Consider the following 144,179-nt stretch of genomic DNA (forward strand, 5'->3'; position numbering starts at 1 on the left):
CCGGAGCAGAAAAAGTACTGGCCCGATTTGTGTTAACCACCTGGTAGTCTTCTCCAAATTTTCTACGAAGTGCCGCCATTTCAGCTTTGCCGGAGTGACCGAAGCAATGCTCGCAGTTTAATCCATGTTGTGTTTGTTTTAGCCTCAAAAAGACTGGTTATCTGCAGTGCGTAAAACGCGCCATGGTCACTTCAGCGCGCGCTGCCAATCCTCTTAGTAATACAGAAAGAAAAATCGCGTTTCTGTGCTTTTAATGCGCAGCTGATCACCTTTTGTTTAAAAACAATCTTCACTGATCCTACCAGTTATTTCACCAGGCATCAGAGGACCTCTGGCTGCGGCCGTGCGCTCCGCTCAGCCTCCGCTCAGTGGCGCGAAGGAGCCGTCTACCATTCACAGCTTCTGGTGGGATGTTGAAGATAAAGAGGGGAGTGTGAGTGTGTGAGAGAGATGTGGAGAGAGGGAGGGAAAGGGGCAGGGAGAGAGGAGGAGAGTTACACAAGAGGAGGCAGAGAGGTGGGCAGTTGCCTCTCCATTTGTGTGTAGTCCAGCTGGTCAATTAGATCAGCGTGGGGTTTAATTCCGTATTAATTAGTGAGTTGACTCATTTATCATCAATTATCCCTGAGAGCCAACTCTGTATTTACACCGTTGTTCTGTGTGATAAACAGCTCTGAGAATCTCACGCATGAAAAGTAATGTTGTTGAAGGTTCTTTGTTCTTGTAAGTTAGACTGTGCCATCTACTGGATGGACAACCCATGTGCACATCTGATGGAGTCATTGGTGTGATACAGAGTGGAGCTTATTTACTACAGGTAATCTCTCTGCTTTTATTAAAGAAAAAATATATATCTGTTCCACTTTTCTAAGCCGTTGTGTAATAAATGACTGAAATAAGCTCATTTTAAAGTCGAACATTTACATAAAATTCAATTTTCTAGACTATTACTTTGATTAGATCTATTTTTACCGCTTCCCATCCAAAGCATCTCCCCCTGTTTCTTTGACATTAAATCAGTGTTTCTGCTCTTTCCTCTGAAGTGTTTCTATTGATTAAGTGTGTAGTGAAGGATTTCCTGGGCTACTTTTCTCATAAAAGGGATGACTCACCCTTGGACCTGATTCACCCTCATTTTAATCAGACTACACATACAAACCTGCACTGCATGTAGGTGCTGTTATTGTTAATTGATGTTTAATAACCCTTCACACTGGAAGCATAAAGACTGATCTCCTTTCACCTCTCAAGTGTTCGTCTTTGTTCAGTCTTTTAATCTGTGTTGAGACCCAGAAGGAGTGTTTCTGATATGATGCGCTCTGAAAAGCAATGTCAGAGTCGTAGCATGACATCAGTTAAGTGCTCTTAGGATGCTATTCACTATTTTAATCTCTTCATTAAAATAAGATCCTCTCTCCTCATAGATACGATCATAATAATGCTTCTTGTTTGGTTAAGAAGACTCTCATAAAGAAAGGTGTTTTAACTGATCAAATCAAATCAAATTTATTTATATAGCACATTTCATGTACAAAACAATTCAAAGTGCTTCACATAAAATAAAAGCATTGCAGCAGGGAGTGTAAGAAGCATTAAAAATACATAAAAGAATATAAAGAGAAACAAATGAAATAATTTAAATGAATTTAAAAACAAGCAACAGTCCAGATAAATTAAAAGATTGGGAGTTTTACTCACTTTAACACTTGTTTAACTTGTCAGGAGCCCCTTTGCATCAGCACCCAATGCTTTTATCATCACTTTTTGATGCAACTACTCTACAGCTGCATATGGAAGTTATTCTGCGACAGTGAAGCGGCAGCTGCCGCGGCAGTAAGCTGCGACAGGAAAACGTCACTCAATAGGACTCACTTATCGTCTATCAACACAAACTGTGTAAGGAGGTTGGTTTAGAGGATTAACACCTGACTCTCAAACATAAAAGTTATGTTTGAGTCCAGCCTTGAGAGTATTGTTTCACCAGTGTTGGGTTTTTTTTTATTCCGGTACTACCGTGAGAAACCTTGAAGTTATTTTTGACCAGGACGTGTCCTTTGAATCTCACATGAAAACAAGTTTGACCTAAAATAGGAATGTCCTGTCTGAGAGGGATGCAGAAAAACAGGTCCATGCATTTGTTACTTTAAGATTGGGCTGCTGGATTTCTTTTATATTTGGGTTTTCCCACAAATTTACTGAAAAGCTTCCAGCTGATCCAACGTTATGGAGAGAGAGTTGTGATGAGAAGCAGCAGGAGGGATTGTTTTTCTCCAGTTTTAGCTTCTCTTCATTGGCTTCCTGTTACTAAGCTGCTGCTGCTACCTGTCACCTGTCATGTGACGATTTGCAAGTGAGAACAGGTTCACTGGAAAAAATGCCCCTCCAAAAATAAGTTAAAAAAACAGCAAATAAAAGACGTTTTTGCTTGAAATAAGCAAAAAAATCTGCCAATGGAACTAGTGAAAATCGGCTTGTCAAAATTTCTTGAAATAAAATGTGATATTTAGGACTTTTGAGATAAAAGTGATCTTTAAATTAGCTTAAAAACCTCTTCAAATGAAAAAAAAAGCTTGTTTCATGTGAAATATGACTCAAAACAAGATGTTTGGTGACTTTTTCACTTAACAAGATATTCAAGATGTGTTGTATTAAAATAAGTCCCTATATCTTGCTGAAATGGTACTTGTCTTATATCAAGCGTAATGAGATACTCAATGAGACAAATATACTTGGTAAGATTTAGATTTTTTCCAGTGTTGTAGATAGATCGATCTACAACAGTTTGAAGGGCTCCAAGTTCGGTTTCACTTACAGTTTCAGCTCAGTTTGTTTTCACTCTGCTGTTCTAATGAAACGTGCTGCTTTTCTTAGATCGCGCACTGCACCTTTAAGACCGCATTTACATTATTGTCTTCACATGACCAGCTTTTTTCAAGATGTTTTGTGGTGGTTTGTCAGGATATATTTCTGTTCATCAGCCTAATTTCTCAACCTCAGGACATAAAAGTTGCATCAGATGATCATTTCATCCCGTATCAGAGTCAGTGAAAAATGATGCTGCCTTATGAAGCACCGACAAAAAGCCCAGTCCGCACATTCTTCTTTAATACTGTCGCCTTTTATGGTTTCTTTCATCTGGTGTGACGGATGTTTGCCCTTCTCCGGGTCCTTTTGTCATTTCACTTTCTTCTTAGCAGCCTTTCTTTTGACTCTGTGCAAATGTGTGACTCAAATATTCAGGCTTCATGTTCATCACATCGCACATTTCTGGTAAGTTGAGTTCGTCATGTCTGCATGTTAAAGTAAGGAGCAGTGGTAGAACCTACAAGAAGTTGCATAAAAAAGGGGAAAAACGGGTGAAATAATCAGATGTACATATTCCATATGATAAAGACAGATTCATCTAGACATGTTTCACCTTTCAGGTACTAAAACTCAAACCTGAGCAGCTAATAAACTCACATCATGCAGCAGATTGCTGTTCAAAATGTAATTATCTCGTGTAACATTGAAATCAAAGGGCAAAATGACGGATCTGTATTACAGATAACTGAATGCTGAGGAAGTAAATGTTTCCACGAGTCACAGAAGCTGCATTTTGACTGTTAATTATCAGAATGTGTTCAAACAGATTTCAGAGAAAGAAGAATAAACATCCCGTTCACTCCCACTGCTGCTGGTGGTAGTTAGTCACAGGTTTTCAGCTTTAAAGCAATGCAGTCCACCCAATCTCTGAGCCTTTTAAGACAAGTCAAAGTTGGGTTCCTGTAAATGACCAGGCTGAATCAGAAGGGTTCTAATAATTGTTTTCTAATAACTGATGAGGAATATCTCCACAGAGGGAGCTCGTATACAACTGTGATACCCCTGACTATCGAGGATTAGGGTGTAGGCGGCCAGGATTGCCATCTGTTGTGTGTATAGTCATTAGGCTTTCCCAAGCAGAGCAATCCAAATCGGCACAACACAGGATATTGCCAAACCTTCTGGCTCTCAGCTGTGCCGTTTTCTTGGATTTCTGAATCAGACGAGGAAGGAATATCAACATTCACAGCTAAATGATATGTGCTGTTTGTGTGAGGCGGGGATAGTTGCAGGGCAGGAGGGAGAGGCGACAAACAATGAATCATTAATGAGAAGTTAGTGTTGATAACAATCTGTGTAACATGAAACAGTTGGACTGTTTTTCCAAACTGGTGTTAGTACCCCTCAGTCGAGTGTTACAGAGGACTATGCGAGGCCTCAATGTCTCAGAAGTCCCAAAGATTCAGCTCATTCAGAAAGCTGAGCCAGACACTGATGTTTCCTAACAACAGCTAAGACCGGCGTTAAAGATGCACGGCGTGACTCTGAAAAACACCACACAGGATGTCCTCTCTCTGTTAGCGGGGCTCGCTGTAGAAACACCTGGTTAGCTTAGCATGGTTAGCTTAGCATGGGACAAGGCGCTGCAACAGGAAGAAACAGCTAGCTTGTGGATCCTCTAGGTTTGAAACCTTAAAACTTAAGTTTTTTATTATACTCAACAGAACCACCTGGGCTTTTTTGACTGTTGTTGTTCAAACTGTCCAGTATTTTTGATCAATGAATGTTCTGACTGAAAATCCTCCTTTTCTTAAAGGAGATATTAGTTGTGCTATTCACAACTATGCTTTATCTAAGTCGTGTTTTATGGTTATATAACTTTTTATTCATGCAACTCTTGATTAAACTGGGTTGTCTTTCCTCTGACACCACTTACAAGTGTATAAAAAAAAACATGTGAAATATCTATTAAAAAATAAAAACATCCGGTTTATTAAACCATGGCATGCTGGATGCTCCCTCCCTGAGCTTTACAATACCATTCAAGCTTAGAGGCTGCTCAGTTTGCTGATTATTCTGAGTGTTGTCTGAATAAAGAAGCCCAACAGAAGCAAGAATAAGGACAGATTCATGTTTTCCTCTGTGTATTTGAAATCAGAGCTGACACATACATGCTTCAAACGCTATGAAATGATGGGAGTTTCACAAAAAAAGAGTAAATCTGTTTAAAAAAAATGGAATTTAATGAGGAAATATGTAGCAAAAGAGTACATGTGAAGATATAACAGGAAATAAATAAAATAAATGTTTTTTAAACATTATATAATATTATACTGTTGTCTTTGCTTTTTCTATTTTTTTATTGTGTTTTCTATAGCTTTAGTTAGTCTTATAGCTTTTGTTTTACACTTTCTTTTATTTCTGAGGGTTCTTTTTCCTCCTAATTTTACTTTTACATTAATTATATTTCTACATATCCCTTTGTAGATATCCCCAATAATCCCTCTTTATATTTCCTCATTCATTCTCCTTTTCCTTTTCAGTTTTTTTCTTGTTGTGGGACTCTCATCAATCCATAAAACACAGAATCTGACCGGCCAACAGGTCAACAACATGGCCTCCTCTTGGCAGTCAAGGTATGATGGCATCGCTAAAAGCAATATTCTCTGTTTTCAACACAGAAAGGTGGAGAAATATTCACAGATGACTGTCAGTGTATTGTTTAAAGTCTGGAACAAGACACCGCAGTTCTAGGCTGCTTTAAAAAGAGTTTGAATGGCTGCTATCGCTAATCGTGAGAACACAGCAGGAACCTTCTGGGCACAAAAGAAAAGATAATCTAATTAATCGGTGGATTATGTATTTGAAACTTGATCCATATTTTCAGATTCAGATTACTGATTTCCAACCAACCCTTATTTCATCACCACTATACATATGTAAACACTTCAGGATGAGAGTTTTCAAAGGTTCCCTGTGAGAGCCATCATCAAAAATACACTCTCTGAGCTTTTTGCATTACTTTACTGTCTGCATCTAAATTATTCTCTGTTATCTGAATTAATTGGTTCATTAGCAAATGCAATTAGGAGTGGGGGGTGCAAGGTCTGACTCTGATGTGCTCTTAGATGTGTACTCAGTCATCAGTTCATCCAGGAGATCTAAGAGCTTTTCCTCTAAAAACATCTGTTCTGATTCTCTGAACGGCTGATCTGAGACTCACTCTGTTATACAAACAGCCGGCCCAGACATTCAAACCTTTGCGGAGCTTTATTCTCAAGGCTTTTCATCGTTAATTATTACAAAGCACATTGGACACGTCTGTAGTAAATATTGTAACTACTTTAACTTTTACTGCCATCATTTTATGATTTACAGAACTGTGTAAAAGTCTTGAGCCGTCTCTCATTTCCTTGTACAGGTGAATTGTTGTGAAAACAGGAAAAAGGTGCAGAAATTTAAACATAAATGTAAATATAAATGTATAAATAAGACCAAAAACAGAGTTTGTTCAGTTCTAAGCAGCTTTAAAGTGAACATCTGCTCTGAGCTCCTTTATTCTCCAGCACAGCCTGAACCCTCTCAGACGAGCTTTCTGTCCTTTCTTTAAGGAGTCTTCAGGAATAGTTCTCCAGGCTTCTTGAAGGACATCCCAAAGCTCTTCTTTGGATGTGGGCTGCCTTTTGTTCCGTTCTCTGCCAACATGATCCCACACTGCTTCAGTTATGTTGATAAAATTCCTTCTGTTGTCGGCAGAGTTCCGGTGTAAAACTTCTCCGAGTTATTACGGAATGAAGCTGCAGTTTCCTTCAGTCTCTTTCTCGCTTTTTGAATCCAACTTCAGCTGCAGAACTCCTTTAAAGGTGCCTCCAGCTGTTCTTAAACAGTCTAAAGCGCTGAAAATAATAACACAGCCTGAAACCTTTACAGAAATGTGGGGAGGATTCATCCCTCCATCAGACCTGCTGCCACTGATTTTCAGCCCACTTCTTGTGTCCTTTGGCCCAGCTCAGCCTTTTCTCCCTGTTTCCCTTCCTTAAGAACGGCTTCCTGACAGCCACCCTTCCATGGAGCCCATTTCTGATGAGGCTTGGGCCAACAGCAGATGGATCAGCTGAAGGTCCAGATGCATCTCTCAGCTCCTGTGTCAGGTCTTTGCTGGATGTTTTCCTCTTTCTTAAGGACATCACTTTCAGATCCTGTTCATCTGCTGTAGATAGTTCTTTAGGCCTGACACTTCTTCTTCTGTCCTCCACTTGTCCAGTTTCCTCAAATGTTTTAAGGACGCACTGCACCCCATGCTGAGATGTCCTGAAGTTTTCAGCTAACAGCTCTTTGCTTTATAAAAGGAAAGAAGAAGATCCTATAATTTATTTCAGCTGCAGCTTTCAAATAGAGGCTCGATTATTTTCATCCACACTGGAAAAAATCAATGTCTTACCAAGTATATTTGTCTCATTTCTATTCAAAATATCTCATTACACTTAATATAAGACACAACTGCCTAACAAGTACTATTTCAGCCAGATATAGGGACTTGTTTGAAGACGATACATCTGGAATATCTTGTTAAATGAAAAAGTCTTGAAAACAAATTGTTTTGAGTCGGATTTCATATGAAACAAGCTTTTTTTTTTTTACATTTGAAGAGGTTTTTAAGCTAATTTCAAGATCACTTTTATCTCAAAAGTCCTAAATATCACATCTTTTTTCAAGAAATCTTGACAATCCGATTTTCACTAATTCCATTGGCAGATTTATTTTGCTTATTTCAAGCAAAAACGTCTTGTATTTGTTGTTTTTCTTACTTATTTTTGGAGGGGCAGTCGTATAAACCTACATCCATCAAAATAAAAATGACAACTGTGAGCAGTGTGTGACAACATTTCTTTATTTTCCTTTATAATTACCAACCTTAACAATGATTAAGTAGTTTATGCTGTGTTCTATCATAACGTGTAATACATCTTCAGTGAAACGATGTGATAAGAACACATCAGACAAAGAGCTTTTTGTGGAAGATTATTTGAACAGCTGCAGACTCACATCACAGCTTAGCATGAGTGTAGTCGGATTGTCATTGCAGCAGGGTCATCGGTTCCTAAGTCCTTCTGAATTCCTCCGACCATCTTTCCTTAAACCCGTGATGTTTTCCAATAAGGAAAAGCTCTAAAGAAAAAAGACAACAGGATGTCCTTTTGGTCCTCCGTCACAACTGAAGCACAAACATTCACACAAGCAGATAAATGTTATGTTCATGCTCAGTGAGCACATACAGTTCACATAATTCTGGCAAATTAACACCGAATCAGGCTTAACTTATCCTTTGCTTCATGGCCAAACTCCTTTGTTTGATCAGAGAACCACTTTTCAAGCATCCATTTGTGTTAAAATGTTCATCAATCCAACAACCCTGGTGTCAGTGAGAATCTGAGTGTGTGTATGTGGGGGGGGGGGTGTATATAGCTTTTATGATGATGAATTACTCCTCTTTAGTGTTCCAGTGTTGAATATCTAAAGATAGATGGGCAGCAGATGCATAAAAACTTTAGCCCAACACTGATTAGTCTCAGTTCCACCAGTTTAATGAGTTGGTGAAACTAGGATAAATCAACTCTGGCCTAAAGTTTATGTGTGCTACCTTTCCACTTTTGGATGCTCAGTAATTGAATTCTCTGATTTTGGCTTCAGACCACAAAGACACTATTGTTGTGAGGACTTTAAATGATTTACTGCCATCATTTGGACTGTGTGAACTGTTTATTTACATGCAAGGAATGCATATTTAACAGCGGTTTGTGATTATGATGCACAGAAAGACTGTTGTAGATTTACAGCGTGCACTTTCATGTATTGCCAGATAACAGTTTTTGAAGTAATAGCTTTTACTTTGATAAAGTAAAAGCTCATAATGGGGGCATCTCTTTTCCCCTCTAAGTTTATATTTTGCATTCTGTTTGACAATCTGTGAAAACACAATTTTTTTATTCCCTGGCTTTTAACCCAGCATGAGACTCTGTTTCTGTTATTATTTTAATTGTTTTAATATTGTTATTGTTTATTATCGGTTTTACATTGTTCTTATGTTTTACGCCTTATACTTCATGTTGTTATTCATGTACAGCACTTTGTTTCAGCCACGGCTGTTTTTAAAGGGCTCTATAAATAAAGTTTATATAGGGTTTTCCCTCATTTTAAGCTGTCTGGGATCTTATTGAATAACTCAAATGAAGTAAAATATCTCGGTCATGTGCTGACAGACCGTCTATCGGATGATGTGGACATTTACCGTCAGGTTCGAATGTTATATGCTCAAGCTAATGTTCTAGTTCAGAAATTTGGATATTGCTCTGATGAAGTTAAACTGAACTTGTTTAGATCATTTTGTACCTCACTGTATACGGCACACTTATGGTGCAATTATAAAAAAAGCCAGCCTTCAGAGATTGAAGGTGGCTTATAATGATGCATTAAGACTTTTGTTAAAGAAGCCCAGATGGAGCAGTTGCCAGTGAGCTGTTTGTGTCTGCGAATGTCAGCTCTTTGATGGCTGCTTTAAGGAAGCTTATGTATAAATTTATTTTCTGGCTAAATGAGTCTAATAATAGAATTATCCTACTGTTGACTAACATTAAATATAGCGCAGTAAGATATACTTCTGTATATTGGAAACATTGTTATGATTGCCTCCTAAAAGATTAGGAGTGTTTTTATTATTATCTTTATTTTTTTATGAATGTTCTTTTTATGTACTTTTATAATTGATTGTTTTTCTATAAGTTAAGTGACTTTATTCATACCCGAAGGTAGATTTGGTCCTCCGCTTTTAACCCATCCAGGTTGGCCCTGTTCACACACACGCACAGGGTCACACACTCAGAGACAGATGCCAACCTGGAGCGGTGGGCAGCCATGAAAGTGCTCGGGGAGCATGGGGGTACGGTGCCTTGCTCAAGGGCACCTCAGCCATGACAAGGAGGTGGACTGACACCCCTCCAGCTATCAGTTCCACCAAGCGAGAGTGGGAATCGAACCGCCAATTATTTATTATTTAATTATTATTTAATTTTATTATTTATTTTATTATTTATTATTTAGTTGTTTAAATAGTTATTGGACAACCGACTCTAACCACTGAGCCACAGCCGCCACTATGTGATCTGGACTACGAGTCTTTAATAAATCTATCTAATATAAACCTAGCAGAGCTCTTAGATCCAAGGACTCAGGTCAGCTGGTCCAGTCCACAGTCCAGACTAAACATGGAGAAGCAGCATTTAGCTGTTATGCTGCAAACAAGTGGAACAAACTGCCAGTGGAGATTAAACTTTCACCAAATGGAGACATTTTTAAATCCAGGTTAAAAACATTTCTGTTCTCATGTGTCTATGCATGAAATCTGCACGGTATCTTTGAATGTATCTGGACTGTTGCTTGTTTTTAAATTCATTTAAATGATTTTATTTGTTTCTCTTTATATTCTTTTATGTATTTTAATGCTTCTTCCACTCACTGCTCCAATGCTTTTATTTTATGTAAAGCACTTTGAACTGTTTTGTACATGAAATGTGCTATACAAATAAATTTGATTTTATTTTATTTGATATATTGTAAACATTGGTATGATTGCCTCCTAAAAGATTAGGAGTGTTTTATTATTATTTTTATGAATGTTCTTTTTATGTACTTTTAGAATTGACTGTTTTTCTATGTGATCTGGACTACGAGTCTTTAATAAATTTAATCTATCTATCTATCTATCTATCTATCTATCTATCTATCTATCTATCTATCTATCTATCTATCTATCTATCTATCTATCTATCTATCTATCTATCTATCTATCTAAAGTTGAGTTGAGTTGAGTTTAAAATCATGTCTTTGTTGAAAAAAACCCAACATTTTCAAGTTGTGGACACAGATCTTTTGTGATTATGTGTCTTTGCAACAAAAGCCTTAACCCTCCTGTTGTCTTGCGGGTCAAAAGTGACCCACTACCATGTTTAGCTGTAGAAAAAATACCTTAAACTATCTTTTTCCAACTTGAAATCTTATGACTTTTCCTAAAGGGACTTTAGAAAAAGTCATACTTTATTTATGTTTATGTTTCCATGTGGGCTGTACACCACTAGGGTACAAAGATTGTCTCATGGGTCATTTTTGACCCGTGAATTATAAAAACATTTAAACACCAGAAAAAAGTTCACTGTTTTTTTTCCCTTTCAATATAATTAATTCAGAAGTAGTTAATTCACATTTATATAAAAGCAATAATAAACCTTTATTATGTAAAAGAAAACTTGAGAAAACAAGAAAACTGTTGGTGCAACTGACAGTTGGTTTGTGGTTAAAAAAAAGTGTAATCCTGAAAACTGTTGATTGTCTTTTTGTTTTGTGTAACAAAAATACATGATAAAAAATGTATTGAGTAAAATTAAGTTGCTTTATTTTGGGGCTTTGGTAGGGTGGGTAATTTTGGACCCATAGGGGAGTAAACACAATGTTAAGACCGCACAAGGGTTAAGATCAGTTACACACCAAAATAACTATTTTTTTTTATTATTATTAATTCATATCGGGTTTTGAAAGGCCGTTCCAAAAGGGTAAATCTGTATTAAACGCATTAATACTTATTAGAGGATGTTAATCGCGCTATAGGCTGCTCATATGAATCACTCGTCTCTTCTCGGGACGCCTGCGGGACCCAGAATGCTCTGCGCCGAGCCAAGATGGAAGAACCCAGCTGCTGCGGGAGAACAATGTTTTGGCTCTAGATATTAAAACGGACTGCTGAGGGTGAATAACGCGAGCCACCGCAGCGGGTCATGGTCCCGCACCGGTAAGAGAAAGTCGAGTTATTTGGCATGTGGGGCAGAACCGGCGGCCGCCGAGGTTAAACTCTCCGCACGGGACAGACAACAAAGCGCAGCGCACTAACGTTGTGTTACCGCTAGTTAGCCGCTAAGTTAGCCGCTAAGTTAGCCGTCTCGGCTAGTCGGGACGAGCATCATTGTTCGCTGGAGTTGTATGGGCCGTTTGTTGTGGGGTCATGCCTGCCCGTTTGCTCCATCAGTTACACACGGTTAACCGTCCAGGAAACAAAGCTAACAACCTGGAGGAAAAACCCCGTTAAGAACAATCAAAGTTTCTTTCATTTTCGAAATTTTCGAGCTCAAACCGCTTTTCGTCCTTGATATTTGCCCGGCTTGCAGATTTAGTTTGTGTTTGATATCCAGCCCCCCTGAAATCAAAATATTCCAATTCCTCTTGGAAGAAGTAGAAAACTAACCGAGTTCACGCTGTTTTTAAAAAAATAATAATAAAAAAAATCGACTTTTCTGGTGTTGTGTTGGCTGGTTTTCTCGCATTTTGGCGTGCATCGGCGCGGATCCGCTGCTGTTATTGCATGGCCATATTAATTATTGCCTGATCCTGCATCACAAAGAAGAAGGGCCCCGCAAGACTGCTTAGCCAAATGGTTAGCTGGGTTGCTAATTTTTTACAGCCAACAAGCGTGGTAGTTGATGTAAATGCGCGCAGGGCAGAGCACAGCTCGTCTGCTGAGACACGCTAAAGAAAGATGAGCTTGTTGGACTATTTAAAGTAATACTTAATTTTTTTGGATAAAGTAGTTTTGTGGTAGCTGAGCTGCTGCTAACGCTCCATCAGAGCTGAAGGCATTTAGCAGCAGACACACACTCGTGTTGCCAAAGATAATTGTAAAAACTTGTGATTTTATGTCAATTTGATTTAAATCTAATTGGGGAATTGCTGCAAAAACAAAGCTGCAAAGAGATCTCACACTCTTAATTTTCTTTTAGTCTTAAAGATGTATTTGCATACAGTTTTATTCAGATTTTTTTTTAAAAGCCTGTTCTGTTTGTCTTCACTTTAAACCTTTTACCTGTTCACAAACAGCAGAATCTGACATGTTTCCATCATTACGTTGACATAGTTTCCCACATCTTTGTGCATCCTTTTCGTCTGCTTTGATGAGTGGAAAATGAGCAGCTGTTAATCTCCAGGAGCTTAACTTTTACAGTTCAATTTACCACATTTCAAGGAGAATTTACCACATTTCAACACTGCAGCGTCACCAGTTTCAAACCTCAGAGAAAAGGGAGTCAAGGGATTATTTTTTAGGGGGGGTATTTGTTACTTTTGCACCCAAAGTCGTGAAAACGGTAACAAAAGAACATGTTCAGATCCAGCAAAATTAACCGTAAATTATGTAATGTTTACCTTTTTGCAGCCTTAAGACAAAGAATTCTAAGGTTTATTTGTGTTCCAGTGCTCAACACCAATTAAAGGCATTTTCTTCTCAATGTTAGGCTTAAAGATTAGTAAAAAGGCAGTTAAATTGTTGCAGTTATTTCAGTGACGGTTACAATATCGTGTTGGCCGCAGCCGCTTTCCGAATCTTATCAAAACGCAGATAAAACTCAAATCCTTGTTGCTAACATGAACATAACAGTACTAATTCGTAGCTATTACAGCTTAAACACTTGATTTGTTTATGCAGGAGCGACATAAGCACGCAGTCATTCTAATGCAGTCTGTGTGCACTCTCATTGGCAGATAAGCTCATACAAATAGGATGACTGGGTCAGACGGCCCCATCAAAAAGATTAACGCACAACTACAATCCTTGTCTGTTGTGTCTGGAATTGCAGTCATCGTGACCCTTTTGGCCCCAAAACATCGACAACGCACACTGTAATCAACCAGAGGGAGTTTTAACGCTCTGTTTCTCCACCTTGTTTCCACATATTCAAGACTGTAGCCCTTTGTTGACCCACAAACCGTCAGTTTAATCCCACTAAGCGCCTGGTGGTGAGATCAGAGGCCGTGACACTGATTCCTGAAGACCGAGATTAACTGGCTTATATCTATTGTCCGTTGACTATTATGTGTTTGTGTCCCCTCGGATCGATTATGAGTCATAATATTGCTTTAAAATGTGTCGTTCCTAAGCTTTATTACTGTTCTAAACGTGAGCTGCTGCCATTTGTTTCCCCTCACAGGATACCACTGATTTCCACCCCGTAGTTTTCCTGCCCACCAGCGTTCACCATGAGCATCATTCAAGACAAGCTAGGGAACGAATTCCTGCGCTCCAACGGGAGCATGGACTCCAATTTCGGAGCCGGCATGATTATGTTCAGCCACCTCCCTCCGGTGACCAGTTTCACCCGGCTCCACACCGTCATGCACAACCACCCTCCGCAGGAGATGATCCTGAAGAAGGAGCGCGACTCTCCCGACTGCAGCATGGGTGCGCACGGTGGTGGCATGGGATGCGCCGGCGTGGGAGACTACGTTCACGCCATGGGCATCAAGCAGGAGAAGCTGTCGGAGCACGACTATCGCCTGCCGCTCTACCCCGGAGGCCTGGGGAAGAGCACCGAGATGCTGGAGGTGACTGTCAGTAACAACCAGAACCTGCTGATGCATGACGCCAGCATGTCCAACGTAAGTACGGCCGAGGTTCAGAGACGAAATTATGCAATATATTTCAACTATTGTGCAGCAAGACCCAAAATATGTCTGAGGAGCTTTTCTTGGGCCACCTGCATTATTTTAAATAAAACTATTGGCCAGTTTAATTAGTTAATTCTATATTTCAGACTATAAAGCCTCCAGAAATGTTGATAAATGCTCCAAAACATGATATTTAAAAGACATCCCTGAACAACAGTGACTGGATCAATAGTCTATTGTGGAAAACCAGACTTGGGTTGTTTTTTAAACTCCTTTTCTGACAAAGCAAAGAGTCGGAGCCTAACCAGGAACCAGTTCTTTCAGTTTTAACTGCCAAAGCATCGACTCCCAGCCAGGAAACATGTTGTAGGTCCAGAGCAGAGAGCTGCTCACAGGTAAAACCCCACAAGAAAACAATTTAAAAACCGAGCTTCGGCACAGACGCGAAGTCGAAGCAGCAGTGCAGATACACCAGCTCATTTTTGTGTTTTCAACAGCTGCGGTTTATTGATCTCCATCGAAGCGGCGCTCATTAATCCTGTTTGCACCTGCACTTATAAGCAAGCGTTTGGAAACGCTGGGAGCTGCTGAAAAGAGCTTTCACACACACCGACTGCATCAGTGCTGTCTCCCAGTGCTACGATTCTCTGCTCGAGCGCAGAATAGAATTAAGGGTCAATTAAAAGAAGTAGCCACAAAAAACCGAGCTTCTTTGGAGGTTGAACTCTAAACTGGCTCAAAGACCAGCCCAGTTCTGGGTTGAAGTTAGTTGAAAAGGGGAAATGCTCACTAGGTTTAGTTTAGTCTGATTGAAAGTGCCCTGAAAGGAGTTCTTTAAAATGGGACTAAAACGTCCAGATACTGGTGTACATGTTCGATGGGATTCAAACTGTCCGAGGCCGAGGCCCTCTGGGCGGGCTCCACAGTTCGGCCCCGACTGTCAGCCCGGAGCAACCCAAGAAGTTGGTAACGTCAGAGGAAAAAACACTCGGGAGGCCGTGCAGAGTTCTGGGGGAAAAGGGAAATAAAGCACTCAAAATGTCCAGAAGGGTAAAGATGTCCAACTGAAGCCAAATAGTTTTTTTCTCGTCTGTGACGAATAGCTCGACCAGAAGAAGCCGGATAAATGGAAAAATAAAGTGGAAAGCGGCGTTTTGCCACCTAACTCGAAGTTGAGTCGGAAATACTTCAACAGAAGGTCAATAAATCATCCGTCCTGAGTCAGAAGGGCGGTCCGGTTAAATTGTGGCTCACTTTAACTGTGCATGTAAATGCACTGATTAAAGGCCTCCTCATCCTCCTCATCATCTAAGCCTTTTTTATTTCGTGTTTTCAGCTGCTTGTCCCGGCCTCGTGTTCTTTCCTCGGTGCAATTCGACCGCGTTCTTTGGCCCTTTTTGAGCAGATTTGGTGTAACAGCCGCGGTTATTTACTCGCTTTTAATATTGTGATCGGTGCGGGATCAGTTTTAAACGGCGTGCGTTCGGATGGGAGAAAACATTCCCTATTGGAATAATAGCGGCTTGCATTGTCATTTAAAATCCTGAGGGCGAGGAGCCTGATGGCGCCGCACAGAAGCGCGTGTGAAACTCGTTATGGAGATATAAATCTCCCGACGGCTTGAGATGCAAAGTAGTTTCTCTTTTTGGGCGCAGGGGTGATGTCATCCGGCCTCGGCGTGAATGAGAATGTTTTGGCAAGGACACAGCTGTCTTGTTTGAGCTTGCACTTCATTTCAGACGTCTTTTGTGCCCATTCAAACAGAAATATACACATCCACACTCTCCTAACAATAGTAAGTCTTCAGAGGTCACTAAGCCTGAATATTGAACAGATTCAATTATTGTCTTCATTTAAATCCTTTTTTTCCTCCAACTGTCTGATCAAGGATGTTTTTTTTTTAATGTTTCTGTCTTATATTCTTGGCCAGGAGTTCAACTAAAGATGGCCGTGTCTTATTATTTGCTCTGTGTGTTTTTAAAGCAGAACCACGGACCCTTTCTGTATTTCTGCTTTAAACGATTCATCAAAACAGTTGCAGAATCATTTTCTGGTTCTCCACCTATGCAGGAACGATCTTAAGAGGTTTTGAATGCCAGAAATATGCCGATAACCCACCAAAAGTCTTTTTATTTTGGCTGGACTCTGCTGTGTTTTCACTCTAAACATCGGGCTGGTTTTAAGGACAGCAGGTGCGCCCACATTTGTGTTGTCAGTCACCATCTGGCAGTGTGGAGCGGCCTGAAAACCGGAGAGCAGGCAGGACGGGACGCTCAACTGCAAGAAGATGGAGGGACTCGGCAGCCCTTTCTCTTCCTTTTGTGGATTAACACTTGTGTGAATCATTTTGAATGCTTAGCTCAGTTTGTGAGGTGTGTAACTCGTTAACTCTTTGGTTAGTATCATGGCTGCGAGTCCAGAAAAGTCTCTTTAATTCTGCGCGATGTTGCGCCGCCCGCTACGACCACACCCTTCACAACGAGTCTGTGCATGTTGTCCGATGTTGGTTTGCAGGAGCAACAAACATTGGACTTGTTTTCGTGATAGTTTTAGAGCCGGAGACCCTTAATCTCCAGTCGAGTGACTCCCCCGCCATGGCTGGCTCTCACGGCCTTCTCCCTCTCCCTTTGTCATCCTCGCAGCTGCCGAGTCAGTTAGAAAAGGAGGCCGCTGGGAGGAAAGGTCGGAGGTCAAACGGTGATGGACAGGAGGGTAAACCAAGAAGGAAGAGAAGTGAGGCAAAGGTTTGTATTTATCTGTTTCTGTCAGTCCTCTCTGCACTCATTGATGTCAACAGTTACATCTCAAGCTAAAGAAAGTAAGCGTGTTTAATGTGTTCATTAAATCATTTGTAAAGCTGTGTTGGTCCACTAAAGAAACTTACAAATAAAATGGCAGCTGAAGGTCAGGTCACTAATAAAGATTGATCTTTTTTTACAGGTAAATTTGCTTTGTGGCAGCTTTTACTTTGTAAAATAACTCCCAGACTTTGAGTTTGTGCTAAAAGAACCAGGATGCTTCACTTTCTGCTCTTCTGAAATCAGCCTGGGAGCCGTGTGACGTTCATTTGACACAGAACACCGAGCGACTCTGACCTCTCTCCCTCTCCCGTGTTGTTCTGCAGCAATCGATGATGCTTGCAGATGGAGGCAGCCTGTCTCCAGGAACCAAGCCTCACATCTGTGAACACTGCGCCGCCTCCTTCAGAAGCTCCTATCACCTTCGCAGACACGTCCTCATTCACACAGGTATGAAAGGGTGCACCATGTTTCCACTTAGATCAGCAGACTGTGTTGTGAACAGAGGAGCAGAGCATTCTGCGATGGGTATGATCCATCCAGAAGTGAAAACGTATCCCACTCTGTCTGTGACTCCTCTTGTAGAGATTATTTGTCAGAAGTTGCTGCAGCAGGTTGACTCTTTGTGAGCTCAGCTGGTTTGCAGCCAGTCTCCAGGTTGCCCCGCTCTTTAATGCACTGATTAAAAGTAGTGATGCTCCGATCAGCATTTTTTTGGACCGATCACCAAAATCATGATCTGCCCGATTGCCGATCACGGAAGGAATCGGACATTTCCATGCCTTTCATCTAGCAGAGAGTGCACCATTTATAGAAATTAAACCGCCAGAGGTAGCTGGGGACATGTAGAACAAGAATCTGGTGGAGTCGGCAGAACATTTTGATTTGGTTCTAAATGAAGTTTTCAAATCTGACTATGCAGAAATGAGTTTGGTTCTGAATATGCTTCAATAATTTTGTTCTATCATTTTGTTTTAATCATTAAAAAGAATGTAGTAAAAAAACAACCAAGTAATGACAGGTGTATGTATTCCAACAAATGAAAAATCAACTTCGATATAGATTTCTGAGTTTACGGGGTGCACTTCAATGCACCATAAATCCGCTCACAACGACGCGATGTAAACGGCGCAACCGTGCCTCTCCGAAGCGCAGATGGCGTGACCGCAGTACGTTTCACATCTTTCTGACACACTTTGAAGAAATTCCAGACAGGAGAGATCATGTTGTGGAGATGCACTGTAGAGGTTTTGCCTGTTCGGTTCTGTACACACGTCACCTACCACATTAGAAAGTGCTCGCTAGTAATTTACGTCACGTGATCGGTTTTTTGATCGGCATATTTTTCCGATCGCCGATCAGGCTATTTTTGGGCATTATCGTCCGATCGATCAAAGCATCACTAATTAAAAGTGAGTTTGTGCCACGAAACTGACATAAAAACAACCTGGTGTGCCGACCAGCTAATGGCAAGTCGTGCAGCTCTAAAACCCGTCACGAGCTGCACTTTAGCGGAACAGGATGAGAGAGCGTGTCTTTAGGGATCTATACATTCTGTCAAAAGATATATACATGTGAATAAGGAACCTCTGTAGGACTCCTTCTTGTCTGCTGACACAGACGGCAGAAAATCCTCAAGCAGTGATCTTCAGTAGAACGATTCATTCTGCGTGTTGAGTGGCACGAAAACAAATCTGTTTGAGTCTAACCTGCTCAGCCTGCGTCGCACCACGGCTGAAGCTGCTCAACAAGCCTGAACTCCAAACTCCCGTCTTGCCCCGAGAATATTCTGATCCTGGTCCAAGTCTGCAGCTGGAAGAACTCGCTGCTCCGTAGATATCTGACGCTGGCGCTGAACTGAGCGTGCGCACGCTACTCCCCACTTTGTGCCCCGCCGCCGTGGGCTGAGAGGATTATTGCATATTATTAGTTATCGATCAATATGAAAGCGTGTCTAGATGATAATATCTCTCCTGTTTTGTGTGACAGAAGCAGCACCCACTTTCCCATTCAAACAAGGAATTTAACCTTATTTAATGCTGTTAACTGGAGGGACTCCCTTACAAGTCCCAATGCTTTGCTGCTGAATGAGGATCGGTGTGTTTCCAAACGAGATGCAGTTAATTTGTATGGCTGTAATAATGTTGGAGGCTGAAGTGTTCAGAGTAAGCTCACATTAAAGTCTCAACTCAACTTTATTTATAAAGCCCTTTTAAAAAAGCCGTGGCTGAAACAAAGTGCTGTACATGAGTAACAACACGAAATATAAGCCATAAAACATAAGAACAATGTAAAAACAATAATAAACAGAGACTCATGCTGGGTTAAAAGCCAGGGAATAAAAATGGGTTTTAAGACGGGTTTTAAAAATGGGCAGTGAAGGGGCCTGTCTGATGGGAAATGGGAGGTCGTTCCACAGTTTAGGACCGGCGGCGGAAAAGGCTCCGTCTCCTCTGAGCCTCCGTTTGGCCCTCGGTGCCTCCAGGAGCAGCTGATCAGCTGACCTGAGGCACCGGGCAGGAGCATAAGGATGGAGCAGCTCAGAGAGTCGTATTGTAATGTTTTTTTGTTATTCCCGAGCATCATTTGTGGCGATCGTTTCCTTTTCTTTGAGGTGGTAACACCAACACCTTCGCTCTCAGGATGAACGACGGCTCGTGTGGTTTTTATTTCAGGTGAAAGACCGTTTAGATGCAGTCAGTGCAACATGAGCTTCATTCAGAAGTACCTCCTTCAGCGACACGAGAAAATCCACAGTGGTGAGTAATTAGTAAATAAGCCAGTCGTATAACCTCAGGCCCCGGCGCCATCTGTGAGTCATTGTGCGTTTTTACAATGCAGCAGAGAAAGGTTAACCTTGACTCGTGCTGATGTTGTATGACAGGAGAGAAGCCATTCAGCTGTGACCAGTGCAACATGCGATTCATCCAGAAGTATCACATGGAGAGGCACAAGAGGACGCACAGCGGAGAAAAGCCGTACAGATGTGAGACCTGCCAACAGGTTCGTTATCCAGTTAAATCAGTTATTTAAAGGCATCTTTGTGTTGGGAAATGACTAAAAAGGCAACATGTGCTGTTTGTCCTCTTCAGTATTTTTCAAGGACAGATCGACTTCTTAAGCACAAGCGAACCTGTGGGGAAGCCATAAAGAAGGGGCTGGATCCCGGGATGATGGAGCTGGGGTGTGTAGACATGGGACAGGGCAGCTATGGAATCACTCAGGGAAACGCTGGGAGCTCCGGCAGAAGGAGGGCCAGGTCCAAAAATTGCGGCGAGGGAGGGGAGCGTAAGAAGAAAAAGGGAGATGCGGGAGATATGGGCGGAGCTGTGTCCGGGGGCTACAGCCTCCATGAATACTCTGTGGAGAATCAAACCGTGTCTTCCTCTACTGAGCCAGGGCCCAGCATGCAGCAGGGCCAGCACGCCCGAGCTCCCAAGATGGCCTTTAAGAAGGCCAACCGTAAGAACCTGGATAAACTCAGCCAGGGTCAGGCCAAAGCCGGATCACTGGAACAAGCCGGGGTTATGGATGGCCTCGTCCTCATGCAGAGTAACGAGGCTAAAGTGGGATCCACCAGCAGTAACTATGACGACGCCATGCAGTTTCTGAAGAAGAGGCGCTACCTCCAGGCGGCGCACAGCGCGGCCCCCTCCGAGCCCGCGGGGGTCGGAGGAGCCGGCAGTGAGTACGATGTCAGCGTGCATCTGTCCACGCAGCCCTCCGTCATCCAGGGAGGCGTCTCCAGCGAGATGGACAGCGACGCGTCTCTGGGCCTCGACAAGTCGGGGATCCCCGACGAGGTGCTGCAGAGCCTCCTCGACCACTACGTCCAGAAGCCCGACGGCTCGCACCACGACGTTCACTTCGACATCAGCGACCACCATGTGGAGCTGAACCCCGCCTCCGCCGACGGCTCCGACATGGGCCACGGCAACGACAGCCCCAGCCCGTCGGGGGACAAGACCGTGATGATGCACGAGTACTCCCGCTTCCTGCTGCAGGCGCTGGAGCGCACCAGCCACAGTGCCAGCTTCCCCCTGTGCCCCGGGCCGCCTCCCTCAGGACTCTTCACCACCTCCCACCCAGGAAATCCCCTCTTTGCTGACAAGAACATCTACACTACGTCCCCACTGGAGTGCGGGTTTGGCCAGCCGGTGGCCTCGCCTTCGCTGCCCTCCTCTGTGCCAAAGTCTCACTTTGCGATGCTGACGGGCTCCTCGCCGCAGCACGGCTTCCACCTGAGCAGCCTGGAGGCCTCCGCTCACCAGCAGCTTACCCCGTCTCAGGAGCTCACCGAGCAGCTGGAGAAGCAGCACTCCTCCACCCCCCCGTCGTCCTTCCAGATCAGCCCCTCCGACCTGAGCGGCCCGAAGGACCAGCCGCAGGTGAAGAACGGGCCGGCCGCCGTCTTTCCCCTCGTCCCCTCGCAGGATCTGGCCTCCCTGGACTCGTCGAAGCCTTCCTACCAGATAGAAAACTTTGCCCAGGCCTTCGGCACCCAGTTTAAGTCGGACGGCCACGGGTTGTCTTACGGCGCTGACTCCGGCGGGGAGGTGGATCACAGGATACGGACGCCTGTTTCTGAATTCTCAGGGTATAGTAGTTTGTTATCTGATGTCAATGAGCCAGTTAGTACAGGTTCCAAAACACCAACAAGCCAAAGCTACAGATGAGAGCCTGAGAGGGAGTAAACACTCCGTCTTTCTTCTTTTCTTTTTTCTTTTATAATTATTATTATTGTTATTTTTTTTGTTACATCTATATTTTAATTATACTGTTGCTCCGTCTTTGTGCCCACTCCTCTCCTCTGCAATAAGCCTACAAGGCATCCTGCAAATGCAATTTTTCTGTTTATTTTTAAGTTAAATATGTATTTTACACGTTAGTGACATTCGGTCTGGTCATTTATGAGTGAGTGTAGACGAGCGCAGGATACTTTATTTTTTTTTAAATTTTCTCCCAGTGGTCTGAGGTGTTTGATCAATCCAACTTTACACGTGTAAAATAATGTTTGAAAGAAAAGAAAAAAAGAAAGAAAAAAAAAAATCATGATGGCAGGGAATTGCCCACAATTAATATGGCATAAAAGAAAGAAACGTTGTCTGTTACAGGTATTACTCAGGAAAAAGTGGGACAGGAGGAGCTTACAGGGGGCATTGAGCACTCTTTTCAGAAGTGTAAGTTTGCAACTTCAAAGAGGATTTTTATGTTTTCTTACTTGTTGAATGAGTGTGACAGAAAAAAACCGACTGCTTCCAGCTCACTTGAACACTGAAAACACTTTCTACTTGGCTATATAGAGATTATGGTACTTTCATGTCAATGTGAAACTCGTGTTTTCTTCAATAAGGGCCATATATATTAATTTCTATATATATATTTATAAGAATATATATTATGTAAAGTAACAGTTTTAACCATTCTGGGGGTCTGCCAGTTGAAGTTGAGGAACGGAAGGACAGCTGCTTCGGGGGGCTAAATGTGGTCCTCATCGTATTTTGGGACGACAGAAGTGACGTTCGGGGCTTCTCTTCGGCCAACAGGGGGCGCTGTTGGACAGCCGTAGAATGGCCTCCCCCTTCTCTCCTGTTCTCGTCTCTTTCCTCTTATTTATCTAAAAGAGTCCGCTTAGCACTTTGAGCCGCTTTCTTACGTTGTGTAAACTCTCTGTCGGATCAAAGCTGGAGCGTCAGACGGGAACTGACTTTTTTTGAAAGTCGCTGATGGGCCATATGCAGGTGGAGTCTCTGTGGGTGGAGCTGATTGTGGGGTGGGAATGCCTTTGGTTTGGGTAGCATTGGACGAAGGAAGTGGGAGGGTTGATATGTGAAAAGTTTTCTCTTTGTTCTTACTTTTTTTGGGAAGGGTTTAGCGTGGGATTGTGGGTGGGCTTTTTAAGATCCGGTAATATTTAATCGGGAAAATGTAAATGTTATTCAAACCCCTAGTTTTAGTTGCCTTGATAAATGAATTAGCAGCTTTGCTTTCTTATTGACTTTAAGGACAAAATGCATAAATGATCAAACACTTCTGCAGCCATGTGCAGAAACGTGGAGACTGACCAGAAATGTGTGCACATTTAAACCTTTCTGTCCCCTTAGAAACTGGGTGCCTATTCCTCTTAAGAACAGGTGCAAGATATTGTCTAGTTGATGTTAGATTTTCACTCTTGCTGATTTTTGAAATGTCCGTTCTTTGTAAGGACAATTGCGTTGTCTTCCATAGCAACAACTGGCCTTGAGTGCTGGGAATAATATCACTCTGCTGCTCTGACTGAGTCTTTGAACCCTTTTGTGCCCCGATGACCTGTTAAAGCAATCATGAAACATGGCAGAGTGAATGCAGTGCCGTCATATCAAGAATAATGCGTCTCCACGTCGAGGCGTTAAACGATTATTGGCCTCACATATACCTCATATCGCTGTAAACCAGGGACAAAGATGTGAAGGTTTGTATGAAGCTGGAATGCTGTTGTATGTGTTAAGATTTCATGTTTCTGTACGACTACACTTAAACTTTTTGTACATGTCTCATGCCAACCAGTGTTCAGTCTCTTCAGTTCCATCTCTTTCCTCCGCCTCCCTTTTTTTGTCTTATTGCATACATAAAAAAAATGTACAAAACACTACATCTGACCCCTGTACAATTTAGATTTCACCATGTTTTATCCCCTCTCTCCCCTCCCCAAACCCCTTTTCCCTTCTTTTTTTCTTTTAAATCACAGGCAAATTTTTGTAGCTGATGTTGTTAATTACTTTGTGTTCGTTCAACTTCTTGTGACACGGTTCACAGTCTGTCCGGTGAATTGAAAAGTGACTGAATGGGGACAAAACAATAAAAACTGCTGTTACCATGAAGTGTTTTTCCCTTTATTAGTTCATATCAGAGGTGTAGATGAGGCGGCGGGGGGGTGAAACCCGCAGGTTTGAGGTGTTTCCCTGCTTCAGCAGATAAAATGGATCGGTTTCAGGAAACACTACCCAGATCACCTGTTTCGTCCCAGCTCCTTACGCACTTATCCGTTTCCTAAATTGTCTTCCCATTTGTCTCGGTACCTAACTTACCTCACTTACTCTAGCACTAGTTATGCTCTTAGCTGTTTGGTTTTGGAAGGAAATGCACTTATGATTTATTGTGACCTGAAGTTCTTTTGCCTACCGATGTGGAACACACTTATTGTAAGTCGCTTTGGTTAAAAGCGTCTGCAAAATGACCGTAATGTAATGTTCAAAAGATTAAGTTCTGCTAATGCCTTGATCTGAAGCAGGGAAACGTCTAAAACCTGCAGGACAGCGGCCCTCGAGGACCGGATGTGGACATCCCTGCAGCACATAAGAGGCTTCTGGAAGCTTAATGTAGCTGTATTTAGTTCCTCCACTAGATGGCCTCTCAGACTCAATCCCTCTGCATAGTCATGGATCATATATGCTGCAGCATTAATTTAATCTTTCCTTAAGTTTCTGGACTTCCATCCATAAATCTGTTCTAAGCACCTTAAACGCAGTTTAATTATTCGTGCTGTCTTGCTTGATGAACACTAATCTCTGAGATATCTCATGATCCGGCCTTGTTAACTCGGGCCTTCCTGTTCAACCTCAGAGCTTTTAATACGTCGTTTGATGCTTTTTTTTTTCTTACAAAATGTACAGATCAACCTCTGACGCTTCAATCAGAAGAGGAGCAGGCTGGAAAAAAGTTAAACATGGTTGACTACTGTTGCAGAAAATGATGAGTTAATACATGGACACGGACCCATTATAAGTGGAAGTTACAGAAGTCATTGACCGAATCAAAGCTGAGTTTTATGGACTGAATATTCTCTAATATTCAGATTTATACAGCTGACTTGTTGGCAAATGAGGACCAGACGTACACAGCCTACATTTAGTTTTATTGTACCTGCAAAAGCTGCTTTAATGCATCTATGTTGGTGAACAGGTTCAGATATTCCTTCAGCTGAGGAATTCATCGGTTTTCAGTCACGATATGAATCCACGGTCGTTCCAATAGTTAATAGATTAAATGCTAAAAACAAAAAGATGTCACAGTATTAACTGTGTTTGTGGTTAAATCTGATCAACGACATGAGGGAAATAGGGCTGCAACGATTCGTCGATGAAAATCGATAATAGAAATAGTCGACAATGAATTCCATTGTCGACTATTGTCGCCAGACGTGTTTTTCCAACAGAGTTACAATCTCTGCACAATAGCGTCTCTGTCGAGCGGTAACGTACAGAACACCAACACATTAGCTACGCGTACCAAAACTTCTAAAGTTTGGGAGCATTTTAGCCTGGATACGGCGAATAAAAAGATTACTTTCATGATGCATGAACATTTAAAGAGAAAGCACGTCAGGCAGTTGTCTGACTCGCCTCGGTAAGATTCAAGTAAGATTCAAGCCAATATAATTAATTACTTATTTTTTATAAAACACATTTGCCTGTCCTTAAAAAATGGACAGAGTTTTATTTATTTATGGATTTATGTCTACACTGACCGAGCACTGCGCCTAACTGGTTTTAGATTTAGGACATTTTTATTTACTTTTTGTACGAATCAGCAGCAAAGTTGAATAAAAGATGCATTTTTCATTGAAGTACCCATTTTTCTTGTGTTTATTATCATTTGCCACAGAGTTAAAGCAACTTCATGCTAAATTTAAGAAAAAAATGAATAATTATCCGATTAGTTGACTAATCGTTTCAATAGTCGGTGACTAGTCGACCATTAAAATAGTCGTTAGTTGCAGCCCAAGTTGGGAAACTGACCGGCTTTTAGGTGAATTATTGACTATTTAACGACCCGATCTTCAATTAAATGTCAATTAAGTTTTGTTCCGATGTCATTTATTAACTTCCAGTAGAATACTTCAACATGACGTTCAGATGTTTCTTTAACAGCACCGGGATAAGAATCAGTGGCATTATTATTATTAATAATATATATATATATTTTGATTCGACCATAAACTTCTCTGGAGCAGGTTATGTATTCAGCCTGTTACCATGGTGATCTGGCCAGGATAAGCCTGCTTCTTATTAGACCCTTAACTCATTTACAGGTGTGTGTGCCGTCTATTCAACAAGAGTTTTGGGATGTAAGGCATTAAAACAATCTATCTAAATCTAAAACTACATTTTTAGATGAATACTATGAGGTGAGAATACTTTGAGTGCGTACTCATCGAACTATCAGGCTCACAGTCACCTCTTTGATATCCCAGCACACCTCATGCACACCTGTGTTCCAGGACGCAACACAAACAATGACAAGAGCGTTATCGCCGAATGGATTTTTCCCTGTTTGTTGAATAAGTTCTCATCTGTTTGACCGCAGGTCGGTTAAAACGAGCACGTTTTTACGATCACCTTTAGACGCACTTGACTCCCCCTTTTTCTTTCATTTAATTAAAAAGTGACTCTCGAACTGAATGAGGTGAATATTGCAGAGTTTCTGTTGTACACGAGACAAACCTTCAAAGACTTTTGCACAAAGCTCCTATTACTTTTTCAGCATCTTCTCTTCTGCCGCATTTTTTTCTACCAAAGCTAAATATAGTTTTAATCACAAGCGGTCAGACAATTATACAGCTTCTAATTACAGGGAAATGTTATTTTTTTATATTTATAAGAGCCTACCATGATCATATACAATGGATTCGACCCAGTTTACTTTGCGCTTTGACATTTGTTTGAGGAATTAAGCTGGTTCCTCAAACAGAAAGGAGAACTCCACCACCTTCCCATCCCTACAGAATCAAACCTGACTGGTGGAAAAGTTTTCTCTTCTAATTTCTATTTGTTCTGTCATCCACACCCAAAACCTCACCGTCCATCCCTGTTATTAAATGACGGGGATGTGAACAAAGTTCCTTTTCTGTGGATTGAGTCGTCACGACTCAATTTTTATCAGTTAATTGTTAAGTAGCCCAGTTTGCTGAGTGACAGAAGAAGTTGTCCCTTATGAAACAGTGTCATGCGAGCTGCTTTTGGCTGAGCGCGCAGCAGATGCTGAGTAGCACTCTGCCGGTGAACTTTGTGCCTTCAGTGTTTGTACTCTTGTTGACTCTTGCTGCTCCCAAAGGGTGCGTGTCTGTTGGCAGGGTGAATGTGAGAGTGACACGAATGATGTCCTTATCTTTAGAGCTGGTAAATGTCCACATATTTGGTTGTGTACACAGTTAGTTATTGAATGGGGAAAAACACCAATAAAGAGAATGAGTGAGCTTTCATTGGTAAAGATTGATTAAATAAAGCTCACATTTGTGACTTTCAGGCACTTGATGCAGTCAGTTGTAGTTGCAGATGTGGAAAAGAAAGCCCACTCTCCTTTATGTCTAAGGTTTTATGTATTTAAGGTATTTCTGACACTCTTCGGCTTCGCTGTCATTCGTGCTGGTTAGCTTTGAGAGTAGCAAAGTTTAGAAACTGGAAAAATGTTTTCGGTTTGCCATCATATATTTGAACTGTGCCCTATGCAAAACAGCTGGTGAAATGGAACATTGCCATCTCACAAACTTTGTTTTTATTGTGACACGACTGGTTTTGTGGTGTGGACCAACTGACACATGTTCTGAAGTGAGGAGAATCGGACACATTGACTCTTTGTGCCTGCTGGAATCCACCCTCTGAGAGCCCGGAACACGTAATGCATTGATCAGATTAATGATAGACTCCTTTCTTAGATAATGATACTACAATACTGTAAGTTCCCTTTGGGGAATAAATCATTCTGTCCAGACAGACAGAATACTGAACGTTTGTCTGTCTGCTTATCCTACATTTTACATGAAAATATTGTTCCCTTTACATTACATGCAGTTAAAGTCCAGCAGTTATTTATTCTTTTGAAAACTAACCCAGGTTCCTGTAAACTGCACGTTTCAAAGGTATTGCCAGAGGGGGGAAACCCCATCAAAGCCTAAAGTTGGCTCGGTTTTGATTATTTGACTTTTTCCTCCTTTAGATTGATTGATAGATTTTTATTTTCGAACATATATAAAAAACAAAATGTATGTAACTATTTGTACATACAAAAGAAAGAAAAAGAGAAATTAAAAAATTTAAAAAATTAAATCACATAAAGTGCTAATACTTAACAAAACACCACACATTGTTCGAAAAAGGAATGGGAAGAAGTACAATACTTTTTTAGTTTCCCTTTTTAACTACTCTTCAGTTTGTAAACATCCTAACTACAATACACCCATATAAATATATGCCATATGTACACATCCTAAATATCTAAATAAATATATAATCACAAAATAAATATATACTACACAGATATCCTTGTAAATATGAATATATATATATATATATATATATATATATATATATATATAACTATCCCCATAAATAAATATATACCATATATATATTATATACTAATTAAATTACAATATAGCAATTAACCCTATTCTATTCATATATTTCTCCCTCATCGTCCTCCGTTAACATACTTCCTCTTCCATGTACTTGTTTAAAATAATTTTTTTGTACCTTTTTTTAAACAGAATTATATTTTCACTTTGTTTTACTTCTGTCTCCAGACTGTTCCACAAAGTCCCCCCACAGCTCGACACGCACATGCTTTTCATATTTATTCGGACTGATGTAGAGAATCCATCCATCCATTTTCTATACCTACATAATCCAACTCAGGTGATCTTTCCCCACTAAAATGTTCCCATTGTCTGCAAATGGTTGTCTGCAACGGAGGTCTGAAAACGTCAGAAAAACCTAAATAAAACTAACCATCCACGCTCACACTCACTCAAAGGATCAATTTAGAATCACCAATCAGCCTGAGATGCATGTTTTTTGTCGGTGGGAGGAAGCCGGAGTAGAAGCCAAGCATGCACGTGACGGGCCAACGTGCAAACTCCACACAGAAAGGTTTGGGATTGGAACCAGGAACCCTCTTCCTGTGAGGCTCCTTTAGAGAATGGGGATTAATGTGCCAACTGGCCCCGCCCACATCTCTTATTCTGTTTCTTATTAAGAGATACTGCCGGGGTCCATTAGCGCTTGTACTAAGCTATTCGGGATAACTCAGTAACTCAGCTGATGTTCAGCCAAGATCGGAAAAACTTCGGGTGGGCTACTTGGCTGGATGTCACGGTTCAAATGACCCTAGGGTGAATCTACTCCGAACCATCACTTTAATCTGCATCAGGCGAATGGAATAAAACATGGTTAATGTATACAAAAAGTTAAAATTTCACGTTGTGAATATTTGATTTTGCCTGCTCTTTGGTATCAAAACTCCACCAACACTTTTTCTCAATTCAGTGTGAAGCTAAGAAATCATTCAACAGTTCAAAATGAAAGTTTATTTAAAAGAAAGGGGGGTAAAAAAAAAAAGCCTTTGTACCATTTTGAGAAGGGCGAACCTCTTTCCCAGAATCCAGCCCTGAAATAAGACACAATTGTGTCGACACAGAAAGGACGCCAGGCTGAAAATGAACACTTGGTACGGAAATATGTTGCAATGTCAGCAACTATTTGAATGAGATAAGAGTGAGGTCAGCAAGGTGTATGGGATTATATGGCGCTGGATCTTTGTTATGTCTCTGATGGAGGAGTGTTTCAGGGCAAAGATGTAAAAGCGGTGCCATGGCAACACGAGGAGAATGGAGTGAGACAGAAGAGGAATTTGCCTGTAAAATACTTCTGCGTAATATATTAAGTATTTACAAAAGCTGCGGTGAGAAATGAGGCATTGATGTTACTGATGAAAAGGTCCACGCCTTAGTTAAACAATAACACGCTCTTTTATGTGTCCAGGCTGCGGCACAAAAACACTTCCTTGATCATTTGTCAAAATATATCACGTATGAATGTCAAAGGCTTTAAGGCTAGCTGTGTTCTTATGAAATGTAAACAGTAAAGCATAAATGTTGTGTTAGTAACCGGGTTATTCATTCAAGCAGCTCAGGATACTGTTGTTATTTTTTTTTTTAGCTTTTATCTAATTAAATTCTGACTATTCCACTAAATAACACTATTTATACAGACAGAAAAAGAGCTAAACTCTTTCAGTATAACAAGATGAAACTCAGGATTATGACAAGTTATGATCAGGATGACAAATCTGCAAACCGAGTCAGATGTGCAATAAAACAGCGATCCCGTGCTGCACTTTAAGGATTGGCCTCTTTCCTTTGAAATCTTGCATATAGCGTGATTCATTCATACATAAACAGAACAATGTTATGTAGACAATGAACTGTTCCCACATTTTAAGTATCAGTGACGGTTGCGTTATGAGGATGTTATATGTGAGAAACACTGTGGTGATAAAGGTCAAACTTTGAGTGTTAAACTCGGCTCCTCAGTCACAGATCATTTTAGTCTTTAAAGTTGACAGATTTTAGTGCTTGTGACAAAGTCTCAGATCATGAGATAATTCTGATGCTGTTAATCATCTCCGCTGTTCTTTTTTTTTTTTTCGCTTCTGCTTTGAGGGTAAATTAGTTTCTGTGAAGGATGACATATTAAAGACTCTGAAGAGGCTGTTTGACCAGATTTTTTTCAGAAGAATCTTAATTCATCTCAGTCTGACAAGTCCACCAACTGGAATGGTCTCTAAGTCTATTCATACCCCCCATTTATTTATTTACTGTTATTTTTTGGGGCTTTTTTATGCCTTAATTAGATATGACAGTGTAGAAAGACAGGAAGCAGGGGGCAGAGAGAGGGGGAACAACAAGCAGCAAAGGACTTGAACCAGGGCCAGCTGCAGCAAGGACTACAGCCTCTTGTACATGGGGCGCCTGCTCAACCCACTACCCCACAGACCGCCCCGTCATACCCCTCATTAGAGCTCCTAACGTCATCCATAACGTTACAGTTGTAAATTTTTTTTTACTCTAAGCCGTGATTCATCTTTAATCCTAACAGAGTTATGTCATTTTGCCAAAGCCAACCATAATGTTAATGAAAAAGGGAACCAACAAAATGGCGTCGATGTCGGTGACAGTCATTGTTAAAAAGAATGTATTTTATCCGTAACCAGGATCGTTTTTCTAACCCTACTGAGTTGTGTTATTGTATGAGCCTAACCTGGAAGTGAGGGAAGCGTTTCAGTTCAGTGTTGTTGCGTCGTTAACTGCATGTAACCCAGAAGTGAAACGACAATAGTCGTGTCGAACTGAAATCAGCCCCAACTGTAAGCACTTTTAAATCCAGGTTAAAAATAGTTCTCTTTGGGTGTGCTTATAGTTGAGTTCCTTTAAATAATTTTAAAGCATAATGCTATAAATCCTCTTAATTGTTTCATATTTTTCTTTTTTCCCCTCTTCTTTGATTGCTTTTAACTGTGTGTTTTTAATTTTTATTCTATTTTTTTTAATTCTCTTTAAATTGCTTGTTTTTATGCTGTTCTTTTAAATGCCTCGTCTTTATGTAAAGCACATTGAGTTGCCTGTGGTATGAAATGCATATATAAATATATAGATATATAAATAAAGATGCCTTGCCTTGCCTATCGTGCGATCAAACTCGTGTCCAAGGTTGAACGTGCTCGTATGTAATTAAGCCAATGTCACCCACCTGCAACCCCTCCTTCCTCACTAAGAGGACTTTTTGGCTTGTTAAAGGGAACATTTGAAAATTACTTTTGCTCATATGAGTCGTATATGAGTGAGGATGAAGTGTCCAACAAGTCTGATATGTGCAATACCACCTATCACCTGTAGAGGGACAGTTCAGAGAACACTTCTATAGGTTGTTCTTTGTTCTTTTTGATTGGAGGACTTGTAGCCTCCCCTCCATCCATCCATCCATCCATCCATCCATTTTCTTCCAAAGGCCCCAGCTGGGAGTTTCTGCTCCACGAAGATGCTTCACATCATCTAAACTGAAATACAGATATCCTCTTCTAAATGATCTTTCCCCACTAAAATGTTCCCAATTGCTGCAAATGGTTGTCTGCAACAGAGGTCTGAAAACGTCAGAAAAACTTCAACAAAACTAATAAGTGGGAGTAAAAGTTTGCAGCGCTGTGAAGTAATCTTTTTAGTTCTTTTTCAGTTGGATAAGGAGCAAAGATCTGGCAGCAATCATCTGCTTTTTAGTCATCTCCATACGATGGTCTCAGTGGTTACATAACAGCAGAGCACAGAGCAGAATGATGCGTAAGGGTCTCTTCTCCTCATGTCCTGACAGAACTCATTTAGCTTGAGTGGTCAAACCCATTCAGCTGAGCACAATGACAACAACAGCAAAGAAAGGCGAGTTTATTGTTTTCCCTGACTGCGTTTGTGATCTCGTGCTCTCATTTTTGGACAATGAAGCCCTTTGAATGAAAAACACAAAGATACTTTTCCTCTAACTGTACATCTGCTAAACCATGCCAAGAGGACCACACTAATAAAACCCTGAATAAGAGTTTCATTTACATTCTTCTGCGTTAGTTTCACACAACTTGCTTGAATGCCAAGGACTGTGATTCATTTTTTAGCCAAGGTGACCTGGTTCACTGGCTGGTGGCGCTGCAGGGGCCAGACCGAACACAAACCAGCTGCACTAAACCTGAGACACTGAAGACACAAAAGCTCGTTGATCCCGCACCTCGATGAAAGCGTGAGAAGATTAAAGGGGTATCAAATTCAGGTGCAAAATCAGGATAAAAAGAAAAACGTGTGATATTTGTACCACTGAGACTCCATCATTTTGTGTTAAAACGATAAAATCAGTTAAATATCAGGCGAGGAGGACGTTTTTTTAAATCAGAGGCTCCTTTTTTCCACAAAAAGAAATAAAAACCTCAACATTCTTATACAGAAACATATTTTTTTATGTATTTTGTCAAGATGCGTAACAATAAAATCATGTCCAACCCTGGCCGTTTCTCCTTGGCTGAGGCACTTCTCCGCACCCCGTCTACACTGGAAAAAGTGACTTTTTGGTGAAGTAAACTCTATTAGAGTAACTGTCATCATTTCTACCTTGTATTTTTAAGATTCAGTAAGAACTAGAGCTTCTGAAGTCAAATTAAACATTTTATTAACGTAATACATGAATTATGGGGAAAGAGTAAGTTTTACTTAGGTTTCCTCATACAATTTAAATGTTTAATAGTTGTATGTACATAAACCTAGAAATACTACATAAACTTTACTCTGAAAGTGTATCGTTAAAATCTACTAAGTTACTTCATAACAGCAAATACTACAGATATATAAAATTTACTTAAGATTTTGAGTAAAATTATGTTGTTGCCTACGAAAAACAAGTAGACTTTACTTAATTTGTTTAAATAAATATAACTTAAAACTTAGATGTAATTAAGTAAATGTTACTTAATATCTTCAAAACTGTTATGTTTTATGGTAAGTAAAATTTACTTGATATTGCAGCATTAAATATTACTTAAATCATTTGAGTGCAAATACTTACAAAGGGTTTTCTAAGTAAATCTTATGAGTTGTTTTTTTCAGTGTACTTTCATGTAAACGCTGAGCTAAAAATAGACTTTATTGTACAATAGTCTCCTCTTGCATTGTTGGTGACCGGTTTACTGTCACAGCTCCGGTAAATGGGTGGAGGCGGAGCACCGCAGCTTCAGTACAGTAAGGATGAGTGACAGCAGAAGCGGCCAATCAGAGGAGGCCCTGAAGCTTTTCACGGAGTCGGAGGCTGCGGCTATAAGGTTGAGCCACCTGTAGCAGCGCGGAGGAGACGCAGCGTCTGGACCGTTATTATCACACGGAGCTTCAACACTGGCTGGCGCTCCGCACAAAAGCCGCTCTTACAACCTCCTCTCAGACCTGAAACATGTTCCTCTCTCATCTGCCGCTCGTGTTTCTCTTCGCTGCTGTCGCCAAAGGTGAGTTTGGTTTATTTCCACATAGAAAACTGACCGCATTGCATGTCCAATGGCATTTCTGCGTTAGTAAACCGCAGTTGGCACAGCTTTAATCACCACGTGCAGCTTTAAATCTGACAATATCAGACATATAAATACTCCTCTGATGTAAAAGTCCTACATTCGGAATGTTATGCAACTTTTAATTGTTAAATCTGTTACAAAAACACTAAATGCGTCATTGTAATCGGTAATATTAGTGTTAAATGTACAAAAGAATCCGTCAAAACAGAGCTTTAACACGATTTACATTCAACTTTAGGTCCTGATAATAACAAATGTAAACATTTATGAAAAATAGAAAATCTGACATATTTTGACAACCTTTTGTCTCTAATTACTGAACAATAGATATTTATTATCTACTGTATGACTGGGTTGTCAGTATATTTTAGGATGATTCTTTTTTTTAACAGAAAATGACTCATGTTTAATTTTTTTATAATCCAGTAAAATGTAGAATTAACAGGCTTTGTATTTACTACATAATAAATATGAGACATTAGACACAATGATAGAATCACAGACTTGATATAATATGATATAGTCCCAGAAAATAAGAACAAAAGACCTTAAAAAGTTGCATTAAATGAACAAATAAATGTTTTATTAAGAAAGCAGACGCGTTAGCAATGATATTCGGTATATTTTTAAAGGATTCAGCCCATTTCTGGGTGTATTTTATTCCATTCACAGCAGTTTCTGAAGAAAAAAAAAGGTTTTTGTTGCTCTTTTCACTCATAGGGGTTTTCCTGAAACAGTCTTGAACCTGACTCACTGCTCCCTCAGTGTGACTGAGGGTGGACAGACGCCAGCAAAGGAGCTTCGCTCAAACAAAAGCCGGCTGCCCGAAACGCTCCTCTCAGAGTTTACTCTGTGCCCTCTTGACAATGTGCAGAAGCTGCTTGGGGAATTTGGAGTGAATCTCCAGTGTGTGTGTTCTGTCACTAAGCCTGACTGCTGTTAAATCCGTTAGTCACCCTTTTTTATTAGCCTGAGCCGTTCTGAAGCGGGTCTCTGTGCTTCAAGCCTCCTCAAACGAAGACGGAGTCAGTCATGTGCTGGAAGCCTGTGGGCTGCGTGTCTGCCTTCCTGTCATGGGGTCGCTTGTTTAGAAAGCGTTAAACAGCAAAGGCAGGGAGTTGATAGGAGCTCCAAGTTTGAGGCGTGTGTCCGAAGAAACAGTAAAAGTGCTTGCTTTTTGATAAGAAATGTTCCACATGCCTGCCTCTCACACCTCACACTCAGTCATGACTCCTCCACATGTGGCATGTTCAGCTGGACAGTCATACTGAGGTCATAACCAGAGCATGTAAGGCGTGCCGGGGGGGGGTTAACGGCTGATCACAGGACTCTGAAGGTGACGTTATTTACCGTGACACACATGTAAAACATGTAAATTTTTTATTGATTTTTCAGAAGATACAGAGTCGTGTTTCAGAGCGTCACCCACTTCCTGCTCTCGTTGTTTCTGTGTATCACTGATTTGTTTCGCTGCCCCTCGAGCTTCCTACAATCTGCCCGACTTCCTCATTTCGCTCCCACCTGCCGGCACCTATTTACATCCACTTTTCATGCATTCTTGCTGTCGTTTCTTCTCTTTTCCGCTCCCTCTCTGTCGCTGTGCGCCTGCTGTATTCTGTTGGATTAGAACTGCTCCAGGCCAGTAAATCTCATTCTGTAATTGGAAAGCATGTGCTGGCGGAGCTTTAATTGGATATGATATGTGCAGAGGCCCTGCAAGCGAGCTCTTGCTCCAGGGAGCCATCTGTTACCTCGGAGTTACAGTAAAAGAGCTCTGTTTGCTCACATACAAAGAGCTCGTTTCTGTCTGGACTCTGCTTCCAGTGGAGACTGTCAGAGAAGCAAGGGAGGAAAAAGAATCTGCAGTGTAACATAATCAGCTGGAATATATATATATATATATATATATATAAACTTTGGTCTGCCTGAGCTGGCCTGCACATGTGTGTGTCACACGTCACTCAGAGGAAGAAGCACAATTCAGGCCAGGATGAAGTTTATGACAGTCCAGATGGATCAGAGTGAAGAGCAGCTTTATTTAGGCTCAGCCACCTTTAGCACTCGCAGCCTCCTGATACAGGCTTTTATTCTAGTATCAGTAGACTTCACATCCTCATTGACTTCCGGACCACAAAAAGTCCTTTGATAAATGAAGGTTACGAGTTTCGGTTGAATTAATTTGGAAGAAAATTTAGATTTTTCGTTAGATTTTCCAGAAACAGGTAGTAGTTATCAGGATCTACGGTTGGGCTGAAGGTCGAAAAAGGACCCAAACGCAGGACGTGAGGACAGGTGATGAAAAAGAACAAAGGCTTTATTGAAAGCCAAGCTAAAAGCGCTGCCAAGACGTGAATAACAGATGACAAACTCAAAACTCAAACAGAGCGAAGGAATAACAAACCGACTGCCTTGAAAACCAAGGAGGAGGAAATCACGAGAAAGAAAGCGACCGATACAAACAACATCCAAAGATCTGGCAAGAACAAATAAGTATCAGGTGTGGCAATCATTAACTGAAGATCAGGTGTGAACAGGAAGGAAAAAGAGTAGAGTACACATGGGGGCAAACTCTGCAAAATAAAACAGGAAGCAGGGAAAACCAAGAAAGTCAAACACTATAAGTGTGTCAGAAAAAGGGCCGTTTGTCCCAGTTTGCTCCTGTGTGCCACAATGTTTCGTCTCCTGTCAAATCTAAGGCGTTATATGGTTAATATGCAATAAAATCATTGATAAATATGTTACAGGATTTGTTTCTTCTTTAAGATAGAAAATGAGCCAAAAAGACAAATAATCCACATGTTAACACGTATCGCACCACTTTTACAGACATTTCATAATATCTGAATACATCTTTAGCTTTACAAATTATTTTCCTCTCTGCAAAGAGCTTAAACAGTGTTTAATTCTCACCCCTCAAATAGAAGATTACTTGTTTTAATCCAAAGCCTCAGATTCTCCATATGGCTGATTATTTATGCTCATTTTAACTGTCACTCTTTGCTCGCCTGCTCCTGCACCTCCGAAATAAACGTGGTTCTGTAATGTAATACACACAAAAGGTAAAAGAGAAAGTGTAAAAGCACTAAATCCGTAAAGTTCTGCCTGATCTTCACAGCAAAACTTTGGTTTCAAGGCTAAAAAAAACAACTTGTTGCATCCCGATATACAGACTAAGAACTGTATATAAAGGTTATTCTCTTATTAGTCCACTTTATTGCTGGATTTATGCATGAAATGATGACAAATAGGAATAAAATCCCAGAGATTACATTGTGAATATTCAGAAACACCTCCCATAAAATGCTGTGTGTAAAACTACATTTATGAATGAATTATCAATCAAATTTATTTGTATAGCACATTTCATGTACAAAACAATTCAAAGTGCTTCAGATAAAATAAAAGCATTGCAGCAGGGAGTGTAAGAAGCATTAAAAATGCATAAAAGAATATAAAGAGAAACAAATAAAATAATTTAAATGAATTTAAACACAAGCAACAGTCCAGATAAATTATTTAATGCATAGACACATGAGAAAAGAAATGTTTTTAACCTGGATTTAAAAATGTCTCCATTTGGTGAAAGTTTAATCTCCTCTGGCAGTTTGTTCCACTTGTTTTGCAGCATAACAGCTAAATGCTGCTTCTCTCTTATAAAGAAAAATAATACAACTGTAGATTTTTAGCACTAGTTTGCCACAAATCTAAAATGAATGAAGTCTAATGAGCAGCCCTGAGAGGAATTGTGGTGTTTCTGAGTTTTGTTGTCTATTTTGACCAGACAAACTTAAGAAGTTAAAGAAAAACTGAACATAAAGCAACGAAACATAACGCTTTAAACAACACGTCCTCAGCTTCAGATGTTTCCAAGCATCCCCCCATCCCGTGTGTTGGGACCAGGACTCTCAGCTGGACCACAGACTGTCGGTTCGTTGAGATAAAGGCTCCCTCTCTGTCCTTGTGAAGACGCTCCTGCTGACCCGGCGTCAGCTGAGTTGCTTTGATGTGCCGGTCCTCCAGCCTGCGTCTGGCTCAGCGCTGAGGTGACCTGTGTGGATCCGTCCGGCTTTGAAACACAGGAACGAGCACCTTTAAAGACCAGGAGGTCATAAATCGGCTTGTGAGAAATGCTCAGTCTCATTAGCCGGGCGGAGGGGCCCAAAGTGTGCGCGGTCATTAGCTGTGAGTTGTAGTCCAACGTGTCTTTGATCAGCTGGTTTCAGTGTCGGACGGCGTCTCTGAAACATGGAGGCCACACACATCTGAGGGGCTCCTCATGGCTCCTCTGTCCTTAATGAAACCCTGCCCTGTCGGGTCACAACCTTTCAGTTCACGTCCTGCTCTGTGTGCAGGATTTAATCTGGTCCCTCTCTCATGCTTTACAGCTGGATGTGATAGGGAACTATCTCAGGAATGCACCGCTGAACAATATATTGGACATATCTATATTTATCTAGGGCTCTCTGGGCCGTTGGGGAATGCATCTGTATGTCAGGAGTTATCAGAATTTGACCAGGTTTTATTCTGTAGGCGTGGCAGTGTACACAGGAAGTTGAGTGAGTTTGGGGAACTGGATCAGATCATAAGTAGGTGCTTCACAGGAGTGCTATTGTGCTGCATGAAATAAATCCCCCGTGCATCGCGGAGCTGAAGCACAAGCCTGGCTCTGTGTCCGTTTCTGCGACTGCCATTGATTTAAAGTGAGGCCGAGCTTTGACAGCTGGAGGCAGATGTCTCTTTGGCAACAGATACATCCCTTCACGGCACTCGTTTTATTTCTGCGTTCGTATTGAGGCAGATAGGCAGCGTTCAGCGACAGTTTCTAAGTCATCCTCAGTGGATCTGAGGCAAAGCCGGACCTTCTTACCCACATCCTCATGAGTGGGTGTTCACAGTTCGACCTTAGACCCACTTGTCCACCTGCCCGGCCCAGTCATCTCTTTTGTGTCTGTAGGAGATTATCCGTCTGTAGGTTAAATCCTTAAAGCCAGGGCTCTCAGTTGGACGAGCAGCGCAGAGTGTGCTCTTAATTACTCCGCAGTCTCCATATCGTCACACAAGCTATCTGCCTGTGTGCTTTGTCTTTGGGGGCTTCATAGCCCTTATGGGGGACTTCATTAGGATACATGACGTCACAGTCAGAAAACAAGTGTTAGGCTAACCTGGAGTTCAAGAAATGATGCGGTCTGCGGTGAAGTGGGAGAGCTGAAACGCTCAGCCGTCTTCGTGACTGCGAATGCTTGCTGTTCTCATGCACTTCCTCTGTAACGGACATTCTCGTGTTAATGCGAATGGAGAAGCAGCTGAGGACAGTGGAAAGTGAACCACAGTGTTTATTTGTGTTAATGCTCGCGTAAACCCTGTTATCTCAGCCCTCCTGTCGCTTGTCACTTCCCCTCGTCTCCATATATGCATTCCAGACTTTTATAATTTGATAATCATGTTCTGTTATTCTTAGCTGGACTCTTTATGATGAAGTATCAGGAAACTTTGCATAGCGTCACAATGACTGGATCTCAGCCTCAAAGCACAGGAGCAACCAGGAAGCTCAGAGCAATGGAAATAAAACTTTATATCTTTATTTTCATTATAATCTGTGTTGTTCTGTGAATCACTGTAAACAATACTGCTCTGATACCAGTATTCAAATTAGATGTGTCACAGATATAATCCTCGGAACAAAGGCCTTTCTTCCTCCCTGTTGTGCTGTTGAGATGGTGGTCTTAGATTTAGTAGAATGACTCCGTGTAAGGGCTGCACAATGTACTGAAAATGTTTCATCGAGATATCAAGACACACCATATCAGTACCAAAAAAGAGTCCTTTTACCGTAATAAAAGGCAGGGTGTGCACTTTTTCATGGCAGACTTTTCAATATAAGAACGAGCGCATATTTATTCATGAGGCCTGCGTTCCAGTTTAACCTCTGGTCATCACACACAGGAGCAGAAGTGGAATACAGCCTTCACTGATACACCTGAAACAAACCTCCCACACCCAAATGCTTGTTTCTATATCACATGCCATACTGTACGCCAATATTGAATAATGATAACGCATATTTCCTCATATTGGACAGCCTGACTTCTTATGTCATTGTGCAAACGAAAAGGCAGAAAGACTCCCAACCTCGTTTTGAGCTGAGTGCATCTGCTCCAGTGTAGCTACAAAGCCTCCAAAAATGTACCAAAAACTTGCATCAGATATTTTTAGATCAGATACCTGTGTTTTCTTATCGTGTTGTGTCACACATGCTTTATAGAAGTGGACAGAGACATTTAGCTGCTCACATTCTCCCTCATGCCCTCAGATTTACATTTACGTTTACTGTGTGAACATCTTTCGAATGTTCCAGCTCAAAGGAATTGTGGGATTATGCAGAAATGACAATTTGATTGGACCACAAAATGACTGATTTGAGCCTTTAAAGGGACAATAAAGTGAATCCTTTAGGAGAGATGATAGACTGAACCGTTTCAGGAAAGTGAAGCACATTTGAGTTAAATACGTACTGATTCAGATGCCAAACAGACTGCATGTTGTTTTTCTAAGAGTCTGAGTGCAGAAATGTCATGAAAGCAAAACTTCCAAGGCTGATGAGTGCATCATAAACGGGTGTTTTCCCCTTTAGTGTCTCGCTATATAACTCATCAGTGCTTGCAAGGCAGACTTAGAAAACTGAATACTTAGATGGGATTTTAATCAAACTTAGAAAAACACTTCTGATTCAACCATTGGAAACTGATTGATCCTATTATTTAGGATGTTTTCATTTCAAATGAAAAAGGTTTTGTGTCTGATTCTTTAATAGCTGATTTAATACTGATGCTTGGTCAGGAGACCTTCATTTGTTTTCAACTTGCAGGTTTCCCCTTTACCATCACTTCCCTACAGACAGGGGACTGCTCGACAGCTGCATATTGCCAGTTTCACTCTTACCCAATACTTTATGGTGACAGGAAAACATCATTCTATGAAGCTGGCTTTTCAACAACAGAGGATGAGGATAGTGACCCGATTCCCAAGCGTGAGCCTCATGTTTGAGTCCAACAATAAATCTGCTGTTTTTCACTTCCTTTTTATCCGTCTTTGACTTTCTTCAGTCTACTACTGTTCAATGGTGTTATACAAAGATATTTGGCTGAGATGAAAAAATATCGTGGTTAGGCATTTGAATATACAGTGAAATACATTTTATTGGTAAAGGTTTTGCTGATATTTTTATTGCTTTGGTGAGACAGAACTCGACTGTTCAGGAAACCCCACAAGTCAAAAAGTGACGTTTTCGACCCTCCTGACTAAAGGCTCTAGCATGGTTGCTAGAGCCTGCTAGCGCGAGCGGTGTTGATGACGTCACGAGTTCGTGCCGGCTATATACGGTGGCGCAAGTCGATGCACCAGTAGTTGCAATTTTCTCCGTCACAGAGGTGGCGCTGCTACGTGAAGGTTACCGCTACTCTACAACCACGAAAGTGGAGAAGAAAACAATGAAGAGCAGGAACACTGTCATTAATGATACTGCTGCAGTATTCGGATCATTTTAATTTTTTAATTCAGTCAATAGAGGTGAAGGTTTGAAGCCCCCGGCATCAACAGAGTCCCTGCCCTCTTCTTTGCCTTCACGTATCTGTCCCGTAGCTTCTTCCACAGATTCTTACAGAACTCTCCCTCTTTCCCCAAAGTTCTGCCAATCTCTGTCCACCAGTTTTGGGAGTTTACGTGCTCCCTGTGCTGTTTCACTGCAGTTTCGTACAGCTGCCTGTACAAACGCACCTCCTCACTGAACCGGTCTCACATCGGTCCATCCGGTTCGTTGTTCTCGGCGCAGCCAAGTTACAAAAATCGACTGGTGCACGACAACGCGCTGCGCCGTCTTTTCAAGGGAAGCGCCATGCCTGAAACGTCATTTTGACGTCACGGTCCGCCACCGCCGTGACAGACGCGTCAACTATAACTCCAGCTTAACCCTCTAACCGCCAAAGTTTCAGAATTGCGACATTACGTCAGCATAAACAAAACAGTCTGTAGATAAAATAAACGGGCTTTAAGGTGTTCAGTCCTCCTACCACTAGTTGGCAAACATGTTACCCTTTCAAACAAGACCAAGCTCACGTCATTTTGTAGTCATTTTGTAGTCATTTTGTAGTTCACAGTGTCTATATAAGGCAGTGCAAAAAGCCACGCGAGCTCAGATACGGAAGTAGTTATTCAGAGCTTTTCTGTAGAGACGTGCGAGTCGAATTTTTATTGTCAGCGAACTATTAGTGAGTTTTTAACACCATGGCTTGTAAGAAGTTGAACCGTGCGGAAGTATTGAGCATGCTATTTGCCGATTCCGACTCCGAAGGAGAGTTTTTACCTCGTGAGGAGGAGGATCGGACGAGCACTCATGCTTCCCACGGTGAAACTTCCGAAGGCAATGGTGCCGGCATGCGAAGCGAGGCTGTTCTCCAAGCACACACACACACTCCAACTCATTCGGTGCCATTATCCAACCTCAATGGAGTGGGTGGTAGTGGGGAACGCGGTCGCAGTGTCCGTAGAGGTGTTGGTCGAGGAATCAGGGGTGGGAGAAGTGGGTCTGGTATCTCTAGCATGCGCTCTCTCCACCCAGCCCCCGGTGGTGCGGTGGTCCGTTTTCACCACCGTTTTCACGTTTCACAATGTGTTGTCACCTGTTTTAGTGTGTGTTTCTGCTATATGATGACATTTTACCACTTGTTTTATTATTGTATTCCTCATTCCTGATCATTGTGAATAAGGTTGAACAGGTTAAAAAAAATAAAAGATCAATTCAATGTCTTCCACTTCTTGCATGTGTTTTCCTACCCTATGGTAATGATGACAGTATTTTACCACTTTCTCCTGTTTTATTGTTGGTTTCCTCCTTATGAATGATGGTAAAAGACAGAAAAATGAAAATAAGTTCAAACATCAAGTCAATATCCACCATTTCCTGAAAAAATATAGGCAACTTTTCGCATGTGTTTTCCTACTATATGGTAATGATGATATAGTAATATTTTACTACATTATTCTGTTTTATTGTTGCTTTCCTGTTCCCTGATCATTATAGATGATGATAAAAAGACAAAAAGAAAAAAAAAGTTTTAAAAAAACAAGTTCATAATCACTCAATTCCAATATTTCCTGAACATAATGAGATTCAAAATGGCTGCCACCTGATGACGTCATAATATGCAAATTAGATCAATAATTTCATACCCCACATAAACTATGGATCATGGGCAACATTTTTCTAATGTACAGTAGGCATCTATCTTTAACCCCCTTTCAGCCACCAGCTTTTGAAATATTAATGTCAAAATCCAGTATTTTCAAAAAACAATCTTGGCGCCTAAAGGGTTAAGTGAGAATGGGCTGCATTATTGATCATCATACTATTTATTAGGGCTGTAGCGATACACTAATCTCACGATACGATACACGATATTCAGCCAACGATAAATAAAGTAAATAAATAAATAAAAATCGATACTCGTGGCTGAAAAATCGATACTTTATCGGGAAGCAAAATATCGATATATATCGCAGTATCGATACAATTGCTCAGCCCTAGTGTTTATATGAATTTCTAATGCTTGAACAGTCTTATAAATAAAGAAATAGTCTTATCTGCTTGCAGGTAAGAAAGTATCTTCTATATCAATGCATGCATGAACTTAATGATGCATTTCATCTGAATCAGGTGTGTTGAAGCAGGGAAACATCTTAAACCTGCAGGGCAGCAGCCCTCGAGGACCAGGTGTGGGTATCCCTCTTCTATATTATGGGAACCAAAATACAGATGACAATTCCCTCAGTTTTCATTAAGTAAAAGCCTTTATTGTGATTAGTTTTACTGCATCATCAGTCAAAACTGTCAGGTTTCAGCACACACACACGGGGCAGATCACATTACAGGGTAATACTACTAATTTTTTGAAAAGTAAAGCCCTTCCACTGCCGTCACTGAGCATACAGATGTAATACTGGCATACCTGTATAGTGTGGCGCTGAGCTGCTGCGGTGGAAAAAAGAACCGCCCACATGACTAATCTACAGGATGGAGCGCAAACTGAAACCAGCTGCTTAGGAATTTAAAAAATGCTAAAATGTGATTACGTTTTATGCTGATAGAACACAATGCTGTGGCATTTTATTGAGCCAAAGTTATGCATGCATGAAGCACACAATGAAATACTTAACCTTCAAGTCTGGCATTCATGGAAACTCACAGGTCCTTGCTAACGAAACACGGAGAGCGAATGTAATGGACTAATCAAAGCAGGGTCAGCGAGATCTGATCTAAGAGGTTTTTCATTAATCTCAGTCTCTGGTTATCCAGTAAGATTAGTCTGATGTATTTAGATGTTAATCTAGAGGAGTTTGTCTCAAACTGATACATGTGTTTTACGGCAACAATCCCACGCTGGGTTGCTTCATATAGAAATACCGAACAATGCCGCTCCTTTGCCGCTCCTTTGATTTACGACCTTCGTCTCAGAAAATGAATAATTTCATTTTTTTCATCTGGTTTCACCTCCTTATCTTTCATCTTGATTGCTGAATCTCTTATTCCACTCCCTTATTCTGTTATTTTTTAAGGTGGGTACAGGTGTGTGTGTTTGTACATTAAGTACATCATGTCCATGAAGGGTGTGTCAGGAGCCTTTTATTTTTAATCTCTAAAGGAGTCTTGGTTTCTAAGTGATAACGATGTTATGCCACCCAGGCCCTTGTACACAATGAATATAATCAGATCAAGCTCAGGATCTGATATTAATCTTAATTTTTTTCTCCACTTCCTTGGAGAAAAACCTTGTGAGAGGCCGTCCATTCATCAAGCTCTCTGCTGAGGAGCTGATGTAAACAGGCTAAGCTATTATCGAAGACCTCCTGCTGTTTGTAGCACTCCTCAGGCTGTCCTGTGGCCTCCTCTGTTCTCCCATAAACACAAATAAAAAGTCAGCTAAATGGGAACAGGCGCCACAGCAGCAAACTGAACAAACACAAGGCAGCCCTATCCTGTTAGCTGCTCCGATGAAGTTCGTAGCACTTATTACTCACATTTCCCATGTTGTAAACAACCGTCATTTACTGCAGCTCTTATCATCTGACTCAAAGCTTCTGTCAACTTTTCTGCACACGCTCAACAAACAGCTCTGCTGCCCTCTGTGATAACAGCTGAAACTGTTACTGAAACTGAGCTGTTACAGACACATTAGTGCTTCTAATCATTTCCAATGTAGGTTTGGGATTTTCACATGACGGAACGGAGATAAAGTGGATATCTAATTCAGCTTTAATCGCAGACTGATCAAGTCACACTTTTGCTTAAAAATATGTTTAATTACGCACTCATTTATAGTTTTAGAACTGCAGTGAAAATACAAGAAAACAGTCAAATCTGCAGTACGTAGCATCAGAGATGGGACCAAGTCACACATGTGCAAGTCTCAAGTCTTAGCTTTCAAGTCTCAAGTAAGTCCCAAGTAATTTTTTTTGGGCAAGTCAAGTCAAGTCACCTTATTATTGCAATTCTACCTGCAGAATCTGATCTTAATAAAGTGAAAAGACAAGATAACTGTCAGTAAACATCATTGGCCAATGTGACCAACCTGTCCACCCCGTATCATATCAAGCTAACGTTAGCTAACTACCGACTAGGCTAACAGGATAATATTAGCTAATTTGACAAGCACTTACTGGTTAGAATGGATCTTCAAATGACGAACAAAGTTCGAAGTTATGCTAGATGCTTAACACTCAAGTCATTCAAGTCATCGTGTCTCAAGTCAAGTCAAGTGCCGAGTCTTTAACTTCCAAGTCTGAGTCGAGTCTCAAGTCTTTTATTTTTTGTCAAGGCACAAGTCATCAAAACAGCAACTCGAGTCGACTTGAGTCCAAGTCACAGTGACTTGAGTCCCCATCTCTGCGTAGCATAGTTGGACACCTAATCTAATATTCATACTTATGTGATTTGTGACCATTTGAAGCATATATAATGATGTGGAAATATTTGCTAATTAGTGTTGCTTTGCCTTGCTGATGCATCACTGAGCTGTGACATTGGTGTAACATCTACTTCTGTATTATTGTAACATCTACTTCTGTTTTAACAATGGATCAGATGACTATTTATCTTTGAAAAATGTTACTTGTGGTGAATAACTCATGGACAGCTTCAGCTTCTCGACTTTACTGTTTTTCTTATGTGTCTCTACAGTCATGGTAATATCTTCGGCAGTATCAGGCAGCTATTTTCACAGATAAACTCCAATAATTTAAATAGGCAATGCACCAAAGACCAGAAAACAGCCATTTTGCTCATGCATTCAATCTTTTCTCTACCAGTGACTTGCATTAAGATATTTTTAACTTCACAACAGTTTAACCAGTTTCTGTCCAGAGGAGAGACGGCATTGAGCTGATTAGCTTTTGTCCTTTTGTTTCAATTGCAGGAATGACAACAGTGGAGTCGAGTACACTTAACGTCACAACTGGTGGAGAAATACCAGGTGCAACTCCTACACCTTTGCTCATGACGACAAGCTCAAATTCCAACAGCAGCCACACAGCAAGTAACGTAGCTGACTCTCCCTCAACGCCAACGTTTAGTGGAACAACCTCCTCTGCAAGGCCAGAGACAAGCGATCCCACAGCTAGTGAGACTGCCGATGCAACCACCGCACCCACTCCAACTGATCGCACAACCACTCATGCATCATTCACAGTCACAAAAAACACAACTTTAAGTACAGGGATCAAACCCACAATCACTGACATGACTTCAAGTGTGCGGATCACACCCACAAGAGTTGACAGGCTTACAAGTGCGCGGATCACACCCACAAGAGGCGACAGACTTACAAGTGCGCGGATCACACCCACAAGGGGCGACAGACTTACAAGTGCACGGATGACACCCACAAGAGGCGACCGACTTACAAGTGCACGGATCACACCCACAATAGGAGACAGAACAACAAGTGACATAACCATACCGACAAGCAATGACACAACTTCAGATGCACTGATCACTACAGGCGCATCAGTTGCAGCTACAAGTAGCAATGCTACTACAAGCACACAGATCACATCCACAAGTAACAACATGACTACAATGACCGAGTCTACAAACAATGACACAACTTCAAATGCACCAATCACACCCACAAGTGAGAGCGTAGCTACAAGCAACGATGCTACTACAAGCATTAATGCTACTACAAGCAGCAATGCTACTACAAGCACACAGATCACATCCACAAGTAACAACATGACTACAAGTGCAATGACTGAGTCTACAAACAATGACACAACTTCAAATGCACCAATCACACCCACAAGTGAGAGCGTAGCTACAAGCAACGATGCTACTACAAGCATTAATGCTACTACAAGCAGCAATGCTACTACAAGCACACAGATCACATCTGCAAGTAACAACATGACTACAAGTGCAATGACCGAGTCTACAAACAATGACACAACTTCAAATGCACCAATCTCACCCACAAGTGAGAGCGTAGCCACAAGCAACGATGCTACTACAAGCATTAATGCTAACAATGTGACTACAAGTGCAATGACCGAGTCTACAAACAATGACACAACTTCAAATGCACCAATCACACCCACAAGTGAGAGCGTAGCTACAAGCAACGATGCTACTACAAGCATTAATGCTACTACAAGCACACAGATCACATCTGCAAGTAACAACATGACTACAAGTGCAATGACCGAGTCTACAAACAATGACACAACTTCAAATGCACCAATCACACCCACAAGTGAGAGCGTAACTACAAGCAACGATGCTACTACAAGCATTAATGCTACTACAAGCACACAGATCACATCTGCAAGTAACAACATGACTACAAGTGCAATGACCGAGTCTACAAACAATGACACAACTTCAAATGCACCAATCACACCCACAAGTGAGAGCGTAACTACAAGCAACGATGCTACTACAAGCATTAATGCTACTACAAGCACACAGATCACATCTGCAAGTAACAACATGACTACAAGTGCAATGACCGAGTCTACAAACAATGACACAACTTCAAATGCACCAATCACACCCACAAGAGAGAGCGTAACTACAAGCAACGATGCTACTACAACCATTAATGCTACTACAAGCAGCAACGCTACTACAAGCACACAGATCACATCTGCCAGTAACAACATGACTACAAGTGCAATGACCGAGTCTACAAACAATGACACAACTTCAAATGCACCAATCACACCCACAAGTGAGAGTGTAGCTACAAGCAACGATGCTACTACAAGCACACAGATCACATCTGCAAGTAACAACATGACTACAAGTGCAATGACCGAGTCTACAAACAATGACACAACTTCAAATGCACCAATCACACCCACAAGTGAGAGTGTAGCTACAAGCAACGATGCTACTACAAGCACACAGATCACATCTGCAAGTAACAACATGACTACAAGTGCAATGACCGAGTCTACAAACAATGACACAACTTCAAATGCACCAATCACACCCACAAGTGAGAGTGTAGCTACAATCAATGATGCTACTACAAGCACACAGATCACATCTGCAAGTAACAACATGACTACAAGTGCAATAACCGAGTCTACAAACAATGACACAACTTCAAATGCACCAATCACACCCACAAGAGAGAGCGTAACTACAAGCAACGATGCTACTACAAGCATTAATGCTACTACAAGCACACAGATCACATCTGCAAGTAACAACATGACTACAAGTGCAATGACCGAGTCTACAAACAATGACACAACTTCAAATACACCAATCACACCCACAAGAGAGAGCGTAGCGACAAGCAACGATGCTACTACAAGCATTAATGCTACTACAAGCACACAGATCACACCTACAAGTGACAACGCAACACAAATCACAACCACCAGTGTTGATGTGACTACTAGTGCATGGAGCAGCACAACTCCAATCACCCCTGCCCCAAGCACCAATACAACTACCACCATGCTATCTACAGACACAGGCAACACAACAGCTGTAATTACAGCCACTACGCAGCGAGGCAGCACCACAACTCCAGCAGTCACGCTAACCAGCAACCTCACAACTACAAGTTCAGTGCCAGTTGAAAGCTCCACCGCTGAATTAACTACAGCTTCACTAACAACCCATACTAACAGTTCTCCTGAGTCTGGACCCACACCTCCTTCATCTACCTCCATCTCTACCTCTGGCTCTCCCCCTCCAAGCACCACCCCAGGCAGTAGCACCACACCCCCCACTGGAAATGCCACCACCATAAGTCCTCCAACAGCAACATCAGGAGGTAACACTAACCGCATGAGAAATGCCTACGTGGCCTCTTAGAATTAATATACTGTAACGTGGGATTGAGTTCAGTGACTAAACCTGCATTTTCATGACATTCCCTTGATGAGATATTTTACCAATAATTAGGCATGTTATGATACATTGTGTTTAATGGCAACCCTTTTTGCAGCTTTACATAGGAACATGCTGTATATATACTATATGCTTACATGTTGTTGGGCTGATTGTGTCTTGCTTTGTAAGATATAGTGACTGGCCTCACTACAGAAACCACAGAAACTCATTCAACAACAGCCTCACACACTACCACAACCAATCCGACCTCCAACACCTCCATCCCCACCACCAGTACTACCATTATTCTCACCACCCTGCAGCCAACCGTGAGCACCACCGACAGCTCCACCACAGCAGCCCCGCCCAGCCCCGGTCCAGTCATAGGTTTGTACTTTTCTGTCTGTGTCTTTGCCCCAAGAAAGCTTTCATTTTATAATTATTATCATGCTATCTATAGAAATCTTTAGAAAGCATTTTGCTGTCAGACTCATTGACCTTGAATTACACTCAAAGTAGGAGTGAAGAAACAGTAAAACTGTACAACACTGCAGTGTTTTTATTTGATCAGCTTAGATCAAATCACAAAATTATCACGTGTATTATCAGCACAATAGTGTTTTTCCTTCTTTTGGTTATTGTGATACATGTTTATGTATTTTCTTATGCACAAATTAAATACAACAGAATGTTTAATTGATCGTCTCAGTCGCCTTGTGAAAAATGTGGAGCTTTCAGCAACAGCTGTTTTTCTAAATTTTTCTGGACAGAAATTGTTCGTGAGGCACATTTCCATTCACTCGTTTGTGATTTATAAGACTGTATCTTTGGCCACATGTGAAAAAAAAATGGGGAAATTTTTAGTAAATTAGTTTCATGTTTACATTTCCGTATATATGTGATTATACTGATCAGCCATAACATTAAAACTAGGGCTGGGCGAGTTAACTCGTTATCATCGCGTTAACTCATTAATTATTTAACGCCGACAAATATTTTATCGCGCAGTAGCGCAGGTTTTATTATTTATTTTATTATTGTAAAAGTCTGTTGCTCACAGGCTTTTATTTTGTAAAAGTCTGTTGCTGTCTGCTGTGGAACCAGAAAAGAAAGTAATTGGTGGATCCACCAAACATGGAGAAGGGTACGGAACTGCGATTAATCAGGGAAATCATGTGATTAATTAGATTAAAAATTGTAATCGTTGCCCAGCCCTAATTAAAACCCAGACAAGTAAACTGCTCATATGGTACAATGCAATATTCTGCTGCTTCTTAAACATTTTAGCTGAATGGTCACGCCCTCCCCCCTCAGCCTCCCCCAAACTGAACAGCAGTGGGCCCGACAAAAACTCCTTACAATGGGCTCAAAGAATAAGACAAAGAGTCTGAGGTGTTCGTCCCACCTCCAAACTCCACAGAAACCAACCTGGTGGGATCTGGTAGCATTTGCAGGAAGCAGTTCCAGTTCCAATGCTCAGATTTCTGTTGTTCCCATGTGCACACTTCTCAATGAGTCTAAATGCATTTTTTAGTTTTTAAAATGTACCATTTAAAATTCCCATGAAACAAACCTTGATGGAAACGTCTCTTACTTTGACAAACATGTGTTTGCTGCATGTTGAACAGAGGGAGGATGATAGTGAACAGTTCGTGTGAACAGAAACTCGACTGGAGACGGATGACAATTTATCCACATTTGTTTCATGATTTAAAGAGTAACGTCAGTTTCTTTATGAACGTTTTTTCCCTTCTGTCTTTCATTAGTGTGTCCTGCCTTCCCGTGTCCTCTGAGAAGTGTCTGTCTTAACGGCACTTGTCAGTGTCTCACTGGCGGCTACCTGCTGAACGGACTTTGTGCACCTGGTGAGAGCACAACACGTATCCTCCATCACTACAGATGTTATAGGTGTGCTGGTGGTGAGATTATTCCCTCATATTCTCTCCCTCTTCTCTTCACTCAGCCCAAGTGTTCCCAGGCACACTTCATGTCGGCTCCTTGACATTTGAAGATGAGATGGCCAACAGGTCCTCAGGAATTTTCCAGCGTACAGCAGCCGATATCTCAGCAGCAGTAAGTTGTGAGGTCATGACGCATGTTGAGCAGCTCTTCTCGTTGCTCCATTCTTGCTCATTAAATCGTGTTTGTTCTGTTTCATAGTTGGGAGAAGTCCTTAAAAACCAGCCGGGCTACATACGGACGGATGTGGTCGAGCTTCGGTGAGTATTTCTTTCTTGATGCTGCTGCACAAGGACGCTATGCCTCATATTATAAATACGTCTCAGCGAGGGATGGGAATTGATAAGATTTTTACGATTCCAATTCCATTACATTTCCATTTTCGATTCTGCTTAACGATTCGGTTCTTTATCGGTTCCCTTATCGATTCTCATTTGGAGAAAAAGGACAACAAACCAGTTGATTAGCATCAACTTTGGTTAGTTTAGAAGTAACACGAGTCATGACCTTACAAACCCAACAACGGTGAGGTCCACATTGGTCTATCCTGGCCTGGGTAATTTAACTCTTCCCTGCTCTGGCTCTGAGCCAGTCAGGCTCTGTCTCTCATGATTTCATCTAAATGTAATGCCTGAGAAGGCATTCATTTAACCTTAACCGTTACTAATAGCAGGTTTTACAATGAGGCAAATGGCGCTAACATAATAGGCAGTGTTAGTTAGTTAGTTAGTTAGTTAGTTAGTTACCTGCAGTGTTAGCCGAGGACATGCTAACGTTGCCAACGTTAGTCCGGAGCAGATCGAAAACACGACATTCATTCATAGTTATTGCATGTTGGTAGTATTTCCTCCCTTTGGTGAAATATTCACTTTGCAAGTTGCCTTGTTGTCGTCTTTTTTAGGGATGTGTAACCAAACTTTCGAGCGTTTGTACCGCTTGGCGCCATGTTTACTGTTGACTTCTGGGTGCACTGGACTCATCACGCAACGTTGCTTGGTGACGTCATTCGCGCCCACTGGAATCGATAAGGGAATCGTTTGCAAAATCGCCAAACGATTCCAAGGAATTGAAACACTGGGAACCGGTTCTCAACAAGAACCGGTTTTCGATTCCCATCCCTAGTCTCAGCTCTGTTGGTGCTTTTCTGTGACCCTTCAGATCTGGAAGCGTGGTTGCAACGGTGAATAACATCTTTGAAAACACTGACGCCACTGAAGAGTCTGTCGGTGAGATAATTAAAGCGGCTTCATCCACCTCTACGGGTTTGCTGAGCAATACTACATTCACAAGTAAGAATAGACTACGGGGAAACAAACGCATAAAGGCTTAATAACTCCAAGTAGATAATTTTTCTCTTATGTTTGCTTTGCACTCACTCTTTCTCAGGTACAAGGCTGTGTGAGCAGGAGCCTCAGCCTTGTGATGTCTCCACTTCAAAGTGCACAAACGTAAATGGTCGGCCTGTTTGCGCCTGTGCAGAAGGCTACGTCTCCAACGTCTACTCAGACAGCAGCTGCAGAGGTAGTGTTTCTATCGTGTCATTTATGTTTACGTTTTCAAGCCTTTCCAGCATTCTGCTTCCATGTCGTCATAAATGATTAAAGTCTCGTGTATGGTCTGTAAGAGCGGACGACCTGCAGCGTCTTAAAATAGGCCGAAGTGACTTTTTTTCTCGAGTCAAGAGAAGTGTAACAAAACCTTCTTATCCCCACTGAAATGCTTGTGTGTGGGAATGAGGATGGAAACAACGGGGAGTGAGACTCACAGACAAGGTCAAGAGCTGTAGCCTTTTTTCCTCGCTGAACCCTGACCCTATCTTCATTTATCTCTCTAATCTATTTCTTTTTAACTGGGGTGTTACCCCGGAAACGTGCAGAGGAATCAGTGCTTTGCCTCTTGTGTGCAGGGTTGTGACCAAGGAGATCAGCTGCAGGAAAAGCTATGAAAGAATAAGCTTAAAACAAATGCTGCCTACAGTTCCTTTTACCAGGATGAACATAATGTACTGTGATGTGCCTGTTTGTAATAGCCGTCGTTTGCTGAATGTGCAGCCGAGCGTGGAGTCTAAAACTGAAGCTTGTTATGTTCTCGTTTCTTTGTACCAAACCTCGTCTTGCTGTCTTTCTTTTTGTAGCCTGTCCAAGTGGGCAGAAAGCAGTTGGAGAAACGTGCCAGCCGTGAGTACACTCACTTTTAACTTTGTGGCTGGTGTGGGGTGTGTCTTTGTGCGTGTGCTGCATGTTAGTGTGAAGTTAACGGCTCCCCCGTGTGGATTCACTGCAAACATCCACTAAAATGTTGCATCAAAAGTGTCTGTATTTTCTTTCAGGTGTCCATTTGGGTACGCCGGCTTCAACTGCAATGACGGTAAGTGATTTCACCATTTCAGTTGGAAAGTGAGGCTGCAGAAGTCTTCATGTGTGTTTGACTGTGTCCTACAGGGGCCCTGCTGGCAGTGGTGATCGTCTCCTGCGTACTTGGAGGAATTCTACTCATCCTGGTCCTGGCTTTGCTCATTTACTGCTGCTGGTGAGAATATTAAACATTACTTATCTACTAGGGCTGGGCGAGTTAACTGGTTATTATCGCGTTAACTCTCTAATTATTTAATGCCGATAAATATTTTATCGCGCATTAACGCAGGTTTTATTTATTTCTTAAATTTTTTTTTCTTTTTTTTACAAATTTAAAATTTTTTTGGGGGCTTTTGTGCCTTTAATGGATAGGAAAGTTCAGAGAGACAGGAAGCAGGGGGCAGAGAGAGGGGGAACGACACTCAGCACAGGGCCGTCCGATGCGGAACTAGAATTTTATTATTGTAAAAGTCTGTTGCTCACAGGCTTTTATTTTGTAAAAGTCTGTTGCTGTCTGCTGCAGAACCGGAAAAGAAAGTAATCGGCGGATCCACCAAACATGGAGAAGGGTACGGAACTTTTACTCGGCCGTTTTCATTTTAAAGTTCTTCCAGACGGCGGAGTCAACAGAACCAAAGTCATCTGTAAACACTGCCAAGTTGAATTGTCTTCTCAGCGTAGTAGTTCCAGTCTAAAATATCACTTAAAGGCAAAACACACAACTGATAGCAGCAAGTCATTCAAGGAAACAGACAGTGGAGCGAGGCTTCTACATAAAAACTACAGAAAGATGCTGATGTTAAAAGTGTGTTTGCACAACAAATGTTATGGCACTTTCATTCATATGGCAGCACATTTAAAATAAAACTAAATGCTAAAAGCTAAACACTACTTTTGAATAAATTTGGGGATTTTCAGTGATTAATCAGGGAAATCATGTGATTAATTAGATTAAACATTTTAATCGTTGCCCAGCCCTATTATCTACCCTTTACTTTTCCTGTTCTTGCTGCTTTTTTTAAAAACTTATATACTTACATATATACTGTGCTGCAGATCATTAAATAATCTCGATGCTTTTTTATCTGTCGCACCCATGGTTTCACCTGTTGGGCTGGTCTCACATCTACGTCACCAACAAAGTGTCCTTTAAAGGCTTGTGAATGAAAACATTGTGACACACGTTACCTTCTCTGCTGCCTGTTTGTCAGGAGGAGATGCTCAGAGAGCAAGCCCGACTGCAGCCGCAGTCCATACTCATCAGAGGACTCTAACAAGCCCTGGCCCACTGCCATCTCCCCCATCCCGCGAGCAACCACCAACTGGGATGCCGCTCCTTCCATGGAGATGACAGAAGGGGGCAGCACCAACACCCTGGTGGACAAAAAGCATTACAGCAACGGCTTGGTGAGTTCTCACTTTTACTCTTTGTTTTTGCATTCTTCCTTATGTTCCCGATCACCCTTTGAATCTGCCTTTAGTTTGTTCAGTGTCGCCCCATCGCGTTCTTTCCACTATAACAGATCAGTGGTGTGTATGTTTTGGTAGGTTCTGCTTCTCTGTCATGTTTTTTGATCACTCCTGAGATTACGCGTATAACGAAATGTTCTAATGACCCTGCATCCTGCACCCGGTGATATGTTTAGTTCCCTGCTTTGCCTGACTCACAGTGTGTTGCTTTAGGGGTCTCTGCTGAAGCAGAAAGGATGGAAAAAGGTAAGGCCTGGCTCTGCTTTTAGATTCTGATTTTCCCCGATGCCCCCCTATTGATTATTTAGCCAGTGAGAATAACGGTGACGGTGTTTGCAGGTGTTGGGAAGCCTCATGAGGAAATCTCATGGGGCTGTCGTGGACAGCTGTCTTGTTTAATCTTCATGCTCTTCATTCTCGTCCGATGGTAGTTAGGGAGTAGCTTTAATTATGAGTCCTAATTGCTGAGTGGGGTTAACTGTGTGGATCCTTTCTTCTTTTTTGGGTGTTTGCATGCGAGGGTGCAAAGTTGCAGCTTCTTAAAGAAATGTAATAACTGTCTGCTTTTATTGACATTTCAGTCGGGATCATATGATCTCAACCCAGAAGATATGAAGACCTTCAAAGGTAAAAATACATCCCGTTACTCGTATCTGGTCGAAGGCCATGAGAATCCCTACTTCCTGCCGGGAGATGAAAATAGAAACTGAGGCGGGAAACTCTGGGACATTTCCTGAGCAGGACCAGGATATTTATCAGCATAATTCACCGTCAGAACTTGCGTAGATAAATGAGGAATCACAAAGGACTTGCTGACAACTTAACCGTAAACCAAAGAGATTAAATCGATCCCAGCAGAAACCTTTGAATATTTTTAAAGTGAGGTTGTGTGCTTCCTGTCTGCTGTTATCAAACACAACCAGTAGATGTCACTGTTGTTCATTAAATTTGGTACTATATATATATATATATATAAATATATTTTTTAAGGTTATGTTTGACTTTTTATATTTGAAAGAAATCACTCTGTAGTCTGTTAAAACGGAGCTTCTTGCTTTGCTAATTGCACTAAAGTGTGTGTTAAGTTTACCGCCAGTTTTTCTCTGAAATCAAAGGTGAATTGTTTGTGGGCTTTCTGGGGTAACTGTAGCCGTTTCTAATGGGATGATGATTTCTTACAGAAACAAATCTTGACTGACTAAAGGGGCTGGATCCCTGGTTTGGACTGTTGTAAAAGGGATTAATGCTGTAGCACTCTGACTCTGTAATTGTTGCAGCTGCACTCGCAGTATGTGCCTGTTTTAGTAGTCTTATCAGACAAATAGGAAACATGATGCAAAACTGATGATAAAAGCCTGTCTGTCAAATGTGCCAATTATCACTTGTATTAATTTCTTTTAAAGATTCTAAATGAATGTATTTATCCCGGTGTGTTTGGGGCAGTGCACAGTTTTATAAGTGGGAAGTTTTTGTAAATATTTGATCATTTGGCAGAGAATGTGAGTATGTGTGTGCAAAGGAAATAAATTAATTTAAACACAGCAGACTTGTGAATGTTTTTAACACGACAGCCCAACAGCTGAGTTTTTCACTCAGAAAGTCACACATTGCAGCAACTTTCTTTCAGTATAAATATATGAACTGATCAGAATAATGGTTCTTTCTTTAGATTTCCCTCACTTATCTCTCCTGATACTTCCTGTTTTACTTTGAAATGCTCTGTCTTTGTAACACTTCTGTTGGAGTTACTTCCTTTGTCTCCACACCTGAGTTCACTCAGTTAATTACTCAGCAGCCATGTTCAGTTAGTCATCGCTCACTGTGGAAAGCCTTCCAGCACCTCTCTTTGTGCAGTTTTTTTTGTTTTCCGCTGGTCTGTTGCTGCTTTTTAACATCTCCCTGACGTACATTTTATGGTCCTGGTGTCTTTGACTTCTTCCAGTGTTGAACCCCCATCTTGAATAAAGGTTTGGACTTTTAATTTGCGTCCCTCCTCCCTAAATAAACTGTTGCACTTCAGTTTCTTCCCTCACTTCTTGCACACTGTATCATGGTGCTATTGGACTAATGTAGCTGCACAAATCAAGCTTCTGACACACAAAAAAATCCTGTTTGAATTGTTGATCCTCATGTTTTTGGGTACTTGACTTTTCAAAAGCAATTATTTGGTTAAAAAGTAAATAATTAAATAAATAAATGCTTCTACATAAAGTAATGCATTCATTTTCTTTAGGATTTCAGAATCTAATTGTAAACGAGGAGGTAAAACAAAAGAAAACATCCAGTTAGGTAAAACTGTTCCTCTTTAACTTTTTATTTAAAATTCTTTTAGGTTTTGGTTGTCTCTTTAACTGATGCTGTGTACGATTTAGTCTTAATAGCTGTTGATTTATTGCAAGGTTAAAAACAGGAAGAGGCCAGCTTTATGATTTATTTTTACCATTTACCTACCCTGGGACCACAGATGGACATTAGCTGGTGGCTTAACCTGGTTTGAGATAAACATGCTTGTAAATGCTCTCTGATTAATAACCATAAGCATGTGTGCACACTATCAGCAGTGGCTGTTGTCTAATGGTCTGAAATAATTATAAGCAAGGTTGATGACTCACTAATCAGCATTGTTTTTGGAAAAACCACCATCAAATAACTTTGAATGGTTTAATGAATCCCAGTTTTAGTGTCAGCGCGTGTGACGGGGTTAGTGTAACCTGACTGGTAATGTTTCAGTAGTTCCTCACAGGCTCTTATAAACTGGGATTTGATTTGCTGGGACGACAAATCTGGCTTTACTGGACCTTAATCTTGGAGAAGGGGTCAGTGGAACAAACTGAATGGTATTCAGGGCAAATCGCATGTTGTGTTGATTTGTGTTTGAATGCAAAGGGTCAACATATGTATCTAACTAATCTGAGAGGGGAAAAGAACACCTATGGAATTAAATTAGGTGTTCTATAAAAGTGAGAATGACATAAAAAGATCCTGTTTGAGTTGCTGGAGATGCTGTTTTTGGGTTCTTAATGAGATTATTTGATAAAAATGAAGTGATTTCAGCAACTAGTTGGATACTAAGCAAATTGTTGGGTAATTTAATCAGTGGCTTTTGTCTAATTGCCTAAAAATGATTATAAGCAGGGTGGATAATTCAATTATCAGCTTCGTTTTAGCAAAAAAACACCATCAGTGAAGCTAAATAACCAGCTGGTGACTGAGGGAATACAGAAATATTAAATGCGAGGTAGGTAAACTCTGAATATAAGTCGGGATAAAAAGGCTGCATTTACAAATTTGACTATATGTTAAGTGCCCATTAACACGAGTTACTGTATGATTGATTTTCTTCTTCTCTCTCAGCCAGCCTGTGATTCTCCTCTGTGGAGGAATGCTCTGTTTTTTGGAGGCGCTGCCAGGTGCTGGCTGCAGCACATCCCATCAGCCACAGCTGACTGATCAATAGACCACTTAGCAGCCGTGAGCTACACATCCCCGTCATTTGACCCTCAGGAGCTGTGGGAATGGGCACGCAATCCAATAAGTATCGAGCCAATGAAGCAACTGTGCTGGACTTAGAAGTTGAGCAACTTCCCTCTCCCAGACAGATGTGGATACAGCTGTTCCGCAGATCAGGTGGGTCTCACTTATAGTGTAACTCAGGATGTGGATTGATAAAGAAAATGTCTGTTAAATATGTCTAGAATAGCTTTCCGACTCGTTTCTAGATAAAACCAGATGATGGGCAGTACTCTGTGCAGAAGTGAGGTCATCTTTTTAGCATTTTCTTGCACATTTTGGTGAAAGAGATGCTGATAAAGATGTTTTTGTCTGTAAATTGGATCACATCTTCAGTTTATTGATTGATTTTCTGCTTTTAAATCTGTTTGTGTTGATCTTGATCACGACTTAAGTGCTGAATTTAAAATGATTCACATAAACTAAACATCTTTTGTATTTTTCGGCTGCTGTTTCAAATTTCCAGATTTTTGTGATGAATGACAGAATAAGGAATAACTAAGGACTGATTAATCTAACTAATTAATTAAACTAATTAGATCCGGGGATAATGATAACAATATCTGACTGCAGCTTAACTAAACTAAATAATTTTGCCAGTATGACACAACAATGATGCACTGATGTACAGTGTTGTGTTGTTTATCATCCCAAGTGAAAAATCTAAAAGCATGGTAAAGACATGAAGTTTAAAACCTCACATTTGGAAGGCATGGCAGCTTTGGCTACGTTACACAGATCTTACGTTACGTAGATCTTATGAGAAAAGCTTGATATACAGCATTCATGAGGGTTCTTTTTAGTTCATTTTAATTCACTTTTGTGAAAGCTGATACATTTACGGTGCTCGTTGTAGTGACCGTATCAGGTATCGGTGGTTGTTTTGTGACACTTTGTGTGGTACTTAATTGTGGTTGTTTGCAGCTCTTTCGTCTCACTTTGCTGAAATGTTGCGGTTCTGTAACCTTTACAGACGATTTTGCGTGGGTGCTGTCGGAGTTGTGGTTTGGTGTGCCGTTTTTATTTCTTTGCAGTTTATAGTAGAAAAAAATGCCACTTTTACAAGGCATAGAACTCACAAGTCTGAGCACAGTATCTGATGCAATTTCAGTGATTGTTTTGCATCTTTGTTGTTGTTGCTCCATGTTTGAGGTCGTTTTGTGGCTCTTCATAGTAGTTTGTGGTTTGTTTGTGCTTCCTTTTTCCATTTCTCGCTTGCTGTTGTGTTGCTTTGTATGTATGTGAGTACATAAATATTCTTTGTGCAGGTATATTTATTCTTTTTTATTCATCCAATCCTAAAGTTTACCTAAAGTTTACTAATGTGTAACCTAAAATGTAACGATTCAGGTTTATTTCTAAGTTCATGAATGACTGCTAAAAAGAAAATCTTTCATTGGTGAAGCAGATTTCTGCAGCATTGCACCTCAACAACAGACAAACTGCAGCATATGAAGCAGATGACAGTTTGCAAACACTTGAGTTTACGCACCACCATTGCCAACAAAACAAACTCGTAAATTTCTGCCAAAAAGCCCACAAAGGAAGCTGAAGCCACCTGCTCCACTCTTTTACTCTGCCTCCCATCTTCTTTTTCTTCTTCCGTTTCTATTGAGTTGCACAACCGGCTGTAATTCAGTTTCACTAATGCAGCTCTGCAGCAGCCAGTGAAGTACATAAAATGATGAAACATATCCCAGCAACCATGTGGGTCTCAGCTGCCACTCTTCATCTTTCATTAAACTCCCATTTTATCTCCTCCAGTTTAAACTCTGCATCAGTTTATATTTGGAGGCAGGGATGAGTTTAAAAACTATGGGCACAGATGGAAGACATTTATATAAAAAGACTTATTTGAAGCTCCAGTTGTCACTGACAATGCATTTCATAATATTGAAAGATATGGTTTAATTTTGTGGAGCACTTGAATGTGAAATCAACTGCTTTATCGTATCTGTAGATGGATGTTTTCATAACCCGCTCAGCTTAGCACGGCTGCTGTTGCACAGAGACAACAAAGAGGAAAGTGCTACATCTTTGTGGCCATTTTGTTTCGATTGTCTTTGTGTGTTTTGCTGGTTCAACATCAGTTTGTGGGTCTTCTTCCAACAGTTTTGCTAGTTTGACTCTCTGTGTGGTTGTCTTGCTTCTCTTTGGGGTGATATGTTCTTGCAATTTGCAATATGTGGCTGTTTTGCATCTTTTTGTAGTCGCAGATAGTACTGCCTTTGCATCGCTGCTGCACCCGTTCGGTTTAATGATGCATCTGACTGTGGTTTTGCAGTTGTAGGATTCCTTAAAGGAACATTAGGCTATGCTGCATTTGATCTCAGCTCCTCTTCTCCTGTGCTGCCACGGTAACGGCAGCGGTCAAAAAGGTGATGGGCCATGATAAAATATAATTTACCTGTTGTTTCATATCACTCCTGTATTAAACGTATTGAATCAACAGATTTGATGAGAAAATCCCTGTTCTGTCGACAAACCATGACAACTACGCACGGCGAGGATAAGATGGCAGCGATTTGAGCTTCTTACTGTCTTTGTAATCCTCACATCCTTGGACATCACTCTCTAGTGTTTGCCCAACTGATTTGCAAAGGTTGCAGTCCAAAAATGTCTCAAATGCAAGAAAAAAAAGAAAAGAAAAAGGAGCAGAGGGCATGTCTCTACAGGAAAATACACCACCACACACTTCCAGTGAGTACTAAGACATGCTTTAGATGAACTAAGCTTATGAGTCTGTAGTTTTTTGTTGTTCTCAGTTCTTTTTGTTGTGTTTTTGCTTCTCTCCACGTCTACATCTTTGATTGTTTCAGAGCTTTTTGGCAGTTATCGTGGTTTTCTTGCATGAGTTTGTGGTCATTTTTGGTGATTTGTGTCAACTTGGCGAAACACCTGTATTCAAAGCGACTAAAAGGAAAAACACTTTGGTTGTTGGGTTTCATATCTTGCCCAAGAACACTTGTTTAATGGTGTTTAATGGTGCAGCCACTTGGAATGACCTCTTTCTGCCAAACACCAGCCAGTTTTCACCCTATCTCATCCACGGACCTCGCAGAAAGTCAGCTTGGAAGTAAATGGCAGCCATTCTAATTCATTTCCTCGTGGTGGTTTTGGTTCCTTTTGTGGCTGAATGCTGATTGACTTTCCAAGACATGTTGATACTAACCTCATACAAAGGCTGGGATATTGAGAAGCCAACATTAGTGGCTCTCACCTGCTTGACTCCGCTGAGACATAGAAAATGATCCCTTCTATGAAAACGGAAGCTAAACTGTTCCCTAAATATGGATTTTATTCATTCCTTTTGCTTCTTCAAAGCAGTCGAGTAATCAGATTTGCCATCCTTCCATCTCACTCTAGTTATCTCTGGCAGAGGAGAGCAGTCCGGGGCCTTGTAGAAGTCTGAGTGCCAGCAGATAATGTAGAAACATCCAGACAAGCAGTCGTATCGATGGGTCCTGGAGGCTAAGAGAACGGTGAGAAAGTTGTGGCGCCGGGGTGGATATTAAAGGACATTAAGCCTCCTGCTTCCAGACAGATGGCAGCGATCAGCTGAAAGGGAGAACAGTAAATATGATTGCAGCTAATTTCATTCAGAGAGGTGATACCTTCTCTTGTGTTAATCATCTTCCACTATAGAGTCGAGTAGAGTAAACTGAGCCCTTAAAATCCAGAACTGCCTCCTTTTGGCTTCTCGCTGCAGGTGTTAGAAATGTTAATGTCGTATTTCACATTTAGTTTTGAATGTATCCAGCATTTCAAGAGAGGAACAAACGTCTTTTCTTTTTATCCCTTAACACCTCTAAATTACTTTTGGATCCTTTTTAAGGTTTTGACTCCCAGATTGTCTGATCTAAATGGCATCTTCCTGTTTATCTCTGCTCTGAATGTTCAGTTTCTTTGAGACACGATAATTTACGGTTCTCATGAACATCTCAAACTTCCTGCTGCGTTTTTGTTTTAGCTGTTCAGCAGCTACATCAACTGTAGATTATTCTCATCTGGAAAAAAAAATGAAATTTTCTTGAATCTATTGTCTCTCTTTTGTTCATTTAGCTTAATGTATTTCTTTTATAGTTATATTTTCCATACCTGATGCAATCTGACAGAGCAGTGATTTACAAAGAGAGCATTTGAAAAGATTTAAACAGAGAACCTTGAACAAATAAACTGCTGTATAGATTTGTAATTTACACCAGACCCCTGGAGAAAATAAGCATAACCGAATGGAGTCTTTCACTTGTGACTTCATTGTTTGAACATTACATATTGCTGCTATATCAAACTGCATTAATATACATAATTGATCCGCTACAAATCAATGTGATAAGAACTTATTGCTCAAGGTTTCTGTGTTTTTTGTGCAACATCTTTTCAAAAGCTGTTCAGTGCTGCATATTCACATCTGAGTGAGGTCAGATTCTTTTTGAGCCTCATGTTTTCAAACAAGGTAAAGGAAAAGGTCATTTTTCTAATAAATCAACCGAGCCTTTCGTTTGTCACCAAGGCTATTTTGAAACTGCCAAGACGAGTTTCATCTATTCATTTAGTGGAAAGTATGGACAAATGAAGAAGCCGTTTTTTAAAAATTCTAGAGATGTGTCCTTGGAGGATGACGACAACCTGCATTATGTAACTGGTGATACTTATTCTACTTGTGTTTGTGGGAGGTGATGGGGTGCAAAGCTGCATCATGTGCTACGTGCCGTGTTGAGTATAGCAGTCGACTGGGGAGCTGTTGGATATAGGTTCATCCGGTTTTTCCTGCAACTCAAACGCAGCTTTAACGGGTTCTACAAACAAAGATCCTGCATTCCTGTTGTGTTGTGGCAGATTTAAGATAAGAGAACACTGTTCATGACAGCTGTCTTATGAAACTAAATCTATTTAATTTTCTGTTTGCATTATACATAACTGTAAGCCCAGCTTTAAGACCTCATTCTGGGAGCAGATTAATCATAAGAGGCAGAAGCGGTGCAGGGGATGCGAAAGGTGCCTTTTTATAAAAAAAAAAAAAAGTTCTTATTATTTGTGGTTATGTATAGCTTCTTTAGAGTATAAATGATATCCTCTAAAAGGCTGAAGTGTCTAATGTCTGATAATGTAGATTCACTGTTTTTGTTTCTGTTTGAGAACTAAATGGTTTAATCTTAGTTTTCTGATCCTAATGATCCATGACTGATATCTCCAGCTGAGCAGGGAGATGATTAAATTGTGATTTGTAGTTTGCGTGTCTGAATTTAGCAGCTTGGGCTTTTACAAAAAAAAAAAACAAATAAATAAATGTTCAGGGGTGAGAAATGGGGCAAATGGGAGAATTCTGGTTTGTTATTCTGCCTTCAGAATGAAAAGAAGGAGATACCAGAAAGGAAAGACGAGGTTAATGAGGCGGACATATTTCACTAGAGGCTGATGTTTGCCTGCTGCTGCAGTTTTAACAGAAAGTAAATACCCTACTTGGCTTCCTCGTTCTGAGTTACGGTGCTTCTGCACACAGCTCAGAATGATGCCTCTCGCAGTCTCCTGTATGGCCTATTATGTGATGGCAGCTCCATCCTTTTGGCCCCTCTGGAGAAGACTGAATACACAGAGACCCAGTTTATGGCCTATTTATGGGGTCAGCAGACGGCTCGGAGTCAACATCAGCCAGGCCAGTCTTTTCCTATTTCCCTGAGGAGGAGGAGGGTGAACAGATGCTGCTGAATCAGTTTGGTTTAGACCTGTAATGACCTCTTCTCCTAATCAAAGGGACGTGGGAACGTTTACTGGAGGAAGTCCCTCTGCCCAGCAGACCAGCAGAGCCATGACTGCAACAGCTCAGGGCTGTTTGGATTCAGTTATGAGGTTATATCACACATCTGAAAACAAAATATGTGATAAAGACCATTATGACTGTATTCTAAATGTAACATCAAACTTGGCTTTTCAGCTTTAAATTAGAATATTTTTTGTCTTTTTATGAATACAATTATTTTCCCATCGGCTGTAAAAAAGTTAAAATAATCACACGACTGTAAACAAGCAATCTGAAGTTCTTGCACTGTCTTTGTTAAAGATTAAGCATGTGTATAAATAACAGTGTCATCGGCATAAAGTTGTATTTTCATCATCTCCATCACTACGTATTCCTGCCAGACCAGCCAGGCTGGTTACCTAGGTGACGAGCTCTATACAAGATGGGTCCCTCTATCAAAACGGAAGCGGAAGTGCTGTAACTCATTCAGACCTGATGTGAAATACAGTTCGCCTGCTGGGAACGTTTGGCTTGGTGTTTAGTCTAATTAAGATGCAGCCAGATCTCTCTCTCCTTCTTATTTGCACCACTTGTTTTCAAAGCCAAACAAACTTTAAAACAGTTTGTCACCCCAAGCATTGGACCCATTTAACATCTATGAAACCCTCAAGTTTCAGAAGGTGTTTTTAAACAGGTCTGTATGACTCCCATTAATAAAAAAACAAACAAAAAAACCCTGAGTTTGTAAAAATGTCGGTCACTTCTGCAGTCCATTGAATATAAAATAAAGGCATAACAGATGTGTATTTTTGTCCAATTAGGTTTCAAGAATCCCTTTGCAGCCCCATCTTGTCCAAATTTGGTCACTTGTGGCTCCAAAAAGACAAAGATGGCAACATTGAAATCTCAAATTCCAGGTTTATATAGTTTGTAGACTGGTTTCTAGTTGGTGTCTTTCTCCATTTTTAACCATTTCAACGACGTGTTTGACCTGCAGTATAGAAGCACGTTTAATGTTACAGTGTGTAGAGATTCATTCATTCACTCATTGACACGACCGCTGCAATTTCTACTGTTCATACATTTTCTTAGGCCTCACCAGGCACCACCCGAAAAGAAAACATTACAGATGATATTGTTTCATTGAGGAGGTTGTGCTTATTTTAGGTGTTTCTGAAGTTCAAGATTGCTCAAACCTTTACATTTTGGGCCACAGGGTCTGCAGTTGTTTTCCTGCTCAGTTCTGCAAAAAACACTGGATCCTAAAAGTACTAGTTGGCTTTAATCAGTGTTGTGTGAACTCAGGCGCTTGAATTTGATACATCTTGTTGCCCCAAACTCCAGATTCATGAAATAGCCATTCAAAGAGTTACATTTACCTTAAAAACATCAATTGAGTTATTAAAGGCAGACGAATTAAAACATGTCTGCATGTTTATGTGCACATTTCACCTCTGTGCGGCCTGAGGTTTGCGTCCGTCTGGACTAGAGGAGGGGCCCACAGAAACAGACTTGGATACACATTCAATTACCATGTGAATAAGGAGGGGGTGTGCGCTGGGGCGGGGGTCACGCCATCATTAAGATGCTGTGTCCCCCCTGTGAGAGCTACATGCAGGAAGACAAAGAGGGAGCAGACGCTCTGTAGCTGGATGTGAGCTGCTGTAACCTCAGCATCGCTCCTGCCTGTCTGAGAGGAGGGGAGGGGAGGGGGAGGGGAGGGGAGCCCCCGTCGGGAGCAGCCAATCAGATCCAAATGGCTGCAACAACACGTGAGAGTAAAATCAACAACAGTGGGAGACTCAAAGGAAAAAGATGGAGCTTTCTCTTTAACTGCTGTGACCGTATTTGAAGTTTTGAGCTCCAGTTTGAAAAATAAATAAGAAAAACAGCAAATACAAGACGTTTTTGCTTGAAATAAGCAAAAAAATGTGATATTTCGGACTTTTGAGATAAAAGTGATCTTGAAATTAGCTTAAAAACCTCTTCAAATGTAAAAAAAAAAAGCTTGTTTAATATGAAATCCGACTCAAAACAATTTGTTTTCAAGAGTTTTTCACTTAACAAGATATTCCAGATGTATTGTCTTCAAACCAGTCCCTATATCTGGCTGAAATAGTACTTGTTAGGCAGTTGTCTTATATTAAGTGTAATGAGATATTTTGACTAGAAATGAGACAAATATACTTGGTAAGACTTTGATTTTTTCCAGTGAACACATCAACATTTGTTTGAAATTGGATGTCCACCTCCTTGTAATCTCTATAATCAGATATCTGTACATGTAGGATCTTTTGTACTGGCAGCTTTCATTGATACGGCCTGTTTTATGTGGCCTTCAGTTGCATGCACATCAGCAGTGGTGTGGAACGCAGAGGAAGTGAGACACAATGGCCAAGATACCCTTTAATTCAGTCATCTTACTAACCTAGAAAATGGAGACGCTTGTCTTAGAGGAGAGAAATGTGACTTCCAACATGCTTACCATTGTAAATGTGTCAATTTTATCCCGAACCATGTTTTCCTAAAGGTAACACTCGCCAGTACCCAGATGTGTGATAATAACCCGTGTTTACTGTCATATATGTCTAGATACTGAGATTTCTAACCAGCGTAACCAAGTAGTTTTGTTGTTTAAAAGAAAAAATATGCAGATAAGTGGAACGATAACAGGGATCTCTTGGCTGGAAGTCCCTTTAAATTACTCCTCTGCCACTTCTCTGACTTCCTGTTTGGGGCATTTCTCTCTGAAAGATGCAGATCAGCGCCCTTCCGTCTTGGAAAAGTTCCCAAGTTGAAGCCAGTGCATTAAACTGTGACTCTCAGGGTTAAACATCAGTCTGATGAGTTGTTTTGGGTTGTAACAAACTAGCCATTTTTTGACTGCTGCCTTTGGTTAGAAAATGCAAAAAATATCACATCTTCACAAGCAGAGAGAAGTGTCTTTGTGCGTGTAGTCACAAACTGAGATCATATGGGAAGACAACTGTGAAAAAAAGGCCTTCTGCACTGATGTGAGCAGAAAGCATCAGACATTAAAAAGGGGGGAGGGGCTGCGAGAGGCAGAGAGAAAGGGGAAGAGGCAGCCACTCAGTGGAGCAGCAACCAGAGGAGGAGGAGGAGAAATCAGATTGAGAGAAACTGTGTGGCTGCAGTCAGGAGGGACACAAACACAGAGAGGAGGAGATCCAGAGAGAAGAGAAGGTAAGAAGGCGGCCGCTGCTCATTTTTCCTCCACAGTCGTCTGTTTTCAGTGTGAACGAGGTATGAGCTGCGTTTTCCCTTTCTTCCTCCGCCTGCCAGCTGACTGCGTGCCGTGCTTGGGAGAGCAGAGTGCTGTATTACTGCAGAGTGATGCAGGGAGATGGAAAAGACTGAGAGGGAGGCAGAGAGGGAGGCAGGGAGGGAGGGAGGGCAGCATCATGATCTACAGACATGAGGAAGATGACTGGAAACGGGAACAGAAAGCTGTCATCTGCCTCTGCTATGTTGTGCAGAATTGTTGATGTTTGCAGGAGGATTCGGAGGAGGAGGGGGGTTGGGGGGGCATGCACCCCTTGAGTTACTATGTGTGTGTGTCAGCTGTCAGCATCAGTAGTTTCCCTCCATGTTGGAGATGATATAAGTTTGTCTGGCCACACCCTCTGCGAGATGAGATTACGTGACGGGAGGCTTTTGTGGTCGCACGGGAGTGAGGAAATGTGTGTGAAAGGCATGTTGGACGCTGGCCAAACACGCTTAGTGCTGCCTCCCATTACTGTCGGGGCAGTGGATTAGCTGTACGTGAGCAGTGTTGATTCTTGAGGCGGCGATGAGATCAGCCAAGATGCTTAATCACAAAGATGTTGTCACACTCTGACCAATTTGTGTGTCTGCGTCTGTTTTTTTTTTTTTTTGTCTGCTTCTCTTTACATCCATTGTTTGGAGGCTGATTTAAATAAAAATATTCACCACATTATCACAGCATATTGCTCAGAACGTAAGTGTCTTCCTCCTCACAACAGCTTGACTGAGCATTTGTTGTTTTACCGTCTCAATGCGGTGGCATTTTCACAGCATAGTAGACAATACACTCCCATTAAGAGCTGTTGGATGCAGGAGGCTGTGTGTTGGGATCCTAACAAACACACACATGCAGCACAGAAGCCTCTCCAGATGGCACGTTTTGTGTTGGAACGTCGAGAGACATTCACAAAGAAAAATGAGATGTCGTATTCTAGCAGCAGATAAACAACAAACAAACAAACAAACAAACAAACAAACAAACACATGATGGTTTCAGTGCTGTACTGCTGTGACTCACAGAAACACCCAAAATACTGGATCTCCTGGGATTAACCCCCATCTGCTGCTTCCTTCAGATGATGCATCATTCACTGTACCTTGAAAGTTGGAAATCCTTTGCCGTTGCATTTTGCTTTGGTCCAAACAACGCATCTAATAATTGGTTATAGCTCGCTTAGCTTTACAAATAAATGAGCTAATAACTCTTTCGATGCTTAATGTTTTATAACCAGTCAAGGACATTTGACTTCTTATTGACTTTCTCTTCGCCTGTTGGGTGTTAGAAAATTAGATTTTTTTTTTACCCATCTGTCATTGAATGCACTATCGCTACAGAACAGGTAGCTGCCATAACAAAAACACTAGTGAAATATTGTCAATACAAGCAACTGTTTTGAATGTTGGCTACTAAAAACTTAAAGAGAACTCAGTGGCTGGTGGCCTCTGCGTTCTATGGTGTCGATTTGAACAACTTGGGCCAGTTATGTTTTACATTTTTTACATTTATTACTTTATTTTTTGTTTTTATGGCACCAAACAGACCAGGCCAAATTCCTCGTGATGTAAAAATTACTTGGCAATAAAACCTATTCTGATTCTAAACACATGACAAGACTCCCGAAGAAGGGAGCCAGCTGTCCATGGTCAAATCAGCAGGTGAGGGAAATGTAAGCATTTGAGAATAAATGGCTGTTCCCTGTATATTCTCCCATACTACTGATGTGCTTCAAGGCGCTGAGAGAGTTGCAGAGTGACGTCCTAAAAGGATCCACTTCAATAAATGTGTAATTTGTTATGTTTTTACCAAAACATGTCACAGATATTTCATTAAAACCTGCCGGCTTGTGAAGAAAGACCATAATATGTCTCCTTTAAGGGCTTCAGTTTTAAAAAAAAAACATCAAATAAAAGTAGAGGCAGAAATTATTTCTCACGTTGCCATGGAAATATGAAAGCTGAAACGCAAAACTAATCCTAATCAGGCTGTTTTTCAAAGGTTTATAAAAAATTTAAAAGAAAAAAAAACACCCTTTTGAGTCTGAATGCTTGTAGTCTTATCCTGTATTTTAATCATTTTCTTGTGAAAGGACAGTGCAAACCGTTGTGAGTCAAAGTAGCAACATGTCCTTTAAAAGATGGCAGCAGCCCTACAAGCGACTTCTATTCTCTGAGAAAAGCGTAAAAACTTCTCTACTGTCAGTTTAAAACCCTTTCAGCGGCTGCTCTGGCACTCTGTTGGGGTTCAGTTCTTACCGGATCAGGAACCCGAGGCTCCTGTTTATCTGCTGTGAGGCCGACAGCTGTCCCTCTCCACCTGCCAGCCTCGCACCACCTCCAGGCCTGGAGGCTGACCGCAGAGGAACCGAAGGCTTCTGGAAGAGCTCGGAACAGAAACTGTGCTTCTCTTTGTGAATACGTGCCTCACAGCAAAATAAATATCTCATAGATTTATACCGAGTTATTATGTAGTGTAGATGTTTTGCTTAAAAGAGGATTATGTTAGAAGTGCAGTAAAACTGGGTGTGATGGCTGATCTGTCTGCACTTTAGTAAAATGAGTCCAGAGGAATGATGATGATGGATGATGAAGGCTGTTATCTGATCAGCTGACTTCAGAGCTCCATCATGTCAGGGTGATCTGCGGCTAAGCTCTTAACTAGATTTGAGGCGATAACGTCATTTTTGCTGGGACAAAATGCAAAAAGCATCAAGTCTGAGTCTATTTCTGGACCAGTGACGTCTGTTGATTTGATATTTGGAGTCGTGCTGATGTGAGATAGCAGGAATCTGGAGCTTTCTAAAGGCCTCTTCAGCAAAGGGAACCTGGACGGACTCCATCTCTCTGGAAGCTGCAGGTTTATAGAGAGAGATGTAAAGCCAGAGGTGAGAAAATGTACTTCTGCGTTGATGCTGTGCATCGGTAAACATTTCTGTATGCGTCTTATATGGAAGGTAAACAGCAGCAGTGCTTTCCTTGTTTTTGCCGGAGGATATGTTGGAGCTTGGTTCGGTGTCGTTTCTCAGTGGGATTAACTTTCAGCCTTGACAACATTTGTTTGTCTCACTCGGCTCTGAGAGCTTTTGTAGCATGTTGACCCCTAAATGAAACCAAAATGAAAATACATTTTAAACTGAAACTCATCTCACAGCACATGTGATCTGACTTCTTATTCCAGATTAACTCTCACACTGAACTGAGCTGTTTGTGTTTGTTGCATTGAGGCTAATGTAGTGTACAGCAGAGGATTGTGTGGAGTGGAATGAACATCTGCATAGACGCCTGTTGATCTATAATGCTTCGTGATCTTTTGAAACGCAGTCCGTTTGGAGATATGAGGTGTCTTACATCTTTACAGCCAGTGACATGAACTGATCTGTGCTCGTAAGGAAACTCTAAATGATAGCTGACACTGAAAAACAGTTTGGGGCAGCCAGGAGGATGTTTAGGAGGCTTTAAAGACACAAACGTTGGTGTTCTGACAGTGGTCTGTTTGCATGGTCATGCTGCTTGTAGAACCAGATCCTAATTTCCACATAGATGCATTTCCCCAGTTTCAAAATATCTCAACGCAGTGATTACTCTCATTTCTGCTGTTTTTGTGCTGAGCTGCAGATCTGTGATAAAGTCGGTCACAAACAAACTAACACTGGCAGCCTCTTAGTTTGGAAGACAAAACTTTAGCTCATATTAACGCAACTCTTTAATTAGCTCTTTATTTTGTCCTTTTTATACGTTTCTAAAACTTTCTTTGATGACATTATGAATATTTTATTGCAAACTGCTTATATAATTGTGTTAATTATTTTCCATGTTGTATATTTGGCCTTCATTCCTTGCTTGTGTCCTATTAATTGCTTTTTAAAGCACTATACTGCATTTTGCTTGATTTAGTGCCGTATAAATAAAGATGGATAGATTGACAGACACAATCCCTGCACAGTCTAAGCGTTTTAACAACTCACTGTCATCCATCGTCTGGACTGGAGCACATCTCTTCTTGTTTTTCAGTCATTTTGACTGCCTCTGAAGTGCTTCTTTTTTCACCTTAGGAGCTCTTTTAAGAGTTGAGATGCTCCACAAATAATGAATATGGGCCCTGGTCACCCTGCCTTTCCAATCAAATTCCATTTAGGTCCCAAAAGTAACGGTGGAACCAACCAACGGATCTCAGCAGCCATTGTACCAGTCTGCATGGTGGCCACTGTGTGGCCGTCTTTCACAGTGCAATCAAAAGTAAAAAAAACTATTTTCCTAAAAGTCATTTTTACCTGTAAAAGTAGTCTACCACAACATGTCGGAGGGGAGAATGCCACCCTTTCCTGCTGCAGATGCATTTAAATAGCCACACTGCTGGGAATGCTTGATGATGTACCCTTGTTTAAACAATCTGTAAACATGCGTTTATTTCGGCTTGAAATGGTTTATACACAGCAAATGAGGCTAATTATACAAATTCTGGCATTTGAGAAACAGTTTTTGATAAATCGAAATGGAAGTAAACTGTAGTCGTCTCTTGATTGCATATAAATGCACAAACGCTGTATATCACATTAAAATCCTTCATACAAAAGGTATCATAGATGCTTGCCAAAGCCTTTTTACTTAATCTTTTTCTCCAATTAACTGTCACACTTCTTTAATCCATCCACCTCTCACCTCTGTCCTAAATGCCCCACGGGTGCCATTAGGCTGTGCCCCCATAAGGCCTCTGGAATGACCTCACCCCGTCGATGTGTCAGCGGTGACGCAGGACTGTTACTGAGCTGCAGAGGGAATTGTAATAATTACTGCTCACTTCTGATTGTCTAAGAGAAGTTTCAAAACAAATCAGTCCCCAATCTAATCCTTCACAAACATCAGTCGGCTGCAGTTTTCAGCTAATTAATTTCCAAGAAGGAAGGAAGGAAGAACCTTTTTTATTTGGTTAAGATTGTGAAATACAGTATTGGTCCTGTATTTCTGAGCATCGTAGTTCTATTTGGTCCCAAATTACCTGATGATAAATGAAACTGATAATCTTAAATTAACTTATTGGTGCTGGAAATTATGATTAACCTAGAACTGCTTCTCTTCCTGTTCCTGAAATATTGCCCCTCCAAAAATAAGTAAAAAAAACAACAAAAACAAGACGTTTTTGCTTGAAATAAGCAAAAAAAATCTGCCAATGGAACTAGTGGAAATCAACTTGTCAAGATTTCTTGAAAAAAGATGTGATATTTAGGACTTTTGAGATAAAAATGATCTTGAAATTAGCTTAAAAACCTCTTCAAATGTAAAAAAAAAAGCTTGTTTCGTATGATATGTGACTCAAAGCAATTTGTTTTCAAGACTTTTTCATTTAACAAGATATTCCAGATGTATCGTCTTCAAACACGTCCCTATATCTGGCTGAAATAGTACTTGTTAGGCAGTTGTGTCTTATATTAAGTGTAATGAGATATTTTGCCTAGAAATGAGACAAATATACTTGGTAAGACTTTGATTTTTTCCAGTGAATAAAGCACACAGATACATCGAAGTTCCACAGTTGGAAAACCACAGTATTGCAAAAATGCTAAATCAGTGCTCAACACCTGCAGTTTAATGACTGTATACAGGGTTTGCGCTCTCTCTCTGTGTGTGTGTGTGTGTGTGTGTGTGTGTATCTGACAAACTAAATACTAAGATTTGGTATTTTTTTTGGTCTTCTGTAACAAGCTGTTGAAGGTTCAGTTGCAGTTTGCTCTGCCCTCATTGCCCAACTCCTCACTTGGTTAACTGCACATCGATGATGATGTTTTTAGGTTATGGACCCTAAGAATACAACTCTGCTCCGGTAGCACACTTATACACAGAACAGCTTCATAACTAACGGCCAAATGTTGGCTGTACGTCAGATAAAAATGTCAAACTAATACTACTAAATCAGTGCATTGAGATGAATGCCTAAGTAAACAGACTATCTTTACAAGATTTATCTTCAATTTGAATGACTTTCATGAGTAAACCTGCTCCTTTCTCCCACTCAGCTGTCACTTATCACGACTGACTATGAGAGACGATCTAACTTCTGTCCCTTTACACTTTAAATGGCTGGAAATGGTGATGTGTGAGGCAGCTGCTACTTTAACTCAGGCTTACCAAAGTAGCTCCTATGTAGGAATTATGTCGAGTGTTTCGTAGTGATGATGTCAAGGAAACAAAGAGAAGTCTGATCTAAGAATAAAACATGAAGGGGCTGTGCTGTGTGTAGACTTTGGTGTAGACTTCATAACTCTGCAGACCAGTTTCATGCACTGTTTGTTACACTGAGGGAAAACCCTAAAAGGGTCCCTTTTAGCTTTTCCCTCATTATTTGCATGTTTATAATTTAATTTATTTTTTTAATTAATATTTATTAATGAATTATTTTATTTTTTCATTTGCATTCCTCTTCATAAACTCTTTGGTTTTGCTTACCTTAGTAGGTACTACTCCAAGTAGTTTGATTCCGTGGAATTGTTAATCCGCCTGCCTAACGATCCCGTTTAAAGGTTCTGCTAACGTCTGACGCATTTGCGCGATGACGTCATGTGCGCGCGTCGTATTTTGGCTCAGAATGTTTCCAACATGGCGTAGAGGCAGAAGCGCCCCAAAGTTTGGTTATATTTCACCAAAAAGGACAATACTAGGGCCAGTTCCAACACTTGCAGAGCTTTGGTCACATCAAAGGGGGAAAATACCTCCAACATGTGAAACATTTGACCACACAGCATGTAGTTACTTTGCACGAATGTAAAGTCTGTGACACGCTGCTAAGCGACGGCGGCAAGTCTCGCGGGGGAGCTTGTGGCACAGCGTCTTCCATCTCAAAAGTCCTAGGTAAACCTAAAACCTCCAGGTCCTGTTGATTGTAATATTGTTAAGAGACATACTGTATGAACAATTTCCACCTGATATTAACATTTAGTTGACGAAGACTGCGAGAGTGAGGCAGGTTCAGAGGCAGGCTCGTGCATACCTGTAGCTATACCTTTCATCGAGGCAGGGAAAAGTAAAATGAGGCGAAAATAGATAAAATGTTGGCGCATACTTGAAATTAAAGTGTTACTGCAACCAAAGCCATTTGTACGATATTTTTACTATACATAGCTGGATGAGAATCGAAGAGAGAACCGATAAGGAACCAAATTGATAAGCGATATCGACAATGGAACCGGAATTGCTAAATTCTTAACGATTCCCATCCCTACTGGCCACCCCCCTTCCCGTTTGTTCCTCCCCTGTCTCTATCAATACAAGCCTTCTAAAAAGACCACTAATATTTTTGGTCTTTTTATTACTACCAGTCTGTTTATGGTAGTGATATTAAAAACTAAAAGAATGTCAATGAATATACATCCCCTCCAAAGCAACAGTGTATAAAAACCACCCAAATGCTTCTAAGACGAGGTACATTTAGTCATTTTCAGTCAGAGATGAGCCAGCACGGCTGACGATATCCACACAGATCAACCCCTCCACTTTGTTCTTGTTCTCGCTGCAGATCAATTGCTGAACACATTTTTTGAAGAGGGGAAAAAAAGGCATGTGTAGCTGATAAATTATGTATAACACTACTGAAGAATGAGCTTAAACTCCATATTTAACATTTATATTCAGCAGTTCCTGACACCAGAGAAGCCCACAGGACAACATATTATAAATGCATTCTCTTTGTTGGACTGTTTTGACATTGCTGCACTTCTTTGCGTCACATGAGGGTTTTTTGATAGTGACTCAGGTTTCCAGTAAGGTAATATGGTAAATATTGAGTTTAGTGACAGAGTTATTGATCTGTAGAGGCTACAATAATACAGCGTTTTTTTTTGCTTTACTCACAGACGTGTCAGTATGAATATACAGATACTGCTCAGAGCTCTTTGAACTCTTTAAGCACATTATTTAGCCAATTGTTAGTGTTCCATTCAGTTTCCCATGTCTGCTTTGTCTCATCTTTAACATGGTTATAGAGGAGTCCTCACTGGGTACCCTTTAATCAAATAACACTGTATATGTAGCTTAAATATGTGGAAACAGGACACATTTGGAGGAGGCATACTTTCTACACCTACTTTCTGTCCTGTCGGCAGTTCTATGACACAGGCATTGTTTAATGTAGATTTGTATCTGCTGCTCTCACACACCAACACAAAGCTCAGAGGGCTTGGTGAGAGTCGGTGTGATTAATAGTAGCAGCGGTGACTGTTTATCTGTAAGTACACTTAGACATCCACACCTACATATCCACAGATGAGATGGAAGGGAAAGTGCAGCCTGGATTTATTGCATCGAGGCTATAAGGAGATGATGTATGGTTGTAATTACCAAACATGGGTTTCTATATACTGTATGTGCAAACCATTTCCCTTCTGTGTTTTAAGCCTCTCTGACAGTAAGATCTCTAACAGTCTGTGTGAGATGGTGACAAAGGGCTAATTATAGTTTCTCTCTTCACCCCTCACAGATTTCCCCTCCTCACCTCACTGACCCATGAAAGAAGCCATGCCGGTTCTCACAGCAGGAGCAGGCAAGACAAGCTGGCACAGATGCTCAAAACATACTGTCCATACAGCTCCGAGCGAGCTGTGCTCCATCTGTTCTTGTTGATGTACATGATGCGCTCCTGTCTTCTGTAGGGCTGCATGAAACTCTGGCCCTGCTGACCTCTCAGCTGCGGCCCGATGCCAACCACAAAGAGGACATGGTCTTCCTGAAAGACGTCTTCAGCGAGAGAAGTTTGGGATACCTCATGAAGGTGAGGAATTCATACGCATGTATAATGCAAAGACATCAGTCTCTTTCCTCTCCGTTGCATCCCAGACATGCATAAAGGATTGTGGGTATTTTGCGAATGCTGAGGATACATAGAAGCATCCTTGAAATGTCAGAGTGAAGGAATAAGTCCTTTTGAGGGATCCTTTATATTAGAGAAAGCGAACTAGATTCGATGATCCTAGAAACAACAGGTTAAAGGGATAGTTCGCCTCTTTTGACATGAAGCTGTATGACATCCCATATTAGCAACATCATTTATTAAATTTTCTTACCCCCTGCTGCGTCCTGTGAGCCGAGTTCCAGCTGAGTTTTGGCGTCGTTTGGCCACAAAAATAAAGCGTTTTTCTTCTCAAAACAATATGCGTTCAAAAGAGTAATACATTTGCATCACAAAATCATTCTCCAGGAAAAAGTCAGACCTCACAATCGCTTGGCCCTGTTTTCTCTCCCTTCGTATCACTGCCTGCTGCCGCCTGCCGACAGCCGCGCCTGTTACGGTGTTTGCTGCTCGGTCTGCACTTCGGTCTACACAGCACGCAGTGATACGAAGGGAGAGAAAATAGGGCCAAGTGATTGTGAGGTCTGACATTTTCTATCTATAGAATATTTAATATCTAATATCAGTTAATATCTAAGCCGCAGCCAACTAGCCGGACTACCTTCATCAACACCAAAACGAGGCTGGAACTCGGCTCACAGGACGCAGCAGGGGGTAAGAAGATGTTCAGAAATGATGTTGCTAATATGGGATGTCATACAGCTTCATGTCAAAAGAGGCGAACTATCCCTTTAAGGAACCTTTCCTGATTTTGAGAAGCCCCCAGTGTGTGTATGATGAAGATATGCTTTCAGTGTATAGAGTAAAAAAAAAACCTCTATTGTGTTTTTACTATAAGACAGAAAGTCAACTTTTGGATGGACTGCTTGTATCAATATTCTTGACCTTTTCTGTGGTAAAACCATGATTATCAGAGCAATCATGCACATGTGTCAGATTTTGCACACTGCACTACTACATTTGCCCCCTTTTTTTCACCAAACTGTCCACCGCAGATACATGAGAAGCTGAGACAGTACGAGCGGCAGAGCCCAACACCGGTCCTCCACAGCGCCTCTTCTCTGGCCGAGGATGTAAGTTCAACACATGCACCCCAAATCACTTTTCCACTTAGAGCCATCAGTCGGTTATCATGAGTTGGCTCTAACAGAGAAGTAATAGAAGTATCAAAAAGGAATTTTAATGTCCTCAAAGTGCTGAATCATCCTGAAACTCATCTAATGAAACGCCACATCCTGCTGCTCTCTCCGGTTATCAGCGGGAGGAAACTGCTGACCTAAGCTGCTCGCTACTTATCTTACCCTGTGTGCATGTCTGTGTATCGCTCCAAAGTTATCCCACAGAAAGCTGCAGTGTTCATCACTGGTGTGCACATGCATGCGAAGGGTCAGGCTTCACGTGCTCTGTGATTTTCAGGTGGCGGAGGAGCTGCAGAGTGGACCGATGAGCACCGAGGAGAAGGAGCTGCTGCACCTGCTGATGTCGCCACATCTCAAGGTAAACCCAGTGTCCGCTGCTTAAACTTTGTGAAACTTTGAATTTCAGTACTGTGATCTTATGTTTTTTTGTTCTGTCAGGCTGTTCTCTCGGTGCACGACACTGTGGCCCAGAAGAACTTCGACCCGGTGCTGCCACCGCTGCCGGACGACTTCGAAGACGAGCTGGAGGAAGAGTCTGTGAAGATTGTAAGGCTGGTGAAGAACAAGGAGCCTCTGGTGAGATGTGACGGGGGAAAGAAACACAAGAAGTAGATAAAAGTAGAAGGGATTACAGAAGCGAGAGCTTTGTACGGTTAATGATCCTGCCGATTCTTCTGTTTCCAGGGAGCAACCATCAGACGTGATGAAGCCACCGGTGCGGTGATCGTGGCTCGGATTATGAGAGGAGGTGCAGCTGATCGAAGTGGTAATTTCCTGTTCATCTTCTAAAAGCTCTCTTTTCTTCCTGCTGGTTTATTAGTGCACCAAAGGAGCTTGTGAAGTGCACGCTGTCCTGAATTGTGGGTTATTTTTTGTAAAGATTCTGATAGCAGTGCTGCTTTTGTTTTGTGTGTATTGTATGCAGGAGCCTTCAAACTTTGTAAAGCACTAACACACACACATATTAGAGCAAAAAACAATGACTTTTTCATCCAAGATCACTGCAAAATGTTATCAGTACTCCAACCAATAGAACCCGCTGCCTGGGACTTAAAACACACACATAGCTGAAGGTTTTTGGAGGTTTTTTGGTTTAATGATCAAGTCCTCATGCACAGCAGCTTGTGCATTAGCATTAGCATCTACCCATTTGAAAACACTTGACTTACTGGGAACTTATCACTTAAACTCCTTTATTTCCGTATACAATGTGCAAGAACATTAGTAAGGCTGTGTGATGGAACATAATAAAAAGATTAGCTGGTCCTTTCCAGATCCTCAAATTGTGTAAATACGACCTCAGATGACCAGCAGTGTGTGTCATCTGTTTAACAAAAACTAAACCAAAATGCATCCATTAGAATTAAGAGTGTAAGTAGCCCAGTGCTGCTGATCAAATGCACTTGATGAACTGATCATCAGCAGGTGTGAGCGCCTGTATAAAGCTATGTAAGCATTCAGGTGTCTGCTAACACAAAGTCAAGGAGGACAGACATCAGCGATGATCTTAGAGGAGCACCTGCTGCTCCCCATCTGTTTGGGAAGGGTTAGAAGGTCATTTCCAAACAGTTTGGAGTCCATCGTTCTAAAGTGGAAATGTTAATGTTTATTTGGGCTCTTTGTATTTCATTCTTACCCTAAAATAGCCCATTAAAGACAGTGGGTAGCCTTCCTTTAAACCATATATAATATGTGGACCTTTGTATATTAAGGTAGTTAAAACCTCCAAAATCCAACAAATGATACAGAGAAAAGATGTTTTCCATTAACCCATATAGAGGCCTTGAATTAAACTTGAAGAGTAGGAAAGGCTGAGATGTACTGCAGTTTTGTTCCATGCTCTGTGCATTCAAATGATGAGCAACTCCTTGTAGAACAGTGGAATAAAAATGCCATTTTAGGACCCTTTGTTGTTGGTTACTGGTTTGAGAAGAAGGACAAAGTCAGGATTGACATGGAAAACAAAGTCCTTGCATGGAACTGAGGCAGGCTGCTGCAGTAAGACACGCTGATGCCTCGGAAGACTCCTGATCTTCAGATAAGTGCGTCTGCATTTCTCTTCGTGCAGTAAAGGAGAACAAAGGAGAAATACGCATATATGTACTGCAAGGGAAAAGCTGATTTCTGATGGTGAGATCAAAGCTGGGGGGGGCGGGGGGGGATGCTGCAGCAGGAGAAAACTGAGAAGGATGTTGTGGTTGTTGATGAAAAGCAAAGCAGAAATGAGAATCCCTCACGTGATACACACTCAGCAAAGATCCTGGCATGGATGTAACCATGGAAATACCAGCCACATGCACACGTGTGTTATCTGACATGAAAGGAGCTGCAGAGTGTTCAGATGTGTGGTTAATGCACAGAATATAAATGTATGACCGAACAGTACTGCCTGCTTCCTCGTCCTGGGGGGAAGGCGTATCGATCTAACTCTCCCAGCCTTTAGTTTCATTATTGTGGCTGCAACTAAACAGATCTTATCTGAGGGGAGAGACTGCCCGAATCTGTGGATCTGACAACAATACTGATGTTAAGATGAAACTGATTAAACTCCAAAGACCGCGGAGACTCACCGAGTTTCTCCTCGTTGTTTCTCTCAGGTTTAGTCCACGTCGCAGATGAACTCAGGGAAGTCAACGGAGTCTCTGTTATCCACAAGAGGCCTGACGAGATCAGTCAGATGCTGGTAAGTCCTTCACACGTCCCGTTTAACAGATAACATTTTTAATTCAGGCTAATTCATTAACAACCAAAAGTAATTATACTGTAATTTAATCGATACTGCGATATATATCGATATTTCGTTTCCCGATAAAGTATCGAGTATCAACCGCGAGTATCGATTTATTTATTTATTTTTATTAATTAATTAATTAATTAATTTTTTTTTTTTTTTAAGCAAACTTTATTGAAAAGTCAGACGTGACAATTAGTGAAAACACAGAACATTAAGGTAATACAATACAATGCCAGGGGGTCACATTATACAAAACAGGGATAAATTAGTTGATAAAAATGTTGTATAAAGTGCGCAGCTCTCACGTTTGTTACATGTTCGTTTGTTTCTGTTTGTCTGGCGGTGTTGTCCTTCCGATTCAAAGGTTGGACCACCAGTCCAATCAGCGACAATTCATGTCAAATCACCCTGTCCCTTTTTTCCCCCCAGAAAATGATGTAAGTGTATCGAATCGTATCGAATCGTGACATTAGTGTATCGCTACAGCCCTAGTAGCCAGTACCAAATTAAAATGTCATGAATTGGCCTCATTGAGTTCAATTGGGATATTTTGAATATAGTTCTTGTGCTATCGTCATTAAAGAACCCATACATTCATTTACAGGCTCAAGAAATTCATCTTCAAGTTAAACTAGAAAAGGTTTACATTACAAATGTCCATCACTGCAGTCACCTTTTATGTGAAACACTCAGTTTTTGCTCCTGTCTTTTCATGCCCCCCCTACCTTGAAAGACCCATTCTGATCTGTATGGTTTGCACTTTCGTACCAAAAGTTTCGTGAAAGTTCACAAAAATAGTATTTTATTATGTCAGTGGCAGAAATGGATGTGTCATGGACTGTGGGTGATTGTATAAGAGTGATATTAAGTCATGAATCAGCATTAATCTGAAGAAAACAAGCAGATTTCCACTGTTATTGTTGGTGTGGGAGTCATTACCTCTACAGTGAAAGTACAGGTAGAAAGTACAGTTTTTGACACTTTTCTCATTCTATCAGTCGATTGGTGATGCTGAGCTCATTTTTCAGGATGATGATGCATCATGCCACCGGGCGCAGACAGTTGAATATCAATTAGTGTTCAAATTTATGATGGAAATATTAGTTAACGGTCCATGACGAGGCTCCATCCTACAAAGCTGATGTGTTAACTGCTCCACCTGATGGAAGAACACTGTTTTTCATTAATGACTCCAGGACACACAAGATTCAAATGAACACGAAAGCACAACAAAGTACCAACTGTGATTTTATTGGTTCAGGATTCCATCATTTTTTCTCTTTACCTGGAGAAAAAAGCCTTTAAATATAACAATTCATTTCTTTAGCTCTGCTTTAGAAAGTCAGAATGTTGACTGGGATTTCTATATATTTTATTCCGGGGTTGTTTGACCTTTTTATTGCTAATAAATAGCCAAAAACCATGAATGTAGCAGAAACATTTGAACTGTATGACACAGACGAACTGTTTTTAGATGCACGGAAACAGACTGAAAGCTTTATAAGCAGACTGGTAAGTATAAATACGATATTGGAAGCTTTTCTATTGTGGGAGGTTTCTTTCCTGTCTGCACCATTTCATCCTTTGCAGGGAGCTAGAAAAAGGAGATTTCTTAACTGCAGCTCACACTGTGAGAGGGTGTGTGTAATGTAGTGCAGCTGTAACGGGGAAAGAAACTAAAAGTGAAGCTCCAAATGGAATAAGGCCTAAAAAGCACGAGGTTGGATGGCAGATGAAATTGGATTTCCTGGATGAAAGTTGTGCCCGACTCTTTCCCCACAACATCCAGCCAGAAATAATAACTTTTTCACCAATTACAACTGCCTCCAGAACACCTCTGAGCATAGTGTGTGGAGAAAAGATCCGAATAAAGCTTAAAGATGCACATTACCCTTGTGCGGTCTTAACATTCTGTTTACTCCCCTTGTCCTATGGGTAAAAAATGACTCGCCCTACCAAAGCCCCAAAATAAAGCAACTTAATTGAATTTTAAATCCAAAATCTATTTTGTATGATGAAACCACCTGTTATTTATCTATTCAACTCAATTCAATACATTTTTTATCATGTATGTTTTGTTACACAATACAAAAAGACAATCACCAGTTTTCAGGATTACACCTTTTTTTTTTTTTTTACCACAAACCAACTGTCAGTTGGACCAACAGTTTTCTTGTTTTCTCAGTTTTCTTTTACATATTAAAGGTTTATTATTGCTTTTATATAAATGTGAATTAACTACTTCTGAATTAATTATATTGAAAGGGAAAAAAAAACTGAACTTTGTTCTGGTGTTTAAATGTTTTTATAATTCACGGGTCAAAAATGACCCATAAGACAATCTTTGTACCCTAGTGGTGTACAGCCCACATGGAAACATAAACAAAAATAAAGTCTGACTTTTTCTAAAGTCCCTTTAGGAAAAGTCATAAGATTTCAAGTTGGTAAAAGATAGTTTACGGTATTTTTTCTACAGCTAAACATGGTAGTGGCTCACTTTTGACCTGCAAGACAACAGGAGGGTTGAAAAAGGAAATATTCCTTTCTTGAATGTGAGGCTGCAGTTGTAATCTCCCCCTCTTCCTACTTCTTCTTGTCTATTTGTGATCTTAGTCCCAGTCTCAGGGCTCCATCACTCTCAAGATAATCCCCGCCATCAAAGAGGAGGACAAACTGAAAGAGAGCAAGGTAGGATGAAGCCTGATTCCAGCTCGGACCGTTTAAACTTCATTTGAACTGCTGCCCATGTTTATTTTACAGTGATAAATCTAAACCAAAGTTTTCTTTGATTTTGCTGTCCAGGTATACGTGCGAGCCTTGTTTGACTACATCCCGCTGGAGGACAAGGCCACGCCCTGCCAAGAGGCGGGGCTTCCCTTCAAGCGGGGGGACATCCTGCAGGTGGTGACGCAGGACGACTCCACGTGGTGGCAGGCCAAGCGAGTGGGAGACAGCAACCTGCGGGCCGGACTCGTCCCCTCCAAACAGTTCCAGGAGAGGTGAGGGCGTCCGTGGGCTTAAATTGTACGACTTCCTCATTTCACATCGGCAACACCGGGACCAAAGTTTCACCCAGATTCCGCCGGTTTATCTCATTCAGCTATTTGTAATCTTTTAAATCCACGTTCGTGTGTTCCACTTTCAGAGGTCAGCTGTGATTAGACGGAGCATCAAAACAGCATGCAAAAAACCAAATTGAAATACAGCATTGAATAGGCGCATGCTTGATACTGTAAGTGTCATAATCCATCAGTAAGATGATCTGAGCTGGCTGGGAGGCCCCCGCCAAACACTATGGCCACAGCTGGATTAAAGAGTCCCAGCCTGAGCCCAGAGATGCGGAGCATACGGATGCATGCTGCACGTCTTTGTGCTCAGGGTGAAACAATGCGGTCACTTTGGGTGGCTGCTGCTCTGAATGTTGCTTTAGTGGCATGAGCTCAGGTACAACACGCTGATAAACTGTCTGCATGGAGCACTAACCACAACAAAATAACACAAGTTCCAAACAAAGTTGTCTCGCATGTGTGATCCCTGTGACCCTTTGTCTCAAAGTCTGTCCATTTTTACGCTTTCATCTCTAACTCCTGACCATCCCTCTGGCTTTCTGCCTCCTCTTCTCCCCTTCCTGGTGATTCTCATCCTGCCTTTATCTGCTTTGGCCTCTTCGTTGTGCTGCACATTTCTCCAGGCGACTGGCCTACAGGATGAAAATGGGCACGCTCCCGAATCCAAAATCCCCTAAAAAACCTGTCTGTAAGTTTCTGCGTCTCCTACTTTTTTTCCATAATTACAGTTTACAGTCTGCAGCTCTCACCACTTCTTTCTCTTCTAAAGTACTCAGTCGCTGCCGTTACGAGACAGTAATGTCTCCTCTGGCCACATGTTGACTTTTATAGACCTGCTTCTTCCACCATCCATTAGAATTCATTGACCATCCTCTGATGCAGGCATGTTTTTAACTGGATGAGAGTCAGAGTCTGAGGGGAGGGACCACAGATATGAATGAATCTCTTTCATGTTTAGTCCATTTGGCAAGAAAGTGTGCAGCTAGCTCAGCCTAAGCTGCTTCAACAACCCGCTGCACGCTTCGCCTCCTTTCTTAGACGCTGTAGTGAAACTGTAGACATCCAGGTGAGTGGATAAAGAGCGTTGTGGCTCTTTTGTGGCGCGTAAGCTGCAGGCGATCTGATTAGACCAGAGCTAAGCAGGATGGCAGCGACGCCGAGCAGCAGCAAACCTGCAGGGACTCTCCAGTCTTGGCCTCGCTCCAGCCAAACACCAAAGGAGCTTTTAACTGTGGGTCCCTCTCCTCGTCTCTGACGTCAGTTTAGTGACAGTTTCTCACATTTAGAATCCATAAAACCTCATTCTCCAAATGTGACCAGAGCCACCCGTCCTTGACCTTTTTTTAACGATGTTTTTACTCTTTGATCTTCTTTGCTGCATTCTGTCGTCAGCTGAACAAGGATGTGACAAAGGTGGGTACATGCACACAGTGAAACCCCCCCCCCCCCCACAAAATGTTCACGAGGCCGCGCAGTCTGGTTGCGTGAGCGCAGAGCGTGCATGAGTGTCGGCGGGTGGTGCTTTTGGGATTTCTGCTGCTCGCGGGTTAATTCCTCCCCTCCTGCTGTTAGTGTAGCAGACCAGAATAGAGATTTCTTTTGTGAGGCTTGTGTGCGTTGCACTGTAGCAGGTGATGTGAAGGCAGAGCAGAGGCCCTGGAGACCCGAGTGCAACCGAGCAGAGGTTGTTAAAGATAACAATGGCTCCTGTTCTCTTCTGCGTCAGCCTCACTCTTTATTTTTGCTCTGCTGCGTCCTAGTTTTTCTTTCTCTGTATTTTCTGAACTCTGCGCATGTTGTCATTTATTAGATTTTAGGTACAGATGAGTAGAAATGCATAATGTTTCTTTGTTCAGGAACTTGTAAAAGGTTCGTCTTTGGGGAGACTCGTGGTGTGCTGAGTTGGCTCACATGAATTGCAGCCATCTCTCTCCACGCTTTCTCCAGCATTTGTTAGCGGTTCTTCCCTCCATCAGTGTCCCTCCACCCTCTTCTCCTGTGTCTGACTGCCCCCTGCCTGCTGGGCGCTGCCTCCCCTCTGCGGCGCCCACCCGCCCGTCCCTCTCTTTAACTGTTCCAGGTCTCTTACCCAGTGCTTACCCCCTCTCTTCCCTGCTTGCCTTCCTACAGAGGACTGTGACTGTGAGGGCTATTTCAATGGACAGTACATAGGTGAGAGTGTGCACATCTTTCTCCACCACCTTCTCCCTCTCTGCTCTTTGCCTGCTGCTGTCTGGCTGTGCGCTGGGGGGGGGGGGGGGGGGGGGGGTCAAAATGACTGCTTGTAGGGTTAACCTGTCTGGGGTTGAAGGATGAGAGGAAGGGTGAAGGTTTAAACGCATACCTGCAATCCACAGTTTGCAGATGAGCCAAATGTTCAAGTTCTACCCTGAAAGTAATGTTGGGAATATGAGTGAGAAGTAGGTGCCACTAACAGATCTGCCCCTTCAGAGAGTTATCCGCACACTTATCCACAGATAATTTATGCATTTTGTGTATATACTGCAGTAAGTTTGTGGCAGCATCAAAGTCTGTGTGAGTGCACAGCCGGCCTGTACTATGAAACAGATTCACGATTTCCTTCAAACTAAAAGCAGTCCTGTTAAACTGTGCAGAACAAACATAAAAGCTTCATTTAAATCAATACTTCAGGACTGTCTGAGTTTTCTTCTCTGACATGGGATTAAATGTTGCTTGCATGATTAATATTACATTTTCTAAGGTCAACAACAAGCTTTTGTGCTTAAATCGTGCTGTTTTAGAGCAGCACTCCATGTTAATCTCACCTATTAATGGCACGTCAGGAAAAGCAAAAGCATTTATTTTTTATAAAAGTTGGGAGAGAGGAGCTATAACAGGATGTAAAGAGATTAGATTTATTGGAAATGTGCATGCATGTATCTCTGGTCTGGAGCACAACCAGCTCCAGTGACCTGAAGTAATTTAGCTAAGCCCCGAATCCTGCTTCACTGTACAGGCCTAAAGACACGGAAACAGGAAAAAATGTGTCGTTGCTGCTTCTCATGCGCAAGAGTTTTTGGGTTTTCTTTCCTGAAGCCACAGAGACCCCATTTATTTCTAAAATCTACATTTTTTAAAAAAAAGACTGCCAACACAAACTTACAGGAATCCTTATTGCTGCAACGTGCATTAGTGGTCTCTAGCCTTCCACTGACCTCCCCTCCATCACCCCTCTTTAACACACCCTCACCCCACCCCACCACCCTGCTCTGCTGAGCACAGGACAGATCTGAACCCCAGCTGAAAGCTTAACAGCACCTCCTCTGTCACAAACACGTCTTATCAAACAGTATTTGTGCTTCCTGTCGACCTGCTTGGAGCTGTAAAAACCCTCCCCCTCCATGCTCCCCCCCCCCCCCACCGCCTCCTGGCAGTGTTTGGACCCTCCTGACCTTCCTCCCTTGCATCAAACTAACCGTCCCTCCCTGCTGCTGTGCTCAGTGCGCTGCCCCCCCTCCCCCCCTCCTTTCCTCCCCTCAGAGGGCCCTGCTGCGTTGGACGCATTGCACACTCAACCAGGCACGTTTGTTGCTCGTTCACCCTTGTGTGGAGGTGTGAGGCTGGGTTGTGTGATGCTCTAACGCCAGTTATAGTCTCTCCTAAGTGTAAAGCAGTGGCGCCCTCCTGTGGCCAGGTGTTTTCCTGGGAATTTTATTCAGGTACAGTGCCCGGCTCATTCCTGCAGGTACACAGCACTGACCGGGGGGAGTCACGGCAGTCCTGGCCGTGGGAGACTCTGCAGTCGGCCCCTGCTTTTGAGCGCGGCGTCTCCCGGGGCCAGGCTGTCCTGAGGTTCCTGCCTCAGCTCTGTAGCCTCGTTGAAAGCAGCATGCCTTGAAACAAAATGTTGGAAAGTGTTTATCTTGTGTCACTGAACTGCTGAAAATGTATTTTGTTAAAAACAGAAGAGTTTGCATCCTTTTTTAGCCTTTGACTAATATGTTTACTGTCGGCTGCATGTGATCCAACTGTTAGGTGAAGCATGTTGTTAAAGTTCTGTTCATATCTCACACTGTTACAGTTCAGATACGTGTGAGCGGTTTTATTCAAGTGTTGCCTAAATGCATGACAGTTGGTGGGTTTGTTCAGTGTATTTCTGGTAGTTGTGTTTTTGCTGTATGTGAGTCCTGACCGGACCTTTCACCTTTTCTGCTCCTTCTTTCTGTGGCCTCGCTGCAGCTGGTTTACGGAGGAGCTTCCGTCTGAGTCGCAAAGACCGGCAGGGATCGTCGGGGGAGGGCTCTGATCCCGGAGACCCCGAGTTCCAGACCTACGAGGAGGTGGCCCGCTATCAGCAGAGGCCCAATGAAAGGCCCCGCCTGGTGGTTCTGATCGGTAAGACGGAGCCACATTAAAGCACATGTGCAGACGGGTGCTTACATGCCTGTAAGCAACATGCAACAATGATCCTGTTCTTTCTCTTTCACACCGACACCTTCTAAAGGTTCCCTTGGAGCACGAATCAATGAACTCAAGCAGCGGGTGATTGCTGAAAACCCACATCGTTATGCAGTTGCTGTTCCACGTGAGTCACTCGACACTTTTATGCACATTGCTAATGGATAGACGACACACATGTCAATTTTTCTCTTCAAACAGATACTACCAGGCCAAAGAAGCCTCATGAAAAGGACGGTGTGGAGTACCACTTTGTCACCAAACAGCAGTTTGATGCAGATGTTCTCAACAACAAGTATGTTTCTGCTGCCTCTTTATAGACTTTTTAATCTAAAGTGGAGCACTTCCTGTTGAAGTAAAGGTTTTATTGGTGCCCCCCCAGGTTCATAGAGCATGGGGAGTACAAGGAGAACCAATATGGCACCAGTATAGAAGCTATCCGCTCTGTGCAGGCCAAGAATAAGATGTGTATCGTTGATGTGCAGCCTGAGGTAAGGGGGACGTAGTTCCTGATGTTCAATGAAACATGTCATCATGTGTCAGCTGACTCTGTTTCTTCCTCCCCTTCAGGCCCTGAAGAGGCTGCGGACAGCCGAGTTCAAGCCTTACGTTATATTTGTGAAACCTCGCGTTCCTGAGAGCAGACGCCGCCGCAGTGCAACCACCTCGCCAGGAGGGGGGGAGCATGGTCGCATTACAGTGAGTCAGGGCTCATACACTTGTGTCTTTACACACACGTTAAACCTTAAAAGAAGACACTTTGTTTTTACCTGGATAAGAAAATTACACCCCATGATTTTCTGTATGTCCGTCTCTCACATTGTGATGGAGGAATTTTGGCCCACTGTTCTTTTTTTTATTTTATTTTATAGAAGAGGCTTTTTCAGGCAAACCTTTAAAACAAGACAGTCATTTTCTAAATTTAACATAACAGAGGCCTGTGACATAGATCTTGGTTTTCCTTAAAGGGATAGTTCGCCTCTTTTGACATGAAGCTGTATGACATCCCATATTAGCAGCATCATTTATGAACATCTTCTTACCCCCTGCTGCGTCCTGTGAACCAAGTTCCAGCCTCGTTTTGGCGTTGACGAAAGTAGTCCGGCTAGATGGCTGGGGTCCCGAAAATAAAGCGTTCACTGCCTGCTGTGTAGACCGTGCAGCAAACACCGTAACAGGTGCGGCTGTCGGCAGCGATACGAAGGGAGAGAAAATAGGGCCAAGCGATTGTGAGGTCTGACTTTTTCCTGGAGAACGATTTTGTGATGCAAATGTATTACTCTTTTCAACGCATATTGTTTTGAGAAGCAAGACGCTTTATTTTTTAAACCCCAGCCAACGAGCCGGACTACCTTTGTCAACGCCAAAACGAGGCTGGATCTCGGCTCACAGGACAAGAAAATGTTATTGCTAATATGGGATGTCATACAGCTTCATGTCAAAAGAGGCGAACTATCCCTTTAAAATATTGGAGCTGTGCTTGGGAAGCTTATTGCCGATGGCTTTCTTCCTGTAAAAAAAAAGTAGGAGTGGACTTAATCTGCCTCAGTATTTTTCCTAAATAACAGAAACTGTTTAATGGGTCACCTAAACGAAGATCATTCCTCGCACAGTGGCTGCTGCCTGTCGCTGATCAGACGGACAGAATGGGTCAACCATGGTGCATAAAATCCATTTTATTTTCGATGGAGAATGCCTGACCACTGATACAACATCCTTTTTGTCATTTCGCCGTCTCCAACAGGATGAAGACCTCCAGGAAATGCGTCAGTCAGCCATTCAGATCGATCAGCAGTACGGACAGCTGGTGGATCGGGTGCTGATCAAGGAGGACTCTGCCAGCGCCTGTGCAGAACTGCGAGGCATTTTGGAAAGGCTGGAGCGAGAGTCCTTCTGGGTGCCCGTCAGCTGGGTGAGGACCTGAACATAACAACTCCAACCTTCAAGAGGAACTTCAGTTAGCCAAACTTGCAGGGAGGCGATGTTGAAAGCAGGCCGGCAACTCCCCCAAATGATTAGTACTTTCACTTATTTTCTCTGAAGGAGGACTGTGCAACTTGAACTGATGAGAGAGCAGGAGAAAAGCATTAGTTGCTACAGTTAACATTTTAAGGGGAAGTTCGTTTTTTTTTTTAAAACCTGGACCTTATTTTCTGGCATAAAATACGTTCATCTACTCACCGATCAGTTTGGTGAAAGTCGGCGTATATCCATATAACGGGAGAGAACAGGGCAGAGACAATCCAGCCTCTAAATAAGTTATTATCTGTCTTTATTTCACCAATACTTTAAGACCAATGAATGAATGTGTACTGTTAGCTCAGAGCTGCCGTGTTGTTATTTGGGGCTAATAGGAAGCTTTCTACACACGCGTCTAGCGGGATGAAGTCATTGACGCGCCACTCATCTGTACACAGAATTTGCTACTGCTGGTAACATGGTTCATTATTGCCATGTTGCACAAAACTAGCAGAAGCAAACTGTGTAAAGATAGCCAACTGTCACAGAGCGAAGAAGCTGTGCTGCAGCGGCGTGTAGAGAGCCCCCAATAACAACAACACGGCAGCTCTGAGCTAACAGTGCAATAATACGCGTTCATTCATTCATTGGTCTTAAAGTATTGGTGAAATAAAGACGGAAAATAACTTATTTAGAGGCTGTATTGTCTCTGCCCTGTTACCTCCAGTGATCTAAATATCTTCAGAAGGACGCCGACTTTCACCAAACTTATTTTATGCCAGAAATAAGGTCCAGGTTTAAAAAAAAAAACAACCTAACTTCCCCTTTAAGAAAACATTTAAGTGAAGCCACTTTTCTTGAGAGGCTAAAATAAATGCACCATAGTAGGTCAGCTTCTGCTGAAGGAGAATAACACTTTGTCCTTTTCTCACAAGTATCAAATTGCAAAGAACTTTCTTGGAACGAGCCTGTAATTTACAGCTGAACACCAGGGTTCAGATGCAGAAATAAAGTGAAATTAGAAAAACATCAGCGATCATGTCACATGACTGGATGCTAACATGTGTTCACCCATAAACTGAGCTTTTCCGCCTCTGGATCCTGGTGTTTTTTCTGGAAACTCATATCACGGGACCTATAATAAACTAAATGCTGCACTCTCTAGCTGAACGTGTCGGCTTTGGGATCCCACTCAGAGGACTACTTGCACAGCTTTATCTTTCAGTAGCATGATTTTTTTCTTAATTGTCCAGCTTACCTTGATACCGAAGGTTTCCTGTTTATTCCCTCTCATCCTGTACAGAACAGGAGAAACAGTTTAGTGAATGCCATCTGACATCCATGCATTCTTTTATTTACAACATTTAGCAAACAGAACCAAAACATCCATATAGAATCTTCTTATTTTATACTAAACTGTTTTTTTTTTTTTTGGAAACGCATGACAACTGATTATTTAATCTTAGATGTAAATATTGTAAATGTTACATCTTGTGTGCCAACGAAAGACATCGTAGCACTTCAATGCAACCTGTTTACCTTGGAAGCCACATCAGTCGGAGTGTAAATCCAACATTGTGCACATGTGTGTTTTATGTGGACGGATGTGTGTGACGACAGAAATCAACTACTTTTGCGTACAGGATGGATTTTGTATTTCCTTGCACATATCTGTATTTTTTGGCTGCATCAGAAGACGTGTCTGAACTAAAAACTGGACTTGATTCCCATCACTTTGAAATCATCTCACAGCCAATCAAGAAGAGTAGAATGATTGTAGCAACCAGGAGCTTTTCTTTGGCATGTGAGTTTTATGTGAAATCAAACATTTATCGGTTAAACTTGTTTGTGCAGTCTGAACTGACCCAGAATGCTGAATTTGTAACCCGACATGTACAAAGTGCCATAATAAAGCAAGCTGAATCAAAATTTGAATGTTTAATGTGTGCATTTTACCTCTTTTCTTGGCTCCATCGCATCTGTTTTCCAGGTGGCCGGCCCTGAGGGGAGATTATTGTCACGATTACAAGCTGAAAACGAGTAGAAGCTTTGGAAAGGAAAACAAATGCACTTCAGAAAACATAAGAGCCTGCAAACATTTATTAAAACCATGCTAATCTAAAGCCCATTTCACTGACTCAATCATGTATGTGAAGTAAGAGCCGTTTTAGCTGACGGATGAACTAAAAAGGTCCAATGTGCAGGGATTTATCGCCCTCTAGTGGTGAGATGGCAGGACATAAAAACAATTAATATTCTTACATGATTCTGCTTCATTTCTGCCAAGAGTTCTAAATGCCACACAGTAGAATTATAAAACTTAATGCTACTTCCTGACATTACTGCTGTTAACATAGTTAGATATTTGGACTCGTTCCTCATTCATGTCCCATTTCATCCTGTGTAATTGAAAAAAGATGGGAGGTAAATTTGTGTGCCTGTGGTGCAGCTTTTGATAACTGCTGTGAGGATACATCATCAACACGGCCGCTGCGGTATTACCTCTGTGAGCTGCGGTGGGCAGAGCCAATTAAATTGGCCAACAATCATTTTAATTAACAAACCTGCTCTGCTGAGAAAATGTAAAAGCATGTTGAGGCTGATTCACATTCATTATGGGTAAACACAATATGTAGCGATTTACAGGCCGGTTAGTGTGAAAACTCACAGCTGCCAAATGAGAGGATAAAAGCAGGGACTGAAGTCCAACAACCGATGTGAATGAACCAAATAAATCTGTGTGGCACCAACACTAAAATCGTTCTTATTCTCTTACTCTCCAGACTCCATTAAAAAAATAATAATAATAATTTTAGAGCTCAGGACATGGGAGTTGCTAAGATAATGCAAACTAAATTAATTAGCTTTTAGCACTGTGTGTTTATATTGTGACTTTGGGTGCAACCTCACCATTTAAAGGCAGATGTGGACCAGGAACTCCGATGTGAGGCTAGAAAACATTTATTCTATAGGAGCAGTTCTTCAGAATCTGACAGGATTCAACCTAAAGGAGGAGAAGAAAAAACACTTGAGACATAAGATCCAATTAAATTTGTATCATTATAGTGCAAGTAAAACTATATACAGCTTTTTGTCTTTAAAGGGATAGTTCGCCTCTTTTGACATGAACCTGTATGACATCCCATATTAGTAATATCATTTATGAACATTTTCTTACCCCCTGCTGCGTCCTGTGAGCAGAGTTCCAGCCTCGTTTTGGTGTTGATGAAGGTAGTCCGGCTAGTTGGCTGGGGCCACAAAAATAAAGCGTTTTGCTTCTCAAAACAATATGCGTTTAAAAGAGTAATACATTTGCATCACAAAATCGTTCTCCAGGAAAAAGTCAGACCTCACAATCGCTTGGCGCTATTTTCTCTCCCTTCGTATCACTGCCTGCTGCCGCCTGCCGCGCCTGTTACGGTGTTTGCTGCTCGGAAGCAGGGGACTGCTCGGTCTGCACTTCGGTCTGCACGGTCTACACAGCAGGCAGTGATACGAAGGGAGAGAAAATAGGGCCAAGCGATTGTGAGGTCTGACTTTTCCTGGCTAACGATTTTGTGATGCAAATGTATTACTCTTTTGAACGCATATTGTTTTGAGAAGCAAAACGCTTTATTTTTTAAACCCCAGCCAACTAGCCGGACTACCTTCTTCAACGCCAAAACGAGGCTGGAACTCGGCTCACAGGACGCAGCAGGGGGTAAGAAAATGTTCATAAATAATATTGCTAATATTGGATGTCATACAGCTTCATGTCAAAAGGCGAACTATCCCTTTAATGTATTTAACTGCTGTACATTATTGGGATATTTACAACACATTTCAATATGGTTGTAAGTTACATTTTAAATCCCTCACCTGTAACCATTAACATGTTATCCTACTGTCATAATTGGAATGTAAAATACACTCATATTGCTAAATGAAATAACACTATGCCCAAAATATACTGTGAACTAACAGTACCACACTGACATGATTTTGGATGAAAATTTTCAGAGCATTAATTTGCAACATTCGAAATCTCGTTGCAAATTTTAATGTATAATTAGGTTATTTTCTGTAAATCTTTCCTTTTTTTTTGGATAAACACTGGTAAATAAAGAGATCATATAAAAAAAAACCTTCAGAGATAGATGAAGAATCATTACAGGAATTCTGGGTAATGAATAGCTCTTTGACACCGATACTTGTACCAAGTTCCAGCATAATTTGCAAGAGAAACTGAGTTCAAACTATGCTGAACTTGCTCAATATGTTTGGATAAAATGAGCTTAATCAATATAAGTCCCTCTTATTTGTAGACTTGTTGTATAGAGTTTAAATGTCTCAAACCAAAAGGTCAGTGTGTGCACATACTGCTAAAACATCACGTGAAAACTAAAAGCTTCTTTACTGTGAAAATAAATATTACAAATAAAAAGTGCGACTCACGGCTGCGATGAAGCGTCTTTGGTCAGTTTGGAGGCGCCAAAAACACTGGATCTGAAGATAATAATTCCAACTGAATGAGTAAAAGTAACTACATTTACTACAGTACTATGACTTTACCAGCTGAACTTATGATATATGAGCTTGAATTGCTATATTTGATCGATTAAGTTTACTAATTAAGATAAAGATTATTGTGAGCACATTAAATAAAAAGCACTGCTGTAGATTTAACACATGGAGGTGGAATGATTATTGTTAAAATAATACAATTTATAATAACTGATGGTCACAGTTTTGAAGTTTTAAAGCATAAATGAGTCAACAAAGCATTACTATTATCACATTATAGATTTAATAGTGCAACTCTCGTAGTCTGGAGTACTTTTGATATTTTGAAAACATTTAGCTGATAATACTCATTTAATCTTACTTTAACAACATTTTGAATCTCTACATAATATCCATGTTCTTCTGTTTTTCACTAAATGTCATGACTTGACTGAGTTCTTAATGCTTAGACATATTCTTTAATGGCAGTGGCAACAGCCGCCTCATCACCTGGCCTTCAAGTCTTAAAATTTACGGTTGCTGCTCTCTTTATTTAATCACACGGGCATTAAAAGTCGCTGTCTTTCACACTTTAATGAGCAGAAACTATTAAAAGCTGTGAGTGAGAAGATCTTCCTGAAAACTCTACATGACTTAGTGCATCAAACCTATCAAACTACGGCTGAAAGAGGTTGGGATGACACACGAAAAGTGGCACAAACGAAGCTCAGAAGGTTTAAGATTTTAAAAACTACTTTGTCCTGAAGCAGAAGATCGAAAATATTAAACCAAACAGTTTCTTTTCTGGCTTTGTGCTTTTATTATTTTCCGTTTTGATGCATTTTTGTGAAACAAAAAAGGGGAATTTATATCCAAGACATAAAAAAATAAAGATACGCTATAATAAAGTGCTGAAAAAGTGGTCTGAAGCGAGTCTTAGAACTCATTTGGAGGAGGTCATAGTGCAGATGATGTATGGAGTAATAACTGAACACAAATTTCAGTGGAAGTATGAGCCGTTTCAGCACAGCAGTGATCCTGAATGAACCACTGAAATGCTGCTTTTGCACACTGGTATTAGAAAATTGCTCTCGCCTCAGCTGGAACTGAGAAACACTTACAGATACCTTTTCTTTAAATCAGGCAGCTGGTGGAGGTGGAAATGACCAGAGAAAAAGGTTTTTTATAAGTGCAGCGTGAGAGTTTTTCAACTTTCAGACCAGAGAAAGCGGAAAAGAAAATATCAAGCTGATGCTTTTCTTACGTTCGCTGCACTTTAAATATGCAGCGGAGGACGTATGTTGGAGATCTAAACGTCTAATCTCACCTGTTGTTGTCTTCTCTGAGTGGATGTTTGCTTTGAACAGGGACAGTTGGTCCCCCCTGCACAGCAGCCTCAGCTAACTGAGTGTTTGGTCTGAGGCTGAGCTGACAGGTGCTGCCAATGAGTTGATTACTCAGCGTGAGTCCAGCTCAGTGACTCTTCCTGTTTCTGGAAGTAAAGCAGCTGCCAATGGTAGTGATTGTATCCTAAAGTTGATAATAAGTTTTTCAAATGATTTGTGGGTCTAATGGTGTAACAAATGATAAGCATGTGCATCCAGCTCAATTAAAACTTTCACCAAATTTAGACATTTTTAAATCCAGGTTAAAAATATTTCTTTTCTCATGTGTCTATGCATGAAATCTGCACGCTAGCTTTTAATTTATCTGGACTGTTGCTTGTTTTTAAATTCATCTAAATTATTTTATTTGTTTCTCTTTATATTCTTTTATGTATTTTTAATGCTTCTTCCACTCCCTGCTGCAATGCTTTTATTTTATGTAAAGCACTTTGAATTGTTTTGTACATGAAATGTGCTATATAAATAAATTTGATTTGATTTAATAAAAGAACAACTCAGATGATTTTTACCATGTGAAATCTGTCTTTTTTCTATTAGAGCATTTAAAATGACTTGTTACTTCTTCACATACTTGCTCTATAATGTGTTTTTATCATAAATGGTGGGGTCAGCATAAATAATCAGGACTTACATTCATAGTATTTCCCTTTTTATTTGTGCATTCGAGCTTTAATCATATTTATTGTGCTATATATCATAGCAAACAAAACGGATCATCACCGGTACCAAATCTTCGGACCACATCACCCTTGTTCTCATCCAACTTCACTGGCTCCCAGTACAATACCCCATCCACTACAAAAATCTTCTCACCTACAAAACTCTCCATAACCCAGCCCCCACCTTCACCGACACACTCCCTCCCGCACCCTCTGCTCCACCCCTGCTGGACTGCTAACCATCCCCACCTCACCACTCAGTTCCATGGGTGGCCGAGCCTTCAGCTGCTCAGCACCCAGCCCCCCTCTAACTCACCTATTCAAACTGGACACTGTGCATTTCTCTGTTTTATGTTGTCTCATGTTTTTATGCTTTTATTAAGTTCTTTATTTCTCATGTAAAGTGACCTGAAAGGCGCCTCCAAATAAAATGTATTATTATTATTATTATATAATATCTTCAAAAATTGCTTCTATACTATACCGTGCAACCAGTCATGTGATACGAAACATTTTACAGACGCGATCAAGTACTGCTAATTGTTCTTTATCACTGAACTCAACATCCGTCACGGAAAAACTTTGGATTATTTCTGCAAATCCAGATTTAATTTCAAACATCATGCAGGTCGTTTTCTTTTAAAATCATTTGAATGAAGGGTACTTTGACATTTTAATTTAAAATGTATAAATCATGATGTTTTAAAAGATTTAATTGTAGTTTGATTTGAATGTTTTTATCTGTTGTGGCTTCATCTTAAAAGCCTTAAACAATGCAAGGTTTCCCACAGCACCACCAGTTAATAATGTTATATAAGAGATCTCACTGTGACATTAAGAAAAGTATTTTCATTGTAACTCTATATAAGTCATAATAGGTTTTAATTACCTAACAGATGAAGCTACACTCGGACTAAATTCCTCTTCCATTTAGATGATATATCAGACTCTGGGCTCTTTAATGAGGAGTTTTGTATTTTTCCCTTTTCATCACCTGTTAAGGAAGAAAATATTGTCTGCAGCAGGAAAGGAAACTGATGTTTTTAGGAATAAAATGATCTAAAAATCAGACTATGAAACAAAGCTTCAGATCACAACACTTTGCAAATTCATTATCTGCATCAGACAGTCGTTTGTTCTGAGATTTGTTGGATTTTATTTTTGTTAAACATGTATTTTAAATGAATATATATCAGATGAAATGCAACATGGAAATCTAAAGGAGCATTTTGGATGTTTTATTTCCACAAATATTTGCTATATATTTTCATAACATGATGTTAAATAGCCAAATATGGTTAAATATCTGTGTGTCCTTCCACTTTTGGCCATAAAATAATACTCCTGAGGAATTATTTCCTTTTTTTACATCCTCTCACTGCATGAATATTATAGATTAAATGGCCTCTTCATAATGTGATCACAGACGACTGCGGAGAAGATTATTACAGATGAATTAAATAAGGTGCTTCATCACCACTAGATGGCAAAAGCAGCGCATACGCAGCCCACTCTGGGAGCTGGCAGGTGATGGAGCTGAAGACATTTCCAATCTTAAATTGTATTGTAACGATGATCCTAACATCCTAACTGTAATCGCCCTCAGGCACAGAGAGTCGTGTCATTTGTCAACTTGTAATGTGAGATATGGGACGAAATAAAAAGCCTCTAAATACATATTTCTCAGGGGTGATGCTGATAAAGGCCACGTGTTATTCAATCAGAGTTCAGCAGCTGGTCATAATACCACAAAGCAGCGGCCCGCTTCTCTGCTATCTGACAATCTAATCTAATCTAATCTAATCTAATCTGCGCTGCCTCTTAGGTACTGGACCCCACGCAGTTATCTCCCCAAATGACTTCTTTCACGATCCAACACTACCAAACACATTTCACAGTGATGGATGAACCAGACAACACATTAAGGCAATTGTTGAGGCTCTTCTCTTCTCTAAAGGTTTCCCTCAAGTCATTTGCTTTATGACTATGCCCCCCCACCCCACAGGTTTCAACACACAACCACACATAGACACTCATTGTGGTTCCTTTTATCATCATTTCTTTAATTTAGTCTAATAACGTTCAAGCTCTACGTCCAGTAGATGCAAGCTTTGTTCATTTAGTTCTAATCCTTTGCATTGTTGTTTATATCAACTTTATGTTATTCTAGGGCTGGGCGAGTTAACTCGTTATTATCGCGTTAACTTGTTAACTATTTAACGCCAATAAATATTTTTTAATCGCACATTAACGCAGGTTTTATTTATTGTAAAAGTCTGTTGAATGCATCACATTCACACAGTTACAGCAAACACCACGAAGCATGGAGTAATAAAATAAAAATAAACCAGCAGGTAACATCACCTGCTACAGGTGTGAAGCTCACAGAGCTAACCGGCGCTACTTCCTGTTTTACTTGTTTCAACATAGAAGCACGTATTTCAAAATAAATTTAAAAAACTCCTGCATTTACAGCCAAGTTGAATTGTCTTCTCAGCGTAGTAGTTCCAGTCTAAAATATCACTTAAAGCCAAAACACACAACTGATAGCAGCAAGACATTCAAGGAAACAGACAGTGGAGCGAGGCTTCTACATAAAAACTACAGAAAGATGCTGATGTTAAAAGTGTGTTTGCACAACAAATGTTATGGCACTTTCATTCATATGGCAGCACATTTAAAATAAAACTAAATGCTAAAAGCTATACACTACTTTTGAATTAATTTGGGGATTTTGCGTACAAATGCGATTAATCGTGATTAATCAGGGAAATCATGTGATTAATTAGATTAAACATTTTAATTGTTGCCCAGCCCTAGTTATTCATATTACACATACTAACATACTGGATATACTGGATATCTGCATATGAGAAAAAAACAAAACAAAACAAGGCTGTTAACTCACCTGGAAGTGTCCAGAAGTACAAGCTAACAGCAAAATTGTAGAAGGCCAAAAGATGAAAGCCACTGAGCAAGAACTGAAGGTCGAAACGTCAAGATTGGACCCAGAAATACTTGAAAACAGATGTGCACCCAAGATTTTATGGACAGGTGAAATAAGACTGACTTTTATAGAGCAGATGGATGAACCTGTGCTGCATCACTAATAGACTGAGGGTACCACAAGCTATCAATCACCAGAGGTGGAGAGATGAGCTGCTAAAATTAAGGATGGTCCAGTTAGACCTCATTAGGATTCACTTGGGGTTTGGGCTCTGCTTGTTCCACACTCGGTGGAATCTCATATTAAACTTTTAATGTTGGAGATGAGCCTCAGTGTCCCTTTGGTTGACTATATTAAGTGCATGTAGGCGCAGCAAGATAAATGCATGTGGATGACACAAAAGAAGTAGTGAAAGTATCTACTTACACTAAAGAAAAGTGGCATAAAGGCTGAATTATGCCAGCTGAATGATCTGGGCTATAATTGTTGAAATAACTGAAATTTCTTGAGAAATTGAAAGGCAGATGCTCAAAATGTTTAATTAAAAGTCTAAATTTGTACTTAAAGTAGATCAACTTTGTAAAAATCTCTGAATAAATTTGAAAAAACAAACCGTTTAACAAATTGATTAACAAACTGCTTAAATACCATCTAATTTCTATCCCTGCTTAATCAAATCAAATCAAATTTATTTATATAGCACATTTCATGTACAAAACAAATCAAAGTGCTTTACATAAAATAAAAGCATTGCAGCAGGGAGTGGACGAAGCATTGAAAATACATAAAAGAATATAAAGAGAAACAAATAAAATAATTGGAATGAATTTAAAAACAAGCAACAGTCCAGATAAATTAAAAGATATCGTGCAGATTTCATGCATAGACACATGAGAAAAGAAATGTTTTTAACAGGTGAGATGGAAGGCAAACCATGGGTGGTCCGCCAGTCCATCACAGAGACAAACAACCAGGCAAACTCACTCCAAGGGTCACTTTAAAATCAGCAACCATTAACCTCCATGCATGGGAGGAAAAATATCAAGATTAATATGTGACATCATCTCTTAAGATGATGTAATGTTTGCTCAGAGAAGGAGTTATTGTAATAAATAGTGAGGAAAATGATGCTGTAACTGCAACTGTTAGGCTTAAAAACAACAATACATCCCATAATCTTGTTCCCCTGAACGCTAATTTTCCCTCAGCAGCTCCTTAACCCAAAGGTGTCATTCTGCACTCAGCTGCTGTAACTGTAACTGTTTATTTCTTTTTATAGAAATATTTGCTCTGCAGCTGTTCAGAACAACATTTTTTTTCCAAATTAAAATGGAACTTTTCCATATTTACGCCAGATAAAGTTTGATTTGGAGTCGGAGCGAGCACAGCGAGCCTGGATAACAACATCATTAGCAGCTGCACGGCTTCAACAAGCATTTGTGCAGAACCAAAGCGCTACAGCAAATCTTTGAAGCAAGCCTCTTACGGGGAGTTTATGTCAGGACACTTGATCTTCTGCGGTGCTTTTTCTGTCAGATTTTTTGTCGATGCAAAATAAATCTGCACTCTCACTCTTGAAAAGGCTCACATACAGAGGGGGCTGCAGCTGCATATCACCGGCATCCAGGAAAACTCAGTTTCTGCCAATAAGGTTTAGTGCTTAAACCTAAACCTAAACCTGAGGCATTCAAATGTATAACGGCTTGGAAAAGCACCCCCTGGAAAACTGCAAATACACTTTTTCGTTTCATGAAGTTATGTATTTTTTTTTTTTATCTCCCACAACCCTTCTTTTTAAAAGCCGTTTTAAGGATGTTAAGTGTTCGGCTTAAAGTGAGCCCACAGACACTCTAATCTGTGCAGGGGAACTTTGCAGCTTCCTCAGCATTACTTTTAATTAAGGCTCAATAAAAGGGATTTTCTAGGCAGCTCTTTCTTGGCAAGTTTGTCATAGTGCCATATTCTTTATATCTTTCATAATTATTGATTTAGGATAGCTTCATATAAATATATATATATATTTTAATAACCTAAACTTGTGCTGTGCTTTTGCATGTTCTCCCCCGTGTATGCGTGGGTTCTCTCGGGTACCCCGGCTTCTTCCCACCCCCCAAAAACATGCATGTTAGGTTCATTGGTGACTCTAAATGGTCCCCTCGGTGTGAGTGTGAGCGTCGGTATGAGCCGGTGTATTTCTAGTGCCGGTCCAAAGCCCGGATAAATGGTGAGGGCTGCGTCAGGAAGGGCATCCGGCGTAAAACATGTGCCAAATCTGTGATGTGAGATCGCCTCGCTGTGGCGACCCCTGATAAAGGGAGAGGCCGAAAGAAGAAGGAGAAGAAGAAGAAACGTGTGCTGTTCCAGCCTCCGGGGCCTTTCACAACAGATGCATAAGACCAGCATAATGCGACACTGTGATTACACACAGATGGACTTAAATGAACTCATTTTGGGACTTCTGAAGGTTGGCTGCCAAGAGCTCAGTTCAGGAAGTGAATACATAGTCACACATTAAATTTCACCAATTTGGACTGCTCCATGTTGGCCCGTTGGCACAAAATAACAAAACACATCCATTTGCATTGCAGGCTGTCGGGCACAGTGGTAAAACTAAATAAATGTCCCGTCGTTACGGGTTGCACCCCTGTGCAGCTTCTCCATTTGCAACGACCAAAGAGCCAATGTTGCACAAAAGAAAACTGAAATACATTAAGTCAAATTTTAACATTATGCGTCCTAAAAAAGAAGCCCAATTTGCATCCATCAGCATGAATGCAACGTTTTCTGTATTGTTCCTAATCAATCTTTTGCCATGCTAATGGCCTGCATTTATAAAGCTCTTTGCTAGTCATGCTGACCGCTCAAAGTGCTTTTACATTATCAGCCACATTCACTCATTCACACACACACTTTCTAAAGTCTAGACTATTAGTCATATGGGCCATGTGGTGCTTTTTTCTCGATCACACTCACACACCAGTGATGGAGGTGGGGTTCAGCGTCTTGGCCGAAGGACACTTTGCTGCGTGAACTAAGGAAGTGAGGATCAAACAAATTACCTTTAGACCTGTTTTTAGATGCTTTTTAGAACTTCTTTACATCATTATTGATTGAGTTAATGTGAGGCACTTTTACTTAAATTGCTTTTTGCCATTTTATTCCGCTTAGTTTCATACTTCACAATATGAAATCTTTTATTCTTCTGCATTTATTTGCCAAATTAGATCACGGGTTAAATTTCAGACGAATATTTTAAATGAAATAAGCAACAATGAGCTTTAAATGCACCACAGCTTTGTAACGTACACTGCAAAAAAGTGACTTTTTGGTGAAGTAAACTCTATTAGAGTAACTGTCATAATTTCTACCTTGTATTTTTAAGATTCAGTAAGAACGAGAGCTTCTTAAGTAAAATTAAACATTTTATTAACGTAATACATGAATTATGGGGAAAGACTAAGTTTTACTTAGGTTTCCTAATACAATTTAAATGTTTAATAGTTTTATGTACATAAACCTAGAAATACTACATAAACTTTACTCTGAAAGTGTAGCGTTAAAATCTACTAAAAGTTACTTCATTACAGCAAATACTACAGATATATGAAATTTACTTAAAATTTCGAGTAAAATGATGTTCTGCCTATGAAAAACAAGTAGACTTTACTTAATTTGTTTAAATAAATATAACTTAAAACTAAGATGTAATTAAGTAAATGTTACTTAATATCTTCAAAACTGTGATGTTTTATGGTAAGTAAAATTTACTTTATATTGCAGCATTCAATATTACTTAAATCATTTGAGTGCAAATACTTACAAAGGGTTTTTTAAGTAAATCTTATGAGTTGTATTTTTCAGTGTAGTACTTCTCGGCTTCTTATTGGATCCGACACACATTACTTTGAAACTTGAGTTTAAAAGTTCCCCTTTTAATCTCTTTAAGTTAATTTGTACGGGGCTTTAATTTATGGGGCCATAATGATTTGTGAGGCATGTGGGACGCTGTCGCCCTGATTCAGTAATTATCACTGCGCACACAGGCTCTCCACGCACTGTCATGAGCATCTCAGAAATGTTGACTTGTGAAGAGAGTCAGTCAGGTTGGATGTGCATGTCGTTTCATGGAGGGATTATTAGCCTTATTAAATGTTGTCAATGTCACTGATTTCCCCAGAGAACGTTAGAGATACATGAAAAGAGCACCCTGTTGAGTCTGTGGCTTGTGATTCAATTAGTAATCAACTCTCAAAAGGAATAAACAGAGTCAGCAGGTAATTATGATTCAGCTCCAGTTAACAGCCGGCAATACGCTTAAAATGAAATACGCAGTCTCAGACTCCACTAGTGCCAAAACAAGATCATACTCTGCAAGATAAAGTCAACAGCTCTCTGCACTTTAAAATGCAATTATGTTTTCAGTGTAGCCTTAATAAGATCAAATGTGCAAACATTAATTATAGATCACGAGGTGAAACATATCCTGCTCAGAGTGACACGAAGGTCTCCGTAGATCAGGCTGGAAATGAGCTCCGTTTAAATGAAAAAATCCATTTTCCTCACAGATATTCAGTATTTTCTACATTCAGTTCTGGACTAGATGTCCTAATTCTAACGGATGTTGCACAATTTTATTCAAACTATTCAAACATACATGTTTGTAGTTACAGGTCATGTGTGGCCTCGTAAATCAGGAAACAATCAACCAGTCTAAAACTGTTAAATGGCTCAAGTTTTCTTTCATGCATCTGAATCTCAAACAACCTTAAAACAATACTTGGATGATTATAAGAGCCCGTGAAGGCTTACTGTTTGCTTTAATTAGCCGTGAACAGATTCACAATATCCCCAACACAATTTCAGTGTACGTGTTGGAGAACTTAGGGAAAACTTTTAAATATCGAGCAAATTACTGCTGTGGTTTGAAAGGTTCTGATTTGCACACAGACACAGAAACATAGAACAGCCAACTGGGGCTGCTCCACCATGATGCCCAGGTGCATATAATACCTGCATTTATGTTGGGAAAACTAAACTGCAGTAGAGTCGGTCAGGTGAGAGGACCTCTTCGGGCTTTACTCACGCTCTGTATTCCTCCATAAGTTCCAGTGAAACCAGGATTCCTCACTGGCTCTCCATCTCTTAACATCACCATCGGTCCGTGCTGGTTGGAGCTGAACCACAGAGCTGGATGCAAAGCTGCCGATATACTGACATCTATAGATCCATGTTTATCTGAGGCCGCTTTGACACACAATGATTAAAAGTACACTGAACAGTCTGCAGTTCTAACCAAGTGAGATTGTCTTGTTTTTATGGATTTTTTAGAGCTCTCTAAGCAAGATCAATTGACTCGTTTCAAAAGTGGCAACGTTTGAACTCGTCTAAATTAGACACAAGCAAAAAGGGTCTCTGTAGGCTTCCTTTGCAATATCTAGACTTAATTAGACTGCTTAAAATTAGTCTCAAGCTTATTTCAAGTGTTTGTGAGAGCTGAACGGCGTCCCTTTTTTAAGAGAAAATCTATCAAGTAAATCCCCATTATTGCACATGTTCATATTATCATGAAAATTTGGGCATTTTTTGCTGTTGAAAGGTGGATTTTGTAACTTTGGTATTAAGAAAATATCACCACAAGGGGCAGAGTTTCTATTCTTATTTCAGATTAATTACTTATTCTACCAGTTTACAAATCTCTTTTAATTTTAATTCAGTGTGTGGATGCAAAACAATTTCCTCCAGCTAAACTCAGACAAAACTGAAATCATTGTCTGTGGCCCACAGAAACAAAGAGAAAGTGTTATCAGTCACCTTGAGACTCTCTCTCTAAAACCTAACTATCAAGTTAGAAATCTCGGGGTAATATTGGACTCAGACCTGAACTTTAACAGCCACATTAAATCTGTAACATCAGCAGCTTTTTACCATCTAAAAAACATTGCCAGAATCAAAGGAATAGTGTCTAAACCAGACTTAGAGAGACTGATCCATGCGTTTGTCTCCAGCAGGTTAGACTGCTGTAACGGCCTGCTCACTGGGCTCTAAACGGGCTGTAAGACAGCTGCAGTACATCCAGAACGCTGCTGCTCGAGTCCTGACTAGAACCAGGAAATACGACCATATTAGTCCAGTGCTCAGGTCTCTGCACTGGCTTCCTGTCGCTCAGAGAATAGACTTTAAAACAGCTCTGCTTGTGTACAAGTCTCTTCACGGTCAAGCGCCAAAGTACATCTCTGCCATGTTAGAGCCATATGAACCACCTCGGGCTCTGAGAACCTCAGGGAGGGGTCTAATGCTGGGGCCCAGAGTCAGGACTAAACAAGGTGAGGCTGCGTTTCAGTTTTATGCTCCTAACATCTGGAACAGTCTTCCAGAAGATGTGAGACAGGCCTCAACTCTGACAATGTTTAAATCCAGGCTGAAAACAGTTCTATTTAGCTGTGCATATGACACCTGAAAGTATTTTATCTGCACTCTTCACTTTTTAATTACTTAATGATTATTTTAATGGGTTTTAAATGTCTTTCTTTTTTAATTTCTTTCTTTTATTTTTTTTATTCCTTTTTAATGGTTTTATTGCCTTCTTGTGATTTTATGTAGCTGTAAAGCACTTTGAATTGCCCTGTGTATGAATTGTGCTCTATAAATAAAATTGCCTTGCCTTGCCTTGCCTTGCCTTAATTGATATATTATCAGGAAAATAACCCAACAAATGAACCAACAATAAGATGATCCTACAGCTGAGAATGTGCGGACGGTCACAATAACACAGATAAACACATAATATCGGTTTTTAGCACAAACTTTGCTGCGCTTCTGCCACTTTTCTGTAATTTTCACGGACTTCTTTTCATCTCAGTGCTCTGTTAGCAGCATCTTTCCGTTTCCACACCTTCACTTCAGTTGAGTTCCCATCACACTAAGGAAATCAGAGTATTTACGAGGCTCTACAGCTGACCTACAGGCAGCTCCCAACGACCTAAATGTCTGCTAAATGAACTGAGAGTGAAGTGAACCCCAGCCTGCAGCAGCTCCCAGATAAGAATATCCAGCAATAAGTAGAATAAATGTTATTTTATTTAAACAACACAGTCATTAGAAAAAAAGCCAAATACATAAACGTAGGTGCTGCTATGCACTGAATTTAAACTATATCAGAAGTCCCTTGTGAGGATAATTCTCCCCTTCAGCTGGTGGTGGTGAAGCACTTCTAAAGCTGAATGTCATCTCTTCCCTTTAAAGCATTCTTCCACTTACAATTAAAGAGGAAAGAACTATCAAAGGGAATTAATGATACAAATGAGAAACTGGAGGAAGGACGGATTTATGCTCTCAGTGAGGTCCAGAGCTCTGTGTGAACACTGCAGCTTTCTTTAAAGGCAGTCCAGCCTATTAAAGCTGACCACTGAGCTAAAGGAGGTTAGAAATTGATTTTTTTTGCCACCACGGTGGGACTCCACCATTGTCCAAGTTACAGTAATCGTCTACAGCTGAATGAGGGAACAAATCAGTCGATTTTAAGAGCATGTAGTACAGATGTCCGGAAGGAAATTGCACCCTGCCAAGATAGTGCACGATTGATCAAGCATGGTTTGATATTCTTCCATTCATGCTGGAGTCGCACTCTATTTCTTTCCAACTTTCACGTTTAAAAGTTGAGAATGTCCTCAAGGCTCAATCCAGACAGTCCTCAGAAATAACACATCTGCTGTTCAGAACTGAAGCACACGACCACTACATCAAATTATAGACTAAATCAACAAAATGTCTTCGACACACACACACGAGTGCAAACATTTCATGTTTGATTTCTGTTGCTCTTTTAGCAGCAAGACTGTTATTAATGTGCCCATCGCTATCAAATACTATTTGTTGCCAACCATGAAAACTATGTGTGAATAAAACTGAAAGGGTGGCTGTCAAGAAGCCGTTCTTAAGAAAGGGAAACAGGGAGAAAAGGCTGAAGAAGTGGACTGAAAATCAGTGGCAGCAGGTCTGATGGAGGGATGAATCCTCCCCAGAGCCCGGACCTCATCATTAATGAAGCAGTGGGGGGCTTTGGGATGTCCTTCAAGAAGCCTGGAGAACTATTCCTGAAGACTCCTTAAAGAAAGGACAGAAAGCTCGTCTGAGAGGGTTCAGGCTGTGTTGGAGGATAAAAGTGGACAAACAAATATTAAAATGATACAAACTCTGTTTCCATGAACTGTTAAATCTATTCCTTGTTTGACTGATAATATACAAAGAATTGAGGAGTGTCAGGTCTCATCAAACATCATATGAATTGCACCTCCTGTGGATGGGATGACTCTTAATGTCTCATGCTTTGGGTTTCATTTTATCTCATATATTCTCATAGAATGACATTCTGCTCTGGACTTGAAGATAGTTGAACAACCTAAGTCCAAGGCTGTGTTCGAAACCGCATACTTCTCCTACTACTCATACTAACTTTTTGAGTTATTAGCAAGTTTGAGTAAGCGAGAAGTTCCCGGATGCATACTAGATTGGCTGAAATGTTGGGTATGCATCATGAGGTTACTACTCATACTCAAACTACCCAAGATGCAACGTGACGTGATGTCGCCGATTGTCATTTCCTGTCAAAACGGCAGTTTCAAGCTAGCTACAACGAGAGTAGGTTCACTTCCTGTTTTCAAAACAAAAGCACCAATTGTATCGTAATGGCTTTCCCTATGATAAAAGGCAACGGGTATTTTATTTTGTGAAAATAACCGGAAGTGCGTTGCTCACTGCGGCTAGCTTTAGTAGCGCTGAATTCGTGGGAACAAAATTGTAAATAGCCGGTATTGTGTCAGGTTTTCAACACGTTGGGGATCTAAACGACTACTTTCTCGCCTGAAAATGTTTCAAATGTTTCTAAAGTTTACAGAGTTTAGAGCGTAAGCGAAATCAGCTTCAGGCCGGCTGATTTCGGCTCGGGCAGGAGCGAAATGCATTGTGGGTAAACACTCTGCATACTGATCGATCAGACAGTATATCGATCATGACATATATTAGTCTCGTTGCTCTTAGAATGGAAGAACATGCAAGTCTCTTAAATCTCAGCTGATTGTGTTGCACCCGACATTCCTCTCTTCTTCTTCGACTTTAGTGGAGACGCTGCACCGTCACATGCTCCACTCCGGTGCTTGTCAGGCGTCTTCGGGTGGAGCAGGAGCTCAGTTTTGTAACCATTTCTATTGACTGCATACGTGATGGTGCCTGTTAAACGCTCATTTGAAAAACGATGCTCTTCTGTAGTCTTTTTTTTTTCTTTCTAAACTCTGATTTCAGTTTTACATCACTGCTCACAAGTTGCTTAGAGGCGTGTTAAACACATTTAACTACATTTGCATATAGCACTGTACGAGTATGTTTTTAGCATCAACAAATTGACATTTTACGCATCACGGCTGTAGAATGAGGGTACTTTTATTATGCTAACCAAGTCGAGTACTCTATCCTCCTGAAACCTAGAAAGTGTTAAACCCACCAACATCCTTAATGAGGCTTCCGGGGAAAATTCAGAGCAATGAAATACAGATATGTCCGATGTGGAAGTCTTTTATCAAGTCAGGATGTGTATGAATCCTACATCTCCACATGTAGAACACATTCTGACATATTTTTAGACCGATGCAAATGAACCAAGGATTTCACATTTGGTAGTTTCAGCCATTCTCGCATCTCTTGTTAGACGTGAGAAGACATGAGCATCATGAACAGCATCCCGTGTTACATTGATTTGTGTCCCCTTTATACAGTCATATAACCAGTGGTGGGTAGTAACGAGTTACATTTACTTGAGTATGTTTTTGAAAAAATTATACTTCTAGGAGTCGTTTTAAATCACTATACTTTTTACTTTTTACTTGAGTAGATTTGTGCAGAAGAAACTTACCTCTTACTCCGCTACATTAGGCTACAATGAGCTGGTTACTTTTCTTCTTACCTCTTTGGTATTCTACGCCTCATTATTTTTATCCCCCCGCGTACGCCTCATTTTAATGTTTTATTCTGACAGAGAGAGAGACTTCCGCCAAAGGCTCTACCACCTGACTGTGTTCCACCAATCAGACGCAGCCGTGCAGTCTGGTCACGTGACCGTACTCAATCTCAGCGGCGGGACGGGTTAGCTTTAGCATTAGCAGTCGTAGCAAACAAACAAAGAAACAGATGAAAAATGTCCAAATCAACGGTGGGAAATGAAGACGCAGACGAGGCCTCATACTGAAATCATGTTTACCTTACAAAGAGTGAGAAACAGCAGCTACATTATGTGTCTTCTGTGTCAACCAAAACAAACGCACATTTCAGCAGAAACTCAACATCCAACTTGAGGAAACATGTAGCGGTAAGTTTCCTAAACTCGTTTTTCCCCCCATGGATAGGCGAATGTTTGTTTTTTTAGGTTACATATGGGTTACATATGTTTTAAACATTTCCTAAGTCTCTTTTATTTTTTATTGAAGTACTTGAATTTACCTAGATTATTTTAAATTAAGCTATTTTGTAATTAAGTAATTCATTTGAACTTATTTTATCAATTGGATGAACTCTAATTTGCCTAAAGATGATTATATAGTATTTTTGTCTGTCTGATTGAATGCTTGTGTTAACAAATAAATCAGACGTTACCCAACAGTTACTCAGTACTTGAGTCGTTTTTTCACCAAGCACTTTATTACTCTTACTCAAGTAATTATTTGGATGACTACTTTTTACTTTTACTTGAGTCATATTATTCTGAAGTAACGGTACTTTTACTTGAGTACAATTTTAGGCTGCTCTACCCACCTCTGCATATAACGCCATTGCTGTTTGAAAAGTGAGATTTGAGCTCATCACCACAGCACACCAACCACTGCAAAACAACTTTATCATTTAATCATTTCACATTAAAAACACACACTGTATGCTGCATCACAAAATGAGCAAAACGCTGTCCTGCGGGAAACAACTGAAGCCAAAGTAGAAGGAGGAAAATAGCCAGTCGGCGTTCGCCTCGCGTCATCGCATGTCGGCGGAGAACCGCGTTCATCAGAAGCCACAACATGAGAGAGTACACAGAGACAGCAAGTTGAGTCACAGATGGGAAATCATAATTCAAACAGTCTCACAAACCACTTGAATTCATTCCTACATGTCATGTATATTACCATGATGACAGAGATCATGCGAGGATGATCACGGACTAGAAATAGAAAACTCAGACACACTAAATCTTCTACATAGTCTCACAGAAGCTTTTGGTGTAAAGCCGTACACTGTTTATGTAACAGCTGCGCCGCCGAGGACACAGCTGAAGTTCCAGTCCTGAAGAGGATGTCTGGTGCCCCTTCGTTTATAGCAAGACATTCAACCAATCCAAAATGCTACAGGTTGTCAAATAACACACCTAGAACTGCAGATTGAGGATCATCATTTAAAAAAAAAACTCTGGACTCAAGAGTTGATGTTTTACCAAGTCTGCTTCAGGTATGTCTGCGTGGTACCCGTTTTATGAGAGAAGAATAAACACAATTATTTACAGCACAACACAGCAGACCCAGTGTCTGAAAACATTATGTATATCCTGTCTGTTTGGGATGCTTTTGTAGTCATTTTATAATCTTTAAGATGATTTAGAATCGTCAGGCCGAGCGATTTCTTTTGATGGAGGACAAAATGAAGAATCCTTGAATAAATGGTGAAAGCCATTTGAAATAACCCGACGTTCTCTTAATGAAATGATGTGTAGATAACTTGTTGTTTGTAGACTCCATCTCATTTATCCGGGTGCTCAGGTGGGGAGCAGCAGCTGGAGGTCAGTACTTAATGATCAGAAATTAACTGTTAGGGTATGACGCCCCTTTAAAGATGCCTGTGATGAGTGATTAACCTTAAAATAGCTGGTGGTAAAAAATGCAAAAGCAAATCAGATTTCACTCTTTTCTTTTTTTTTTCCTGTTAAATAAGGAAAACAATCAGGTGTTTGTTTCCTCTAAGAAATGCTTATTAGCCGCTGAACCCTGCTACCCTCCTGATAGTTCACTAAGAAATATATATTTTCACCGACTGATCAGCGGAAAACAAGGTCTTTCAATCTGTACATTCGAAGGTTGATATCTCACCTGGGAACCTTGTTGCAGGCCAGGCGGAGACAAATGGCACACATGTACAGTAAAGCAACACTGGAGTCCAGCGTATGCATCAGCAAAGAGAGCAAGATAGGTCGACACATGCAGTTTGAGACCAGTTTTGTACAGTTAATTTGGCAGTGAGTGACATATGAATGTGTTTATTACATAGATGCACTGCACAGGGATGAACCTCCTTCATAGGCAGTCGCCCCACCCGGTCTCAGATTTGATTTTTTTTGTGTGCGTATATGTGGAGACCCCACCGAAGGTCTGGCACAGCAGAGGCTGCCCTCCCACCAGAGTGCAGTGCAGGTTGACAGAGAGTCCTGATAAGTTCAGCTGACAGCTCCTTAATCCCCATTAGTGCCTCAGTCAGAGGGGTGTGACAGAGCTTCAGCACTGTCCTCAGACCAACCCCTGCGCTTGTCCTTGTCTCCTTCCCTCCCCCGTTAGGGTCTGGCAGGATGCCGTAACAAAGGAAGTGTAGCGCAACCTGGTGCAGGCAGCTGCTGGATGTGTGTGGCTCTGACGGGGATGGGGGAGGGCTTCAGCAGGCAATCTCCTCCAGGGTGCCCAGAGTCGTCTGCAGGGGGACCGTCACCGTGTGGCTGATGGACTCGGTGTGGTTTGCCACCGGGTCACAAGAACTCTGGGAAGAAAAAAAAAAAAAACCCAGAGGTTGTAAGCTACAAAGTGCAAAGCGAGAGCAAACGCACAAGCAGAAGTCTGTGAGACGCGTTGAGAAGCGAAAGTTTGATCACTCCTCAAACTTTCTCCTGGAGTCAGCAGTTTGTGAGCAGAAGCAGAGTTGAAGATGACACTTTTGTGTCATTTCAAAGTGAACTAGAAAGAGCTTGTTCCTGCGAAACAGCAGTGAGAATGCTTTTGAGCTGAATGGGGATAGCTGACCGTGCTAAAAGAGCTGAAAATAGTTCAATTTTAGCAGTAAAAACTGTTGCTGAGGTTTTGGTTGAAGGAATTTTGTGATTTTTCTTTTTGCGTACTACCAAACTTAACATTGGAGTTAGTCAGAGAATTTGAGAGGTTGATCTCGGTTCAAGGCTCACAGCTGAAATTCTGTAAATGTGAGCTCTTTAGTAGTTACATTGGCTGAAAGAGGACATTTTGTCCTACATTTTAAGGTATAAATTGTTTCTCCAAGTTCAACTGTATGAAAGTTAGAGGAATATGTTTGAAAAATTTGAAACTTATCAGCACGCACTCAACTGTGTGCTCATTCATGAAAATCAAGAAGGAGCAAAATGTTCATGTTTTTTAAACTGTCATATTTCAAAATTGACTGAAGATTTGAAAAAGCTGAAACAATTGGTAATAGCTGAATGTCTTGTGACCCATTTAAAGTTTGAATGGTGTCTCTAGCTGAAAGCATGCAGAAATAGTTAGGTTGGAAAGAGGAAGATGATTTGGAAGAGCTGAAAGCAGTTTCCATTCATTTGAATGACGGGAAAATTTGAATAACAGTTGAATATCTTAAAAAGTGTAAAAGTTAAAAACACCAAAAATGAAAGGAGGAATCTGCTGAAAGAGCCGAACGTTTTGATACCAAAATTGTAGAAATAGCTGAAAGTATGCAGGAGTAGTTAGGTGCCGAAAACTGGCAGAATAATAATAATAAAGAGAAACAGGAACTTAATAGTGACAATGCCTCAAAGCATTCTCACAATAAAGAAGAGGAGAACAATAAAAAAGTTAGGGCTAGAAAGAAGTTTGAGCTCTCAGATACACATTTATAGGGCCATCTTTCTGCACACTTGCACAGGAACTGGATGAGCTCCCGATGTGTATGATCGGAAAGAAAGAAATCATGCTTTCAATAAAGAAGACGGACAAGAAAAGAGTCAAAGAAAGCTCTCACCACATCTTCTCCGTGACTCTCTTCCTCCTCCTCTCTGCTCAGTAGGTCCAGCAATCGGTCTTTCACCACCTGCAGATCAAGTCAGAAAGCCTTCATTCATCTAGTAAAATAAGTGTTTCTTCTTGTGATTATCAACAGTAAAAAGACATTTGGCAGCAAAGTTCAGATAATTAAGATTATTACGTGGGGATTAAGGCAAATAAAACCCATTACAATCTTTTCAGCACAAAAGCTCCCAATGGTAGCTGCTTAGTGAACAATGTGAAGGTTTCTTATCCCGATTACTCCGTTATAAGTGGATAAAAGCACAGAAATATCATGAAAATGTTTTTTTTTCCTCTACATTTTTGAAACCCAAAGGGAGGCAAAGACTATTATGTGCTTATCAGAAGCGTGTGGAGCTGAAAGCAGCACAAGATGCTCTTAAAAGAAGCATACAGTGAAGAGAAGGTAATGGAAAAGTAGGATCACACAGCCCTTCTTTTCAGCCAGCTCTGCAGCATCTCTCACGCTTTCGCATCAGAGATATTGTGTCTGTTATCAGCTGTTGTTATGCTCCCTGCTTTTTTTTTTTTTTTTTTTCTCCCCACAAACAAAAAAAAAGTCACTGTGGTTTATTGCCACAAATACTGCAGCTGTGTTTTCATCCAAACTGCAAAATGAATGCAAATATATGCACGTTTTCTATCTTTTACCATTCGGCAGGTATTCATAGGCTTGTAGGCACATCTAAAATGCACATTGAAATAAAGCAAAATAAAAATGCAGTTTGGGAGAATCTGCCACTTGAGACTGACCTCATAAGCATAGTCAAACAGCTCTAAGATAGTGAGGATGCTGGCTCCAATGAATAAACCCATCTGACCTCCAATATCACCTGTAAAAAGACATAATAACAGTCAGAAAAAGATAAGGCAAAGAGTTTTCTTTTGTTCCTGGAAAAAACTTGCAACATAAGATGACATGCACAGACAGACAGATTGTTTTTCAGTCTGGAACAGCCTGGTGATAAAAACTGCAAGAGGCCTGCTGCTTTAGGTGAAATGAATAACTGTGACCCAGGCAGCCCTACAGAGACAGAGCTGGAGTTTGAAGTTGGCAAAAAAACATCACACTGCAGTTGATTTATTACTCCTGAAAGTTATCACAGAAAGGGGAAAAAAGAATTTCACAGACTGAACCGACACCGGCAGTGGTCTGTGAATGGAGCGGCATTGCTGAGCATGAGCCAAAACCCTTTACTTTATTGGGTCTCTGTAGGCCTGTTTGAAGGCTTTATTGCTTAGTCTAAAGATCACTTAACAAATTTAGCTGTTTTAGTTTGGCGTCTTTGGCACCTCACTCTCAGAGGATCTCATCAGCGCTTACTTCAGAGTCGGAGGTCAGTGATTTGAATAAGCTGAAAACACGTCTGGTGAACAATTATTGTGACGTTTCTGCTAGATAAGGTTTACATGTAGGCTTTAATGTGCAAAACCCCCCATTATGTTTGTCATAATGTGCATGACTGCAGCACCTGTCTGATATTATGTTGCTTCATCCATTTGTACATGCTACTGAAAAAAGATAACCAAACATTTCAGTAAGAGATTTTGTCATTTGCAATTGTAAAGTCTGCAGTGGTGAGAAGTCAAAGTGACCTCATGGCAGTTCCAGGAGCTACTGCACTGTAGCGGGAGAAAATGTTCATAAATGAGATTGCTAACATGGGATGTCATACAGCTTCATGTCAAAAGAGGCAAACTATCCCTTTAAGGAACAGAAAAAGCTGTTATACTGAGTTTGCTGTGAGCAAAGGGAAACAATTTCATCAGTCATATTGTAAAGAAGACTTAGAATTAGCTCATATAAGTCAGAGCAGCCATTTCCTTTTATAAATCAACAGCAAAATATCGATGACAAACATCAGATTTACTAAAGTAAACCTACCAAGCAAGCCTGCCACCTCATACGCCTTCTTTTGCTCGATGGTCTCGTAGTTCAAAGCTTCGAAGAACACATCCAGCACCAAGATATTGTCCCTGCAAAAGGTAAAAATGGTCCTTTATCCTAACCAATCCCACTTCAGCTCATCACTTGACAAGAAAGACAATCAGCGGCCGTCTCCCACTGTGTAGGAGGAGAGCGCGCCGGTAGCAGCGGCTCAGGCTGCCGCAGCCAATCAAAACCTCCAAATATTTAGGGCTTTGATTAAGGGTCGATAGAAACAATGTGGGCAGTAAAAGTGGACGTTCGGCTCATCAGTTAAACAGGAAGTCTGACTGAGTCTGAGGTTTCTCAGTATGGTAGGAAAAATAATACGATGAAATAAAGGTCACCTGAACACATGTCTATTTTCAGAAGATTAGTCTTTACTCAGATGCATACAACACTGCAATCAATCAAGATAGTCATGAAAACCTTGGATTGGATCAGTGATTAGCGTGAATGGAGGGCAGATGCTGCATAATCTCAAATATTCTCTGGTTTTATCATATTTCATTTGGAAAGATAAGACAAATGTATTAAGAAGCTGTACATAGTTTTAACCAAAAACATCAGGGAAAAAAAGAAATCCAATTATAAAAGACACATTTTCATGTATTACACCTTTTGATTAGCTAAATAAGCTGCATTAAAGTTGAGCTGATTAGCTAATTCAGAGCTGAAGCCAATAGGACAGCAGATACAGTCTACTCACGTGATGTACTTCTCCGACTTGTTGAACTTCTTCTGCAGGTAGCGTGCTGAGGTCTTGCTGGGGATTTTGACCATGGATAACTCTTTGCTGTAGCGGGTCATGTTGCATGGCGTCCTGCAGATGCAGTTGCTGCTCTCCACAGAAGACAGTTTAGCTTTATACAGATGCGTCAATGGAAAATTTAGGTGGGGAAATGCAACGTGACGTAGGGACGATGGGATGAGGATGATGGGAAGAGGGGAAAAATCTTTAGCTTTCACAGTCTCAATCACATTGACACATCCAGTTTAATGGCAGTAAATGAATTGGCTCATCTGTACCTGCTTGGTTTTTTTCTTTGTTTTCCATTAAGTGTTGCATTATTGAATAGGATGCAGAGCTCCTGATGTGGTCATGAATATTCTGCTGACAATGTGCGAGTTTGATGTAGGCCTCCCCCCCCCGAGACAATTATCTGGACCGTGAAAATATAACCTTTTTTATTCAAAGGACCTCTGCCAAAGAATGATAATAAAATGCAATAAAAAGGGCCAGGAGGAGAGCAACCTGCAACTCTAACAGTTGATATATTAATCTAAAGTTGTATAAGTACACCAAGAGCGCAGAATAGGCGAGACTGTAAAGATATGATGAAGAAACAAAAGTCATGAGTTAATATTTAGACATTTTAACATTTTTGAAAATGAAATAAACTACCATTACTTTAAACATTTTCCAATAATTGATTAATTAGATGAGAGACGGAACATTATGATCTTTTTTTGTTTTGTTTTTATAAATATGCCAAATATTCAGTACTTCTACAACTAATCTGGCATCTGAGCCAAGATCCCCAGACTTTCCTCTCCCCAGACTTTCTTCTCCCCAGACTTTCCTCTCCCCAGACTTTCCTCTCCCCAGACTTTCCTCTCCCCAGACTTTCTTCTCCCCAGACTTTCCTCTCCCCAGACTTTCCTCTCCCCAGACTTTCTTCTCCCCAGACTTTCCTCTCCCCAGACTTTCTTCTCCCCAGACTTTCCTCTCCCCAGACTTTCTTCTCCCCAGACTTTCTTCTCCCCAGACTTTCCTCTCCCCAGACTTTCCTCTCCCCAGACTTTCCTCTCACCAGACTTTCCTCTCCCCAGACTTTCTTCTCCCCAGATTTCTCCTCCAGTTCTTCCAAAAGGACACTGAAGCATTCCCGAACCAGACAAAAGATATCATCTCTCCAGCGGGTTCTGGGTTTCCCTGATTTCTCCTCCTGGTCTGAAAAATTTCCCCTTGGAGGCGTCTGGAAGGCATCCAGAACAACTGTCCAAACCACCTTAACTGGCTCTGCTCTACATCGTAGAGTAGCTCTACTTCAAATCCATCCTGAATGACCAAGCTACTCACCCCGTCCCTAAATGTGAGCACAAGCCCCTTTCAAAAGAAGCTAATTTCCACCAATTGTGTTGAGATCCTCATTATGTCAGTCACTACCCACAACTCATGACCACAGGTGAGGGTTGAGACGTCAAGAGACTGTTAAACTGACAGCTTCGCCTCAGAGCTCAGTTCTTTATTCACCACAATAACTCGGTATAACTTCCACATCGCTACAGATGCTGGCCCGGTACGCCTGTCACTTTCCCACTGCATTCTACTCCCACTTGTGAACAAGAGTCTGAGGAACTCCTCAACTTGAGGCCACAACTCACTCCCAGTCAGCCTTATTTACCAACTGAGGAACACAGTCTCAAGCTAATTCTCCCTCCAGCAAAGGTGCCATTCTAAGCTTGGCACTCCGACGCTGCACCATAAAAGGTTTTGAACAGCAACCCTGGTGGAGTCCAATGCTCCAATCACTGTGGTTGTAAAGTAACCGAATACCCTTTAACAAAGGGGCTGGTCAAGTCTTTCCTATGTCCACAAAACACATGAAGACTGGATGGACAAACTCCCAAACACTCTTCACTATCTATGATAAAGACTCTTCTCTCCAGCATCCTGGTATTTTCAGTGCTTCCTGTTTTTCAAATGCAAAGACAGAACATTTCTCTCTACAAAACTAAAAACTCAACATTTTTGGGACTTTAGTTGTTGGTTAGACATCTAAATAAGTCAGACTGAACTCTTTTGTGACACTTCAAACACTAAATCATGACTTTACAATAATAAAAACCCATTAAAGAATTATATAACTGATTACAAATGCCTGATTATAATAAAAGCTAATAACACTAATCACATTATTTATTTATTTTTCATCAACAAATGGGGCAGAACAGAGAATTAGAACCGAACTTAGCTTAAAAAAGATAGCCACTTCAGCTACAATAATTATTTTTAATTAGGCAGTTTCAGGTGTGCATCAATTGTTTTTCCAACACTGATGAACAAGTAAAATGTTCACATTCAGACTTAAACAATCTGCACGATTGTGCTTGTGTAGCCTTAAATAGCTGAGCGCCTTTGGCCTTTTTTGTGTGATTCTACTGAAATCAAAGGCTGCACATGAAAAGACAGGCGTGGAGAATAGCAAATGTGACTGCAAACACGGCCCCATTTACACAGCGTCTCAGGTCACGTGGCTGTTTACTCCGCAGAGGCCCCCACGACAGCATAAGTCATTGTCAGTGTCACAGAGCAGAGCAGAGAATGTAAAGCAGCAAAACAAACATGCCCTCCAGCAGCATCGGTGAAACAGCCCTCACCCTGGCAGCGACAGACTTCCGCTGCAGAAGACTCTATTCAAGGCTCTGCTTTGGCAGTTTCATGAAAAAAAAAAATCAAACTTGAGTGCACTGGATGATTTCGTGCGAAGCCCACAGCCTCCAACGTAACACCAACTCTCCGGCGGTGGTGATGGTAATGTCAAGCGACGCGAGCCTGTCAGATATAGCTCAGTGGAAAGTCTCCTCAGCACCGAGGCTGCTCACAAATCACTTCCTTAAAGTCTGGATAAAGAAATCTCATTATCAAAAACCTCTTTACTTAAAAAAAAATCTTGTTCGTAATCCTGTTCTTTCACTCATTACTCTTAGAAAGGAAAAGAAAGAAATAATGCTTGTTTCCCGTTTAAGCAGCTCTGTGGCAGACCTGCAGATCACCGAGCAGGGGGGGAAAAAGCCCCCATGGTGCACTAATAGCTGGCGGGGCCACAGTCACGTAATTGTGAGTGGAAATTCAATATTGCTTCACAGTGGTTTCTTATTTTCATTCAAATGAGTTGTTATTGGATTCATGAGAGCAAGGCCTCATGCATTTAAATGATTGATTTCCATGTCTAAGCCTCTCACCCGTGTCCATCTTTTTTCTATCGCACAGTTAAATCTCAAAAGAGCTGAAAACATATACATTTCCTCCAGATATGTTTCATACTGTTGTATGTGTTATTAGTAATTGAACAATACAAAAAATAATCCCTTTTATACCACAGGTTTGGCAGAGGTAGGTCAACACAAAACTGCAAGTTCCAGTGTTTCTGCAAAGGCTAAAAAAAGGAGAAAAGCAAGATGTTCTGGTGGTAGAGATGTAGCAAAAATCAGATCTATTTCCAAAACTTGACACAGTTACAGAGAGGGAAAACCAAATCAAACTTTGGCATGTGAAACCTCTGGTGGGTAAAGCAAATTGGCACTTGGGGTTTGGACAAGAATTAATTCACATATCATGATCCAAGCCATGTAAGTGTTTGTGTGTGTGTGTGTGTGTGTGTGTGTGTGTGTGTGTGTTGGGATTGAATGGGTTTTACAGTTCCAAAAAGGAAGCCAATTACATGAAAAGAGCTGCCTGGAATATGCACGGAAGCCTTCTGTGCTCCTGCATCACACACTGTAACTTGTGTTTTTGAGTGCACATTAATGACACATTGAGTTACGCTGAATGCCCTCATGGCGTGGGAGTCTGCAGCCTTGATGCTGATTGCCTGAAGGTTTTGTTGCCCTTGGCTACAATTTTGTTTTTTTGCTCCTTTCTGGCTTTCCAGAAATACATTTACCAAATCGCTTGGCTGAGCAGAGAGAAAGTTGCAACAATTTTGCTGCGACATTCGCTGACATTGATAAAGGTTACACATCACTCAGGATTATTTGTCTGTTTTCACTGATGAGCAGCTTTTATTTAGTATCAGTATCATGAAAGCTATTCTTTATCGAATGACTGTACCAGAATATTTACTAAAGTTATGCAAATTTCTTACTAATTAATTAATTTAAAAAAATGTCTACCACCTGAGGAAAACATTCTGAATTCTTTAAACCCGTATTTCCCCTCTTTTGGGGGTTAAATCCTTTTTTTAGGTATGTCAGCTTTTCATTTATTATGTTTTAGTTAGGGCTGGGCAACGATTAAAATGTTTAATCTAATTAATCACATGATTTCCCTGATTAATCACGATTAATCGCATTTGTACGCAAAATCCAAAAATGAATCCAAAAGTAGTGTATAGCTTTTAGCATTTAGTTTTATTTTAAATGTGCTGCCATATGAATGAAAGTGCCATAACATTTGTTGTGCAAACACACTTTTAACATCAGCATCTTTCTGTAGTTTTTATGTAGAAGCCTCGCTCCACTGTCTGTTTCCTTGAATGACTTGCTGCTATCAGTTGTGTGTTTTGCCTTTAAGTGATATTTTAGACTGGAACTACTACGCTGAGAAGACAATTCAACTTGGCAGAGTTTACAGATGACTTTGGTTCTGTCGACTCCGCCGTCTGGAAGAACTTTAAAATGAAAATGGCCGAGTAAAAGTTCCGTACCCTTCTCCATGTTTTGGTGGATCCGCCGATTACTTTCTTTTCCGTTTCCGCAGCAGACAGCAACAGACTTTTACAAAATAAAAGCCTGTGAGCAACAGACTTTTACAATAATAAAATTAACAATAAAACCTGCGCTAAAGCGCGATAAAATATTTATCGGCGTTAAATAATCGATGAGTTAACCCGACAATAACGAGTTAACTCGCCCAGCCCTAGTTTTAGTACTGAAAAGGTAACAGCTAACCAGAAAGTGTCTTCAGTACACGGTACACATCATCCAGTTAAATCGCTGTGCTGAGCTGATGTTGGTTTTTTTTAAGGTAAAACTACATCTTCAACAGGACACAGTTTTCCATAATTTTCGGTGATGTGATGTTGGGGCCGCAAGGGCCGGTGTTCAGGCATGGCAGTGGGTTGATTATGTACGCTGCTACCGCTGTCCCTGGTCTTTTTTTTTGTTTGTTTGACGTAACACGTCAGTTCACTGCATCAGCGGAGAAGGCCATGATTATAAAGAGGAAATCTCTGGAATCAGACGCAGCTAAATATGCAACTTTTTCAGGAAAACGAGCTTGCGGTTTGTAATGTCAGATGAGGACGATGAAACGGGTGAGGCAATATGTTGAACTCTGCCTGCAAACCACTGTTCAAGTTCATTAATTATCAACTCAATGAATTGTGTGGCGTTGTGGCATATATCACAACGTTACATGGTTTAAGTAAAAGTATGATGCGACGCCACATAACTGGGAAACTTTGTCTTGTAGCCCCTCAGAGTCAGAAGATGCACCAGCCATGAGCCCACAAGTCCAGAGAGGGCAGGTAGGATTACTCACTGAGTGAATATTATTAGAATTAATATCATGAAAAGTATGGTGTAGACCTGCTCTATATGAAAAGGGCCCTGAGATGATCGATGGTTCAGCGCTACATTAATGAAACTGACCTGAATTGATCAGAAGGCTTTGTAAAAAGGGGATATTGGTGCTGAGAATTAGGACCATTTTTAATATTTTAGAAAAATACACTAAATCACAAGGCTTTACAGAACAGTGCGCTATTGTAGACTTAAAGGTAGGGTAGGAGATCCTGGATTTTGAGTCCAGCGAAGCTGCATTTTGAAAATACACCGGTAAAAAGTCCCAACCCTTTTCTTCACTTTCCCCCCGAAGGCACGCCTCTAGAGTACATGAACGCGCACGAGCACGAAGGTGCACGAGCGCTGTTCTGACAGCAAGCATCGATCGTTGCCGTATTTAGTATTTAGTTTATGCGAACTATACATTTAATAATGCTAGGTGCTAGCCAAGCTGGCTCTAGTTTAGCTTCCTGTCAAGCTTCTGGGCACGTAATTCGTTCACGGAGCAGGGTACGCGCACGGGGGGGGGGCAGATTGCAGTTTGATAGAATCCAATCATCGTTAACGGTCCGTTCAGTATGATTGGATACTGTTTTTCCTAGATTGTACGTTCTAGAGGCCACTAAAACTTTTCATATTTGTGTCAAAACTTTTAATTAATTGGTTGCAATGGGGGTGTGAAGAGTATTTCAAGCAATATGTAAAAAAATGTTCCAGAAAAAGATCCCCTACCCCGCCTTTAACATGTAAGGTTATAATTACATGATTTTAATGACAGGTTGTGATCTAAAGTGGGCCGGTCTGATGCATGAAACTCCAGGGCTGGAAATGAGTCCCACTCATGAGGCCCTGACCACACTCATGAGTCATTGCTGCACAGCTGGAGTTACTCTCATCCAAGGACAAATGGAAGTTTTTCTAAGCCTGGGATTAACATTAACATCTTGGTTGGCAGCATTTGGCCACCCAGTGACATGTTCTCCATCTTCACAAAGCGAATAATGCGAGGGTTATCCATTATCACTTGTAACTGCTGAGGTATCAAAAAGACAGGCTCAGCAGGATTTATTTAATCTTGTTCAGGTTGTAAATAATTCAAATAATCTTTTTCTGCAGGTGAGTTAACTTTTTTGGAAAAGAACTTCTGCAGATGTCACGATTCCCTCCCTCCCTGCCTGGTGTTTCCTCCCTTCAGCCGCATCCGAACCGTCCCAGGTCCCATCCATTTTCCCTGCCATCCTCCTCCAGGCTGACTCACCCCACCCACTCATGCGTCTCTCTTCCATTTCCAAATCAGTTAACTCAGTCATCATTCAAGCCCATTTACACCTGCCCTTTGCTAGACTACTGTTGTCCTTGAGGATAATTTGCTGATAGCTTTCTTGCCACTTTGTTGCTGGTACTTTTATCCATCTGCCTTAAAGACAATCTCTAGTCTCAGTCCAACTACCAATCGTAACGTCAGGAGCATAAAGGCTCTTACTGCCTTTTTACTGTTGTCAACACTAAACTGTAAAATTGGAGGTCTTCCTTCCCCATCAACAACAAAGAGCCAGACAGCTTAGATTTTTCCTGTAATTGTAACCATCTGACCACTGCTCCTTCATAGAGTTGAGGATCAAATGCCAGCAATAGGATTCATTTTGTTCTTGGCTCTCCAGGCTGTTCGTGACATTCCTTCATGCTGGAGGCTTTCGTTTTCTAAGTATCTGGTGGAGCTTTGTTATTTTTCCCATCACAAAATTCTGAACCATGTCTCCTTTTTGTACCATTTGGAGCCCTCATGAACTCCCACTCACACACGACAGCTGTGACATCGATTAAGTCTGTGAGGGTTTAGCGATTAGGCCTTAGAGAGGATTTGGGGGTCTGAGCCATCGTCATATTTTTTCCCATGAAAGAGATCCATCTTAAAGGGAGCAGGGACCATTTGGACCACTGCAGCACAACACTGATGTATTAAAGTTTCAATTCACCCCTAAAACTGAAATGCTGTGTAAGATGTTAATAAATCCAGTAGCTCTTCTTCTATGACTAAACATGGAGAAGCAGCATTTAGCTGTTATGCTGCAAACAAGTGGAACAAACTGCCAGTGGAGATTAAACTTTCACCAAATGGAGACATTTTTAAATCCAGGTTAAAAACATTTATTTTCTCATGTGTCTATGCATGAAATCTGCACGATATCTTTGAACTTACCTGGACTGTTGCTTGTTTTTAAATTCATTTAAATTATTTTATTTGTTTCTCTTTATATTATTTTATGTATTTTTAATGCTTCTTACTCTCCCTGCTGCAATGCTTTTATTTTATGTGAAGCACTTTGAATTGTTTTGTACATGAAAGTGCTTTACAAATAAATTTGATTTGATTTTGATTTACGAAGCCATGCTGTTGTATATGCAGCATGCAGTTTGGCAATGTCTTGCTAAATATGCAGAGTCTTCCCTGAAAAAGTTGTTTGAAAGTGGCTCTAAACCAGTTTATACCTTTCGGCATTGATGATGCCTTTTCCAGATGTGCAAAAGGCCAGTTCCAAAGGCACTAATGCACCCCCATACCATCAGATTTTTGAACAGAGCACTGTTAACAAGCTGGTCCCTCTCCTTTTTCACGCCCATGATCTCAAAAATCCAAGAAATTCAAATCTCGATGCATCCCACCACAGTTTTCCACTTCGCCTCAGTTCATTTCAAATGAGCTTTAATCCAGAAAAGGGTGTGTTTCTGCATCTTGTTCACATATGGCTTCTTCAGCTCTATCATCTGCACGATGAACTCTGCTCACAGAATACGACTTCTGGAAGTGTTGCTGAGTCTCTGCAGTGATTTCCATGTCTCCCAACTTTTTTAGATTTATCGCTGCCATCAAATCCAAGATGGGCTAATATCTTTAAAGTATAGTAGGGTATTAATAGTAAATTGTATCATTTTCAGCATTTGACGCATGTTTCTATCTTCTACAGTGAATGAAATATTTGTTAAAGAGATCAAGTCATGTCACTGTGTTTTTATTTACACATTATTTGCACAGCATCCCAGTGTTTTCGGGGATTGTATTTTATTTCATGCTTAGTTATTATGTGTGGTTTGGAGAAGCGCAATTACCATCAAAATTTCAGTATTTTGGGTAAAAAATCTATCCGTATTTCCATAACTTGACAACACACCTCATGTGCACCTTGCCTGTGGTCTGGTGCATATTCCCGAGCCCTTGTTGTGCCCCTTGAATTTATGATTGAATGCAGGAAACGTGATAAAATACCTCCTCATGATCCTGCTGCCTTTCAAGGCTAAAACCATGACTTCAAATGCTTCTTAGGAAATTGAATTTCCATAAAATGAAAAATAAAAAAACATTATATGACTTTAATGAGCCTCTGGAGTAAACGGTAAAACATTACACCGAGGTGAAAGCTGTTTCATAGGTAGTCAAAAGAAAAAAAACGTTATTTCAAACCGCTGGAACGCATTCAATCAAAAGTTTAGACGAAATCCTGAACCTGAGGGAACGAGCAAAGGCTGCAAAACCTTTTACATGTCTGTGGAAAAATCCTGCACTTATCTGTATGGTTATCCATGCATTAAACTGAACTATAACACTGCTGTCCCTGCTGGATCTGACGCTGCTTACACACTTAATGAGCACTTCACATGCAAGCGGAATTATTAAGATGCTTCCTCTTGATAAATCAATAATAAATTGTGACCCATACACTGGAACGTGTGCACCTTTATTCATGGACAGGTTGACTGACTGCAGGGCTGACGTAATAAGTTTAAGATTTGATGACACTGTAACACATGCTCACGGTTTTTCTGCAGTATGTAAACAGTATAAATCCCCATCTCAGAATTCAGCAGATTTAGCTTTAATACTGTGTCCACAGATAGAAATATAACCCACATCCTTTCCTGAGGTATTAATCATATGTAAACCATATGCGTACATTAAATGTGTATCATCTTGACTGCTGTTCAGGAGTGTGTAGGTCCCTGCTGACTTACCCAGGGCAGGCTCAGCACAGTCTTTGTACTGCTCAGGTGTGCAGTACGATGCATCTCCTGGGAAGGGTTTAAATAATGCACGTCAGAAGAGGTGTCGACTTACGGGCGGGGATTAAATGTTAACTACATGGAGAAACTCGACAAACAAAGTGTGGACACGAGGATGAATTAAACAATTTGTTAGAAACAGCACTTTTTTCACAGTTAAGACACCTACTGTAATCCTGGGGCTTTTTAAAATGCCAACACCGACTTGTCATTGCTGTTTAGTCCCTCATAAAATACTGCTACGTTGTTGAAAACTCTCACTGATGTATGTCAAAAGAATAGCAGTGGTATTTACCGGGCATGTGCACCATCCTGCAGTTGCAGTTTTCCACGATGTAGCGTGTCTCGCAGTCGATCCTGCAGGCGGTTACGCTGTAGACCTGGAAAAAGCCTGACTTCAGTGCTTTGGACTCACACTCTCCCCACGGGGGAGGCAGGTAGGTCAGCTGCAGGTGAGAAAAGAAGTGGAATGGTTGGTTAATGCCTTTCTCAATGCAGCACAATACAATTGGGCCTTTTTTTTTGTTAACCAAAGCACTTGTTTCAGGAGACAAAAGAATAAAAAATGAATTCTTTGTGAAGAACCGTACAAAGGGAAATCTCTGTAAGACGGTGGCCTTGTGGGTAATCCAGTAGTAAGGCAGTGGGATGCATTTGATCACACAACCCGCCTGCTGACAGAGGTGATGAGATTTTAATTAATCTGCAGCAGTTTAATCGTGATCATTACTAAGCCCACAAAATCATAGGGCCAGGAATGCAGATATACATTTAGCTGTAGTCATGAAATATTCCCTTCTGCCTGGGCTGATCGTCTCATGCTTCCATCCATTTTCTAAACCCGCTTAATCAAAATTTTGGAGGGGTTGGAGCCTATCCCAGCTGTCATTGGGCGAGAGGCGGGGTGCACCCTGGACAGGTGGCCAGTCCATCACAGGGCCACACAGAGACAAACGAGACACACAAACATCCACGCTCACACTCACTCCCAGGGTCAATTTTACAGTCACCAATTAACCTAACATGCATGTTTTTGGGGGGTGGGAGAAAGCCGGAGTACCCGGAGAGAACCCACGCATACACGGGGAGAACGTGCAGACTCCACACAGAAAGGCCCCAGCCGGGAGTTGAGCCTGGAACCCTCTTGCTGTGAGGCGACGGTGCTAATCATGAACCAGCCAGCGTGCAGCCCCCTGAATGTCTCATGACTCGTATAAAAATGCAAACCTCCGTCTGTTGTCCCCAGACAAGCTTGTTTAGAACTTAGTATCTTGGAGCATTTGCATCACAGCCTCTGTCTGTAGATGTTCCCTTGTTGCAACATGATTAAATGCCCTATGCTTTTGAATTTCAGACAGTATTCTTATTAATATTCCTAACATCGTCCTACATCTTAACCCTGCACCCAGTCCCAGTGGGACCATGCTCGCCCTGCTAATAGTTGGAGCACCTCATACCTGGCCATCTTTGAAAAACAAAATCCTCAAACATCATCAGATTATCCAAGTTTATAACCTTATAAACTTGGATAATTTGATGATGTTTGAGGATTTTGTTTTGATCTCTGATAAATCTATGATCTATGAGGATTATTGTCTATAAATCTATAAATCTCTGTGATAAAATCTATATCACATATAGATTAGGTAATCTATATGTGAGTTATCACCGTATTCACATGTAAAGCATATCTTGATAACCTTGTGAATTTGAAAATTCGAATGATGTCTCTAACTCCCTCTCTGCTGTGCTTCAGCTTTGCCTCTAAAACCCTGCAGGAAAAGTTCTGACTAGTACCCACTGCAGCTGTAGAACTGGCATCCACACATGAAACTCTTCCCGGCTCTTATTGGTTGTTTTTACTCAGATAAACCTGATTTTCTAACAGTTTCTACCCTCAACTGTGGCTCATGTTTTTAAGACTACATGACGGTTTGATGGCGGAGACTTAAACTCTACAAAATAAGGTTTCATTACACACTTTTTGTTTATAGATGTCTTGGATAAATAAAATATATTACTTATCTTTCTATGTGCAGCAAGCGAGAAAAAACCATTAATAACCTTTATTATTTATGACCTGCAGATACATTGCATTCCTTACTTCCTTACTTACTCAGGAAAACAATATAACAGCCAGAATTTGTCAGAAAAATCCCTCAACACACAGTGACGGGAGTGCATCCAAATGTTCTCCTTCAGCTTGTATGGCTCTAAAGACTGGGACAACAGATGAGAAACCAGGGACTCCATGTCGAGCAGTGTGTCGGCCCATCTGCTTCACAACACAGACAACGAGGTCTAGTCGCGCACTGCATCCATCACCCGCTGTTCCCAGTTACATTCACTGTCATCACAGTGTATCCCAAGGCAGCTTCCTCCGACAAAAGAGCATCTTTTTTCAGATAAGGTGAAACGCAGCATCCTGCCAGTTTGATTTGGCCCCAGTCTGCTCGCTGGTACTGAGACAATCTGAAACCCCGGGCCCCTGTCGGGTGATTCTGTATTCCTGCTGTGGAGGTGCAGCTTTTCACATGCAGTCATTTCACCGACACTTACAATGGGACAATACATCTTATATCAATCCAAAAAAAGCAATCTAGCATGTTAAATATTTAGATGTCCAGAAGCTTTTAGCCATCTGGATGCAGCTATAATGTTTTCCTGTGAAAATTACAAATGCCCATGTTGAGGTCAGCAGCGAGCACAAGCAATATACTGACATCCAGAAGCTATTCATTTTGTCAGAGATCAAACAAAAGGTGCGCCTCAGCAATTATTAACCTTTACAATCTCCTTCAAAGCTCAGCTAATCTTCACTTCTGGCCTTATTAGAGTCAGCTATAGCTGATTCTTGATTAGATTATTTCTCTGTAATCAGATGATTCACAGCGTTCAATATCACTTTTCACCAGGCTGAGACCTGCTGACCTGATTATGGTCTATCTAATAAGAGCAGAGGCTGGTGCCACATTCAATGTGTTATTAATCAATGCTGCTTTCCCCTGTTCTACCCCCGCAATGCTTTAATTAGGCCGTACAACTTGGCCAACCAGGGATGTTGTTAAGAAAGTTGAGAACAGGGAGAGCTACGATGACGTTATTCTGTCAGCGCTGGTTGTCTGAGCTGAAACTTTTGGTTTGGTGAAAATTGGACCTCAACAACTCATCTGTGAACACCTCCGTGTGTTAGTGTTCAATTTAATGACGGAGAGATAAAATGCAACTCAAAGCCTGAGGTTTGAGTGGAAACTTTTCTTTTTAATCCTTGAGAAGAGTTTTAAACCAAAAGAACAGCGTTTTAGTTTCAGTTAAAAACCCCACAGACAGACAGTTTCTGTGTCTGGAGAGCCTGCATTTAAAATTGCTTTGAAAGGACTTATTCTTCCTTTGCTGTAGACCATGCACTTTGTCCCCAAGGCTCAGTCCATTAAAACTGCTTTGATCTAGACCTAACATTATTAGCCAAAAATTTGTTTCAGTCACATTTTCCCAAGCAGACTGATTGATATCCGTTATAAAAACCTACATTCACCGGAATATTTGTCCCAGATATTTGACACAATAATCCTCATCATGATTCTTTTTATTCTTCTTTTTAAAGTGCTCTCTTTGCTCCCAGGGAGGAGGCTTGAGGCGACAGGTTGAGACTCCCACCAGGAAGCTTTTTCCCAAGACATTGAAGTGCTTTTCTGCATTAATTAGCTGAGGCTAAATTAGCTTGTTCCCACTGTGCAGGCCTGTGGAGAGGGACAGTGTTTCACAGAGAGCAGGCGGATGATGGCCCGTCTACGCCCTGCCAGTCACAGAGACAGAGACCCCAGAGGCTCATTACACAAGGCAAGACTCTCTGTATCAGCGATGCACTGAGCTCTGAGGTGGGGATGTTTTGTGGAAGAGAGCTCCTAGTTTTCACTCTGAAATACTTATCTGCTTGGTACTTCACTTACATTCAAAGTGTTTTGACTCACTTTAGAAACCAAAAATAAATCTGCACACCATAACTTTACTTCGACAGAGAGAGTATGAAGGCACATGACCTGCACTGGAAAAAATGCCCCTCCAAAAATAAGTAAAAAAACAGCAAATACAAGACGTTTTTGCTTGAAATAAGCTAAATAAATCTGCCAATGGAACTACTGAAAATAGGCTCGTCAAGATTTCTTGAAATAAGATGTGATATGTGGGACTTTTGAGATAAAAGTGATCTTGAAATTAGCTTAAAAACCTCTTCAAATGTAAAAAAAAGCTTGTTTCATATGATATGTGACTCAAAACAATTTGTTTTCAAGACTTTTTCACTTAACAAGATTTTCAAGATGTATCGTCTTCCAACAAGTCCCTATATCTGGCTGAAATGGTACTTGTTAGGCAGTTGTATCTTATATTAAGTGTAATGAGATATTTTGACTAGAAATGAGAGAAATATACTTGGTAAGACTTTGATTTTTTCCAGTGTGTTATCAGCACCTGCCACCATTGTTGTTGCTTCTAACTGGGTTGATGCACCTTCATTGTGCATCGTGTCATATGAGAGAGGACAGAGGCGTGAAGTGAAAGTTGAGGCAGTAACGGGGTAGTAATAGAGGAGAAACAGGTCCATGTCATGTGTGCACGACTACGCACAGTAAGCCGAAATCATGTGTGGCCACTCTCACCAATAGTGCCACCGTCACTGTTTGGCATTATGAGGAGGAACAGCGGCGAGTTAACAAGGACGTCCTCGGGATGCAAAAATGTTTCCTCCTGTGAGGAAAATATCACACAGATTAGACAAATTATTTATTTTCTGTTGTCCAAGACATGGATGCAACTTCCTGAAGCGATGCTGTGGTGAACGCATCTCTCAGTGTAGCCTGCTGCAGCTAGCTCAAGGTAAACTGAAGGTCCCCAGCGTTTGAACTGAGAGGTTGTTCTCCAGTTTAAAACGAGTGAAAACATTACATGAATCATTTCAAAATGATCCACAGAGGAGCAGAAAACTAAAGGATTTTTTAAATTTTTTTGCTTAATTCTGCCCAGGTGCCCCATTCGAAGCGTAATGAACACAAAGCCTGAGCGGTGGGGAGCTGGAGGTGCTGCCTTGGAGGAGCAGTTAAGAGGTTGGTTGTTTTGTTTTGCAGCTGCTGATAGTGACGGAGCCCACTGTCCGAATTTATTCTTCCGTTAAGGGAGATGAACTGCTGACCTTTCTTCCAAGCTGCGTCTCTTGCCACTAATTCACGGCTGCCTGTTTGTCTTGATTAGTGGGCCTGACTTATCTGATGTGGCAGAGGGTTTCTCACGTGATCTCTTATCTTGCAAGAATTCAGCTGCATGGCAAGATAAACAACAGCAGACCCGGGAAAAGTCAGGCCAGTGCTAAATGATTTCTAAAGTGTCATTTATTATTTTGTAGAGGACAAACGTGCAGATAAAACCAAAACGTTACGGCTTCTTCCTAACATGCACTTTGTGGTGGGAAACAAAAGGATTTTTGGACCGTTTTGCTTTTCAAAGTATCTGCTAGTGATCAAAAAACTAAAATAATAGGCATTGCATTTCATTTCACTGGAATATAGAGCAGAGACGACAACTTGCATTGTGGTCCATGTAGTTTCAGATTCAAACTTAAACTGTGGCTTCATGGTGGCTTTCTTTGGAAAAACAGTGGTTCATAAGAGGTTCCTAAGTTCAGTACTTGTACTAACACAAAAAAATATTTATATATACAGTATATATATGCTTTTAGGAGGGAAAAAAACTTAATTGTTTGGCTCTAGCTCGTGCCTGTCTTAGTTTTTTTCTCCTGTCAATATAGAATGTATTAACAGTAATGCAAAGAGACAGCGACATGTGAACACAATGTGAAATATCACGTTTACATGCTCTCAGTTTCTCTCTGGTCTCAGCCTGTCGGTCTCAGTGTTGACAAGTTGATGGATGATTGTGCCACCTGTCTCATTCTTTGTATTTATTGCATTTTATTTCTACATCCATCAGATTAGATCCATGGAACGAAAAACTATTTTCCCTCCTACCAAAACATCCCAAAGCCAACACACAGTAACAGTGACAGTAAATTCATTTGTCTGCCAATGGCTAATGCCACATGAACTGTGGGATCTTAGGCGATAATTCAGACAATTGAACATTGAAAATAAGAAAGAAACCGTCTGACCATTTCAGGATGGCCAAGCCCAGGCCTGTTCTGCCCACCCACAACGCTGTGTGTGGTTTGTGGTGATTGAAACAAGAAAATAGTGTAATTTTGACAGGCAGGCGGCACACAGCACCCCAAAAATTGAATTATCTTCCCACCACCGATCAGCAGAAAGGCAAAGTTAACTACCAGCTTGTGGATACAGTTTAGCATTTAGCTAAAGAGAGCTCTGATGCCCAGAAACATGACGGCATGAGAAACAATATTCTATAAAGCTGAATCTTGTACTAGACATTGGTATGTTTGCTACCTCTGCCTCCTTCAGGTGGCTTAGAAAACATGGTGTGAACACTGACAGCTAGCGTATGCCCACAAAAAAGGGAAACAGGAGCCATTTTAAAAGATAAAAGGCAATGAATCTATCCTGACAGACATCTCTTTGCTCCCAGTTTTGAATCAGGCGATGCATTTCTCCAAGCTTAGCTCATAGACACAAAAGGAGGCAGACAGATTAAGAAAACGATAGGAAAAAAAAGACACAAATTCAGGAGAAGTGTGACAGAACCACAGTGACCTGACGAGGCTCACAGGAGACACAACAGAAAGACATTCAGCTTGGCACTGCAAAAAACAACATGACAAGAGCTCGTTCGACTTCAGCTAAGAGGTTCGGAAAAGGGAAGAAGTGAAAAATAACTGCGTGAAGTAGAAGAACTGTCACTGAGAAAAAGGCTGTGTACAACAAACACCGCGGGCTGTGTCTGTCTGTGAGCACTGCAGCCTTTAATACTGGCCTTGTGTGACGGAACAGCTTCTCAGTGATTGAGTGCGACTCAGACTGTGTCGAGAACCTCCACTAAAAAGGTCAAAGCTGGTGACAAGAGAGGGAAGTTCATCAAATCGTCTGTCAACAATAACCACGAGACCACAGAGGCCAGCTGAGATGCCGGAAACAGACCCATCTTCTCTCACACACACACACACGTTACAGCAGGGTATTCATCATTTAATCTCTGAGAGATAAGATCAATGTGTGGATTGGAGGTGAAAAGCAGCTCAAGGAAGAAAAAAATGATAATAAAAAGGCAGTTAACCGCGCGTCGGTGAAAGTCAGGGGCACCTACCCGCTGCTCCTGGGTGGCCACAAAGGTCTGGAATCCAGGGGCCACGCCAAAGCCCAGTTCATGAACGAATGGAGGCTCCGCCTGGCTGTGGATCTGCACTCGCACTCCCGCTTCAAAGGCCGTATCCTCTGCAAGGGAGATGAAAAGACCGAGTAAGTGGGTTTACAGAAATGTGCAAGAAAGTAAATTTGCTTTTCGACAGGTTCAGGTAAACTGTTTAAGGAAAAGGTGAGCAGAAAAACAGGCTGTTGACGCTCATCAGATGCTGCTGGAGAGAGTCCAAATCTGAATTTCATGTCTGAAACAACCTTTTAGTGATGATTTCTAGGGGGTTTCAACTCAAAGCACGAGGCTTTTAGGAAAGTCTCTGTGATAAAATACACTCTCAGAGACATTCCAGTTCTTGTGACATCAAACACAGTGAAAACGACTTGGTGCTGACATAGATGAGAGAGCTTTCTCTTCAGAGCACTCATATGAGCATAAGCACACATACCCACAGGTAAGGACCAAAGGAGCCATAACAGTTACAGACAAAGAGAGAGCAGTGTTTGCAGAAACCAATAAAATTCTGACATTCAGTGTTGAACGCATGGACATTCAATCAAGGCTTTCCCCCACCGGCTGATCAGCCAGACACCTCGGGCTGCTCTGCGACCAGGACACGGAGGTCTCCACCAGACAGGCTGCCCACCAGCATCCCCCCGCCATGATGCACTCATCAATCAGACATCCAGTGACAGATGTGGCAACACCTTGGATCTATTCACATGAAGAAATGGATGAATGGATCAAACAGGCTTTTTGGGCTGTCCTCTGAAGCCATGGAAACAGTGATGTGTGTGCATGTGTGTGTGAAAAAGAACATTCGCTGTGTGAAAGCAAAAATAACAGATTTTGAGCCCACGCCTCTGAATCAGTCACAGAAACCGTTGACGGTGTATGTTGCACGTGAGCGTGTGCACACCTGACTGCATGCCCTCCAACGTGAGTTACGTGGTGTCCATTCTGTCCCTTAGAATATCATGTCCTGCGTGTGGCTGACACCTTCGTTTGCATGCAACTGCCTCACAATATCTGGCTGAAAGTGTGCAGAGACGCGATCACTGCACACATCGATTCACCACCACTTTAGAGAAGTCTGCAGCTGATGGTGGCATGACGTGCCGTCATTTCAACAAAATGAAAACCAATAAAAGGTAGCCTGAGACCACAAGTGTGTGAAGAGAGGGACGCTCCTTATTTGACTAATTCATCTGCTGTTTGATTTTATTTTGTGAGATCATTCAGTTGGATTACAGTCGTGGTGCAGCATGAAAGCTGCACATGTGATGTCAAAACTAAGTGTTCACACAAGCAAAAACACTGCTCGTGTCTGATGCTTTAATGCAGAGATGCTCATTGTGCGGCTCCTCAAGCTTTAATTGATGGCTCGCACTCGCATAGTAGCTGATAACAATATGGTAACAATAACAATACATTTTTTCAAATAACATACAGAAAATTCTGCACAGTATTAAGTATTTTTTATTAATCTTGTGTTTTTGTAGCATTAAGTATTTTTCTTAAGTATTATTTAAGGCTTAATGGTGTTTCCTAAAGGGGGCACACTGTTAAACCTGGCAACGCAGCTCGCTTAAACCACCGTCACACTTGACCGCAGAGCACGCTAGCTGCTTTAGCCAGCGCGAGATGCAGGCACAATGGGTCGGTTTTTAATTAAAAAAGGGCAAAAACCAGCACAAAAACCATGCTCATCCTGAATGTCTCACTATGATTAAAACAACAAACTACAAATACAACATGAAGAAAGTCAAGGACATGCACGCCAGCTCCCGCTCATCCCAGTATTAAAGGTAAATGTGGTCTTAATTGATAATGTATTGGCTGTGTTGTTTCTTTTTTGTGGGATGTTTTATATGTAGAAATGCAGATTTTGCTCTGCCAATGTGGCTCTTGTGAAATAAATAGTGAGTATCACTGCTTTAATGTTTTAAATCAACTACATTTTTTACATTCTTTAAAGTTTTAATGTGGCATGTTAAAGGTAATATTATTAGCAGCCATCACATTGTTAGATCTTACATAAATAGCCACCGTTGTCCAGCCATAAAAGCCATAAAAGAAAATACAATTGCACCAGCAGACATATTCCTTAATAAAAAACGATGAAGGTATTTATTTATTTATTTTATTGCATAAATGCTTAAGTGCAATGATTAAATTTGACACCGGCAACACATAAAAAATGGATCAGGAGTAAAAGAAATGACTAATTTATTATGCTAATTAAGAAGATACACGCATGTGGGAAATCTCACAGTTAATTAGGCTACTTTACAACAGGTCATAACAGGGTTAGGTATAAAAAGAATACCTAAGTGAAGTCTGAGTCTTTAAGAAGTAAAGGTGAGGAGAGAGTCAGTAAATATAGTTCGTCTCTGACTAAACAAATGCAAATGAAAACTCTTTTTTCTACAGACGATATCCAGAAAGTCTGCCATCTTTGGGCCTGAACACATTTAAAGCCAATATATGCAGTATATAGATTTTTCTTTAAAATTATAGATGCTGCATCCACTGGACTAAAGAGTAGAGGAACCAGACGGTTCATTATCAGCACATAGCTCAAAAGTCGGCATCGATGATGTCATGGCGTTGACATGAGTAAAGTAATGGCACCATCAATGTTGTGAGCAATTCATACAGGTTTTGGAGCAACATGCATTCTTCCCTCCAGATTCTTCCATGCTTATTTCAGCAAGACAATGCCCAACCAGATGTAGCACTTTCATTGATCAGCAATAAGATTATCACCACCTGCCTATTATTGATTAGGCCCTCCTCATGCCACTAAAATAGCTCCGACCTGTCAACGTGTGGACAAGAAACATCTGAGGGTATCTTGAAGTGTTGAGACACTTCAAGATACATCCGTTGGATGCAAATCGTAGAGAAGAAGAGCCATTTAAAGACAAAACAAAGCTTTGGATTGTGGGGTAACAAAAGGACAAGACGTAAGTAATGGAGGTTTTATCTTGTAAAAAAACCAATCATGATTATTTCAGCTTCAAGTCGCACCCCACGTTCCTGCAAAACAACCAATAAATTATGATAAAATCAGAGTCTAACAGTCTTATTTGCTTTGTTGTGATTCACCGGAATTACTTTATTCTTACAGACAGAAAATCCTCAGACCAAGACTCGAAACACGAGACAATTATCTGCTGAGAAAGAAAATGATTTGCATTTGGACACAAGTGCAAGTAAGTGTTTGTTAGAGAGCAGATGAAGATCAGTCAGCGCAGCTCTTTTTATCATAAGACGATGAAGAAGATCATGAGTAATGATGTTTGTTACATCTGAACTTCAAGGTGATCAAAAATAGCTCCATGAATCTGCAGTGAGATGTGATTCAAGAGTACTATCAACTTTGCATGCCTTTAAAATGACTCAACCAAGTAGGAAGGGATGATATCAACAACTACAATCGTAATATTATATAACTCTGTATTAAACGCAGGTACGTTTCTATTTCAATCCATCCTCCTTCAGCATTTCAAGCAATGTAAAGAAGAGGACAGAATCTGGTTCTTGGTGCAGTGCTGCATGAGACACTGCAGATCACGAGGATCGGCCGTGTTTCTTGCAAACAGACATATCTCCAGTTCCTCTAAATCTTTTGCTGATATGATGCACTGTAGATGATGGAAAAATTCTACTTTTAACAATTATTTAAGGAACGTTTTTCTCAAATTGCTCAACAATTTGTAGACGCAGGTTTCTGGAGATTGCTGAAACTCTGTCTTTCTTTACTTCTGAGTAGAGGTGGGTAGAGTTACATTTAATTAGAAAAAAATAATAATACTTCTAGGAGTAGTTTTAAATCACTATACTTTTTACTTTTACTTCAGTAACTTGGTCCACTCGTCACTTTTCTTTTTACCTCTTTGGTATTCTACACCTCATTATTTTTACCCCCCCCGCGTACGCCTCATTTTAATGTTTTATTCTGACAGAGAGAGAGACTTCCGCCAAAGGCTCTACCACCTGACTGTGTTCCACCAATCAGACGCAGCCGTGCAGTCTGGTCACGTGACCATACTCAATCTCAGCGGCGGGACGGGTTAGCTTTACAGTTTACAGTCGTAGCAAACAAACAGATGAAAAATGTCAGAATCAACGGTCGGCAATGCAGACACAGACGAGGAGGAACACCCTTGGTGTCATATTGGAAGCATGTTTACAGCTTTACAGCTGCATTATACGGTGTCTTCTGTGTCTACCAAAACAAACATTTCAGCATTCAAAAACTCAACATCTTACCCAACAGTTACTCAGTACTTGAGTCGTTTTTTCACCACGCACTTTTTTACTCTTACTCAAGTAATTATTTGGATGACTACTTTTTACTTTTACTTGAGTCATATTATTCTGAAGTAACAGTACTTTTAGGGGAATCAAGTCCAATTGAAGTGCTACCTGGAACTAGTACTTTGTAGAGATGGTGCTCTTTGGTGACAGGCTTTGTTCATTTCAAAAGTTGTAGAATACCAAGGCACTCATCTTCTTTGTAGTTAAAATGCCTTTATTTTCATGGGCAAAACCTGATTAAAACACTTTGACGCGTTTCGGCATGAAGCCTTGGTCAGGAAGTGAACAGTCTCTTGTGTGGCAAAACTGAATTAAAAGACATCCGTTCCATGAGTGTTCTCAGGTGTGTGGGTGGGACCAATTAGCCAATGGCAAACCACTTATTTACAAAGGTAACCCACAAAAAACAGAAAAACAAACAGAGATATCAATGGTGGTCAGCAGGGGGCCTCATTTTACAGTCTCTACAAATATAAGAAAGTATTAGATAACATCAAAAAACAGACATGTAATACACATATAGAAATAAACATTTGTGCTTACAGAAAATGACAATATTCCAACTCATCATTTAAACCCAGATATAACATGTAACAGTACTTTTACTTGAGTACAATTTTTGGCTACTCTACCCACCTCTGCTTCTGAGAGACTCTACCTCTCTAAGGAGCTTTTTAAAAAAATACCCAATCAGGTTACTGACATGTTGCCAAATAACTTAAATAGAGGTACAATGTTCCTCCAGCTGTTTTTTTTTTAGTACCACTTACTTTTCCGGCCTTTTATCTTTTAGGTATGTGAGAGCCATCAAATTCCAGATGAGCTTATATTCCTCATGAAATAGTCTTTCAACATTTGATGTGTTTTCCTTTTTTTCCTCCCAAACTTGAGTCATTTCAGTACAAATCAGTCGATTTATTCCTGCTTCATGCTTTCTGAATGGGGACTTTTTTCTCTCATCCAACAATGCCATCATGTAGCTAACTCAGTTTTTTAACAAAATGGGACTTGGAATGTGTTGGGATTTTGCTGCAAGTAACACTAGATAAATTATTCATAAACAAATGTCACACTTAAAAAGGAGTAAGATGCCAGTGCGGTGACTCATGTTGCGCAATCAATAAATCTTTGAGAGTCTCACCACAAGGTTAAACCTTACAGCTGTTCTGAAACTTTTCACGATGCTCCACAGCACAAGGTCAGGGTTTCATGGAAATGTTCACATTGGCATTTCTGAGTGCATCTTCCTGTGACATGTTAATGATTTGAAGGGGTGTACAGTATATTAAGCCAAAACATGAGCTTTTCCATCAGTTCTACAGCTGTATAACAGAGCATGATATGTGTTTATGCGATTCTTCTGTATTAGTTTTCATTATCTTATCAAAAGAATCACTTTTTTTAAGATAAACTTTACACAAACACCTGCATTCCTGTTATTTAGGAACTATGCCACACAACAATGACTAACTAATCATGTTATTTATAGACCAAAAGTAGGATCACAGCACAATGGCATGTTTACTGCTGTTTCAATACCATCTGTGCAATATACAGCATACTCATGCACATTAAGTCACCCTCTTCAGATCCAGCCCCACAACTCATTGACAAACAATACGGCTCCATAAATACAAAGCCCTTATATTTTACTAAGCAGGCATAAAGCTTGAATAAGTAGCTGCCGGAGACTCGTGGATCTCCTTAAACAAAAACTGATGCTCTTCCACATTCAAGAACTTTTCATAAAGAAATGTGGAATTCAACTGATGATACATTTAGTGTTAAAACGGAAGCTTTGCTTTCAATCATTTGCCTATCAATAGATTATTACACTATGCACTGCAAACTGTTGACCCCAAATACTCTATTAGGTTGTATTAGGTACAGCTAAAGGCCTATCTGGGTAATTATAAATCCCACGCGTCTATTGTTTTAATGACTATTTTTCTTCAGAACCGACTTAAAAGTTCATTTCAGATTTACAGAGTGAATATTGATAGCTGACAATCAACGTCAAGAGAAAAAATTGAAAAATATGATCCATCAATTACTTTTATGAAGTGTATTGGAGATATTCAAGAGATATTTAATTGGGACAAGGAAGGACATCTGAACCACCATCATCAAAGTGCCATCTGAGTATCCTTGAGTATCCTTTGTGCGTGCGTTTTCTTTGTGCGCACACATCCCTGAGATATAATGGCTTTTCATGGGAATTAGCAGGGCCTTTACCATCGCAAAAAGGAATTGGCACAGGCCATATTAGACTTAAAAGCACATGGAATTCACCACAATAAGCTGGTAACACTGGAGCAAACAATTCTGTGATACGAGAACACACAATGCATCCAATATAGAGATTTTCTTTAGTTATTTTTTCAAAATAATTTTTTCACAATTGAAAAAATATTGCACATGATATTGAATTATTGCACTGATGTATTGAAAAAATATACACATTTATTGCTTTGTTGAGTTATTCAGTGCGATTATGGCTCTTGCATAAAAGCCGTTACTCAGTCTGTTAGTGCTGGCCTTCAGTGTTCTGAACCATCTGCCAGTGAGTAGTGGTTCAAAAAGAGAAGGTAGCGGTTCAAAAAGAGAAGGTAGCGGTTCAAAAAGAGAAGGTAGCGGTTCAAAAAGAGAAGGTAGCGGTTCAAAAAGAGAAGGTAGTGGTTCAAAAAGAGAGGGTAGCAGTTCAAAAAGACAGGGTAGCAGTTCATAAAGAGAGGGTGGTGGATAAAAAAGAGAAGGTAGCGGGTAAAAAAAGAGGGTAGCAGTTCAAAAAGAGAGGGTAGAGGGGAAAAAAGAGGGCAGTGGTTCAAAAAGAGAGGGTATGGGGTTCAAAAAGAGGGTAGCAGTTCAAAAAGAGAGGGTAGCGGGTAAAAAAAAGATGGTAGCAGGTAAAAAAAGAGCGTAGGGGTTCAAAAAGAGAGGGTATGGGGTTCAAAAAGAGGGTAGCAGTTTAAAAGGAGAGGGTAGCGGTTAAAAAAGAGGCTAGGGGTTCAAAAAGAGAGGGTAGCGGGTAAAAAAGAGGGTAGTGGTTAAAAAAAGAGGGTAGGGGTTCAAAAAGAGAGGGTAGTGGTTAAAAAACAGAGGGTAGCGAGTAAAAAAGAGGGTAGGGGTTCAAAAAGAGAGGGTAGCGGGTAAAAAAGAGGGTAGCATTTCAAAAAGAGAGGGTAGGGGTTCCAAAAGACAGGGTAGTGGTTAAAAAACAGAGGGTAGCGGCTTAAAAAAGAGGGTAGTGGTTAAAAAAAAGAGGGTAGGGGTTCAAAAAGAGAGGGTAGCGGGTAAAAAAGAGGGTAGCGGATAAAAAGAGAGGGTAGAAGTTCAAAAAGACAGGGTAGTGGTTAAAAAACAGAGGGTAGCGGTTCAAAAAGAGAGGGTAACGGGCCAACTTAAAAATGAAGAAACTTTGCGGTGCACTAAAGCTAATACAGCTCTAAACTTCCAATAAGCAGTGTTTATACTCACATCACATTGAAACGATATAACTTCAACTTTGCAGTTTTTTAAGGTTTTAAGCTGTTGTTCACCCAACATACGAACATATGAATAAGTCTCATCTTTCAGTGCTTTTCACCGTCGCTTTGATTTAATAGCAACAGACTGAAAAATTGCAGAGGCTTGACAATTTCTTATTGTGCTCTCTAATGCCTGTTGGACTTCACTTGCCTGTTTTAAAATAAAAAGGGGACTAAAGTCTGAGATGATGGAAATCTCATCATTGTAAAAAGAGATAGGGGAGTCAGGACGCTTAGACTGGCAGTGCTCCTACAAGTGTTTGACTAAACAGTTCTTGAGCTGTACAGGAAATAAATCATGACAGGTTTGTTAGAGAAAACAAAAGCAGAAAGGGGATGTAAGGAGAGCTGCTCCAAAAATGATCAAAGTAAAGAAGTGATCAATGACAGAGAGAGAGGGAATCAGACAGAGCAGATATATAAAGTGCAGAGAGGAAAAAAGGAAGATTTAAAACATGCTGTAACGTGCCTCTAACACAGAGCTGAAAAGACAGATAAACAATTCTGTATCTGCATCACTTCTTCAGTAGCAGTGTTAAAACATGAGAAAAACACTATTTCATCGGTTGCTTGGGAGCTCTGATATTGTTGTTTTTTCTTGCTTGATTTAAACAAAACTTAAAGACTTTATGTTTTACTGAAATAATAAGAAATGGGGCTTATGGGATTATAGTTTGACAGACTGTGATACTGCAGACATTTTGTTGCTCTGCTCATAATCTAACACATGCTGAGTGAGTTTTTTCACACCAAATTAAATCAGGTCTGTCTGGTGTTGAATCTTTAGATGTGTTTCATTATTCATTCTGCAGCAAATCTTTTCAGTCTCTTAAATTAAAAAAGGGACATTCTTTGTGCTAAGTTCACATATAAAATAATTCATTTTTACTTTCGAAATGTTTAAAAAAACGGTGTCCGGTAAAGTACAACCTCCACAAGCAGCAGGAGGCAAATGTGACTCAAAATCAGGGCAGACGTCATTCTCAAGAAGCCAGAAGGTCCTTCTAAGGAGGTATGAGTAGGGTTGGGTGGCGTTGTAACACTTTGTGCTTTCCGTTGTTCGGCGCGCTCTGCATAATTATTGATAGCCACAGACACATCCAATCCATTTAGCTTTTCCTTTGGTGGGAAGTTTGGACAGAACTTAGGGAGCTGGGTATCCATGCAACAAACCATGTGTTTTCTGTCTTGTTTGTTTTTCATAAAACAAAGCATTTCTTGCAATGTTTGTCCATCATGTGTCCATCACCACGAAGAGACAAGTATGATGTTTCACCTGCAACTCGAGAGACTGACTGCTGGCCTCCGGATGATGAACTATAATAAAAGTGATGGGAAGGAAGACGGGTGCTGATTTGATGGTAGAGTGGTAGCTGGTGGGAGGAGACGCCAGACGAATGCCTCAGCAGAGCCTGTGGGTGCACAGGGACATGGCTCAGCTTAGAAACCAGGGTCCTTCCTCAGCTCATCCAGGCTAATTAAAGCCCGAGGGGATAAACAATGACACTGGAGCTGTCCATCCAGAAACATGAGGATTGATGGGATTTCTGATGGGTAAATCATGCCCACAGAGCCACCATCGAAAGTGTCCTCACCACCTGTATCCTCTGCAGACTGCAGCGCCTCGTGCAAACAGCCAGCCGTCGAACGGGCCTCGAAAAGGACCCCGTGTGTGTTCTGCACGATGGCAGATCCATGCAGAGGGTGGAAGGATAGACCCATCACACCCAGCTCACTCCCTGTTTACAACCCTCCCATCAGGCTGCAGGTTCAGGGCTGTCGACACCAAAACCACCAGACACCTGAACAGTATCATTCTGTACATATCCCACCTCAATTGTATTTTTTTTAACCCTCCTGTTGTCTTGCGGGTCAAAAGTGACCCACTACCATGTTTAGCTGTAGAAGAAATACCTTAAACTATCTTTTTCCAACTTGAAATTTGATGACTTTTCCTAAAGGGAGCCCATCATTAGAAAAAGTCAGACTTTATTTTTGTTTATGTTTCCATGTGGGCTGTACACCACTAGGGTACAAAGATTGTCTTATGGGTCATTTTTGAGCCGTGAATTATAAAAACATTTAAACACCAGAACAAAGTTCACTATTTTTTCCCTTTCAATATAATTAATTCAGAAGTAATTACTTCACATTTATATAATAGCAATAATAAACCTTTATTATGTGAAAGAAAACTGAGAAAACAAGAAAACTGTTGGTCCAACTGACAGTTGGTTTGTGGTTAAAAAAAAAAAAAAGGTGTAATCCTGAAAACTGGTGATTGTCTTTTTGTATTGTGTAACAAAAAATACATGATAAAAAATGTATTGAATTGAGTTGAATAGATAAATAACAGGTGGTTTCATCATACAAAATAGATTTTGGATTTAAAATTCAATTAAGTTGCTTTATTTTGGGGCTTTGGTAGGGCGAGTCATTTTTTACCCATAGGACAAGGAGAGTAAACACAATGTTAAGACCGCACAAGGGTTAAGGCACAACTTCTTTTTTACTCTGCTATGTTAACTTTAATCTAAAGTTCTGTGGCGCTGTTACAGCAGGTCAAACTCCGGTGCACGTTGTGCATTTGGCGAATAAAAAGATTCCGACCTGATCTGCTGGTCTTCCTGTTGCCTGGTTAGCTGCTGCAGCTCTACTATCTGCCCTTCCACTTGTTCAGACACGGCACTCCCGTTTAGTATGCTTCAGAGCGGAGCCGTGCAGACTGTGTAAAACACCGTCTGAACCTCTAAACAGAGTTCTACCACTGGCAGCAACACAGCCTATCCAAGTGGCTTCAGAGCTTGAATTGAAAGTGTGTTGAGAATACACCGTGATCAAAGTCACTCCAGTGAAAGACCCTAGACTTTGAAAAGAAAGCTCCCCGTTCTCTCTAAATCTTTATAAATACTGTGCGGAAACCCTTCAGTATCAGTTACAATGCAATACTATTAGCAGGGAAGCCTACTTTTGGGTTGAACTGAGGACAGATCAACAACCTCAACTAAAAGTAAAAAGCGTGAAGCAAGAACAAGTTTTTTCTTTTTTTTAATGCTGAATAGATTGAAAAGGCAAATGCACATCCACAAAACAGACCACTGCCTCATGATTAAAACCCTGATAGGCATCAAAAGACCTGGACAGACCAAAGATTAAATATTGTCTATCAGGGCGAACATGATTTGCCACGAGTGGTTCAGTGTTAGCCAACGGTTGCTAACATCGTTTTCACAGAGCATTGACTTAGTGCAGGGAAAGCTACGGGAGTTCCCTGATGCCTCTGTAACAACAAACACGACCACGTGTGGTGCTCTTTTTACATGAAAAAAGGTTATTCACCTGG

General features: G+C 40.9%; 5 protein-coding genes across 8 annotated transcripts in view; 3 read left to right on the forward strand and 2 right to left on the reverse strand.

Annotated features, from left to right (window-relative positions):
* Positions 1-426, reverse strand: part of LOC142371203 (G protein-activated inward rectifier potassium channel 1-like) — a 16,375-nt gene extending 15,949 nt beyond the window's left edge. Inside the window, exon 1 of the mRNA XM_075453816.1 lies at positions 1-426. This exon is cut by the window's left edge and continues 587 nt beyond it. Coding sequence (XP_075309931.1) covers positions 1-79 — 79 coding nt within the window. The 5' untranslated portion in view covers positions 80-426.
* An 11,091-nt stretch (positions 427-11,517) lies between these two features.
* Positions 11,518-23,944, forward strand: LOC142371660 (zinc finger protein 281-like). Of its 2 annotated transcripts, XM_075454373.1 has the most exons (8): positions 11,518-11,644; positions 13,830-14,277; positions 16,929-17,030; positions 17,411-17,534; positions 19,760-19,843; positions 19,969-20,087; positions 20,177-21,681; positions 22,199-23,944. In XM_075454373.1, the coding sequence occupies exons 2-8, from the start codon at positions 13,879-13,881 to the stop codon at positions 22,245-22,247; spliced, it is 2,382 nt and encodes a 793-aa protein (XP_075310488.1). In that variant the 5' UTR covers positions 11,518-11,644; positions 13,830-13,878; the 3' UTR covers positions 22,248-23,944. The 2 variants fall into 2 exon arrangements, with proteins under 2 accessions (XP_075310488.1, XP_075310487.1); XM_075454372.1 differs by having other exon boundaries at positions 20,177-23,944.
* Positions 23,945-33,848: 9,904 nt separating this feature from the next.
* Positions 33,849-56,681, forward strand: LOC142371876 (uncharacterized). The gene is made up of 13 exons (XM_075454617.1): positions 33,849-33,926; positions 46,454-49,327; positions 49,576-49,773; positions 51,153-51,251; positions 51,350-51,459; positions 51,547-51,605; positions 52,504-52,634; positions 52,732-52,866; positions 53,480-53,522; positions 53,675-53,712; positions 53,787-53,874; positions 54,911-55,106; positions 55,751-56,681. Exons 1-13 carry the CDS (start codon positions 33,875-33,877, stop codon positions 55,877-55,879), a joined length of 4,152 nt encoding a protein of 1,383 aa, XP_075310732.1. The 5' UTR covers positions 33,849-33,874; the 3' UTR covers positions 55,880-56,681.
* A 10,842-nt stretch (positions 56,682-67,523) lies between these two features.
* Positions 67,524-90,056, forward strand: mpp3a (MAGUK p55 scaffold protein 3a). 2 transcript variants are annotated; one of them, XM_075454442.1, is made up of 20 exons: positions 67,524-67,623; positions 76,169-76,231; positions 76,341-76,459; positions 77,533-77,610; positions 77,954-78,034; positions 78,115-78,252; positions 78,361-78,442; positions 80,274-80,359; positions 83,024-83,098; positions 83,213-83,409; positions 84,102-84,166; positions 84,871-84,891; positions 85,609-85,650; positions 87,093-87,158; positions 87,679-87,834; positions 87,944-88,024; positions 88,099-88,192; positions 88,280-88,388; positions 88,468-88,596; positions 89,642-90,056. In XM_075454442.1, the coding sequence occupies exons 2-20, from the start codon at positions 76,195-76,197 to the stop codon at positions 89,819-89,821; spliced, it is 1,836 nt and encodes a 611-aa protein (XP_075310557.1). In that variant the 5' UTR covers positions 67,524-67,623; positions 76,169-76,194; the 3' UTR covers positions 89,822-90,056. The 2 variants fall into 2 exon arrangements, with proteins under 2 accessions (XP_075310557.1, XP_075310558.1); XM_075454443.1 differs by lacking the exon at positions 87,093-87,158 and having other exon boundaries at positions 89,642-90,055.
* Positions 90,057-111,078: 21,022 nt separating this feature from the next.
* Positions 111,079-144,179, reverse strand: part of asic2 (acid-sensing (proton-gated) ion channel 2) — a 407,082-nt gene continuing 373,981 nt past the window's right edge. For both annotated transcript variants that reach the window (XM_075454712.1, XM_075454711.1), the window contains 8 exons: positions 132,936-133,063; positions 125,965-126,115; positions 125,622-125,678; positions 116,032-116,185; positions 115,281-115,372; positions 114,149-114,228; positions 113,352-113,420; positions 111,079-112,124 (listed from right to left, as the gene is read on the reverse strand). In XM_075454712.1, coding sequence (XP_075310827.1) covers positions 112,023-112,124; positions 113,352-113,420; positions 114,149-114,228; positions 115,281-115,372; positions 116,032-116,185; positions 125,622-125,678; positions 125,965-126,115; positions 132,936-133,063 — 833 coding nt within the window. In that variant the 3' untranslated portion in view covers positions 111,079-112,022. The remainder of the gene's footprint in view (positions 112,125-113,351; positions 113,421-114,148; positions 114,229-115,280; positions 115,373-116,031; positions 116,186-125,621; positions 125,679-125,964; positions 126,116-132,935; positions 133,064-144,179) is intronic.

This window comes from Odontesthes bonariensis, chromosome 21 (genome assembly GCF_027942865.1).
Source record: "Odontesthes bonariensis isolate fOdoBon6 chromosome 21, fOdoBon6.hap1, whole genome shotgun sequence".
Classification (NCBI taxonomy): domain Eukaryota; kingdom Metazoa; phylum Chordata; class Actinopteri; order Atheriniformes; family Atherinopsidae; genus Odontesthes; species Odontesthes bonariensis.

Coding starts and splice junctions, on each gene's coding strand:
- mpp3a (XM_075454442.1), top strand. CDS start 76,195: ATGAAAGAAGCCATGCCGGTTCTCACAGCAGGAGCAG. Junction 78,253..78,360: donor TGAAGAACAAGGAGCCTCTG/GTGAGATGTGAC, acceptor TTCTGTTTCCAG/GGAGCAACCATCAGACGTGA. Junction 84,892..85,608: donor TGAACAAGGATGTGACAAAG/GTGGGTACATGC, acceptor GCCTTCCTACAG/AGGACTGTGACTGTGAGGGC.
- LOC142371660 (XM_075454372.1), top strand. CDS start 13,879: ATGAGCATCATTCAAGACAAGCTAGGGAACGAATTCCTGCGCTCCAAC. Junction 19,844..19,968: donor ACACGAGAAAATCCACAGTG/GTGAGTAATTAG, acceptor GTTGTATGACAG/GAGAGAAGCCATTCAGCTGT. Junction 20,088..20,176: donor GATGTGAGACCTGCCAACAG/GTTCGTTATCCA, acceptor TGTCCTCTTCAG/TATTTTTCAAGGACAGATCG.
- LOC142371876 (XM_075454617.1), top strand. CDS start 33,875: ATGTTCCTCTCTCATCTGCCGCTCGTGTTTCTCTTCGCTGCTGTCGCC. Junction 33,927..46,453: donor CTTCGCTGCTGTCGCCAAAG/GTGAGTTTGGTT, acceptor TTTCAATTGCAG/GAATGACAACAGTGGAGTCG. Junction 49,328..49,575: donor TCCAACAGCAACATCAGGAG/GTAACACTAACC, acceptor TTGCTTTGTAAG/ATATAGTGACTGGCCTCACT.